The sequence below is a fragment of the Castor canadensis genome, chromosome X, assembly GCF_047511655.1.
Source record: "Castor canadensis chromosome X, mCasCan1.hap1v2, whole genome shotgun sequence".
Lineage (NCBI taxonomy): Eukaryota > Metazoa > Chordata > Mammalia > Rodentia > Castoridae > Castor > Castor canadensis.
Window position 1 is genome coordinate 35,218,308 of NC_133405.1, and position 130,902 is coordinate 35,349,209.

Sequence of the window (130,902 nt, forward strand, 5' to 3'; positions counted from 1 at the left end):
TTTGGTTTCTGTGACTCATGTTCTCTTCACAATTCCATAGAAAGAATACATATAAACAGGGAGGGGGTAAAGCAGCTCACCAAACCTTCTGTTTTCATTTTCCTCTGACTTTGCCTTGCCATCTTAGGAAAATGCTCCCTTCTCATCCCAACTTCTTTCATCTGAACCTGGGCTGACTGAGGATTACAGCCTCTGTTGGTAGGATGCCAGCACTCAGTGGCCTCCCTTTCGGTGCTCTTGTTTGGATGCCCCAACACCAGGTCTGCAGCCTTTTCCCATCAATGTACTCACACATACACTCTGAGCAGAGGGAACAGTGAGGTCACCTGATTTTTTCCCCCTTTTTCTTTTTGGTTTGGTTTTCAACACTCTGCTTTTCTTTCCACTCAAGTAATCATTCCCATGACCTACCTCCCTATTAAGTCATTACTGCCTGAAGAAATGGAAATTTCTCAAAGGTAAGACGGGTGTGAAGCTACCCAAAATATAAGACACACACCAAAAATATTTCACAAACCCACATCCTCAAATAGTAGGCCCCTGAAAACTAAAAGAAATCTTTCCATGTTAGAAATTTCTCAAGAGAAGACTTACTTAAGGATGTAATGGTGGATCTGCAAGGTGTATTTTGACCCTCTATAGTTTTCCCCTAACCTTTTCGTACTTCCTAGGTCAACTGACTTTAATTCCATAGTATTCTTCTTGTTCACTTCCTTCTCTTTTGTTTGTTTGTATTATAATAATGGTTTTTATTGCATATTTTTGCTTGTTTTTTGAGACAGAATTTCCCTATATAGCTCAGGCTGACTAGGATCTTGGGATTCTCCTGCCTCAGACCCGAAGGGGTTAGGGGTGTGCTCCACCATGCCTAAGTTTTTATTTCACCCTTAAGACACATTTGTATACCATCAATCTTTGCCCTCTTTTAAATGTAATGTGACTGTTTGGACAATGTTTTTAAGTGGATGAAGCACAGCATGCAGAAAAATTAAAATTTAGGGCTGTCATAATCTATATGACCTTACCAGAAACTTTGAGAGGACAGTAAGAAGACCAGACACTTGGACTTTTTACCTCTCTTCCCACATCAGTCTCACCTCAATTCAACACATAGTAGGTACCTACAGAATATGGACTACTCCATATTTATTCCCTTAAATATTTATAAATGCATTCTGTTAGCTAACTCCTTAAGCTTTGTTTTTAGTAACTTAGTAGTGGTGAACCCCACTGCAACCTTTCTATGCCCTGCACCATTTGAATACTTTCAACTTCACACTTATCTCAACATGACTCTACAGAAGTGCCCTGTTAAGAACACCAACATTGAGGATTCCAAGATGGTAGATAGAAGGAGGAAGCAGAAAGTGTGCCTCCTAAAGTAAAGTCTTGGAGAGATGCTAGAGATACACCTTACAGGAAAAACCACCAAGAAGAGGCAAAACTTTGACTCCTCCACACAACCAGCCTGCACATAACATCTCCATTTCACATTAAACGGAGAAACCAGGAGGGCTCCCGCACCGCTGCCAGATGCCAGTGCCCAGATGGCTTGGGAAGATGCAAACCACAAGGTGATCTAAGCAGCACGCGGTACCCCCACAGACAACCCTGGGCCAGATCCGTTAGCCCTCTGGACAGACCGAACCCCACCCAGGGAAAAAAGAAAAAAACTGAATAACAAGCAATAACAAAAAAAAAATACATGTAGCAAAGACGGCGGGGCACCCTGAGCGCCAAAGAGAGGTGGAGAGGAAATCCCTCACAACAAGCCAGCTGGAGAAGGCAGGAGCAGTGGCACAGCCCAGCAACCAGGAATGGGAAAGCTTATAAAAGTGGTGATGGGAGGAAAATTCCACAGGAGAGGGGTGAAGACCCACTTCCCATGTGAACAGTAAATAACCATGCAGGCCTGAGAAAGAGAGAGGGACTCAGGATATGGAAAACCTCAGAAAAAAGAACGAAACAGAATTGCAAAACAAAATGGAAGGCCAATCCAGCAGAATAGAACAAACAGAAGACAGAATCTCAGAACTCGAAGACAAAATGGTAATTAAAGGAAAAACCAAAGAACTATTAGTTAAACAACTCAAGAACTGTGAAAAGAAAATGCAAGAACTCACTGACTCCATCAAAAGACCAAACCTGAGAATCATGGGCATTAAAGGAGAAGAGCTGAAACAAACAAAAATCAATAAAGAAATTCTTATCTAAAATATACAATAGATGAAAAGGACCTACTAGATGTCTACAGAACATTTCATCCAACTTCTACACAATATACATTCTACTCAGTAGCCCATGGAACCGTCTCCAAAATAGATAATATCCTAGGGCACAAAGCAAGCCTCAGTAAATGTAAGAAAATAGAAATTATACCATGCATTCTATCTGAACACAATGCAATAAAACTAGAACTCAACAACACAAGTAAAGACAAAAAACATGCAAACAGCTGGAAACTAAATAACTCATTGTTTAATGAACAATGGGTCATTGATGAAATAAAAGAGGAAATTAACAGGTTCCTGGAAGTCAATGAAAATGAAAACACAACCTACCGGAACCTATGGGACACAGCAAAGGCAGTCCTGAGAGGAAACATTATAGCCATGAGGGCATATATTAAAAAGACTGAAAGATCCCAAATCAATGACCTAATGATACATCTCAAACTCCTAGAAAAACAAGAACAAGCATATCCCAAAACAAATAGAAGGAGAGAAATAATAAAAATAAGAGCTGAAATCAATGAAATAGAAACCAAAAAACCATACAAGAATTAATGAAACAAAAAGTTGGTTCTTTGAAAAAATAAAAAGATCGACAGACCCCTGGCAAACCTGACTAAAATGAGGAGAGAAAAAAACCCAAATTAGTAGAATCAGGAATGCAAGAGGGGAGATAACAACAAACACCATCGAAGTCCAGGAAATCATCAGAGACCACTTCAAGAACCTATATTCAAATAAATTCAAAAATCTTAAAGAAATGGACAGATTTCTAGATACATCTGATCATCCAAAACTGAACCAAGAGGATATTAATCACCTGAATAGATCTATAACACAAAATGAAATTGAAGTAGCAATCAAGAGTCTCCCCAAAAAGAAAAGTCCAGGACCTGCTGGATTCTCTGCTGAATTCTATCAGACCTTTAAAGAAGAATGGACACCAACCCTCCTTAAACTGTTCCACGAAATAGAAAAGGAAGGAAAACTGCCTAACACATTTTATGAAGCCTGTATTACACTTGTCCCAAAACCAGGCAAAGACACCTCCAAAAAGGAGAACTATAGGCCAATCTCCTTAATGAACATTGATGCAAAAATCTTCAATAAAATAATAGCAAACCAAATTCAACAACACATCAAAAAGATCATTCACCACGACCAAGTAGGCATCATCCCAGGAATGCAGGGGTGGTTCAACATACGAACATCAATAAACATAATAAACCACATTAACAGAGCAAAGACAAAAACCACTTGATCATCTCAATACATGCAAAAAGAGCCTTAGATAAGATCCAACACAATTTCATGATAAAAGCCCTAAGAAAACTGGGAATAGAAGGAAATTACCTCAACATTATAAAAGCTATATATGACAAACCTACAGCCAGCATTATAGTTAACAGAGAAAAACTGAAACCATTCCCTCTAAAATCAGGAACTAGACAAGGATGCCCACTATCTCCTCTCCTATTCAACATAGTACTGGAATTCCTAGCCAGAGCAATTAGGCAAGAAGAAGGAATAAAAGAAAAACAAATAGGTAAAGAAACTGTCAAAATATCCCTATTTGCAGATGACATGATCCTATACCTTAAGGACCCAAAAAACTTTACTCAAAAGCTGCTAGACACCATAAATAGCTATAGCAAGGTAGCAGGAAATAAAATCAACATAGAAAAATCATTAACATTTATATACACTAATAATGAATAAACTGAGAAAGAATATATGAAAACAACGCCATTTACAATAGCCTCAAAAATATCAAATACCTAGGTGCAAACCTAACAAAGGATGTGAGCAACCTCTACAAGGAAAACTATATACTTCTGAAGAAAGAGATTGAGGAAGACTATACAAAGTGGAGAGATCTCCCATGCTCATGATTGTTAGAATCAACAAAGTAAAAAAGTCTATACTCCCAAAAGTAATCTACATGCTTAATGCATTCCCATCAAAATTCCAATGACATTCATTAAAGAGATTGAAAAATCTACCGTTAAATTTATATGGAAACACAAGAGGCCACGAATACCCAAGGCAATACTCAGTCAAAAGAACAATGTTGGAGGTATCACGATACCTGACTTCAAACTATATTACAAAGCAATAACAATAAAAACAGCATGGTACTGGCACAAAAACAGACATGAAGACCAGTGGAACAGAATAGAGGACCCAGATATGAAGCCACACAACTATAACTAACTTGTCTTTGACAAAGGAGTTAAGAATATACAATGGAGAAAAGACAGCCTCTTGAACAAACACTGCTGGGAAAACTGGTTAGCAGTCTGCAAAAAACTGAAACTAGATCCATGTTTATCACCCTATAACAATATTAACTCAAAATGGATCAAAGATCTTAATATCAGACCCCAAACTCTAAAGTTGATAAAGGAAAGAGTAGGAAATACTCTGGAATTAGTTGGTATAGGTAAGAACTTTCCCAATGGAACCCCAGCAGCACAGCAACTAAGAGACAGCATAGATAAATGGGACTTTGTAAAACTAAAAAGCTTCTGCTCAACAAAAAAAAATGGTCTCTAAACTGAAGAGAACACCCACAGAGTGGGAGAAAATATTTGCCAGCTACACATCAGAGAAAGGACAGATAACCAGAATATATAGGGAACTTAAAAAACTAAATTCTCCCAAAATTAATGAACCAATAAAGAAATGGGCAGGTGAACTAAAGAGAACTTTCTCAAAAGAAGAAATTCAAATGGCCAAAAAACACATGAAAAAATGCTCACCATCTCTAGCAATAAAGGAAATGCAAATTAAAACCACGCTAAGATTCCACCTCACCCCTGTTAGAATAGCCATCATAGCAACACCACGAACAACAGGTGTTGGCGAGGATGTGGGGAAAAAGGAACCCTCTCACACTGCTGGTGGGAATGTAAACTAGTACAACCACTCTGGAAAATGATTTGGAGGCTACTTAAAAAGGTAAACGTTGATCTATTATATGATCCAGCAATACCACCCTTGGGGATATACCCAAAAGACTGTGACACAGGTTACTCCAGAGGCACCTGCACACCCATGTTTATTGCGGCACTATTCACAATAGCCAAGTTATGGAAACAGCCAAGATGCCCTACTACTGACGAATGGATTAAGAAAATGTGGTATTTATATACAATGGAATTTTATGCAGCCATGAAGAAGAACGAAATGTTATCATTCGCTGGTAAATGGATGGAATTGGAGAACATCACTCTGAGTGAGGTTAGCCTGTCCCAAAAGACCAAAAATCATTTGTTCTCCCTCATATGTGGACATTAGATCAAGGGCAAACACGACAAGGGGATTGGACTTTGATCACATGATAAAAGCGAGAGCACACAAGGGAGGTATGAGGATGGGTAAGACACCTAAAAAACTAGATAGCATTTGTTGCCCTCAACGCAGAGAAACTAAAGCAGATACTTTAAAGCAACTGAGGCCAATAGGAGAAAGGGGACCAGGAACTAGATAAAAGGTTAGTTCAAGAAGAACTAACTTAGAAGTTACCACACATGCACAGGAAATCAATGTGAGTCAACTCCCTGCATAGCTATTCTTATCTCAACTAGCAAAAATCCTTGTTCCTTCCTATTATTCCTTATACTCTCTCTTCAACAAAATTAGAGATAAGAGCAAAATAGTTTCTGCCCAGTATTGAGGGGGTGGGTTGGAGAGGGAGGGGGTGGGGGATAAGGGAGGATGTAGGGGAAGGGGGGAGAAATGACCCAAACATTGTATGCACATATGAATAAAAAATAAATTTTAAAAAAGGATTAAAGAAGTAGAAAAAAATATAAAAGGCCCTGCATAACACAGAAGTTTCCTAAGTGCCATGTTGGTTTGCACTGACCCAGACAGTATGGTCTTCCCTCCTATTGTGCTGTCCTCACTCCCAGTCTTCTCCTTTGGGACACGAATATGCACAAAGTGAAGCCAGGCAAGTCTTAGTAAGAGGATAGTGTGTTTCCAGATATGGATAAGTTTCATCCAATCTGACGAGTTCAGTTCAACCCTGCATCTTAGGGAAGCATCCTAAAAAGCAAGTCAGTGGTTTCATGAAGAGGAGGCTGCTCCACATTGGGTTCATGGGTGGTGTGATTCTGAGGAGCACACAGGGCACCAGGAGCCATTCTGGCTCAAAGGTCCTGCTGCTCAGAACTTTCACGAGAGAGTGTCATGTTTCTGGGTTTCATCCACAGACAGCAATTATGAGTGTGTAAGATAGACACGAAACATAATTCAACATCAGAAGTTAAGGACTGGCAGAGTGGCTCCAGTGATAGAACATCACTAGTTGAAGGAAAATGAACTATAATGCAATGCTTCTCAGCTCTGAGTTGTCAGGATGCAAATGTGAAAATTCTCAACATGGCCCTTCCAGGGCTGCTGATCACTGTGATGCTTCTTCTTCAGTTGGCCCCATTGCTCTAGTGTATATGTCCTTTAACTAAATCCCATTTCTAGAGTCCAGCTTAAGGAAAGAAGGGATGCAGGCAAGAATTTATGAATCTTGCAACAACTTATCAATTAAGAAAAAAGAGAAGCCTGGCCAGGTGCCACGTTCATGCCAGTCATCCTAGATACCTGGGAGACTGAGATCTGGAGGGTCATGTTTAAAGGCCAAACCAGGCAATTAGTTTACAAGCTTCCACCAACAAAGTACTGGATAAAAATGAACCAGAGATGTGTCTCATGCAGTACCGCCCCTACTTTGCAAGGGAGAAGCCCTGAGCTTAAACCCCAGTCCCACTGAAAAAGAAAAAAAAAGCTAAAAAGAAAAGAAAGGGAAAAAAATCTCAACAGACATGTAGTTGAATAATCAGGTATTTATTTATAAAAATGTTAAATCTCCCATAGGCAATTGGCACATTGGCTAATACAGTAATAGAGAAGAGGCTGTTACATCACTTGATGTCCCTATTGGGGTTAGTGTCTAGGTGTCCTTGGAGGATCATGATGCAGCCTAGTGCTGTGGGTCATCCTGGAACATGTCCTCCCCACTGCAACTGTTCTTCTCTTTTCTATTTACATTTCACACACACTTTGATGCCTTGGTCAATTAGCACAATATTTGGTGTGATTGGTCTAGTCTGTTTCTCCACCATCATTTCACAATTCATCTTCCATTTGGTTACTAGAAAAGGGAATCTGATACTCCCAGCCTTGGTTTCCGCTTCACTGAGGAACAGCTAACCCAGAGAAATTTGCAACAGGAGCAGACTGACACAGCACAGAGAAGTGACACTAAAGGAGGTTTCTCACTGAGCCCTGATTGGCCGCTGCTTGCTTGTAGGTTTCCGTGGGGTGGGGCCACGAGAGCCCGCTCAGGCCCCGCCCAAACCCAGCCCAACATATTTGCATATGCATAATGAGAAAGCTAGTGGAAAGTTACCTGGGTCTAATAAATGCAAAGAAAATGTTTACACACGTAGTCTGAAGGTAATTTTTAAAGTTTTCTCCCCTCCTCCCTGAAGGTAATTTTATACCTGATTTTGAGGACACAGGTGGGATTTCCTCTTGTGGCATCATGTTGGTGTTCAGAAGCTTCAGATTTTGGAGCTTTTCAGATTTGGGATGCTCAGTCTGTAAAAATGTGATTTCCTCTATGGACTCGTTTTAAAGTTGCATTTACACAGCAAACACAGTGCTTTACATTTATACTCATAAGTGCATTCTTGGGGGTAGGGGCTGGAGAGGACTGCCAGCTCCTTGACCCTGCAGTCCCTGTGGGATGAAGGGGACAGGCTGGATTTTGGTGTTTCCCACACTCACCTGGGGGTAAAAACCCATTGGAGGAACTTCTAAAAATTGCAGACACCCTGATAATCCTGATTAAGTAGGTTTGGATGAGAGTAAGGACTTTTAAGAAGTGGTGCCACAAAGTCTTAAAGAAATCTAAGAAGTTTAGAGTGGGACTTAATATCCTGCGTCATTGACAGTTTGAAAATTAATGAAAAAAAGACAAAACACCGAAAGCAGGGAGCAGTTTGAGTTCAAACCCAGTTACAGAAAACAAAAACAAAAAGATGATGCATAAAGTATCCAAAACAGTAAAATGCTGAGGAATAAATCTGAAGGAGGGGGTGCAAGATCTGTATATTGACATATATGAGACACTGATTGTTGAAATAAATTGAGGACCAAATAAATTTAAAGCTATCCTGTGTTCATGGATAGGAGAATTGACATTTTCAAAATGCCCACAGCACTCACAAAGAACTGCAGATTCAATATAATGTTACAAGCTGTCTGGTTGTGACTGTTTGTATAAGCATTTTTTATATGCAGATATAGCATAAAAACGTAGTATTTCCAAGCCTTGGAAGATACTACAAACTAATTTATGAAATTCCCTAAATGAACTCCCTTTTGATATTTTAGAAATGAGTAATACTTAGATAAATAAAATATTCCAAACTCCCAGAAATTACAAAACCTGATTTGATATATATATATGAGTATCATATCCATATTGATAATATAGTGAACTTGTCAATGAAAACCTCTGAACTTCTAATACATATGAGAGGGAGGAAAATCATTTTTATAAAAAAAATACCTCAAAATTTTAAAACGTCGAGTTCATATAATTTAGGAAAGTCTTTGGTAAAGTATATTGGGTTGATATTGCTGGTATAATCAAAGTAGTTGCATGTTTTTGTTATCGTTATTGATTCTAATCTAATTATATAATATTCTAATCAATCTATATCTATATCTGTTGGAAAATGGTAGAAAAGTTTATTAGGAAAGGAATATGTTTTCAATATATAATGTGGGTCATCTCTGGAGAGAGAATGAGAATGATATGTAACCTTATATTTTTACCCTATTTAGGTATGTTTTTTCTTAACTGACACAGCCAAACAAGCAAATATTACATATACTAGAGATTAGCCATTGTGAAACACACCAATTTGAGCTTCATCAAACTGAGTCATCATTCTGACTTTTAAGATGAGTGGAATGAGTCAAGGGTTTCCCACAATAGTTACATCCATACGGTTTTTCTCCAGTGTGAGTTTTTTCACGTGCTTCAAGGTAGCTGAAATGAGCAAAGTCCCACACTGCTTACATGCATAGGGTTTCTCTCCAGAGTGAGTTCTTTCATGTGTTTTAAGGTTACTGGCTACAGTGAAGGCTTTCCCACATGGTTCACATCTGTGGGATTTCTCTCCAGTGTGATTTCTTTCGTGGGAATGATGGGTACCAGAATAAGAGAAGGCTTCCCCATACTGCTTACATGCATAGGCTCTCTTTCTAGAGTGAGTAATTTCATGTCTTTGAAGGCGAGTAGAATGAGTGAAGGCTTAACTGGCTTCAGCCATACACTCACACTTTGCAAGCTCCCTTCTGTGGACAGAAAACCACCAGTGTTCAAAACTCCTTGTTGTGGAAGAAATGCAACACAGTATCTTCATTCTGTGCTTCCTGTTTTATTTATTGTACCTTCTCATAGCTCCTCAATTATGCCACGCATCCTGTACAAGCCCATACCTTGTCAGGTGCGGGAGCTGGAAAGAGTTTTCCAAGAAACTCAGAGCTTGGGTGTGCTCACCAGGTCAGTGTCTTGCTCAAGGAAGCACCCTTTGGAACAGGAGCTGTCAGCTTCTTGGGGGGAGAGTGTGTTTCTCAAGGTGAGGTCTGAACAGCTTCCAGGTCCTTGCACAATGCCATGACCCCACTGGGCTTACCTGGCCAGGTGCCTGGACTCAGAATGTCACCAAGGCACCATCTCTCATGTTTGTGAAAGTCACGTTCTTGATGCAAGTCAAGCCACAATAGAGAAAAAACAATACCATGAGAATCAAATTTCGGGGCTGAGAGGACATCTGAGAAGAGATAACTTCTTAGAAATTAAAAATCAAACCCGCGTCTACATATAACATTTGTAGGACTTCGAAAAGTGTGTCTGCTGTGAGCAGGGTTCTACTTATGAGGGGGCAATCGTGAGTGCCAGGAGATGGGCCCTTGGCTCATCAGGTAAGTGGCTTCCTCCAGGAGGTTCCTGGCCTCTAGGGATTCAGGCTCCCATCCAGGTGTCTTTCCCTTGTCCTGTCCTCCATTCCCCTCTTGACCCCAAGCCATTAGGGTCCTCAGCCTGCCTTGGTGCTGAGGTTAAGAGGATCCTTGTGAGTCAATATTGTCATGCAGTGTGGGCAAGAATCAAGTCTGGAAAGTGGTTGGTGGCACTCATTTTGTTTGTGGTATAGTAAACAGAAACAGAGAGTTTAGAATCTCAACCATTATTAACGTTTTGAACACACCGTGGTATGCAGGGATATCTGGCTTGCTTTTGTTTTGTGACTCTGTCAACAATGCTGTCGTGAACATGAACAGACAGATATTTCTCCAACTCCACGTTTTCAGTTCTTTTGGAGTATGCCCAGAAATGGCATCCCTTGAGCACATGACAATTCCATGGTGAAGATGTTCAGGAAGCTCCAGACCCTTTTCCCTCATGGCTTCACAATTTGACATTGCCCCCAACTTGTCAGGGGCTTTCTAATTTCTCCACGACACTTTCTTAACACGACTTGTATTTTCTGAGATGGAATGTAGCCATTCTATGGGTGTGAAGTATTTTCTGTGGATATGATTTGCATTTCCTCGGTGATGAGTGACGTTATTCATCTTTTCATGTCCTTCATAGCCATTTGAATATCTTCTTTGGAGAAATGTCTTTTTATGTCCATTGTTGATGCTTAATTTGGGGGATTTTGACTATTGGCTTCTGAGAGCTGTCTCCAACACTCCGAATCAGGAATAAGATTTCCAAGTATTTCCTCATTCTGTAGTTGCATTTTCACTGTGTTGATAGTTTCCGTCAATACACAAAAGTGTAGGCTTTTGACATAGTGCCATGTGTTGATTTTTTTTTGTTGTTTTGCTGTTTATAAGTAACATTTTTATGGAGTCTGGATCAGGAGTACAAGATACTGTCACTGAATGATAGTGTTACAGCATTCCTGTGTTTAAAACTTGTACAACTTCTTCATCATAGACTTTTATACTAATATTCACTATTTAAAACAGAGCACTAAATGTGCGTGTCTTCAGTATAGCTAGCCTAAATTTTATTCGCTGGGCAAAGAATCTTAAAGTAACAATGATTATAGCAATTGAAGGACAGTATCGTTTGAGAGTTGTGAGGAGATATTTTACATATCACAAAAAGCACAGATTGATCATACTGTGTTGCATTTCACCCAAACACAGATGAGTGAACACTTCTGGTTTTCTCTCCACAGAAGGGAGATTGCAAAGCATGTGTATCTGGCTGAAGCCAGAGTGAAGATGAGTAAATCTGAAAACAGCATGTGATAGGCCATCAGTCTAACACCTGCTTCAAGACTTGTACAGTTTTGTTCTAATCTTTTTGGAGTTCCAGAACATCTGTTGTCTGCTTTATGTTGGCAAACAAGCCTTAAAATTTGGAATGTTCCTAGATTGGCAAATGGAATAAGCATACTCCAGCCTTTCGTTATTTCCCAGTTCTGGAGTGAATATGATTTCCTAATTGAAAAAAGGAAAACAAAACAACAAACAGCTTCTCCTATTTTGTGTGCAAATTGAAGACATGCGTGTATGATATATATATATATATATATGTTTAATATAAACCAGTAAAACCATATGCACATGTATTACATATGTATGTTTATGTGTATGTCCAATAATGGAGCTCAACTCTTCTAACACCCAAATGCTTCAAGGGGTACCTCTCTGTGGAGACATGTTCATACTCAGAGTGACCTCAGAGATATTTAAATTTCTACAGGAAGGAAAAGTACTACAAAAGGGTTTAATTGTGGCAAATTACTAAAACCCAAGTTTAAGGGTTAAATAACATAGTGAATTTAAAAATTTTGGGAAGAGACGAAACAATAGCTCACACGAAAAAGTACATTCTAGCAATAATATGTGTGTTTTGTTAAGCTGAGGTTGATGTGAGAAGAGAGCTTAAAGGACCAAGAGGCTGCTCCTCCTCCTTTCCTGTCCGAGTTTTTCTAAGGTGATATAGACAGTGGCAGCACCAAATTCCAATTTTTCCCCATGTTGTGTTGTAGCCAACTGTAAACATTGCACAAATAGTCACATTATATTTGGAAGGACTGATGGATTTGAAACTGTGCCTAAAAATTGAACCAAACAAAAAGAATGTTATTAACTTAATCTCAGTTAACATAAGAGGGATAAAAAGCTAGGGAAATATTGCACATAGTCAAGCTGCACCTTACTTATTCACTGTTATAGGGATAAGTGAGTGTTCTCCTGAGTTACTTTTAACCTGGTAAGGATTCTTTTTCCTTTTGGGGATACTATTATGATGCTGTGTGTTTTGCGCAAGTATGGTTCTGATTTCAGGGTAGGTTCACAAACTGTCGTAATTTTGAGCAGTATCCATTCCTTTGGGCAGTGATGTCTAATAGGGTCTAATAGTAGGTGACAGAATAAAATGATTACTACTTAAGACCAAATGAAAGCACAGTGCTGAATGCCAAAAAGAAAAAAAAGAATTAAGGATCAGGGTGACCTCACTGCTAACTTCGTGCGGAGTGCACGTTTGAGGGTGGTGATGGAATGATGCTGCATACCAGAACGACAGCCCAACGAGGCAGGCCACTGGGAGATGGCGTCGTAAACCCACAGACCACCATCCACAGTCAGCCTGGCTGAGAGGAGAGAAGATGGGACAAGAGGTGAAGGTTTTTCCAGGGAGGTAATGTCAAATAAGAGGAAAAGGAGAACTGGAGTTTTGGTATCCTGCCTTTGCCACCTTCATCAGTTTACCTGTTCTCTCACAGGAGTTCTTAGAGAACGTGAGTCACAAAATACACATTAGTAAAAAGCCTACAGGTAATCATCTGTTTCCAAACTCTTCCTCATGAATTCCGCAGAGCTTAGCACATAGCTGATGCTCACTACTGAGCATGTCATGAGGTTTCCTACAGCAGTTATTATTGTTGTTCTATGTGGTGTTGGGGACGGAACACAGGTCCCAGCACACTCTAAGCATGTGCCTCACCACCAAGTACACTGTAGTCCCCTAAAGGATTTACGCAATAGCAAAATAGCTTCTGCGGTGCACGTGAAAATCATAGTGGCGTATAAAGTTGCATGATGTGTTTATTCCATTATGATATTCACTGTTAAATAAACTAAGCCAATCTATTTTCCATCTGATTGCAGTTTTGGTTTAAGAAGAGGAGAACCAAATAAAGGAAAGTTGTGAAAGAACCTTGATCAGGTGTGCTCAGCGTGTTGCATGACATAACATTTTCCTCACACAAAAATTTTTTTTCCTCAAGACCAGCCTCTGCCAGCCTTAACACCGCAGCACTTCTTTTTTTTTTTTTTTTAACTCTCTTCTTTTTTTTTTTTTTCATTTTTCTTTTATTATTCATATGTGCATACAAGGCTTGGTTTATTTCTCCCCCCTGCCCCCACCCCCTCCCTTACCACCCACTCCACCCCCTCCCACTCCCCCACTCAATACCCAGCAGAAACTATTTTGCCCTTATCTCTAATTTTGTTGTAGAGAGAGTATAAGCAATAATAGGAAGGAACAAGGGGTTTTGCTGGTTGAGATAAGGATAGCTATACAGGGCATTGACTCACATTGATTTCCTGTGCGTGGGTGTTACCTTCTAGGTTAATTCTTTTTAATCTAACCTTTTCTCTAGTTCCTGGTCCCCTTTTCCTATTGGCCTCAGTTGCTTTAAGGTATCTGCTTTAGTTTCTCTGCATTAAGGGCAACAAATGCTAGCTAGTTTTTTAGGTGTCTTACCTGTCCTCACCCCTCCCTTGTGTGCTCTCGCTTTTATCATGTGCTCATAGTCCAATCCCCTTGTTGTGTTTGCCCTTGATCTAATGTCCACATATGAGGGAGAACATACGATTTTTGGTCTTTTGAGCCAGGCTAACCTCACTCAGAATGATGTTCTCCAATTCCATCCATTTACCAGCGAATGATAACATTTCGTTCTTCTTCATGGCTGCATAAAATTCCATTGTGTATAGATACCACATTTTCTTAATCCATTCGTCAGTGGTGGGGCATCTTGGCTGTTTCCATAACTTGGCTATTGTGAATAGTGCCGCAATAAACATGGATGTGCAGGTGCCTCTGGAGTAACAGTCTTTTGGGTATATCCCCAAGAGTGGTATTGCTGGATCAAATGGTAGGTCGATGTCCAGCTTTTTAAGTAGCCTCCAAATTTTTTTCCAGAGTGGTTGTACTAGTCTACATTCCCACCAACAGTGTAAGAGGGTTCCTTTTTCCCCGCATCCTCGCCAACACCTGTTGTTGGTGGTGTTGCTGATGATGGCTATTCTAACAGGGGTGAGGTGGAATCTTAGTGTGGTTTTAATTTGCATTTCCTTTATTGCTAGAGATGGTGAGCATTTTTTCATGTGTTTTCTGGCCATTTGAATTTCTTCTTTTGAGAAAGTTCTGTTTAGTTCACATGCCCATTTCTTTATTGGTTCATTAGTTTTGGGAGAATTTAGTTTTTTAAGTTCCCTGTATATTCTGGTTATCAGTCCTTTGTCTGATGTATAATTGGCAAATATTTTCTCCCACTCTGTGGGTGTTCTCTTCAGTTTAGAGACCATTTCTTTTGATGAACAGAAGCTTTTAAGTTTTATGAGGTCCCATTTATCTATGCTATCTCTTAGTTGCTGTGCTGCTGGGGTTTCATTGAGAAAGTTCTTACCTATACCTACTAACTCCAGAGTATTTCCTACTCTTTCTTGTATCAACTTAAGAGTTTGGGGTCTGATATTAAGATCCTTGATCCATTTTGAGTTAATCTTGGTATAGGGTGATATACATGGATCTAGTTTCAGTTTTTTGCAGACTGCTAACCAGTTTTCCCAGCAGTTTTTGTTGAAGAGGCTGCTATTTCTCCATCGTATATTTTTAGCTCCTTTGTCAAAGATAAGTTGCTTATAGTTGTGTGGCTTCATATCTGGATCCTCTATTCTGTTCCACTGGTCTTCATGTCTGTTTTTGTGCCAGTACCATGCTGTTTTTATTATTATTGCTTTGTAATATAGTTTGAAGTCAGGTATTGTGATACCTCCTGCATTGTTCTTTTGACTGAGTATTGCCTTTGCTATTCGTGGCCTCTTGTGTTTCCATATAAATTTAACAGTAGATTTTTCAATCTCTTTGATGAATGTCATTGGAATTTTGATGGGAATTGCATTAAACATGTAGATTACTTTTGGGAGTATAGACATTTTTACTATGTTGATTCTACCAATCCATGAGCATGGGAGATCTCTCCACTTTCTATAGTCTTCCTCAATCTCTTTCTTCAGAAGTGTATAGTTTTCCTTGTAGAGGTCTTTCACATCTTTTGTTAGGTTTACACCTAGGTATTTGATTTTTTTTTGAGGCTATTGTAAATGGAATTGTTTTCATACATTCTTTTTCCGTTTGCTCATTGTTAGTGTATAGAAATGCTAATGATTTTTCTATGTTGATTTTATATCCTGCTACTTTGCTATAGCTATTGATGATCTCTAGAAGCTTCTGAGTAGAGTTTTTTGGGTCTTTAAGGTATAGGATCATGTCGTCTGCAAATAGGGATATTTTGACAGTTTCTTTACCTATTTGTATTCCTTTTATTCCTTCTTCTTGCCTAATTGCTCTGGCTAGGAATTCCAGTACTATGTTGAATAGGAGTGGAGATAGTGGGCATCCTTGTCTGGTTCCTGATTTTAGAGGGAATGGTTTTAATTTTTCTCCGTTAAGTATAATGCTGGCTGTAGGTTTGTCATATATAGCTTTTATAATGTTGAGGAACTTTCCTTCTATTCCTAGTTTTCTTAGAGCTTTTATCATGAAATGATGTTGGATCTTATCAAAGGCTTTTTCTGCATCTATTGAGATGATCAAGTGGTTTTTGTCTTTGCTTCTGTTAATGTGGTTTATTACGTTTATTGATTTTCGTATGTTGAACCACCCCTGCATCCCTGGGATGAAGCCTACCTGGTCGTGGTGAATAATCTTTTTGATGTGTTGTTGAATTCGGTTTGCCATTATTTTGTTAAGGATTTTTGCATCAATGTTCATTAAGGAGATTGGCCTATAGTTCTCCTTTTTGGAGGTGTCTTTGCCTGGTTTTGGGATAAGTGTAATACTGGCTTCATAAAATGTGTTAGGCAGTTTTCCTTCCCTTTCTATTTTGTGGAACAGTTTAAGGAGGGTTGGTGTCTGTTCTTCTTTAAAGGTCTGATAGAATTCAGCAGAGAATCCATCAGGTCCTGGACTTTTCTTTTTGGGGAGACTCTTGATTGCTGCTTCAATTTCATTTTGTGTTATAGGTCTATTCAGGTGATTAATTTCCTCTTGGTTCAGTTTTGGATGATCATATGTATCTAGAAATCTGTCCATTTCTTTAAGATTTTCAAATTTATTTGAATATAGATTCTCAAAGTAGTCTCTGATGATTTCCTGGACTTCCATGGTGTTTGTTGTTATCTCCCCTTTTGCATTCCTGATTCTACTAATTTGGGTTTTTTCTCTCCTCATTTTAGTCAGGTTTGCCAGGGGTCTATCGATCTTGTTTATTTTTTCAAAGAACCAACTTTTTGTTTCATTAATTCTTTGTATGGTTTTTTTGGTTTCTATTTCGTTGATTTCAGCTCTTATTTTTATTATTTCTCTCCTTCTATTTGTTTTGGGATTTGCTTGTTCTTGTTTTTCTAGGAGTTTGAGATGTATCATTAGGTCATTGATTTGGGATCTTTCAATCTTTTTAATATATGCACTCATGGCTATAAACTTTCCTCTCAAGACTGCCTTAGCTGTGTCCCATAGGTTCCGGTAGGTTGTGTTTTCATTTTCATTGACTTCTAGGAACTTTTTAATTTCCTCTTTTATTGCATCGATGATCCATTCTTCATTAAGTAATGAGTTATTTAGTTTCCAGCTGTTTGCATGTTTTTTGTCTTTACTTTTGTTGTTGAGTTCTACTTTTACTGCATTGTGGTCAGATAGTATGCATGGTATTATTTCTATTTTCTTATATTTGCTGAGGCTTGCTTTGTGCCCTAGGATATGATCTATTTTGGAGAAGGTTCCATGGGCTGCTGAGAAGAATGTATATTGTGTAGAGGTTGGATGAAATGTTCTGTAGACATCTACTAGGTCCACTTGATCTATTGCATATTTTAGATCTTGGATTTCTTTATTGAGTTTTTGTTTGGATGACCTATCTATTGATGATAATGGAGTGTTAAAGTCTCCCACAACCACTGTGTTGGCGTTTATATATGCTTTTAGGTCTTTCAGGGTATGTTTGATGAAATTGGGTGCGTTGACATTGGGTGCGTACAGATTGATGATTATTATTTCCTTTTGGTCTATTTCCCCTTTTATTAGTATGGAATGTCCTTCTTTATCTCGTTTGATCAATGTAGGTTTGAAGTCTACTTTGTCAGAGATAAGTATTGCTACTCCTGCTTGTTTTCGGGGGCCATTGGCTTGGTAAATCTTCTTCCAGCCTTTCATCCTAAGCATATGCTTATTTCTGTCGGTGAGATGAGTCTCCTGTAAGCAACAAATTGTTGGATCTTCTTTTTTAATCCATTTGGTCAAACGGTGTCTTTTGATGGGTGAATTAAGTCCATTAACATTAAGTGTTAGTACTGATAGGTATGTGGTGATTCCTGCCATTTAGTTATCTTAGTTGTTTGAAGGTTTGATTGTGTGTACCTAACTTGATGTTACTCTCTACTGTCTTGCTTTTTCTTATCCTGTGGTTTGGTGCTGCCTGCCTTTTCATGGTTAAGTTGGGTGTCACTTTCTGTGTGCAGGATCCCTTGCAGAATCTTTTGTAATGGTGGCTTTGTGGTCACATATTGTTTTAGTTTCTGCTTATCATGGAAGACTTTTATTGCTCCATCTATTTTGAATGATAGCTTTGCTGGGTAGAGTATCCTGGGGTTGAAGTTATTTTCATTCAGTGCCCGGAAGATCTCACCCCACGCTCTTCTTGCTTTTAATGTTTCTGTTGAGAAGTCTGCTGTGATTTTGATGGGTTTACCTTTGTATGTTACTTGTTTTTTCTCTCTTGCAGCCTTCAATATTCTTTCCTTAGTTTCTGAACTTGTTGTTTTAATGATGATATGTCGTGGAGTAGTTCTATTTTGATCTGGTCTGTTTGGTGTCCTGGAGGCCTCTTGCATTTGTATGGGAATATCTTTCTATAGATTTGGGAAATTTTCCGTTATTATTTTGTTGAATATATTACGCATTCCCTTCGCTTGCACCTCTTCTCCTTCTTCGATGCCCATGATTCTCAAGTTTGGTCTTTTGATGGAGTCAGTGAGTTCTTGCATTTTCTTTTCACAGGTCTTGAGTTGTTTAATTAGTAGTTCTTCAGTTTTTCCTTTAATTACCATTTCATCTTCAAGTTCTGAGATTCTGTCTTCTGTTTGTTCTATTCTGCTGGATTGGCCTTCCGTTTTGTTTTGCAGTTCTGTTTCGTTATTTTTTCTGAGGTTTTCCATATCCTGGCTGTTTTCTTCTTTATTGTTGTCTATTTTTGTCCTGAGTTCATTTATCCATTTATTCATTGTGTTCTCTCTTTCACTTTGGTGTTTATACAGTGCTTCTATGGTTTCTTTTATTTCTTCTTTTGCTTTTTCAAATTCTCTATTTTTACTGTCTTGGAATTTCTTGAGTGTCTCCTGTACATTTTGGTTGACCCTATCCAGTATCATCTCTATAAAATTCTCATTGAGTACTTGTAGTATGTCTTCTTTTAAATTATTCTTGTAGGCTTCATTGGGTCCTTTGGCATAGTTTATCTTCATTTTGTTGGAGTCTGGCTCTGAGTTTCTGTTCTCTTCATTCCCCTCTGGTTCCTGTACTAATTTTTTGCTGTGGGGAAACTGGTTTCCTTGTTTTTTCTGTCTTCCTGTCATTGTCCTTGGTGTTGTTACTGTCCCTGTACTGTGTGTAATTAAGTATTTTCTAGCTTGTAATAATAACAATGGTAATATTGAGAATGGAAGAGTGAGCTGAGATGGAAAGCAAGAAGTTAAAGAAAAGGGGAAAACAAATATACAGACAAGAGGGAGAAAGCAGAACAAGGTATCAGACAAGAGAGTTTCAAAGGTATAAACAGGGAGTGTTAGTGTACTAATGGACAGTAAACTGAACAGACAATAGAGTGACAGAGAGAGGATTGAAAATCAAAGATAAAAAAAATAAAAAATAAGTATATGAAAGTAATATCTATTTATAAAAATGAATTAAAATAAAATGGAAAATAGAAAATTAAAAAAAACAAAAAAACCCAAAAAACCAAAAAACTTCCAAGTTTATATGCAATGCAATTTCAGTCTTAATAATTTGGATGTCCGTCTCAATCTCCAGTCCTGGAGTTGGTGCCTCAGATGTTGTTCTGTAGTTGTCTCATCAAAGGGGATGCATAAAGTAGAACAAAACTACACTCACACACACACAGAAGAAAAAAAAAAAGCCCCGCCAAGTGTCCCCAGTTCAAATGCAATACAGTTTCAGTAAGTTTTTCGGCTTGCAGGTGTAATTCGGTTGTTCTCTCATCAAAGGTAGGGAGAAAAAGAAAAAAAAGCGTCTGGAGGCAGTTCTGAGAGTGGTATCTGCAACTGTGGCTTGCCTGCCTGCTGCTCTCAGCCTGTAGCTGGCGGCGTTATTTATGCAGATCTCTGGGGTGAGCTAGCACTCACCTGGTCCCACAGGCTTTGTTTGCTCAGAGTTCTCCTGTGCGGGGGGCCTCTGCCACAGGCTTTCCCCTTTCCAAGCACTGGGAAAGGTGACACTGCCCCGCGTTGTCAGGCCTGCGTGTTTATTTACAGTTCACGTGGGAAGTGGGTCTTCCCTCCTCTCACAAGCGTCCCCGCTCCTGGTTGCTGGGCGCGCCCCGCTCCCGCCAGAGCCTCTCCGGCCCGCCCGGCTCATTTATTTACAGTCCCGGGAAGGATTCCCTTCCCCCAATCTTCAGCGTTCAGGGCGCCCCACCCTCTTTCCAGCGTGTCTTAACTGTTCTTATTGCTTAGTACTCAGTTTCTCTTTTTTCCCTTGTGGAGGTCAGTCTGTCCAGGGGGCTATGCTGCTCTGGCCCAGGCTTGTCTGTGGGGGAACCGCGGTACCGCGAAGCTCACCTGGTCCGCGTCTTCCCGAGCCGTATGGGCGCCGGCCACTGGCGGCCCGGGGGCCTCCTCGGTTCTCCGTTTAACGTGAAGTGGAGATTCTCTGTGCCGGCTGGAGATGTGGAGTGGTCAAAGTTATGCCTTTTCTCGGTGATTATGCCTGCAAAGTGTGTCTCCAGCGTCTCTCCAAGATTTCACTATAGGAGGCTCGCTTTCTGCTTCCTACCTCTAGCCGCCATCTTGGAATTCACCTCAGCACTTCTTAATAAACATATTAATTCTCAATCTCTCTCTCTCTCTCTCTCTCTCTCTCTCTGTGTGTGTGTGTGTGTGTGTGTGTGTGTGTGTGTGTGTGTTTCTCTTCTGGGATTAGAAGGGAACAGATATAAACGATTCAGGAAATGCTGTCACAACAGAGACAAAAGGTCTCCTTTCATGAGGTCACCATCAATAGGTCCAGCATCACACAGAAGTATCCCAAGTGCATTGGTGGTTTTTACTATCCCATACATTATGCTCTGCCCCCCTATTGTACTGTCCTCACTCCTGATCTACTCTTTTGAGACACAAATATTTGCAAAGAGGGGCAAGGCAAATTGGAGAGAGTGGACAATGTGTTTCCAGACATGGCTGATTTTGTGCACCCTGACAAGTTCAGTTCAAACCTGGACCTGAGAAATTTCCTAAGAGTCTCCTCACAGGGCTCAGGGGAGGGAGGGGGGCAAAACTTCCTCTATGCTGCTCCAAATTCTCTTCTCTGCTGTCCCTTTCTGGGGAGCACACAGAGCACCAATACCAATTCTGCTCCTGAGGTCCTGCTGCTCAGAACTAACTCAAGAGAGTGTCACTTTTCTGTGTGTCATCCAAAGACAGCAACTATGAGTGTATCAAATGGACATCAAAAATAATTCCACGTCAGTAGCTGAAGAAACACAAACTATAAGGCAATCCTTCTCAGCTCTTAGGTACCAGGATACAAATGTGAAAATTCGCAATACAGATCTTACCAGGGCTGCCGATCAGAGCGATGCTTCTTCTTCACTTGCTCCCACTTCTCTGGACTCTACAAGTGTGTATGTCCTTTTACTCAATCCCATTTCTAGAGTTCTACTTATGGAAAGAAGTTGATGTAGAAAAGAATTTTAAAAGTATTTATAAATTTTAAACAATAAAAAAGGAATTTAAAAATGAAGGCATTTATCACAACATTAATTATCACAGTAGCAATGCATTATGACAAAAAGCACTGTGAGACACCGGTGGCTCATATTTCTAATACTATCTACTTGGGAGGTTGGGATCAGAAGGACCGTGGCTAGAGTACAGGCCAGGAAAATAGTTTGTGAGAACCCCATCTCCAAAACCACCAGAGCCAAATGGACTGGAGTTGTGACACAAATGGGAGTTCTGGAGTCTTTCTCCAGACTGAAACCTGTTTTCTCAAGTTCTTCAACAGTATTGGATGATGATGATGATGATGATAACAATATAAATTCTATATAAATGAACATACTAACTTCTGAAACTATTCTTTACACTGACTAACAAGCCTTAACTACTACTCCGCAAAACCTTCTCAATTACCACCATTAATTAGCACCATTACATAAGGGCAAAATACACAGGGTCAGCTAATGACTTTTTTAAGAACAGGTGATTTTTATTTTATATGTAATACTCTAGGATGGCTCCTTAGTATTCAAGCCATCTTACATGGCCATCTACAATGATGGGTACCATTAACAGGTCATTGCAAATTAGCACATCATTTCAATATTTGTGCTGAGCCTAAGGGATGTGAGTCTTCACAGCATAAAAATAACTGAGCTAGAAAATCAGGGGGGTCACCAGGGTTACAATAATTCCACTGAATTTGTTGCGAATTCATCATCTTCGGGAACCTAGAAATCAAAGTCAGAACAGTCAGAGAGGTAGGTTTTGACAAATGTCTGCTACTATAGTCACAATGGCAGGTTGCTCAGAGCAGGGTTGTTCAGTGATCACCCATGACCAGGCAAGCAAATGTTCCTATACAGCATGTGAGTTGAAAATGATTCTCAAATTTTCAAGGTATCCAACAAATCAAAACGTTATTTCAAGATGCCCGATGTGAAATTAAATGTCGCTTTCCATCAATAAGGTGGTAGGGGAACACAGCCACAATGACTCACCTGCACTGTCCCATACACTACTTTCTGCCATGCTATTGTGCTGTCCTCGCCTCCACTCTGCTCACTTCAGATCCAAATATGTGCAAGGTGGGGTAGGGTAAGTCTTCATGTGAGCACAGTGTGTTTCCAGCCATGGCTGAGTTCCATCCACTCTGAGAAGTTCGGCTCAACACTGGATCTGAGAGACTTCCTAAGAGGCTACTAACAGGTTTCATGGGAAGGCGGCTGGTGAACATTCATCTAGGCTGCTCCCAATTCAGTTTACTGCCATCCTATTCTAGGGAGCACATAGGACACCAGGATCCATTCTGGCCCTGAGGTCCTGCTGCTCAGAAGTATCACAAGAGAGTGTCACTTTTCTGTGTCTCATCCAAAGGCAGCAATTATGAGTGTGTACAATAGTTATCAAAAATAATCCAACTTCTGTAGGTGATGGAACACAGACTATTATGTCATGCTTCTCAGGTTAAGTTGCCAGGATGCAAATGTGAAAATTCTCAATACAGATCTCACCAAGAGTACCGTTCACTGTGATGAATCTTGCTCATTATGCCCCATTATTCTAGAGCTTACAAATGTGTATATCCTTTATCAAAATCTCATTTCTAGAGTCCAGCTTAGGGAAAGAATAGATATGGGCAAGAATCTAAAAATTCACATATATCCTAATTAAAATTTGTAATTAAAAAAAGAACCTAAAATCTAAGATGTTTATCACAACATTAATAACCACACTGACAATTTATCAATCAAGGAAAAATAGCCCTGCCAGGCCCCAGGGGCTAACATCAGTAATCCTAGCTACATGGAAGACTGAGATCTGGAGGACCAGACTGGCAAGGAATTCGTGAGCCCCCATATCCAAAACAACCAGAGCAAAACGGACTAGAGGTGTGACTCATGCGGTACAGTGCCTGCTTTGCACTATGAAGCCCTGAGTTCAAACCCTAGTATCACCCCCTCCAAAGAAAAGAATCCCAGGAGCATTCTTGTTCAATACACTAAAGAGCTATTCATCACAATTCAAATCTCTCATAGAAAATAGACACATTGGCTGGTGAAACAGTAGTAGAGAAGACACGGTTCTATTAGTTGATGTCCCTGTTGGGATCAGTGTCTCTGTGTCCTTGGAGGATCATGATACAGCCCAGTGCTGTGGGCCATCCTGGAACATGTCCTCCCCTCTGCATCTTTTCTTCTCCTTTCTCTTTATAGTTCACACACACTTGGCCTCCTTGTCCTCTTAGCACAATAGTTGGTGTGTCTGGGTCCAGTCTAGCTCCCCACCATCGTTTTACAATTCATCTTCCATTCAGTTACCAGAACAGAGCATCTGCTGGGTACTACCAACCTTGGTTTCCACTCCCCTGAAGAAGGGCTGAGTATGAGAGAGGTGCAGCAGGAGTTGGTGCCCACTTCTGTGAAAGAGCTCTAGGATTCCTGGACAACGTGAAGCTCATAGGTGACCTACACCACTGGAGTGAAGTGAACTGAGTCATGGGCTTTAGTGAGAATATCAGGCCAAATTAACTGAGCAATCAGGATTTATAAGAAATACAGTGAAAGAGCTGAAAACTATGCATTGTAATACTGATAATGTCTCAACACCATGCTCAAAGGAAACCAAAGCCTGCGGAAGGCAACTTTGCACACCCACCAGAACTCACTACATAAGCAGGGTGACCTCCACATCAAAGATTGTTTTAGGGAGGGAGTTGTGGAGTCTTCCTTCACTGAGGACAGAACCTGTCTTTCGTGCACTTCTTCATCAGAATCACTGCAAGTCTTGGACTAAATGATGATGACGAACATGACCACACTAAGTCGGTGACACTTCTGGGCATTCAGCTGGACATACACACAGTCACCTAGGGAGGGGCATCCTTCTCAGGAGCATCACCTAACCAATTGTGGAGGATGGAGCAAAGACCAGGAGTGGATGGTGGGTGATAATCAAAGGGCACCTCTCTGCCTGTGAGTGACACTAGGCCAGGGAGGTATCACGACTATAGACACCATCACAACAAAATACTACATCCACTAGGTCTTCAAAATCATGGTTTAAACACTCCGCAGTGGGCATTTCCCTCTATGTGGAAACCACACCATGAACTGGGAAATCTTTCAGAATTTAGCTGACTCAAACAGTACCAATGTCCAAACTGTTAAAAAAACCTCATTCACAACAGGTCAGAGGACATACACATACTCACACAGACACACACGTATACACACACTCGCACATGCACATACACAATATATGACACTAGCAGAGGTTTTCAGGAGGAAGAATTTGATTTTCCTGTGCAGTATTTTATTTGATTCTCAAAGACAACATTGCATAGACCACAGGCAACCCTGTGACTCCTCAGACTACACATATGAGCCCCATGACACTCCTGTGTCACTGCCTGAATTCAGGGGAATTAGATTCCCAGAACAAGAAAGCTGCCTGTGGGTAGTCCATCTCCCCAATTGGCTCTGACTCTCTACGGCAGTGAATGGTCTACCAGGAGGCTCTCCACACTGTAACCCCATCCTTTTAGGACAGCCACACTTGTGCCCACAAAATCCATGCAAGAGTCAATGATTAGGACACATGAAGCCCTCAGAATGCATCTGCAACAGAGCTAACAGTGCCCTGCTGCTTCAGATGAACACGGTTGCTTACATGGCTGGACATACTCGACTTCATACACTCCTGTCAGAGTAGTGGTGGGGAATGCCTGGTTCAATAACTGCCGATACTTCCAGTGGATATAAGATAGGGTGGACAGCTCTTTATTCCTCAGGTGCATGGCCCAGAACCAGAATGGGAACTTCTCTTCTGTGACAGACTTGAGCTCCCACAGGATGACACTGAGTATACTACCAAAAGCAATCTATATTTGCAATATAATCTATATCAAAATTCCAGCGATAGTCTCTTTGTGTTTTTTTTTTTTTTCGGTATTGGGGTTTGAACTCACGGTGCCATGCTTGCTAGGCAGGCACTCTACCATTTGAGACACTGTCCCAGACCATCCAATGATATTCTTTACCCAGATAGAAGCCACAGTTTTAAGCAGGTCCTGCAGACCCGAGGAATACTCCAGGATGCACCAGGGTTTGAGTCCCAAAGGTTGCCTAAGAGTGAGGGCACAGGAAAGAACATGTGTTCTTAGTAGGTAGCAGGCTCTGGTCCAAGGCAAGATGGTGTGGGGCAGCGAGGCATAGGATAGAGTGCACATCATATTTCTAAGGAATAACAGGTTTTGTGTTGAGGCTGTGGGTCTGCATGTGTACCCATGGGAGCCCCTCTCTGTTGTTGACTATTTCCTAAACAAATGAAAATACATTTACATCAAACTTGGAATAAAAACACAATGCACTGAGTTAAAGGACTGTTCACCTACAAATAATTTTGCATAGCTCTCTACTTCAATCTTCAGAACAACTTGTACTAAAATAGTGTGTCTTGAAATTCAAATATACAATGGTACTGCAATTTACGCAGTAAAACAGCATTGTTTCCTCCACTTCAAGTCAACAAGATAAATCAGTGATGCTTTTTAACATTTCTGACCATGTGGTCTCCCACAGAACACACTCTTTTAATACAAAGAGATTGTCAACATTAGGTAAATTTCAGCAAACCCTGAAAGTGGAAAGTAGAAAGAACAAATCTAGTGACATCTCCTCAGGAAAAATGAACAGGGTTGACATTGAGGCACTTCTTTCAGATGTCACTGCACACAAAGATGAAATGGACAGGAAACTGCTATGTGGGAGTCTAATATAGGAAGGATCACAGTTCCAGGTCAGATCAGGCCAAAAAAAAATGGGTTTCTCCAGAATCCACATCAACAGGAAAAAGCTGAGCCCACTGGCACCTGTCATCCCAGGTATGGCAGGAAGCCTAAAAGAAGATAATCATAGTACAACCTGGTTAGGACACTAAGTGAGACCCTACCTGAAAAATAGCCAGAGAAAAACGGCTGGACACATGGCCCACACATGAATCCCTGAGTTCAAACTACAGTACAACAAACAAATAAACTGAAAAACTGGTGAGAGGGAGTGCAAGAAGAGTGGAACCATACTATTTGTTCTTTTAAAAAATAAAAGGATTAAAAATTAAAATTTGCATCCCTTGATGATAGCAAAAAGAAATGAAGCAGATGGAATGCTGCTCCTTGGTCACCACTTGGTGTATCAGCTCCTGCCATCCAGCCTCCCACTGACCCACCACACCCTGCCTTCTACACAACTTCCAACATCTTAGGAGAAGTATCAGCTTTCCTTGAGATTTTAATTTATTCTTAATGTGTTTCAACTTTTCGTTAAAGGTGACTTGAGACCCCGTAGTGTAATGTAGGTTGATGGTTTTGAAGAAAACAAAATTCCAGACCTCTGAGACTAAGCAACGTCTTGTGTTCCTTTTAAGTAAAGGCCTGGGCCTGCTGGTGGAGTGGCTCAAGTGGTAGGGCACCTGCCTAGCAAGTATGAAGCCCTAAATTCAAACCCCAGGCCCCCCAAAAAACATAAAATAAAGAAAAACACCTGGACCTCACTCTGAACGTGTATGCAGGCAGGGGAGAACCTGGAGATTCTGGACATTTCTCTTTAGTCCTTTTGTGCCCCGATGCCTCATCAGATTTCCGGTCATGGTGTGACAGAACCCCTTCCCTGACCCCAAATACTGCCACCTGAGGGGCTCTGAGAGGGAAATTCGTATTGAAACAGAGCTAGGCACACTGCAGCAGAGGGGGAGCCACCTCCTGTAGGAGCTCTAGGCCTCATAGATGAACTTCAGCTCCACAGCGACCTGAACCATGGGGTGATATGAAACAAGCAGGCGAGGTGAACCACAAGCGAGGCAACAGTTAACCATGTTGTCACAATGGGAAGCACCAGGATCTGCGACAGCTGCAGTCCCAGGAGACATTACACTTGACAGTCCCAGTACCACGGCGCCCTTGTAGGTGGCAATGCATTGTGTACAAGCTCCTGCCTTTCTAAGAAACTCACTATCCTGATGTGCTCACAAAGTGACTTCCTCCAGGAGGCACCCAACCACCAGGAGTATAGGCTCAGTTCCAGGTGCCCTTGGGTCTTTTCTGACCCCTCCTTCTCTTCTGGACCTCCAAACCGCTACTGTCTTCATCTTCCCATCCTCCCAAGGAAGACGTCCTTGGAATCAAGGTTACTATTTTCATGCACGATTGACAACAATTAAGTCTAGAAAGTGGCTAGTCTTCACTCATTTTGTTTTCTTTTGTTTTTGAAATGTGACGAAATATCCATAAACCTAAAATGTACTGTTTGATGATGGTGCAGTTTGCTTGCACTTGGATCCAGGAACCCTCACATTTAATAAGCTCCCCCTTGGTTCTGATCCATATCCCAGTATGGGAACCTTGGCCTCCTTACCTTGAGGGCGTTGGGCTGCACCTGGCCTCACTGGCTCAAAAAGTGAAGATCATTTTAGTTATACCCTTCTTCCTATTTTTTTTAAATGACCCAGCCATCTTCCTCTTGTAGGTTTCTTTCGAGGGTGGATTTGCATGCTGATGAATAAAATGCACTATTCCATGGCAAAGGTTATGGGGTTGCCGTGATTAGTTTAGACTAACTAAAAACTAACTCTGAGCCACTTGGAGAGGAGATTGGCACACAACAAAATATTGTGTTCTGAGAGCAAAGATAGTTGGAAATGACCCTTGACCATTTCTCAGGTACCCAGATGTTATGTTTAATCTAATTTGCATAAGTACCACTTCAAAACAAAACAGCACAGGAAAAATTTTCATAGCTATCAGGGAGAGGTTCAGAGAGGACACACTCTTTGAAGGAGAAGTGACACAAGTCTTTCAAGAATGAAAAATGTCAACGTCAAGTGACTCTCTCCCTCTGAGTAAGTTTGAAAAGGTCCCAAGGATGGAATCAGGTAGCACTCATCTGCAAAACAATGCTTTCAAGTAAAGTTGAACATTGTTAGACATGTTCATTCCTTCAAGAATCTTTTCCTGCGTCATCCACGTGTGGGGAACTGGGAGGCAAAGTTTGGAAAAATGGACTAGGTCCACGAGGAGCTTCCAAACACCAAAGGAATCGAGGAAGTGCATGTCCATTCTAGATACACAGGAAGGATGATAAGCCCCATATAACCAGGGCACTAATCCACCAAAAGGAAAAATGAGGGAAAGAAAACATCTGCGAGACCAAGGTGAGAGGGGTTTGAAGGTCACTGAGTCATCAGCTTCAAGTGGAGATGTGGGGACAATTTGGAAAGGAGCACAGGTGCTCAAGAAGGCAGCAGACCAGCCACGGGCAAGACTCCTAATATAAATACAAACCACAGTGTTTGCGGTGTAAATTCAACTTTAAAAGGAGTTCATACAGTTGATCACATTTGTGCAGACTGAACACCCCAAATCCAAAAACCTCAAATCAAAATGCTCCAATATATGAAGCTTTTGACAATTGACGTGAGGCCACAGGGGGAAAATTCCACCCCTGACTTCGTGAGCTAGGTGGCACTTAAGACACGGCTACACTAAAACTATGGTATAAAATTACCTTCAGAGGACGTGTATAAATATCAATATTGCATTTAGACTGGGGTAACATCCCCCAAGGTTTCTCATTACACACATGCAAATACCTGGGGCGTGGTTTGGGAATGGGAAGGGTCTGGGCAGCTCCCAAGAGGATATGGGTAGTACCTGGGTGCTTGCATACCCTCACCCCAAGGAAGCACCATTTAAGCAGCAGCTAATCAGGACACAGCACAGACTCATACTTCACTCAGAAGCCTCACTTCCTTTGCCTATTTCAGTCAGTCTAGAAAAGGCTGCCTTGCCTGGCCAGATGCTCAGGCTGCACATCAGGAAGGCTAGGGGCAGCGGTGGATGGGAAAAGGGGCACATGAAGATCCCTCCATTATGGCTGTTGACAGTTGCTAATGGGCAAGTAAGAGAGGGCCAGTAGGAAGTGGAATGCTCCTAGGGATGTAGCACTTAGATCCTTTCAGCCACCGGGCATGAGACTGTGAGGAGGGTGAGGCTTTGAAGTGTGGGTCCCTGTAGTAGCGTGGGTGTCCTCCCTTGCCTGCAGGACTCAGTAAGGCAAGGGGAGGGTATGGGCATGGGGCAGGTTTGCTGTGGGGATGGGAGCAATGCATAAGTGGGGCAACTGGCACCTGCACCCACCTCCACCTGCACCTGGTTCCCACCTGCTCCTCTCCCTGCACTGTACCTCTACCTGCATCCCTAACAGCATCGATGCCTTCAGCCAGATCTGTACCAGTTCCAAACACTCTAACTTTAGCTGCACACTTACTCCTTCCTGAACTCACGGCCCCCGCACCTATTCCTCATCTGATCCCCACTGCCTTCTGCATCTGCTTGTAACTGTGCTGCCATCCTGAGAAGGTTACCAAGTCAACCTCTCTGAGTAGGACAAAGCCTAACCTGAAGTTAGGCAGGTGCCGCAACACAGGTGAAGGCCTGGGGCTCTTGCACTACTGGATCCAGTGGATATGCATGTTTCAGATCCCCTTTTAGGCTCTGAAAGTAAAGGATTGGGTGCACAAAAGTGCTTTGCCCTCCTGGAGCTTATGTTTCACTGTGGCTGGGACTCAGGGGAGCCATAAAGTAGGAAGAACTGGTTGGGCATTGTGGGTCCTGCTGCCTTGACAGTGAAGATGGGTATTGGGTGATTAGCTGAGGGGTCAGCCCTGTGGATTAGGAATGTGACTTCCAATCCGGCATGCCTAGATAAAGCGTTGGAGGAGGAAGCAGTAGGCCATAAGAGGGAAGGATTTCAGCCTGCCTTTTAATTCCACTGGCATTGTAATCCAGAACTAGAGCAGTATCCAGCTTGTTCTCTGTTTCCTTTCTCCTTTCTATTGTGGAAGAAACATGCAACATAAAACCACCATCTTAGCACTTTAAAGTGCTCAGAGCTGCAGTGCTTCCATGTACTCCTTAATTTAAGTGCACAGCAGAGTTGCATTGCTGGGTATATTGTCTAACTAGCTAGTGTGGTATTTGAAGCTTGAATTTGTTTCTTTCCTTAGGAGTAACTACAGTGGCATCCAGACTGGGATATTTTGAAATCGATAGGATACCAAGCCCACAGCCTGTCCTGGGAGATTCTCTGTGAGACAGCATGGGATGAGCTCCTCATTCCCAGGCTTTACATCCCTCGCTGTGGCGGAATCATGTGCTTGACTGTGAAAAGAGACTAAGAGGGGTCAGAACTCAGTCTGATAGTGTCTTCTGGCTTTTGTTAGTGTAAATCTTGTAGTTCTGTTTTGAAGATACTTAAAACATTGAGAAAGGTGATCTTTAAAAAGAACTAAGTTGCCAGACATAGTGTATTCCCAGAATTTTAGAGGTTGAGGCGGGAGGATCACGACTTTGATGCCAGCCTCAGATACATAGTGAGCCAATGTTATCTGTAAGATCCTATTTCAAAACAAAAATCAGCAAAACAAAACTGGACGTGGCCTACCAAGTGAGGTGATACATGCCTTTAATTGTAGCTAGTTGTGAGGCTGAGGCAAGAGGATGAATTAATCCCAAGAGTTTGAGTCCAGCCTAGGTATCACAGCCAGACCTTAACTACTCCCTAAAGAAAATGAAATTTAAAAAGTTAAAAGGACAGTGTCAAAATTGGGAAATAAGAAATTTGGTTTCTGCCAAGGATGGCAATGGGCAAGCACAGGTGTACTCGTAGGCGTCACTCACTCCTCAGTTGTGTCACTCACAGCTGGAACCTCTGTGTAGCAATAACCTCTCTGTGCAGAACCCCACACTCTTTGCAACCATTTTACTGACTAACATTTGATACCCACAAGTATGGTGGTTGGAGAAAAGAGAGAAGAGCAGAGAAAATTGTGGACAAACACAGAACAAAGCACTTTCCCAAGGAAATAGGGTGCTCTTTACACTGGGAAGAAAGGAGTGCAGTGAAATCAGTCCTGGATTAACCCCCATGAGAGAAAGTTCTGATTTAATCATAGTACCTTAAACTAACAGTCTCTTCATAGTGTGACCTAGGTGTTGACAAACACAACAGTAAACTACCTTAGAGTCCTTGAATTGCTAAAGATGGCTCAAGAGCAAATACTGTACTGAAAAAAATTACGTCAGTTTTCTATGTCAAAATTATTATTTGATACAATATATGTTTCTTTTTATTACAAAACCTTAAAAAAAACAAATGCACTTGGAGCAAAGCAACGCCCCATCTCCTTCCCAAGAGACACCTGTTCATGCCAAAATCTTCATGCCAAAACGTACTCCTCCCACTGGCAACAAAAAAACTATAAAACCTGACTTCCAACCCGACCCGGGAAAGTACTGAATTCCGGGTCCCACCACGTGCCTCTCCACGCAGTCTTTTCTTTAACTTCCCTGCACATAAAATTCCTTTGATCTTTGTTTGTATTCCTGCCTTTGATTTCTATACAAGCACGGAACAAGGACCCTCACCAACCTAGAATTCCAGTGTAATATCTTGGCAATCACGAAGGGAACTTCTTCTTCATCTGAGGTCAGTATAGGTTGTACCAAACTGTAGGGGACTGCGTAGGAAGTAGCCATGATCATCCGGCACTCTGGTGGAGTCCACTATCCAAGAGAGTCCCCTATCATCACTGCTTAGCTACAGTAGAACTCTCATGCCAACTTTTCTCTCTTTCTTGTTAAGGAGGGATTCTCCCTCAGGAATTTGGGGGGAAAGCTCCAAACCCACTATAGCTGTTAGGCAGACAACCTGAGAAATTGGAGGCTGACCTGGGGCTTATACTGGACTGCCAATGCTACATGGGTGAAGCTGAAACCTCAATGCACCGAGGCTTTTCTCTCAACTTTTGGTTTCTTCCCTTTTTTCTTTCCCAAGTAGATGAGAATGCGTGGCCACCCCTTCTACCCTAGGCAACAGTTAAATTTGGGTCAAAACCTACCCCAAGGGAAGAGTTTACCAGCAATATTTCGTAGGAAGACATTATTTGGGAACAGTCCAGCCCACATTCTCCTTCTCTTAATACTAACCCTCCTAGGGCTTAAACAAAAACCATTATTAAATATCAAAAACCTGCCAGCCAGTTACACGTAAATAGCATGAGGTGCCAGTCTAAAGGCTCTGCGTGTGAGGCTTTGCTGGGACGTGTCAGCTCACTCCCCAAGGATCCCTCACAACCCTTTGTCTTCTTGCTCCTCTGTTTACATGTCATTGCAAAGGGAAGAAGATAAAAAAAAGGATTAGGCATTTTTCAGTTTTACTTTTTGGTGCAAAGGGCTCATTTACTGGCCCTAACAAGAATTTTAAAAACCACGTGTTTCCTATAGATTAAATATCATAGACCAGGAAAAAAAATAATATATTCTGCCCAGCCTGCAGCTTGACTTTTCAGGCAGACACAGCTGTATTAGGACCCTCAGGCACATGACTGATGACCCCCACACCAGGAACAAATGGGAGAAGGTTTCTCTCCCTTAGAGTTAAAATTCCAGCCTTCTGGTTAGGAGGAAGGAGAAATCCTTTAAAAGGATCGATAAGAAGAATGCAAAAGGACATAGTAACACAGTGGGCACTATATATAGCACTTGGCAGAATATGTTCCTGTGGTTTCCCCTTAGGAAAGGAATTCTTCCCCTATCTGTACTAGCCCTCCTGGCCATCCTGAGACCCTTTTCAATAGAATCTTTTGAGCTAGAGGCTCTTAATAATTGGAAAATGGCTAGATATACAAGGTTATAAAATAAATAAGCAAAGACTTGGTCAAGGTCACACCAGTAAGGGTGGTTGCAATCCAGGCAGACCCAAATGTCTACCCCACAACCCTGGCCACAGGTGGTGGTGTCTGAAGGAAATGGGAGAAAGGGACACCTTCTCCCCAAAGGAGTATGGTTCCTGGGGTGGGGTATCAGGTCTCTGGCCCTGGGGATGCCTAGTCACATGAGACCCTCCTTAGAATGACCAGTATCCCTTAATCTTAACCCTGAGAGCCTAAAGGAAATGATCCTCATTTTCTACTGCACCCAGCCTTGGCCTAAATGTCCTTTGGGAGACCAGGAGTACTGGCCAGAAGGGGAAAGCATGACTATAACACCATCCTACAACTAGACTTGTTCTACAGAAGGGAAGGAAAAACCTAAACTTTGTAGAAAATGTTATATAGATGTGGTGTCCTTAGCTACCTTGCAGGCTTTAGCACCTGAAAAAAAACTTTAAAAAATGGGAAAGAGGAAAAAATGACAGTTATAAGGAAACAAAAAACCCAGGGTGTTTACGTTGGAGATCTCTATGGTAAACTGCTTAAATTTTTACATTTAAAAAAATGTAAACATCTTGAGATGGTTCTTATTGTAGAGTTAACTTAAGCAAGTTGTTAGTTCTTCTCTGTTCTACTGCTACTTTTAAGAAAACCAGTTTTCAAAGTTATTTCAATCAGGTATCACTAAGTTGCAGGCATTCAAGGATTAACACTCCAACTCAGAGCAGGAAAAACAAGTGCCATTTTTATACCCTGGCCACAAGCCTGCAGCAAAAATCTTAGAATTTGGGTAGTTAAAGAAATGACCTTAGTCTATTTCATTCTGTTGTAAATAAAATATGGGAATTAATCCTCTCTTATAATACATGGGTCTACTGGGCTTTCTATAAATTGTTTTTATATAAAAAGTAATTTCAAGGTTGCTTTCTTTCTGGTTTTTTTCAGGCAAATATAAGGCTCTAAGCTAAAAGGCTTTAGGAGTTATTTCATCAAATAACAAAGAAATATAAAAGGTACTAAGGATATGGTTTTTAAAGACAAAAGGTCATCGAAGAAGGAGAAGAGGTGCAAGCGAAGGGAATGCGTAATATATTCAACAAAATAATAATGGAAAATTTCCCAAATCTAGAGAAAGATATTCCCATACAAATGCAAGAGGCCTCCAGGACACCAAACAGACCAGATCAAAATAGAACTACTCCACAACATATCATCATTAAAACAACAAGTTCAGAAACTAAGGAAAGAATATTGAAGGCTGTAAGAGAGAAAAAACAAGTAACATACAAAGGTAAACCCATCAAAATCACAGCAGACTTCTCAACAGAAACATTAAAAGCAAGAAGAGCGTGGGGTGAGATCTTCCGGGCACTGAATGAAAATTACTTCAACCCCAGGGTACTCTACCCAGCAAAGCTATCATTCAAAATAGATGGAGCAATAAGTCTTCCATGATAAGCAGAAACTAAAACAATATGTGACCACAAAGCCACCATTACAAAAGATTCTGCAAGGGATCCTGCACACAGAAAGTGACACCCAACTTAACCATGAAAAGGCAGGCAGCACCAAACCACAGGATAAGAAAAAGCAAGACAGTAGAGAGTAACATCAAGTTAGGTACACACAATCAAACCTTCAAATAACTAAGATAACTAAATGGCAGGAATCACCACATACCTATCAGTACTAACACTTAATGTTAATGGACTTAATTCACCCATCAAAAGACACCGTTTGACCAAATGGATTAAAAAAGAAGATCCAACAATTTGTTGCTTACAGGAGACTCATCTCACCGACAGAAATAAGCATATGCTTAGGATGAAAGGCTGGAAGAAGATTTACCAAGCCAATGGCCCCCGAAAACAAGCAGGAGTAGCAATACTTATCTCTGACAAAGTAGACTTCAAACCTACATTGATCAAATGAGATAAAGAAGGACATTCCATACTAATAAAAGGGGAAATAGACCAAAAGGAAATAATAATCATCAATCTGTACGCACCCAATGTCAACGCACCCAATTTCATCAAACATACCCTGAAAGACCTAAAAGCATATATAAACGCCAACACAGTGGTTGTGGGAGACTTTAACACTCCATTATCATCAATAGATAGGTCATCCAAACAAAAACTCAATAAAGAAATCCAAGATCTAAAATATGCAATAGATCAAGTGGACCTAGTAGATGTCTACAGAACATTTCATCCAACCTCTACACAATATACATTCTTCTCAGCAGCCCATGGAACCTTCTCCAAAATAGATCATATCCTAGGGCACAAAGCAAGCCTCAGCAAATATAAGAAAATAGAAATAATACCATGCATACTATCTGACCACAATGCAGTAAAAGTAGAACTCAACAACAAAAGTAAAGACAAAAAACATGCAAACAGCTGGAAACTAAATAACTCATTACTTAATGAAGAATGGATCATCGATGCAATAAAAGAGGAAATTAAAAAGTTCCTGGAAGTCAATGAAAATGAAAACACAACCTACCGGAACCTATGGGACACAGCTAAGGCAATCTTGAGAGGAAAGTTTATAGCCATGAGTGCATATATTAAAAAGATTGAAAGATCCCAAATCAATGACCTAATGATACATCTCAAACTCCTAGAAAAACAAGAACAAGCAAATCCCAAAACAAATAGAAGGAGAGAAATAATAAAAATAAGAGCTGAAATCAACGAAATAGAAACCAAAAAAACCATACAAAGAATTAATGAAACAAAAAGTTGGTTCTTTGAAAAAATAAACAAGATCGATAGACCCCTGGCAAACCTGACTAAAATGAGGAGAGAAAAAACCCAAATTAGTAGAATCAGGAATGCAAAAGGGGAGATAACAACAAACACCATGGAAGTCCAGGAAATCATCAGAGACTACTTTGAGAATCTATATTCAAATAAATTTGAAAATCTTAAAGAAATGGACAGATTTCTAGATACATATGATCATCCAAAACTGAACCAAGAGGAAATTAATCACCTGAATAGACCTATAACACAAAATGAAATTGAAGCAGCAATCAAGAGTCTCCCCAAAAAGAAAAGTCCAGGACCTGATGGATTCTCTGCTGAATTCTATCAGACCTTTAAAGAAGAACAGACACCAACCCTCCTTAAACTGTTCCACAAAATAGAAAGGGAAGGAAAACTGCCTAACACATTTTATGAAGCCAGTATTACACTTATCCCAAAACCAGGCAAAGACACCTCCAAAAAGGAGAACTATAGGCCAATCTCCTTAATGAACATTGATGCAAAAATCCTTAACAAAATAATGGCAAACCGAATTCAACAACACATCAAAAAGATTATTCACCACGACCAGGTAGGCTTCATCCCAGGGATGCAGGGGTGGTTCAACATACGAAAATCAATAAACGTAATAAACCACATTAACAGAAGCAAAGACAAAAACCACTTGATCATCTCAATAGATGCAGAAAAAGCCTTTGATAAGATCCAACATCATTTCATGATAAAAGCTCTAAGAAAACTAGGAATAGAAGGAAAGTTCCTCAACATTATAAAAGCTATATATGACAAACCTACAGCCAGCATTATACTTAACGGAGAAAAATTAAAACCATTCCCTCTAAAATCAGGAACCAGACAAGGATGCCCACTATCTCCACTCCTATTCAACATAGTACTGGAATTCCTAGCCAGAGCAATTAGGCAAGAAGAAGGAATAAAAGGAATACAAATAGGTAAAGAAACTGTCAAAATATCCCTATTTGCAGACGACATGATCCTATACCTTAAAGACCCAAAAAACTCTACTCAGAAGCTTCTAGAGATCATCAATAGCTATAGCAAGGTAGCAGGATATAAAATCAACACAGAATAATCATTAGCATTTCTATACACTAACAATGAGCAAATGGAAAAAGAATGTATGAAAACAATTCCATTTACAATAGCCTCAAACAAAATCAAATATCTAGGTGTAAACCTAACAAAAGATGTGAAAGACCTCTACAAGGAAAACTATACACTTCTGAAGAAAGAGATTGAGGAAGACTATAGAAAGTGGAGAGATCTCCCATGCTCATGGATTGGTAGAATCAACATAGAAAAATGTCGATACTCCCCAAAGTAATCTACATGTTTAATGCAATTCCCATCAAAATTCCAATGACATTCATTAAAGAGATTGAAAAATCTACTGTTAAATTTATATGGAAACACAAGAGGCCACGAATAGCCAAGCCACTACTCAGTCAAAAGAACAATGCAGGAGGTATCACAATACCTGACTTCAAACTATATTACAAAGCAATAACAATAAAAACAGCATGGTACTGGCACAAAAACAGACATGAAGACCAGTGGAACAGAATAGAGGATCCAGATATGAAGCCACACAACTATGAGCAACTTATCTTTGACAAAGGAGCTAAAAATATACGATGGAGAAATAGCAGCCTCTTCAACAAAAACTGCTGGGAAAACTGGTTAGCAGCCTGCAAAAAACTGAAACTAGATCCATGTATATCACCCTATACCAAGATTAACTCAAAATGGATCAAAGATCTTAATATCAGACCCCAAACTCTTAAGTTGATACAAGAAAGAGTAGGAAATACTCTGGAGTTAGTAGGTATAGGTAAGAACTTTCTCAACGAAACCCAAGCAGCACAGCAACTAAGAGATAGCATAGATAAATGGGACCTCATAAAACTAAAAAGCTTCTGTTCATCAAAAGAAATGGTCTCTATACTGAAGAGAACACCCACAGAGTGGGAGAAAATATTTACCAATTATACATCAGACAAAGGACTGATAACCAGAATATACAGGGAACTTAAAAAACTAAATTCTCCCAAAACTAATGAACCAATAAAGAAATGGGCATGTGAACTAAACAGAACTTTCTCAAAAGAAGAAATTCAAATGGCCAGAAAACACATGAAAAAATGCTCACCATCTCTAGCAATAAAGGAAATGCAAATTAAAACCACACTAAGATTCCACCTCACCCCTGTTAGAATAGCCATCATCAGCAACACCACCAACAACAGGTGTTGGCGAGGATGCGGGGAAAAAGGAACCCTCTTACACTGTTGGTGGGAATGTAGACTAGTACAACCACTCTGGAAAAAAATTTGGAGGCTACGTAAAACGCTGGACATCGATCTACCATTTGATCCAGCAATACCACTCTTGGGGATATACCCAAAAGACTGTTACTCCAGAGGCACCTGCACACCCATGTTTATTGCGGCACTATTCACAATAGCCAAATTATGGAAACAGCCAAGATGCCCCAGCACTGACGAATGGATTAAGAAAATGTGATATCTATACACAATGGAATTTTATGCAGCCATGAAGAAGAACGAAATGTTATCATTCGCTGGTAAATGGATGGAATTGGAGAACATCATTCTGAGTGAGGTTAGCCTGGCCCAAAAAACCAAAAATCGTATGTTCTCCCTCATATGTGGACATTAGATCAAGGGCAAACACAACAAGGGGATTGGACTATGAGCACATGATAAAAGCGAGAGCACACAAGGGAGGGGTGAGGACAGGTAAGACACCTAAAAAACTAGCTAGCATTTGTTGCCCTTAACGCAGAGAAACTAAAGCAGATACCTTAAAGCAACTGAGGCCAATAGGAAAAGGGGACCAGGAACTAGAGAAAAGGTTAGATCAAAAAGAATTAACCTAGAAGGTAACACCCACACACAGGAAATTAATGTGAGTCAACTCCCTGTATAGCTATCCTTATCTCAACCAGCAAAACCCCTTGTTCCTTCCTATTATTGCTGATACTCTCTCTACAACAAAATTAGAAATAAGTGCAAAATAGTTTCTGCTGGGTATTGGGGGGGGGAGAGGGAGGGGGTGGAGTGGGTGGTAAGGGAGGGGGTGGGGGCAGGGGGGAGAAATGAACCAAGCCTTGTACGCACATGTGAATAATAAAAGAAAAATGAAAAAAAAAAGATAAAAGGTTAAAGAAAAATACCTTTAGATTAAAAAAAGATTTTATATATATAAAAAAAGATTTTATATATATATATATATATAAACCTTTGTCCTCAAAATTGTCTCAAAAAATAAAGATAAGGACAAGCTCCCCCAGGCAGTACAGAGGAAGTTGTTATAAAAAGATGGAGCTTATAAATGCTTATATAAGTGACTAAGTTGACTAAAATCTAAGAGCTCTATTAAAGGTTCTATAAAGTCAAATTTTTTATTTTCTCTTTTTAAGAAAATGACAAAAGATCCAGTTGAGGAACTTTGAAACCTAAGCTAAACATTACATAATTAAACAATTGTCAAAACTTACTAAGTTACCAGCATTCATGCACGACTAGAAAACATCCTTAATTTATATTAAACCAGAAATGTATTGCCATTAGTGCATTAATGTCTTTCATTACTAAACACTGAAAACACTAAGATAATTTCTGCAGAAGATTCGTCCTGGCAATGTTAACTTCACAGCAGGCTGACACTACTGGGCTCACATTTCAAACACAATGGAAAGCAGATCCATGCTGGTGTTAGAGTACAATCTTCTCCTACACCTCTACTCAAAAGTCACAGGGCTCACCTTGGATATTTAATTTTTGAAAAAGCAAACTGCACACAGAGATTACAACAAGACAAAAAATGGTCCTATTGTGTAGTCCCAATAATAACTCAAAGTCTATGACAAACAGGAGCACTGATGGGCTATTTATAAATACTTTAGATTAGGTACACTATACTGAAAGTCGAGTTTGTCTGAAATCTTCAAAGAAATGTTCCTGTTAATCCTCAAATGGTGCTTGTTACTGTTTAACGTTTCTGTTAAATGCCTGCATTGAATTACTTGTTACCCAAGCATAGCAGCTGCTCCTTACCACTTATTGTTAAGGACTTTAGCTGGCCGTCTTCTTCAACTTCAACTCTTTCTTGACCATTCTCCACAATTCTCTTCGTAGTGATTTTCCTGCCATTAACTATTTTAGTTGAGCTTGATATGGATTTGAAGTTGACCATCCCACTGCCACCAAATGATGTGGAAGAGAATGAAGTGAGGCCCCCATGACCCAGTGACCTGAATGAAGTAAATCCTGTGTCAAAGGAAGGAGATCCACCTCCAAAAGATGGAAACCCACTGAAGGCAGAGAAAAACGAGCTTGAACCTCGGCTTCTGCTTCCTTGAGGACCCCTTCGGTTCCCAAAAACGTCTTCAAATGGGTCTTCAAAAAAAAGTTGAATGAAAATGGATCCCTTCTGCCAAAAAATTCCCTGAAGACATCGTCTGGGTTCTGGAATGTAAAGCCAAACTCAAATGGACTGTCGAAATGACGTCCCCATCCTCCTCCACCATTTAATCCTTCTTTATCATATTTGTCATAGATGTCCGGTTTTTTAGGCCTTTTTGATATCCTCAGGTGAGGCATGTCTCTGCATGCCTAAAACTTCAAAGTAATCCACCATGTTTTAACAGATTGTTGGAACAAGTCCGAGGACTCAGGTGGCTGGAGGGAAGGAGAGAGGCAGGTGACTCGCGGCTTCTGCACGGCTGCGCTGGTGGCAGCGGCGGCCTAAGGTCAAAATTTAACATATTGATGTTCAACTAAAACTTAATTCTCTAAGCTCATAACAACAAGGCTGTCTTAAAAATATTGTTCTGTTCTTGATAACATTTACCAAAAATCTGTCTTAAAGAAAAGGGTTGTTGTTGTTGTTGTTGTTTAATCAAGATAACTGTCAGGGATCTTTGGTGCTCCAAGAATTTACCATGACAATCAAGTAGGAAAACAAAAATTTATTAGGACACAGAGAGGCGACCAGCAGCTAAACACAGGGAGTGCTGCTACACTAACATGTACATTGGGACAAATCTGCTATGTAAAGGAAAGTACACCCTCCCAATAGGAAAAAAGGACTTTAAAAAAGAGCACTACACTGGAAGTCTTGAGACCCCCAAGTCTTTATTAGAGTCAACAAAATAGAGGTAGTTAGTTCTAAAACAAACTGGGTTGTGTGTCATTAACTCTCAAACACTGGGCTATGCATTATCAATTCCTTCCACATGTCATGTGGAGCAAATTCTTGGCTTGGGATGGTCAGATTGAGCCTGTTAATTCTTGGGAAGCTCCACTGCTTATGGGTCAGCAGAACCCTAATGTATGTCCTAAGCCATCCATTAGTGTCAGCCATCAGGTATCCTAACTCTACACTTAGTCTTCATGAATATCTACCTGTGTTCTCTGCTGATTTTTGTCAGGGTTTTGACCACAGAGATCACTTGAGTCATAACTAAATAAAAATTTAAGAGTTGGTTTATGTAAAATCTTCTAGATGACCTTATATAATTGTGGTTAAACAACTATTGTTTTAGGTGATTCTATTGCATTTAATACCCTATATGTGCCTGTGATTAGGCTATTTGGAGCCACTGACATTACCCCTTCAACTAATGGGAAATCTAAGGTTTTACTCCAAGAATAACAACTATTTTGTATATATAACCTCTAAAGAGCTGTGGTGCTGTTGCTGGCTCCTATATATCAAATATATTTGTGTTTTCCAAGTATATCAGGCCTTCTAAGTTACAAAATTTATATAAACACTGTTAATAAAAAAGTTAATCGTACTGATATAGTGTTCTGTTAGTTGCTAAATTGTCCATCAAATTTTTAACCATGGCTCTTTTAAGTTTTTCTCATTACAGTTCTGATCCTTCTTGGGCATTTACAATCAAGTCCATAAAAAATGACTCTAACAAGTACCTGTCTGTCAACCAAGTTAGCTTTTTAAATATCTGCTTTGTTAGATTTTGTTTTGTATTGTCATTATCTAGAAGCCCACTGCCTAAGACCAACTCCTTCTTTTTTTTTTAAATTGTTTTATTATTCATATGTGCATACAAGGCTTGAGTCATTTCTCCCCCCTGCCCCCACCCCTCCCTTACCACCCACCCCACCCATTCCCTCTCCCCCCCACCCCCTCAATACCCAGCAGAAACTATTTTGCCCTTATCTCTAATTTTGTTGAAGAGAGAGTATAAGCAATAACAGGAAGGAACAAGGGTTTTTGCTGGTTGAGATAAGGATAGCTATACAGGGAGTTGACTCACATTAATTTCCTGTGCGTGGGTGTTACCTTCTAGGTTAATTCTTTTTGATCTAACCTTTTCTCTAGTTCCTGGTCCCCTTTTCCTATTGGCCTCAGTTGCTTTTAAGGTATCTGCTTTAGTTTCTCTGCGTTAAGGGCAACAAATGCTAGTTAATTTTTTAGGTGTCTTACCTATCCTCACCCCTCCCTTGTGTGCTCTCGCTTTTATCATGTGCTCAAAGTCCAATCCCCTTGTTGTGTTTGCCCTTGATCTAATGTCCACATATGAGGGAGAACATACGATTTTTGGTCTTTTGGGCCAGGCTAACCTCACTCAGAATGATGTTCTCCAATTCCATCCATTTACCAGCGAATGATAACATTTCGTTCTTCTTCATGGCTGCATAAAATTCCATTGTGTATAGATACCACATTTTCTTAATCCGTTTGTCAGTAGTGGGGCATCTTGGCTGTTTCCATAACTTGGCTATTGTGAAGAGTGCTGCAATAAATATGGGTGTGCAGGTGCCTCTGGAGTAACCTGTGTCACTGTCTTTTAGGTATATCCCCAAGAGTGGTATTGCTGGATCAAATGGTAGATCAATGTCTAGCTTTTTAAGTAGCCTCCAAATTTTTTTCCAGAGTGTTTGTACGAGTTTACATTCCCACCAACAGTGTAAGAGGGTTCCTTTTTCCCCGCATCCTCGCCAACACCTGTTGTTGGTGGTGTTGCTGATGATGGCTATTCTAACAGGGGTGAGGTGGAATCTTAGTGTGGTTTTAATTTGCATTTCCTTTATTGCTAGAGATGGTGAGCATTTTTTCATGTGTTTTTTTGGTCATTTGAATTTCTTCTTTGGAGAAAGTTCTGTTTAGTTCACTTGCCCATTTCTTTATTGCTTCATTAGTTTTGGGAGAATTTAGTTGTTTAAGTTCCCTATATATTCTGGTTATCAGTCCTTTGTCTGATGTGTAGCTGGCAAATATTTTCTCCCACTCTGTGGGTGTTCTCTTCAGTATAGAGACCATTTCTTTTGATGAACAGAAGCTTTTTAGTTTTATGAGGTCCCATTTATCTATGCTATCTCTTAGTTGCTGTGCTGCTGGGGTTTCGTTGAGAAAGTTCTTACCTATACCTACTAACTCCAGAGTATTTCCTACTCTTTCCTGTATCAACTTTAGAGTTTGGGGTCTGATATTAAGATCCTTGATCCATTTTGAGTTAATCTTGGTATAGGGTGATATACATGGATCTAGTTTCAGTTTTTTGCAGACTGCTAACCAGTTTTCCCAGCAGTTTTTGTTGAAGAGGCTGTCTTTTCTCCATTGTATGTTTTTAGCGCCTTTGTCAAAGACAAGTGGTTATACTTGTGTGGCTTTGTATCCGGGTCCTCTATTCTGATCCACTGGTCTTCATGTCTGTTTTTGTGCCAGTACCATGCTGTTTTTATTGTTATTGCTTTGTAATATAGTTTGAAGTCAGGTATTGTGATACCTCCTGCATTGTTCTCTTGACTGAGTATTGCCTTGGCTATTCGTGGCCTCTTGTGTTTTCATATAAATTTAACAGTAGATTTTTCAATCTCTTTAATGAATGTCATTGGAATTTTGATGGGAATTGCATTAAACATGTAGATTACTTTTGGGAGTATCGACATTTTTACTATGTTGATTCTACCAATCCATGAGCATGGGAGATCTCTCCACTTTCTATAGTCTTCCTCAATCTCTTTCTTCAGAAGTTTATAGTTTTCCTTGTAGAGATCATTCACATCTTTTATTAGGTTTACACCTAGGTATTTGATTTTTTTGAGGCTATTGTAAATGGAATTGTTTTCATACATTCTTTTTCAGTTTGCTCATTGTTAGTGGATAGAAATGCTAATGATTTTTCTATGTTGATTTTATATCCTGCTACCTGAGCAACTCCTTCTAAACCTCTTTGTTGCTTAAATTTGGCCAAAAGAGCCTAGTTGGCATTGACTCCCACCTGACCTGCTCGTTCTCCACCCCCCCCACCAAACGTGGGACACTTAAAGTGAAAGTTAATCCTCACAAGGAAGGATCAAAATGACCAGTCAGAAAAATCTTCAGATGAGACTGTTCACAGACAGTTTGGAGACAAGAGGGGAATGCCATCAAAGTTCAAATGGAGTCACTAGGGCCACATCTCTCAAAAAAAATTAATTAAAGCTGAGAGGGCTAAAGAAGTGGTTCTTATGCATGTGTGGCTATCTGGCATTAAAGCCCTTATAGGCATAAACTCATATTTTTTGGCCAGGGCCTTCTACTTTAGTAAAGACAAGGTAACTATTTCTACTGACTCCAGGCATGTCCTATGGTACTTAAAGGTGGTATTTTTAGTTTTGAACTTAAGCAATGAGTTTTTCTTAGACTCATGGACTATGCCTAGCCTTAGATTTTCTTTTGGCTAAACAGGGAAGGTTATGTGCAATTTCCAATACTTTCTGTTTCACATATATACATAAATACTTCAGGCATTGTAGAGGAACATGCTGACTACATTCTCCAACAGGCTAAGTGGCTCCGAGAACGTCCCTCAAAACTCAGGTATCCACACAGGTATGGGATCAAATAAAATCCTGTCTCTGCTCTAGAACATGGTTCCTACCCTTTCTGGGTTCTATAGTTGCTATTATTCTCTTACTTGTGTTTGGACCTTGCTTTCTAAACTTACTTGTCAAGTTTGTTTCCTCTCATCTAGAATCCATCAAACTACAGATGCTGATGGAAATGAAGACAACCTACTACTGTAGTCCTCTCAATAACCCCTCTTTTGGCCAGCCCTGACACCCTGGGCTCCTTTGCTGCCCCTCTTCAGCAGGAAGTAGTCATTGAATAGACCTCATTGTCTGTGTTCCTAACGGCAGTTAGGGTAATCATTGAGAGGGGGACTTGAAGAGCAGATTGCAGGAGGTCTACATGTTCCCCAAAGATGGAAATTATCCAGGGGGGAAAATACCCTGTCTCCTTCCCAAGAGACACTTGTTCACACCAAAATCTTCCTACCAAAACATACACCTCCCACTGACAACAAAAAAACTATAAAACCTGATGTCCAACCAGACTTGAGAGACTACTGGATTCTGGGTCTCGCCATGCACCTCTCCCTACAGCCTTTTCTTTCATGTCTCTGCAAATAAAATTCCTTTGATCTTTACTTGTGTTCCTGCCTTTGATTTCTATCCCACTGTGGAACAAGGACCCTCACTACCCAAAAATTTCAGTGTAACAGAACTTCCATCTGGCTCTGCCCAACAAATTTTACAAACCTCACTCTGTAAAATTAATACCACAAAGAATCCTTAGATGGTAGAATTTCCTCAAGAGAATATTCACTCCCAAAGTCAATTTGGACCATATCTACAAGGAATATATTTGAATGTATCATGAGTATAAATGTAAAGCACTGTGTTTGCTATGTAAATGCAACTTTAAAATGAGTCCATAGAGGAAATCACATTTCTACAGACTGATCATCCCAAATCTGAAAACCCAAAATCTGGTATGCTCCAAAGTCTGAAGCTTCTGAACAGCAACATGATGTCAAAAGGAAATTCCACCCCTGTTCTCAAAATAAGGTATAAAATTACCTTCAGGGAGCAGGGGAGAAAACTTTAAAAATTATCTTCAGACTATGTGTGTAAACATTTACTTTGCATTTAGACCCAGGTAACTTTCCACTAGCTTTCTCATTATGCTTATGCAAATATATGGAGCTGGGTTTGGGTAGGGCTCAGGAGAAACTGAGTGGGACCTAGGTGGGCTCTCCTGGCCCCACACCATAGAAACCTATAAGCAATCAGCGGCCAATCAGGGCTCAATGCAAACCCACTGTGTTTTAATCTAACTTCCCCGTGCTATGTCAGTCTGCCCAGAAAAGGAGGCCCAGCCTGCTAGGCTGCTCAGGATGCAAGTGTGGAGGGAGAGAGGTGGTGGAGGATGCAAGTCTGGCACAGAGATATTCGCCATTGCTTCTATTAGCAGGAGCAGGTGGGCAAGTGAGAAAGGGCATGAAGGAGGTGCCAACTCCTCAATTTGTGGTGCCCCACTCCTCCCTGAGCTCCAGGAGAGAAGCATTGAGGTTGGTAAGGAAGAGAGCTGTGGGTCTGAGTCACAGCCCTGTGGCAGCATGGGCAGAGTCAGGCCAAGTAAGCCAATGGGCAGCAGTGTGGGATTGCTGTCAGAAACAGGATGCCATCCACTTGATAAGCCAGGCAAGTGCATCCACCTCCACCTGCTTCCCACCTTTCCCTGACCTGCACCTCTCCCAGTAATGTACCTCTACCCCTAACAGCATCTGTGCACTGGCCCCCACCTGTACCCATCCAGGTTTCTGTATCTGTGTCTATATTCTTACCCCTACCTGCACCTGTTCCTGCATATGAACTCCATTGATTCTACCCCTCTCCCCAACTGCACTGCCATCCTGAAAATGTTAGCAAATCAAACCCTGGAACTAGCACTAGAGGGGGCTCTGCCCTGGAATATTCATAAGGCCCTCAGCCACTCCCCTCTCCATGGCACTTGTTTAAATTCAGTGCTTTTTGTGCTGCCTCATTATATGTAAGTACAGAAATATAATGAAACCCCATTGTCCAACTGACGCTAATAAAAATGAGTAGGAACTGGAGTTTCCACCTCTCTGGCTTCAAGTCACTGTCGTTTTTAGTCAGACCAAGAATGGTCTCCCAGGATAACCATCACCTTCACAAGCCAGCTCCCACCAACATTCCCGACTTGTCTGTGGTTTTAGAATATCATTTTCAGGAGTGATGTGAGCATTTTTTCAGTAATTTATTAAGAACAAATTTAAAAAGAGTAAAGCTGAAAGAAAGGAACAGTGAGTACTCTATAGTTTGAAAGCCCATTCCTCCATTTGCTCCTTGGTGGACTCCCACTTGCTGGTTCTCTATGGCTCAGTCCTGTTGACTCCGTCACTGTGGAGCCACTGCCACCCTGGAGAGTACTTGGGAGGCCAGCACTGTGGGCAGACACTAAGCTCAGGGTCAGCACTTGGTTGAAAGAAAGAACAGCAGCTGGAAAGACCATGCCCATCACACCACTTCTTAAAAGTCCTTACTCTCACTCAAACCTACTTAATCAGGATTATCAGGGAGTCTGCAATTTTCAGAAGTTCCTCCAATGGGTTTTTACCCTCTGGCAAGTGTGGGAAACACCAAAATCCAGCCTGTCCCCTTCATCCCACAGGGACTGCAGGGTCAGGGAGCTGGCAGTCCTCTCCAGCCCCTACCCCCAAGAATGCACTCATGAGTATAAATGTAAAGCACTGTGTTTGCTATATAAATGCAACTTTAAAACGAGTCCATAGAGGAAATCACATTTTTACAGACTGAGCTTCCCAAATCTGAAAAGCTCCAAAATCTGAAGCTTCTGAACACCAACATGATGCCACAAGAGGAAATCCCACCTGTGTCCTCAAAATCAGGTATAAAATTACCTTCAGGGAGGAGGGGAGAAAACTTTAAAAATTACCTTCAGACTACGTGTGTAAACATTTTCTTTGCATTTATTAGACCCAGGTAACTTTCCACTAGCTTTCTCATTATGCATATGCAAATATGTTGGGCTGGGTTTGGGCGGGGCCTGAGCGGGCTCTCGTGGCCCCACCCCACGGAAACCTACAAGCAAGCAGCGGCCAATCAGGGCTTAGTGAGAAACCTCCTTTAGTGTCACTTCTCTGTGCTGTGTCAGTCAGCCCAGAAAAGGAGACCCAAACTTCTAGGTTGCTCTGCACGCAAGCGAGGAGGGTAAGGAGTGGTGGAGGATGCAACTCTGGCACAGAGAGATTCCTTCATTGCTTCTGTTAGCAGGAGCAGGTGGGCAGGTAAGAGAGGGCAGGAAGAAGGTGCCAGTTCCTCGATTTGTGCTGTCCCACTGCTCCCTGCGCTCCAGGAGAGCATCGAGGTAACTAAGGGGAAAGCTGTGGGCCAGGGTGACAGCAAGGGCCCCGGTGCAACGTGGTGGGGGCCCAACCCACTTGCAAGACAGTCAAGCAAGGTGAGGCAATGGGGGAGGGGCAGGATTGCTCTGGGAAATAGGGTGCCATCCTGGAGGTACACCAGACAAGAGCACAGACCTCCACCTGGTTCCCATCTAACCCTGAACCTGCTCTTCTCCCAGTAATATACCTTTACCCATAACAGCATCTATGCCCTGGCCCCCACCTGTACCCATCCTGTTCCTGTACCTGTGTCTGTACTCTTACCCCTACCTGCACCTGTTCCTGCATCTGAACACCATTGGCTTCTGTACCCACCTGTAACTGTGCTGGCATCCTGAGAAGATTAGCAAGTCAACCTCTAAGACTAGGACTAGAGGGAGCTCCTCTGTGGAATATTCATGAGGCTCTCAGTCACACCCCTCTCCACAGCACTTCTTTAAATTCCACCTGAAAGATATCTGTGCTTTTTCTGCTGGTTTATTAAAGGGGCACTGTGTGGCTGGGCTTCATTCGCTTTTGAGTGTTAAGAGATTTTTAGAACTGTCCTGTTCATTTGCCACTAAAGGGGAGAAGCTAGGAAGGGGTTAAGAAAGGCTGATAGAGGGAGTGGATTTGATGAAAGAATATTATATGCAAGTATGGAAATATAATGAAACCCCATTGTCCAACTAATTGATGCTAATAAAAAAGAGTAAAAACAGGAGTTTTCATCTCTCTGGCTTTAGGTCACTATTGTTTTTAGTCAGACCAGGAATGGTCTCCCAGGATAACCATCACAGTGACAAACCAGGTCACACCAACATCCCTGACTTGCCTGCGGTTCTATACTATCATTTTCAGGAGGTATGTGAGCATTTTTGCAGGATTTTATCAAAAGAAAATTTCAAAAAAGAGTAAAGCTGAAAGAAAGGGAACAGTGAGTACTCACCTGCACATTCATAGAGGTTGCAGTGTCGGAGTTGCCAGGTTTCTCTGCCTTGTTGTTTTAAGGTCTGGCATAGCTGAGCTGGGGCCAATTGCTCGTGACATGGAGATGTTGAATTGTGAAAACCCAGAATTTTGTTTCTTTGCAAGTTGCAAATGGTTATTGAAGGCAGAGAATTTGTGGCTCCAAGATGTAAGAGCGTTTCCTAACCAAGACTTCTGCAGTTTGCAAGCCCATTCCTCCCAGTTGCCCCTTGGTGTACTCCCACTTTCTGGTTTTCTATGGCTCAGTCCTGCAGATTCTGTAACTGTGGAGCCACTGCCACCCTGGAGAGTACTGTGGGCAGACACTAAGCTCAGGGTCAGCACTTGGCTGACAGAAAGGGCAGCAGCTGGGCAGAGCATGCCCATCACAGCCTCTTTCCAGAGAATTCAAAATGCATTTTCACGCTTAATTGGAAACTGATCCCAGACTTGGTCTGGTGTGTCAGGGTGAACATTGATGTCTCCTGTAGTTATCATTACTTGACTTTCATTTTCTCTTTGCAGATGGAATTGCCTTATTGATTTACAATTAGGGAAAGCTTAGACAGTGATTTTAGAAGGGATTCTGTCTCTTAGTTCTGCTTATTTAAGGTTTCATAAAGTATGTGTAAATGTTAGCAGAAATCTTTAAAGGAAGTTAGCGATAACAAACTGTTGGGCAGCACATAGATACAAGTAGCTGATGAAGTAGTTTGTAGACAGTGGGTTCCTCTGCCAGCCCTACTTTTCTCTGAAGAGAGGGTTGTCCTGCTGAGTCTTTCAGCACCAAGAACAGGAGCTGGTGGCTATCTCAGGGTGTCCTGAAAGGGTGAGTCTGTGGGCTCATCTATGCTCTGGCTTGGATCATTGAGAAATGGTACATGGAAATATGGTACTGAAAACAGACACTTCACAGAAGTGGGTACCAACTCCTGCTACAATTTTCTCATGTTCAGCCCTTCATCAGTGAGTGGAAATAAAGGCTGGTAGTACCAGGCATATGCACTGATCTAGTAACTAAATGGGAGATGAATTGTAAAATGATGGTGGGGAGCTAAACTGAAATCAAACACACCAACTATTTGTGCTAAGAGGCCAAGGTGACAAAGTGGGTGGCAACTATAAAGAAAAAGGAAAAGAAAAGATGCAGAGAGGACATGCTCCAGGATGGCCCATGGTACTGGGCTGAATTGTGATCCTCCAACAACACAGAGACACCAAACCAGCAGGAGTTTGCCTAAGGTGTGACCGTGACCCTCAGGTGCCCTGTGGATACTCCTTCTGGGGGAAACCCCCTGCTGAGGACTAGCAAAAAGCAGACTTCCCTGTGCCACTCACCCTGTCTTTCTGTTCCTGTCTTCCTGAAGAATTTTCCCATTGTGATATCAGACCAACAGCTCCTAGCCAACTTTCGCCTCATGGTGAATCCGGCACTGGGGATGCTCTCTGCTCCCTCCCTCCAAGTTAAGACTGAGCCCAGGATTGATTCAAGTATACCTTATGCTACGTTGGAGGAGGCCTGTTTGGTTTTGGAACCTGGCGTTCTTCTTCTTCCCCCCGCCCTGCGGCACTGTTGGTACCCCCTTCTGCTGGAGGCAGCAATCCCAGAGTGGAGATTTTGTGTGGCTGACAGTGTTCCAGTACCACTTAGTGGGAGGGACCTGAAAGCATACCTAATTGTTAATCCCTCAAGCGTGTGTCGTGTCTCTTGACTCTGTTCCACCTCCCTTACCTAGGATATCAGGTTGCCCCTTCTGTCCTCGCCAGAGGTGGAGAACATTCTTCCTAGACCTTTGGGAACAGATGCTCCCTCAGTCCTCTCGACTTCCTAAGTTGTCTCTGTCCTCCACTCCCTCCCCCAGCCTGTCCTTAATGTGACCTCACCTTCCCATGGTGACTATGCTCTGTCTTTCTATGACCTCTTTGATTTCCTCCAGCATTTACTCTACCACCCTCCCTGGCCCAAGGGTCATGATTGTGTGATGATTAGGGAAGAAGCTGGGGAATTTGGCATCACCATGGTGGCCTGGCCTTTGCTCTGGGCTTGTCTGGGAGAATGCTCCTGGAAGGAAGAGGGGCACCCCCTCTTCCACCCTTTTAAGTATAACATTCCCTTTTGGGGCCCTCCTGGACTATATATCCCCAGAGAAAAGAAGACATGTTATCAACCCTCTCCCCTCATGTACAGAGTCTTTATGGTAGTTATCAGCCCATTTATTCATAGGGCCCTATTTGAATTGGCTTGCTTCTTTTGATGGAAGCATCTCAAATGCTTGGGATATAGGGTAAGGAGAAAAGGCACCATATCAGTTAGCGGCTTCGGTAGGGTAGCTAGAATCTGAGTCACAGTTTTATTTCCTTCAGTCCTAGCCACAGGCATCAGAAGGAAGTCACAACATTGTGGAACCTACCACAGTAGTTCAGTCACCAATAAAGGGGGGACTCTGACTGTAAGTTCTTTGGCCTTGTAGGTGGGACCTGCTCCTTCCAGTCTTCCAGCCTCAGTGCATGAAAGATCCCCTTGCTTGCCTATTGAAACACTGGAAGGACTAGACCCCAACAACCGTAAGAAAAAGACCCTCACCTTTCTCTGTACAGAAGCGTGGCCCAAATATTTTTGGGGGGATCAAGAAAGGTGGCCCCCTGAGGGCTCTATACATGATAATACCATCCTACAATTAGATCTTTTCTATAGAAGGAAGGAAAAATGGACCGAAATTCCCTAAGCCCAGCTTTTATTTTCCCTCCGAGACCATCCAGAATGGCTCAACAAGTACCATTTGGATGCCTGGATCATAGCTATGATCTGCGGCCCCCAGCCCCCCAAGGAAACTTAGGGCCAAAAACCCTTGCAAACAGCCCAGAGCCAAAATAAGGTATCAAAAGATCCTCCCCAATTAACAGCCACAGCCCCTCCCTTGCTGCCTAGCTATCCTGGGCCTCCACATGGGTGCTATCCCTTACAACAGGGCGTGGCAGAGAGAGGTAGGATCTATGTTTCATTCCAACTGTCAGACCCAAAAGAGATGAAAAAGGACCTGGGCAACTATAAAGACAGCCCTGATCAATACATCCAGGACTTTATCACCATAATCCAAGCCTATGACTTGGCCTGGAAGGATTTCATACTCTTACTGAACCAAACCCTTACCTCCCTTGAAAAGCAGTGAGTTTTGGCCCAGGCCACCCAAATGGGAGATGATTTCCACCTCCAATGGCCACTATGCCCCCAGTCCCAGGGAGTGAGGGAATAGAGATGCCCCAGATGCAAACAGGGCCACAAGCAGTTCCCCAAGCAGACCCCTGCTGGGACCCAAATGATCTGGGGGCCTACCTAGTAGTGGAGGGACTAAAAAGGGCCAAGGTCAAGCCACTAAACTATTCCCAGGTGACTACCATACAACAGGGTCCTGATGAATCTCCCTCTGCCTTTTTACAATGTCTTAAGGACGCAATTCAAAAACATACCACTGTGAACCCAGAGTCACAGGTGGGGGAGGTTCTCCTCAAGGATAAATTTTTGACTCAATTGGCACATGACATCTGTAGAAAACTTCAAAAGGTGGTAGCCGAAGGAGAAAGATCTTTGGACCAACTGGTGCAGCTTGCCACCTCGGTGTATTACAACCTGGACCTAACTAAAAAGAGAGATAAGGATAAAAAACACCAGGATCTTATGGCTGTGCTCAGGGAGTTCCCCACCTGATTGGGCCCCACTCCCAGGACATCTTACCAATGCAGACAGGAATGACACTTCTGTAGAGAGTGTCAAAGAGGGGTACAGCCCGGGAGACAGCCCTGGCTCCCTTCAGGACCATGCCCCATATGTAAGGGCAACCATTGGAGGTCTAGGTGCTCCTGTCTCCAGATGGAAGGCGGGGTACCCCCTCCCTTGGATTGATGGGTCTTGGGACCTCCTGTCCAGGCTCTGCTTGGCAGTTTTTTGATATCAAAACTGAGGAACCTCAGGTTGCCATCATGATAGAAAAGCAAAAGGTCATTTTCCTCCTGGACAGCGGAGCCTGCCTCTCTGTTCTCCCTTTCTCTCCAGGTCCCAGGTCCAAATATAAAATAATTGTTCAGGGCATATCTGCCCAGCCTCTTGAGCATTATTTCACCCAGCCACTGGCCTCTCCTGGGGTCACCTCCACTTCTGTTACTCTTTCATTGTGGTCCCTGAAACTCTAATACCCCTGCTGGGGTGAGACTTAATTGTCCCAACTTAAAGTCCAAATTTTACTTCCCCCCAGGGAATACTTCTGTTTCCCCCTCATTGAAGAACAGGTAGATCCTACAGTTTAGACTGACAGTACAACTGTTGGCCAAGCAAAAACTGCTCTTCTTGTACAAATAAAGCTAAAAGACCCCCTCCAGTTCCCCCATCAAAAGCAATAGCCCCTAAGGCCTGAAGGGTGACAGGGTATATTGACCATTATTGACTCCCTAAAACACCAGGGACTTTTAGTGGAATGCTCAAGCCCCTAAAACACTCCTATTCTTGCTGTCCATAAGGGGCCAAATAAATGGAGGTTGGTTCAGGACCTCCAACTCATTAATGAGGCTGTCATTCCCCTTCATCCAATTGTCCCCAACCCCTACACTCTATTGGCCCATATACCCCCAGAAACTCAATAGTCCTCTGTGCTAGATCTAAATGCAGACTTCTTCTGCATTCCTTTACATCCTGATAGCCAGTCTTTACATCCTGATAGCCAGTCTTTGTTTGCCTTTGAGGACCCCACCAATCCCTCACAACAGCTGATATGGATGGTGTTGCCTTAGGGCTTCAGAGACAGCCCCCACCTTTTTGGGCAAGCCCTAACCAAAGACTTACTGGATTGGAAACACCCAGGGGTCACCCTTTTCCAGTGTGTTGATGTCCTACTCTTGTGTGGATCCACTGAGCCTCTTGGCCTCTCGAGGCTACAAGGTCTTGAGAGAAAAACCACAACTATGCCTTCTTTGGTTTACCTACCTTGGCATAATCCGGGAGGGGCAGACCCGTTCCTTAAGTCCTGAATGGATTAAGCCAATTTTGGGATATTCCTTGCCCCAGACCTTGTGCCAGCAGCTAACCTTTTTGGGGGTCATAGGGTTCTGTCGTATTTAGATTCTGGGATATGCAGACTCAGCCAGGCCCTTATATCGGCTTCTTAAAGAGCTCATCAAAACTCTCGGTCCTATCTTGAATGGGACCCAGAGAGCAAAATGGCTTTCCAAACTCTCAAACAGGCACTCTAATCAGCTCCATCCCTGAGCTTGCCTACTCAGGACAGTGGAGTACTCTCAGCTCCAAGGGCCCAACACACAGCCAATGGGATATCTGAGAAGGAAACAGACAATGTAGCTAAGGGATGGCCTGAGTGCTTAAGAGCCTTGGCAGCATTCTGTCTCTTAATCCCAGAAACCCAAAAACTAATTCTTGCCCAGCCCCTGACCATATACACTCCTCATGATCTGGGAGGACTCCTAACCTCAAAAGGGTGGGGGGGGGTGCTCTGGCTGTCAGATAACAGACTGCTCAAATACCAAGCTCAGCTCTTAGAATGTCCAGATATAAGCCACCGAGTATGTTCAGCTTTAAATCCAGCATCCCTTTTCCCCACAAAGGAGGGCCCAATCACACACTCATGTGAGAAAGTACTAGCTGAATGCTATTTGGCTATGGCTGACCTCCTTGATCAGCTACTTCCAGATCCAGACCTCACCCCCTTCATAGATGGGAGCTCATCAGTCCAAGAGGGAATTAAATGGGTGGGGGTAGCTGTGGTATCTCTCACTCAGACCCTATGGGCTGAGCCCCTGCCTCCTTCCACTAGTGCCCAATTGGCTGAGTTGATAGATCTCACCAAGGCATTACAACTATCTCAGGGAAAAAGTGCCAATATCTATATAGACTCTAAGTATGTCTTTGTGGTCCTCCATGCCTATGCAGCTCTTTGGAAAGAATAAGGATTTCTAACTACAACAGGATCTCCCATTAAACACTCTCAAGCAATCCTAGACCTCCTAGAGGCAAAGCAGGTGGCAGTAATCCATTGCCCTGGGCACCAATGATCTGGGGACAAAATAACAAAAGGAAACAATAGAGTTGACATGGCAGCAAAAGAGGCTGCATAAAAACCTTATGTTCAAGCCCCCCTTCTATGGGAACAATCCCTTCTCCCCCCAATCGTCCTCAATACTCATCCACTAAACTCCAACAGGCCTCTGAGCAGGGGTATCACCTTGACCATAGAGATGGTGGATAACTCCTGAGGACAAGCTATATCTTCCACAAAGTAGCCAAGGGAAGGTCCTCAAAACCTTACACTAATCCTATCGCTTAGGGATTCATAGGACTCTCTTGCTGGCTAGTCAATTATTTGAGGGGATAAAATTCAAAGATACCCTCCAAGATATTATCAGGGAATATGAAATTTGCCAGCACAACAATCCCCACAACTCTGCCCAGCCTGTCCCTGTGACCCAGAGATGAGGCACATATCCTGGGGAAGACTGGCAACTTGACTTTACTCACCTGCCAGGAGGCCCAAACTCTATATTACTCCTGTTCTTGGCAGATGTATTTACTGGATGGGTAAAAGCATTACCCTGTTCCTCTGAAAAGGCCCAGGAGGTAATTAAGGTCCTAATTAATGAGGTTATCCCTAGATTTGAACTTCCCTGGACTCTCCAGAGTGATAATGGCTGGCCTTCTGAGCCTAAGTCACCCAGGGGATCTCTAAGGCTTTGGGAATCAAATACCACATCCACTGTGCCTGGAGACCCCAATCATCTGGCCAATGGATTGCTTAAGAGACATTTGTCTAAGTTGACTCAAGAAACTCACCTCCCCTGGCCAAGGCTGTTACTGCTGGCCCTGACCCAACTCAGAAATACCCCAAACTCATTGGGTCTGACACCATTTGAGGCACTATATGGGAGGCCATTTCTTCAAAATGATCTCCTCCTGGATACCAACACTGCCAATTTGATGTCCCACACCACCCAGATAGCCAAATTCCAACAGATTCTTTCTGAGCTGGGGCGAGACAAGCCAAGGGAAGACTCTTCCACACTGTTTTGCCCAGGCGACATGGTCTTAAGTTAAACTTCCTCATGCTTCTCATGGCCTCTCTGAAGCTCCTTGGGAGGGGCCATATCTGGTCCTGTAATCTACACCCACAGGAATTAAGGTTGCTGGACTGGATTCCTGGATTCACATCTCCGGAGCCAAACGTTGGGCACCAGAGCCTGATGAGGCCACCCCAAACCACACTCAGCTTCGCTAGCCCACTCCTGTGAACCAGTGGAAGACCTCTTCAAAAGAACCACACTGGACACATAATTTAGGTTCTCTCTCTCTCCCTCTCTCTCTTTGTTGGTTGTTTACATGCTTGTTCCCCTTATCTTGAGTGTTGGTTTGTGGGCAACCTCTCCCCTTGAGTCGACCTGGCTCCAGCAATTGGCCTTAAGTGGTGGGTATCTTATCCTGTGTGCCCTGGCCCTTTTGCTCCACTTACTCTCATAATCTGTGCCTTACTCTGCCCTGTAACAATGGATTCCTACCTCCCTCGTAGATGCAAAATACATCACCTCCCCTTGGGGCAATCAACTTGATTTATGTGTCAAACAAAGACCCACTTTCTACCTCCACTGTGGACAAACCTGGAGCCACACTGGGACTCTTGTTATATATGTTATCCAGCCATGCCGCCTAGAGATTCGGTTCTGGCCCCTGTCCCTCTTCCTCCACATATAACAACCCTCCCTTCTCCTCTAGTTACAGCCATAACTCTTGATAACCCAACTCTCTATCCCCTGTAGACCCAACACTGCCACAATGTCCCTGCACCTTTGCCTATCCCTATATGCCACAAAGATGTTACAGAACAAAGTCCTTTCCTGTTATACAAACAGGAGAAAATATTCAATTGGAAATTTAAGAACTAAAAGCTATTGGGGTTATGCAGATCCAGTTTGCCCTATGGTGACAGGTCCTGTCTGCTTGGTGTCTGACCCCAAAAAATGACTTGAAAGCCTCCCTCAACCCAATAGGACTTATGACTTAGACCTCTGGATATACAGACTACTTAATTCCACCCATCATCTCCCAAACTATACAAATCCTTCTTTAGCCAAGAACTGCTGGCTGTACCTCTCCCCAGGTCTCTCACAGGTATTGGCTACCCCCATGGCTACCTGGACTTCACTGGGTAAAATATCGGGTCTTCTCCTAATAAGACCTGATATTGCCAAGGTAAAACTGACCCATCCAGCCCCTCAATGCCTCCAAAGCCTACATGGGTAGAGGCCACTGGGGAAAACTCCTAAAGAGCTTTATGTTAAAATAACACTGTCAACTGATCTAACATTTTGTCTTCAGTGTTCACCCTTTCCTGGAACTTATTTTGTTTGTGGAACCACAGCCTATGCTTGCCTGCCTCCCTGTTGGAGGGGAATCTGCACTCTAGCCCTTCTAACCCTACAAATCAATATTATCCCTAACAACTAATCTCTCCCTATTCCTCTAGCGGCCTACACTTGATCAAAGAGGGCCGTTCAAATCATTCCCTTACTAGTAGCCATGGGATCACTGCCTGAATAGGTGCTGGCATCGGGGGCATAGCCTCGTCAGTCCATACTTATCAAAAATTATCAAAAGAACTTTCTGATGACAAAGAACAAGTTACACAGTCCTTAGAGGCTTTACAAGACCAAGTAGATTCACTTGCATCAGTAGTGCTCCAAAATAGGCATGCACTTGACCTATTAACTGCTGAAAAGTGTGTAACATGCCTCTTCCTAGACAAAGAGTGTTGCTTTTATACTAACAAGTCTGGGGTGGTCAGAGACATGGCCCAACAATTAAGGGAACACATTACAAAAAGGAGACAGAGATAAGCCAATTCGTGGTCCTTCTGGGGCAGCATGTGGAGCTGGGCTCCCTGGGTATTACCTCTATCTGGTCCCCTCTTTATACTTCTTCTGGCATTCCTAATTGGGCCTTGTATAATAAATGCTTTCTCCAGATTCATATCTCAACAGGTCCAATGGATCAAATTCCAGCTCTTAGTCAAGGAATACTCACCTCTGCCTATGCACGAACACTCCGTCCAGTTATATTGGAGTCCCCTGGAGACCACACGGGTCAATCCCTGAGACAAGTGCCCCTGCACCTCCCCTTCCCCTTCCACCCCACTGTCAGCAGGAAACAGCCAGATGAGACACCACCCCTTTTCCCCAACAGCAGCTGGGTGCTCGTCTCAGAGGGGGGACTTGTTGGGTCTAAGGGATCAGAAGACAAAAATGAGCCAGTGCCCCCATCCTCCATGAGAGTACTGTCAGCCCTATATCCTATAAAGGGACATGCAGTTTCACAAGCCATGGCCCTCTGGGGATGCCTCAATATGCCACAAGGTCGATAAACAGGAGGCTTTCACAAGATTGTGTATATGTTCCTGTAGAGATATGTCAAAAGACCACTCCACTCCTGACTCCTGACTCCCCTCCCCAACAAAAAGGACCAAATTTTTTTTAAAACCCTTTGTAAACACCAGGGAGCTGCCAATTTTCTGGGGTCCCTAGAGGAATCTTTTTTTCTCTCTAATAAATCCTACTTTGTGTGCTGACCTTTTTGTCTCATGAGTCAATCCACTGCCTCACAAGCCAATTCATTGGCCCACAAAAGCAAGAACTCTTGACACCAGCCTACAAGTCTACTCTACTTACAATAAAAATTGCAAGTAGGCAAAGACCATTTGAGAAAAGCCTTTTATATTTCAACACTGGGGGCAACACAGGAGGATGGTTCCTGGCTTACTGAAAAGACCAACAGCCTGCTGATATATTGCCAGATGGATATGGCAATGGTAGTGAATGACTATTAATGCAAAGGTGCAATGGTGTTTGCACCATTCACAGACCTTCTGCTGACCAACCAGGGAAGTGCTCCTTCTTTGGTCTGGGTGAAAATGGTTCAGGGCCATCTGGTGTTCATCTTTTCTTGCTTAGACTGCTACTTTCCTGCCTGTGCAGGATGTCTGGAGTGAGCATGACTGGCCATGTCTTCAGACATGGTTGTAGTGATTTTCTGCAGTCGCTGGTATCTTTTAAGTAATTGTAAAATATCCACAGCAGCCACTAGGGCAGTCTGGCTGTGTGCCAATGAAGGGACTGCTTGGAAGACACATCCCCACTCAAGGATGTCAGGCAGAAGGAGAGAGCCTCTCAAGCAGCCCAATCTTTTTTTTAATTTTTATTTTATTCATATGTGCATACAATGATTGGGTCATTTCTCTCCCCTTTCCCACACTCCCTCCCTTACCCCCCCCTTACCCCTCGCTACCAGGCAGAAACTATTTTGCCCTTATTTCTAATTTTGTTGAAGAGAGAGTATAAGCAATAATGGGAAGGAACAAGGGGTTTTGCTGGTTGAGATAAGGATAGCTATACAGGGCATTGACTCACATTGATTTCCTGTGCGTGGGTGTTACCTTCTAGGTTAATTCTTTTTGATCTCACCTTTTCTCTAGTTCCTGGTCCCCTTTTCCTATTGGCCTCAGTTGCTTTTAAGGTATCTGCTTTAGTTTCTCTGCATTAAGGGCAACAAATGCTAGCTAGTTTTTTAGGTGTCTTACCCATCCTCATACCTCCCTTGTGTGCTCTCGCTTTTATCATGTGCTCATAGTCCAATCCCCTTGTTGTGTTTGCCCTTGATCTAATGTCCACATATGAGGGAGAACATACGATTTTTGGTCTTTTGGGCCAGGCTAACCTCGCTCAGAATGATGTTCTCCAATTCCATCCATTTACCAGCGAATGATAACATTTCGTTCTTCTTCATGGCTGCATAAAATTCCACTGTGTATAAATACCACATTTTCTTATCCATTCGTCAGTAGTGGGGCATCTTGGCTGTTTCCATAACTTGGCTTCAAATAGCCCAATCTTGACAGTTTTAATCATTTGTAGTGATCATAAAATGGTGTTTAGAATAAAAACTTAAGGAAAGCTCAACACAGAACTAACAATTCTCCTAACAATTAGCAATGCTTAATGGTACTTAACAGTGCTTAACTCCTGCCTCAGTGGTCCAGGGGTGACCTCTCCCTCCAGGTGAGATCACCCATCTGATTCATAACCATAGGCATGCTCTGTACACCTGGCCTCGAGCTCCTATTTCTGAAGACCTGGGAAATATAGTGGGCTCTGACTTCAGCCTCTGTGAAAGTTCAGATCAAGCTGCCTCCTGGTTAATCTAACTAGCTTCCGACAAGTACTGGGGGCTGGATGTGTGCTGGTTCAGCAGGAATTCGCCAAGCATGTCTCCAAGGCCTGCAAAGCTAGTGTGGAGTCTTTCTCTTACTCACAGCAAATCAGTTTGCTCAGTTCAGCACATCCCTTCACTGGGAAGGTATCTCACCAAGGCAGGCGTAGTCAGCTAACTTGCAACTTGGAGTCCCAAGTTCTGCACTCACACAAATCCACCTAATGTGCTCTTCTTGCAAGCACACCCTGTCCATTGCAGTGCCAGACTCCTGCTGCAGAGACTCAACCCACAGCAACTGGTGGTGAGGAGAAAGCCAGGAGAGCATCTGTGACTGGATACACTGTAACCTGCAGTGGCACCAAAAGAGAGCTCTTCCAGACAGCCTTTGCAGTTAGAGCTCTGCTGCCCAGACTGCTGGAGCTCCCAGCTCAGAATCTGCAAAAGCACACAACTTGAGCCTCAGCACTCAGTTATGGAGGCTAAACAACTGTGCAGCCACGATGCCGGCAACCTTCTCAACCAGGGAGTAAATGAGGACCTGGAAGAATGGCATGGTGAGTACCACCATGGGAACAGCCTTCTGGCCATCCCCAGAATCCGGAGTTCCCTGGAAAAGGCAAGGGGATGGACGGGGCCCCTCACCCCGCTCACACTGCAGTCCCTCTGTGCGCCTTCCCATGTTCTCTTCCTGTTTCTTCCTTTCCAGATGTGAAGCCAGAGGTGATCTTGCTTGCTGCAGAGGGAAGAGACAAGGAAGAACATGTACTTGTCTCGCCTGAGCATGGAGCTGCAGCAGCAGAAGAGGAAGGAGAAAAAGAATTAAGAAGAGAAGAAGGCAACTTGGGCACTGAGGTTCCGGGCCTGATAGACGCCAAGAACCATGAGTGTGGTGGCGCCAGCTGTGGTGACCCGAAGCAGGAGAAGCAGGAGGAGGAGCCTATCCCCAAGGGCACTGAGCACATGGCGAGTTTACAGCCTCTCAACAGGCAGCCGCCCTTCAGCCGCACCAGGCTCACCCCATGGCAGCTGCAGGAGCTGGAGAGCATTTTCCAACGCAATCGGTACCCCAACCGGCCAGCACAGTAAGCAGATTGCCCCGCCTGGCGTGCACTTTGAGGGGAGCACTTGATTTTGTAGGGCGGCCTTTGGCTCTCCTTTTGGTCCCCCCTTTTCCCCTCTTGAACTGAAGCCACCTGGAGACCCCAGGCGGCCAGGTTCCCTCCTCCTTCCCTTGGATTTTGTGGTGGGCGTCGGGGACCATGGAGAGTGGGAATGAAGGTGAATATATTCACACAGCATTTAAGTGAATCAAGTTGGAAAACTTTGGGCAATGCCTGTCATTATAAATTAGGTCCTCTTTGAAACAAAGTGAGGACACTGAGCATGTTCAAGTACATCGTGCCTTTATTAAAAAATTTGCTGGACTGGTTCTTTCTGTAGCTCTGTGATAGAACCCAAGCAAGAGAAAGTCCTTGGGTTTGTTCCCAGTACCTCCAAAAATCAAGTGTTTTGGGGGGGCGGTGGTACTCGGGTTTGAACTGAGGATTTCATGCTTGTTAGGCAGGCATTCTATCACTTGAGCCCCTCCACCAACCCTATTTTCTGTTGATATTTTCGAGATAGAGTAAGGAACTATGTATGCCCAGGCAGGCTTCAACAGGTGATCATGCTGATGTCAGCCTCCTGAGTAGCAAGGATTACAGGTGTGAGCCACTGGCGCCCAGCTAGTGTATTCTTTTTGCTTATGTTTTTTAATTTTTTTTTTTTGCTAAATCTCATCATCATGGATTTTCTTTTGCTTTCACTTTTATATTTTTAAATATATTGGCATATTATTTCTGTTGATTACTGATTTTTTGACCTTCACTTAAAATTTGTGCCTAGAAGGAAATTGTCCCTAAAGCAAAGCTGAGATGGTTGTTATAAATTTGTGGGGCTAGGGGGGTGCAGATTGGTGGAACAAATATTTAAAAACAAGAAAGGTACTTTGCATATTTTATTTCATCCATAATGTCAAATACTTAACATCTGCAATTTTTCCCTTCAGGAAGGAGCTTGCAAGATACTTGGATGTGACTGAAGACAAAGTGCAGGTCAGTTCACCCGAAGAAAGCAAGTTAGCAGTGCAGCTATTCTAGAACTTGCTTCAAGGCTTAGACACCTATGTCCTGGTTATTCTGAAGTTGCTGTGTTTTAATTGCCTTCTCCATGTTTAGGAAATAACTTTTGAACTTTGGGGTCTTTATGGGTGGAAAATAGAATTAAAAAGCCCTGGCAAATGGAAATTTCTCTTTCCAGAGGGAAAATGACTTCCTAATGGAAAAAACAATAGCGCAGAACCACTTCTTTTATTTCTTACATGCAAATATATATATGTATATACATATATATTTACATCTACATACATTTTAGTATGAATTATAAATATGTGTTCTAAATTTTATTTATATGCTATGTACATATAACTGTATAAATAGTATGTATATAGATATATGAACTATGTAATGATGTTCAATTCTTTTTAACACTGGTGTCCTTAAGGCAGAACATCTACATGCAGGCTTTTTGGGGTTAAGCGTGAGGTGAAAATTACTGAAATTACTTCACCAAAGAGTTCCATGAAACTAAATTGTTTTAAATATTAAGAACAACCATAAAATCTTTGCTTAAGGAATGAATTTATAAAAATTCAGGCATTAGAGTGAAGGGATAATAAACAGCCAGAGCACAACACATATGCAACTAATACATATTTATTTAAGTAAGACTGATGAGAATGAGGAAAACATCAAGTACAAATGGCTGTGTTTTGTAAAATGTGTTGATAGAGGGTGATACAGAGTGACGGTTATCAGTGTGGGCTACAGTATTAGCTGTGGAAATTTGAAATACTTTTTTTTATTTTCTCAGACATTGATAAAGAAGTAATAGATCACTGGCTCCAAAGGTGATGATTTGAGGCCATAGAAAATTCAAAGTTGTATCAAAGGAGTTATTTGGAAAAAAGAAAAGAAAAAAGAGAGAAACTGGGCTGATGTTATTAGTTTACTCCCCAGTGCCGCTGTGTGAGCACAGTGATGGAAAGGTGTTACAGATCAGGTGACGGTGGTACCTAGCACAGCACCCCCATAAAGCAGGTCCCCAAAGCTGCATCCTAATGCCACACACAGGCCAGGCTCACAATCAGGCCTAGCTCAGGTGGAGGATAAGACCTCCACGTTCTCAGGCAGCTATGCAAGCTGGGGTAAAGAAAGGCTGAAGGTTTGGTGAGTCGCTTTCCCCTCTATGGGTTTAGCTCACGTTCTCTCAAAGGAGTGCTGAAGCAGAATGACCCAGCATGCCACAAATGACGAAAAAGCCAATGTTCCTATCTATTGTCGAACCTTACAATGTGACTATCTCCAAGTGACTACCTATTCTGGAGGGAGGGAACTCCAAAGAGTAAGGTGGGAGGGGTGAAATGAGGCATCAACAGGACAAAGAGGCCATTTGTTTCATTAAATTTGCAGTTTGGGAACTCCCAACAGGATAATACAATGGAAACCTCATTAACTAGGGAACTTCGTTAACTAGGACTACTAGGGTAGTGTGGACTGACAGGACTTGCTTTTTGGTCTTTTAAAAGTTCATAGGTATTTAAGGAGTAGTCTTTTTCAATACCGCTTCCAAATTATTACGTTTCTTTTCTTTCTTTCTGGGTTTCGGTTTTTGTTTGAGGTTGTAGTATTTTAAGACAGGGTCTAACTATAACCCAGGCTAGCCTCAAACTCAAGATTGTCCTGCCTCAACCTACTCAGTGTTGGGATTAGAGGTGTGAGCCACCACACCCAGCTGTTTTTTTTTTCTTTGATGACACTTGCTACATTGTCCAAGCTGACCTCAAGCAACTGGGCTCAAGCCATCTCATGCCTCAGCCTCTCAAGTAGCTTGGACAACAGATATGCACCACCATACCTGGTCTCCAACACATTATTATTAAATATCTTCAAAAATGCCTATTTGAACTTTCTGTCTTTAGGAATGCTAACAGGTTGAAATTTCCTACTTATGGAGTAAGACTTGTTGGCAGGTGCCCAACCAAACTGGACAACCATTTATGCTATCACCATGAGACTACAGGGAGATCGGAGTTACCTTATAGTATCCAGATTCCAAGGAGATTTGGAGGGTGAGACAGATTGGACTACAAAGAATTAACAATACCTCTTTCCCAGTGAACTTGTAGCTTGGCAAACTCTAAATTTGGATGGACTTAGTCAGAACATTCATAACTCCTAAAGTCTAAAATATCCAGTGTCTAGGGCCTTAGCTGCCCTCCTATCCCAGAAAGACAGCCACAAAGATGAGGCATCCCTTGATATCATTTTTCAACTTGCAAGTGGTTTCAGAGGATGGTTTCAGAGAATTCCTGATTCAGTCTTGAAGGAAATCTTGTGTTTAATTATCACATTATTGCTTTAGATTAGAGATTGGCTTTTCAACGTGGGGACCATTCCCAGTGCTTTGATTTTAAAAGGCACCCAGTTTTCATTAATCTTAGCTTTCTCACAACCAAGGTAACACTATCTTGGTGACTAGGAGTTGGTGGCAACTGAATAGCTGACAGTCAGCCATCAGGGAACAGGCACAGCAGACATAGCAAGCACGGACTGAGTCCAATTCATTGGCTACACCTGCACCTCAGATTGGAACAAAAAGATTGTCTTAGAGTAAGGAAGAGAGAGATGAAACAATAAGCCAAGCCAGAGGTTGGCACATAGTTGGAGCTCACTAGGGGAGAGGTGAGGTATTAACTTTCCTAAGATGCTTCTTCTGATGCCATTGACATGATAAGGATGCATGGAGTTACCTGTTGTGTTGTTTCTCTTATGACATTAAATGCTCAGTAGACTAAACCAATCCTTTTGTTTTTCTCTGGTTGGAGATTTGGTTTAAGAACCGAAGAGCCAAGTTGAGGAGACAGCAGAAGAGATCAGTTTGTTAATGTGACCTCTGCATGCCAGGGCCACACTGAAGGTGACTCCTGTTAGTACCATGTTAATTTTGAAGCGTGATGGAACATGGGTTTGTCTGGAGCCTCTGCTACTCTGGCTGCTTGGGTATTCACACTGCCCACCCTTTCATTACCTGTTCTTTCCTGCTTTTCCCTGCCTTCTCACACCATTGCCTCCTTGTGGCCCAGCCTCATTTAGACTCTTCTCATTCCTTATCACCAACAATCCTTATGTAGTTCCCATTTACTAAGAATAGTCTCTGTGTTTTTCAAAGTGTTTTGAGGCCAGATACAAATTCTGTGTAACGTGCCATCAAGATTAGTTCACCAAATGACTGTTAGATGTGTTAAATACAAGTGTGAATTATTGACCTATTTTAGGGCATGTTTTTGCATTTCAATAAAGATATTAATTCTATGTGTATTTGTTTTGTGTGTCACCTTGAGTTAGTAAGTAATGGATAGTGCTTACTAAGAAAATGCCATTCAAATCAAATGTCAAGGAGGGTCCTTGGGTCACCTTCAAGGTCTGTGCACATCATAGAGCTTCCCAAATGCCCACAGCAGGTTAACAGTGACCCACATCAATTTCCACCTCTCTCCTCTACCACTCCATACTCACCACATACATGTACAAGATCTGAAAAGCCAAAACTTCTGTTGCAGCTGTCCAGCCACCAACCCACATTCTCCCATGACTAAGCTTTCTGGAAGAAAGCATGGTAACTCTCAAAGGTTTCAGAGCAGGAATCACCCTTAGACATTCTTGTGAAAACCAGTTTAAAAACATAACCTGCAGAATCTAGACCCAAAAAAGGACATAAGCATAAAAGGGGGACTCACTGTAGGGAGAAAGATCAGGAGGTGGGAGGGGCAAAAAGAAAGGGTGATGGGGGACTGAATATGATAAAAGTACATTATGTGTGCATTTGAAAATGTCACAATAAAACCCATTAAAATAATTTTAAAGGGGTTGGAGAGAGTATAAGAAAGAGTAATAGGGTGAATTTGATCAAAGTACATTATATGCACGTATAGAAATATTACAATCAAATGCCTCTGTACAAATAATATACACTAATTTTTAAAAATGTTAAAAATTATAGGTTAGATATAATCCCAATGTATAAATGTGATGTATTTTATTTTATGAGTTGGAAATATTACATATCCTATGAAAAATATAGGGACATAAATTAAGAAAGAGTTTTTAAATTGTTTGATTTACCCATTCTCTTTTACACATTAAAAATATTGAGAATCTGCTGGGCTCTGGTGGCTCATGCCTGTAATCCTAGCTACTCAGGAGGCAGAAATCAGGAAGACTGAAGTTCAAAGCCAGCCTGGGGCAAATAGTTCATGAGACACTATCTTAAAAATATCCAATACGAAACAGGGCTGGTTAACTGGCTCAAGTGCTAGAGCACCTGCCTATCAAACATAAGGCCATGAGTTCACACCCCAGGACCGCAAAAAAATATAAAATAAAATAAGAGTCAGAGAGGTCAGTAACTTGATCCAGGTCACACAACCAAAAAAGTGTGTATAAATTATTACAATTCTTTTAAGCCTTCTTAAAAAAGTTTGTTTGTTTTTTTTTCTTTGCAGTACTGGGGTTTCAACTCAGTGCCTAAACCTTGAGCCACTCCACCAGCCCTTTTTTGTGAAGGCTTTTTTCAAGATAGGGTCTCGCAAACTATTTGCCTGGGCTGCCTTCTAACTGAGATCCTCCTGATCTCTGCCTCCTGAGTAGCTAAGATTACAGGCGTGAGCCACTGGCACCCTACATGAGATGATTTTTTAAAAGCCTTTGTAATTCAGGTATATTTTGAAAAAAAAATAATTCACTGTGGGAGTCAGATACCTGTGTACTTCCAAACAGTTTATTACAGTGTTTGATTTGAACAAAATAAAACTGATCATCAGTGATGTATTTCTGCTCATTTGTGAGGAGCTCTAAGTACGTAGTACAGGGAAAATGGAAAAAGGTTGAAGACACTAAAGAGATGTCATAGGGAAGATAAATGGCCTACTTAGACTGTGTTTGGAATAATCCTTTAATAACTTTCTCAACTTGTAATATCCTTAACAACATACTATCTACATTTATTATTCAGCATTATTTTCCTTTACTCTATATTGTTTACATGATGGTTTCAAACGCGTGGATAAACACTAGCACTAATGACAATAATACTTTTTATGGCACATTAGTATCCTTCTAATTGAATATAATTAATAACAATGACATTCCAAAATCATTTTAAAATATTAAAATAGAAATTTTTATATATAGTCATATGTATAACTAACTCACATAGTCTTATATACATTAATTTGTTTTTTAAATAAATATATATATTTTAAATTTTTAATATATAAATATAAAAACAAAGATAAATATAAAAAATATATTTAAGTATTTTTAAATTCTAATTAAAAATTATATATAAATATATATTTAAATATGTAAATAATTATATATTATATAATTACATATTATATATAATTATATTAATTCTTATATATTCTTATATATGTTAATTCTTCTTTTTTTAAATTTATAAGAAATTGTTAGGTTGATAAAAACCTTGCAAAAAGGTTTATTTATAAATAAAAATTATATATAATATTAATTATTATATATATTAATTCTTATTTTTTACTTATTTATAAGGAATAATTAGGTTGATAAAAGCCTTTTCAAAAATTGACTTTGTATGACCCTTTTTGATCTTGTTAAGTTTGTGACCATCCTAACATATGGCTGAATGAACTCAGGGAAAAGCAACCGGTCAGTTATGCCAAATTCATTCAGTTTCATTGGTCAACAAGTCAGTTTGATTAGAGAAATACAATCACATCAGATGACTGGAGTGAGAAATATTGGTATTTCCTCTCCTCAATGCTTTATCTATAAGTTCGAACCCATCACACAGTGAGGAGATCCTCTAAGAGAATGCCAGAAAACCAAATCTTCTGTTCTCATTTTGTCTCTGTGCTTTGTAACCATGTGGGCAATTCAGTTCCATCTCTCTGTGAGTGAGAGAAAAATGAATCTCATCACCTTTTTTCTGCTCCAAAACTGAATCAGATCAACTATGAAAAATACTGAATACAGCCATGTGTTTTCCAGAAATACAATGACATCAAAGTTCAAAAAATAAAAATGCAACCTAATTATTGTTTAATTACTTCAAGCTGAAGATGGAATTTCAAACAGGAGGCTGATCCCCTCAGTATAAATTTAAAGGGAGCCCATATTACAGCATGTTCAATGTCTCCATGTCCAGGGTAACACCATCCAAAATGAGGAGAGCGCAGAGGCAGGTGGATAGCTTATCATCAGCTTCAGGATTCACACATTTCTTTCCTGTTACTGAGCATCGCAGTTAATAACAGAGACTGAGTGCAATTTGTCCATTAGACTTGATTCCAAGAGCAAGAAAAAAGCCACTAAAGAATATTAAAGATGGCAGGATCCAAACTGGCCACTGGGACACAGCTGCAGACTGCGTGAGCTCTGTGAATGAGGGACCTTGCTGAGATGCTGGAGACATGCTTGGCTGAGGTAAAGCACCAGGGAGAGCTGAAACTTTGGCACCCTTAACCCATAGCCTATGGAAGGCTTCTCCATGCCATGATACACTGAAAGAACAAGCGGGCCCCAAAACCGCCGACATCTGCCAGGCCTCCACCCCACAGGCCGCCAGGCCTCTGCCCTGCAGAAAAGCAAAGCCACTGCTGGCTGGACCAACACTCGCTGTCCCAACATGCCTCCCACCCGCAGGCCCTCCAGGCATCCGCCCAGCAGAACAGCCAGCCCACCACTCATCAGCCCAACAGCCCTCCACCCTGTAGACCCACCAGACCACCCGCCCCACGGGCCGCCAGACCTCCACTCACCGGCCCACCAGGCCTCCACCACACAGGACAGCCAGGCTGTCACTCACTGGCCTGCCAGGCCTCTGCCCCACAGGGCTGCCAGACTGCCATTCACCTGCCTGCCAGGCCTATGCCCCGCAGGCCCACCAGGCCTCCACCCCATAGAACAGCCAGGCCACCACTCACCGAGCCACTGGGCCTCCACAGGGCCACCGCCTGCCAGCCTGCCAAGACACCCCCCCCAGACCTGCCTACCTGGCATAAACTATTTTGCCCTTATCTCTAATTTTGTTGAAGACAGAGTATAAGCAATAATAGGAAAGACCAAGGGTTTTTTGCTAGTTGAGATAAGGATAGCTATACAGGGAGCTGACTCACATTAATTTCCTGTGCGTGTGTGTTACCTTCTAGGTTAATTCTTCTTGATCTAACCTTTTCTCTAGTTCCTGGTCCCCTTCTCCTGTTGGCCTCAGTTGCTTTTAAGGTATCTGCTTTAGTTTCTCTGCATTGAGGGAAACAAATGCTAGCTAATTTTTTAGGTGTCTTACCTATCCTCACCCCTCCCTTGTGTGCTCTCGCTTTTATCATGTGCCAAACTCCAATCCCCTTGTTGTGTTTGCCCTTGATCTAATGTCCGCATATGAGGGAGAACATATGATTTTTGGTCTTTTGGGCCAGGCTAACGTCACTCAGAATGATGTTCTCCAATTCCATCCATTTACCAGCAAATGATAACATTTCGTTCTTCTTCATGGCTGCATAAAATTCCATTGTTTATAAATACCACATTTTCTTAATCCATTCGTCAGTGCTGGGGCATCCTGTCTCCCTCCTTTTTTTAAAAACAGCATCTCACTATGTTGTCCAGGCTGGCCTCAAACTCCTGGGCTCAAGTCATCCTCCTGCTTCAGCTTCTGTAGTAGCTGGGATTACTACTACAGAAGTATGTGTATGTTAGGCAGTAGTTTTTCCATTAAAAACTTTCTTAGAAATTTCCCCAAATTCCCATTCCAAATCACATAACTTCTCGGACTGAATGCAGTTCTTGAACCTTGCCCCATGACCAATTGGTTTTACATAGAAGATATTCAATAGTGTAGTCCACTTTTTCCATTTAACATTCTTTTATACAACTTTCCCTTAAATTTCAAAAGAAAGATTTTCCCATAAGCAAATTGCATTAATTTTCACAGTTTGATGAATTACTTCTTAGGAAAATCCTAGAGGCCATCAAGGCACTAGTAAACTGAATTTGGAATTTTCACACCAAACCTACAAGCCTTCAAAAATCCAAATTAGGGTTCGAGTGCTGTTCATTTAAAAATAATAAAAGGCATGCGAAGTGGTTCACCCCTGTTATGTTAGTTAGCTACTGGGGAGGCAGAGATCAGGAAGATCGCGGTTTGAGGCTGGCCCCGGAAAAAAGTTCATGAGACCCCATCTCAACCATGAGCTGGGCAGGGTGGTTTGTGCCTGTCATCCCAGCTACATGAGAAGCATACAGCTACATAGATCCAGCTACATAGAAGGATCGTGGTCCAGGCCAGCCAGCATAAACAGGAGACCCTATTTGAAAAATAACTAAAGCAAAAAGGGCTGGGGGTGTGGTTCAAGTGGTAGTGTGCCTGCCTAAAAAGCACAAGGCCCAGAGTTCAAACTCCAGTGCTACCCAAAATAAAATAAATAAACAAAAACAGTATAAAGTGAATATAAATACAGATCATTAACCGTATGTTGCTGGGCCAGCATATAATGGACTAGTTTAAGGGGTTTGACAATGAGAGGATTGCAAATTCCTTTTGCTGCTGCACATTGGTGGAGATGGGTGGCTGGAAGCTTAAGTATTCAATGTCTCTCTGGGCTGTGAACTTAATTGGCTCAAGTCATTAACACAGAATTTGTGCCCGCTAAGCTAACTGAACAACACGGAGCTCAGATCATAACTGACTCCTCATCGTGATAAACCCTCCTTAGTTTGCTTGGGATTACAGAGAAAAAGAATATATATATTTACAAACAGCACACGAACCACATGCAGAATTGACTGTGTTGTTCATACGGCTACTCAGTGAAATGTGTTTTGTATTCTTCGTCGTCTTTCTCTTCGAATATTTCAAATCAGAAACTGAAAAATGACCTAATCTAAACAGTTTAGATTTAAGGGAGCTCACCGGAACGGGACAGATACGTGGGCCCGGTTTCCTCACCGGCCTATTTATACTGATACACACATCCCTTCCCGTTGGCTGGAGCCTCTAGGTCTGGGGAAGGGATTAGACAACGTACCCGGAAGTGTTCCAAGCTTTCTACAAATTTGAGAGGTTGTGCGACAGCGGGTTTGGGAGCCAAGGCAACCGAGATTCTCCCAGGGTGGCTAGAGCGCCCCCTTGTCCCGCCACTTAGGGGGCAGCTACAGCAATGGCTCCTGTGTCGCGCTCGCGTAGCCCGGAGGGGGAAGCCTCGAGCGCCGGGGGAAAACGCCGCAGTTCATCAAGAAGCCCCAGACCCAGCAAATCTTCCCGCTCCCCGCGGGGCCGCCGGTCTCGCTCGCGCTCTTGTTCTCGGTCTGGTGACCGGAATGGCCTCAGCCATCAGCTGGGTGGCCTCAGCCAAGGCTCCAGAAACCAATCCTACCGCTCCCGCTCACGATCGCGCTCTCGAGAGCGGCCCTCTGCGCTGCGGAGCACCCCCTTTGCTTCTGCCTCTTCGTCCGCCTATTATGGCGGCTACTCGCGCCCCTATGGGAGCGACAAACCTTGGCCTAGCCTCTTGGACAAGGAGAGGGAGGAAAGCCTGCGGCAGAAGTGAGTGAGATCGCCGCATTTTCTCTTGTTACAGCCCACCGGTTTTCGGAGTCCAATTTATCATTCATTCTGTTACTGACTATTCACATTTCGCTTTCTGCCTGCCTTTCATCCCTTTCCTCAATTCACCCACGACCTTTCAGTCGTCCTTTTCTTCCCTTACATTTTCACTCATTCTCAGCCCCTTCATCCAGTGTTTTCCAGCTACCTCCTTTCCCCTTCTGGCTTGTTAGCGGATATTGCCGAGAGCTTCAGCTCTATAGCATTTACTTGGTTGTGTCATTATAATTCGTGAGCGTGTTTTTATTCCTCACTAAACTGAACTCATGGAAAGGAGGAACCCTATTTTATTGATCACAGAATTAGCCGTGCCTACTACTTTGGGAGTGTGCAACTATTGCTTGTTGAATGAAGGAACAAACAAGTTTGAGATAATGTGATATATACGTGGAAATGTTTTGCAGGGAATTGGAAAGGGTCGAAGCCCCTTAAGGGCTTAAATTGAAAAGGAGAAAAAAGAAAAAATCTTCCCCTCGCACAAAACGATTAGGTGGATGTGGGAAAAGTGATATGCTAGGCTGTAAATGAGGTTACCTTGAGAAAGGTCTTAAATGGTCTCAATCTTGGCCATGAAAAATAATGCCAGGATGAGATCGCCTTTCTTCTAATGAGAGTGAAGATTTCAAGTTTTACAGACTCCACCAAAAGATGACAGATATCAGAAATGCTTGGATGAAATTGTATGCATATAGACTGGAGGTGTGGCTCAAGCAGGTAAACGCCTCCTTTCTGAGAGCAAAGCCCTGTGTTCAAACCCCAGGCCCACTTTAAAAAAAAAAAAGAAAGAAAGAGGGAATCGTGTAATTTTATGTGTACATTTAGAAGATAAACTCTCTTAACTGTATAGATTGAAGCCAAGTGGCAACAGGTATGGTTACAGAACTTAGTGCATTTAACAAGCATTCTTCCCCCTACAGTTCCAAGTATAGTTTGGTTTTTTGTTTGCTTGTTTTTGGGTAGCACTGGGGTTTGGACTCAGCTTCATACTTGCTAGCAAGCATTCTACCGCTTGAACCACCCCTCCAGACCTTTTAGCTGTGATTATTTTGAAGATAAAGCCTTACTTTTTTGCCTAGGCCTGCCTGGACCACAGTCCTTTTTATTTTATTTTATGCTTCCCACCATTGCTGGAATGACAGACACTTGCCATATGCCCAGCTTTTTGCCTTTGAGATGGGGTCTTGTGAACTTTTTTGCCTGTGCTGGCCTGAGACTATGATCCTCCTGATCTCAGCTTCCTGCATAGCTTAGAATGACAGGTGCGTGCCCAACTGTTGATTGAGATGGATGTCGCACACACTTCTTGCCCAGGCTGACCTCTTCTTGATCTCAGCCTCCCAAATAACTAGGATTACAGGTGTGAGCCACTGGTGCCCAGCTCAAGTACAAGTTTAAGTATGTCCCCTTTTAGATTGTTGCAGCTAAGTGGTTTGAGTCTGATTTTGCATAGTTACACTTCCTTTTCACATGGATAAAGAAATAAAAAACTGAAACAAACCAATTATATTTTTTTCATTTTTAAATTTAGAAATTTGTTCTGTTTAATACACAGGCTCTATATAGCTTTACAATTATGTTTATTTTGTAAGGATTTAAAAAATAGAGTCACAAGTAGCTAAAACTTTGAGGGATTGAGCCTTAGAGTATGAATACAAGCAAATATTAAAACAGAATTAACCACAAACATTGTAAAACAAAAGAAGAAATTCAGTGCCCTATAAAGAGTAGAGAACATATGCCTGTTTCAAATAGGAACTAAAAGGAAAACAGAGAGACCAAACCTTACACCTCACAATTTTTGTTAAATAAAATCTTCCTTTCATTATCAGAACCCCCTTTATTTTCTACTTCTAATGCTTCATCTTTATTTTTCATTAATTCTTAGGTTCCAGAAAACTAAAGTTTTGACCAAATCAAGACTTCTCTTTACTTTTATAATCATACATAAACAAATTATTTCCAAATATAAATGACTTCTGTCACATACTGCAGTCAGTGAAACCGGCAGTCAGAAACCAGACCACGTATTCAGCGCAAAGGACGCCTTTGACAGCTTCCCAGGCTATCATTTCTAGCCTACAAATAGGAGAGCTGCATTTTGTACCATTTAGTGGTATTAGCCAGATATCAAATCCTAAACAATAAGTTTACATTTATACCAAGTTTTTATTAACTTTCCAAATATATAGAGTGGGCTGGTGGAATGGCTCAAGTAGCTCTACTGTCAGGGCACCTGCCTAGCAAGTGTGAAGCCCTAAGTTCAAATCCCCGTACCACAAATAAATAAATAAATAATAAAATATATAGGGAAATTCAGTTGCTCTGGTGCATACCTATAACAGTCGCAGCTACTCAAAAAGCTGAGGCAGGAGGATCACTTGAGGCGAGGAGTTCACAGCCAGCCTGAACAACTTAGCAAGACCTCATCTCAAAGAAAAACAAAAAACAATAAGACATATAATGAAAATAGGATTTAACTGGACTTTTGTTGAATTTCATGATACATTTAGGGAACAATTCATCCATTGAGTTATAATTTAAATGTTTATATTTTCTAGGAGATTAAGTGAGAGAGAGAGGATTGGAGAATTGGGAGCTCCTGAAGTATGGGGACTTTCTCCAAAGAATCCTGAACCAGAGTAAGTGGTTTTAAAATGTCCTTTTAAAATATGATACAATGTTTGTTTAAATCCTGAGTCAACCCTGTATACCTATTATATGCTAATAAATATTTTTGGGAGTGGGACTGGGGTTTGAACTCAGGGCTTTTCATTTACAAAGAAGGTATTCCACATTTGAGCCACACCTCCAGTCCATTTTACTCTGGTTTTTTTTTTTTTTGAGATTGGGGTCTCACAAACTATTTGCCTGGGATGGCCTCAGACTGCGATCCTCCCAATCTCAGCCTCAGCTAGGATTACAGGTGTGAGCCACTGATGCCCAGCAATAAATTAAAAAATTTTTAAAATTCTGAGTCTACTGTCAGAATTTTTGTCAAGTACAGAACTATAAATACATCTCAGATGTTTTTCTTTCTTGTGTTTTATGCTATTCTATCCCTTAATATTTTAAAAACATGGAACAACCTAAGGATTAAACATGTTGCTAGTGGATTTTTGGCACACTGGTTGTTTTCTAAAATGTAACTCATAGGTGCTAATTTGCTATTCATGGGAAGGTTCAAGCTAAAACAAATAACATGCTTGTATTATTTTTATACACCAAACATTAGCATTACAAAGAGGTTTTTTTTAATGAATCTACTGGTATGGTTTTATTTTCCAATATCCAGTATTACCTGAAGAGCTAGTATTTTTTATGCCTCATTTCTCTTCTCTTTACTGCTATTTCAGAAGTGTCTTCTTTCCTCTTCTGTATTTCTGTATCTATTCTAAGCTGAGTTGAGACAATGTGCTTAACAGGTAAAGCTATAATTCTGCCATGGTGATAAAGCATTATTATCTGAAACTTATTCTTCTTTTTTCTTTTTTTTTATTTATATTTTATTCATATATGCATAAATGTTTGGGTCATTTCTCCCCACTTCTCCCCGCCACCTCCCTTATCCCTTGCTAACAGGCAGAAACTATTCTGCCATTATGTCTAATTTTGTTGAAGAGAGAGTATAAGCAATAATAGGAAGGACCAAGGGTTTTTTGCTACTTGAGATAAGGATAGCTATACAGGGAGTTGACATACATTGATTTCCTGTACATGTGTGTTACCTTCTAGGTTAATTCTTCTCAAACTAACCTTTTCTCTAGTTTCTGGTCCCTTTCTCCTATTGGCCTCAGTAGCTTTAAAGTATCTGCTTTAGTTTCTCTGCGTTGAGAGCAACAAATGCTATCTAGTTTTTTGGGTGTCTTACCTATCCTCATACCTTACTTGTGTGCTCTCACTTTATCATGTGATGAAAGTCCAATCCCCTTGTGTTTGCCCTTGATCTAATGTCCACATATGAGGGCGAACATACGATTTTTAGTCTTTTGGGCCAGGCTAACCTCACTCAGAATGATGTTCTCCAATTCCATCCATTTACCAGCGAATGATATCATTTCGTTCTTCTTCATGACTGCATAAAATTCCGTTGTGTATAGATACCACATTTTCTTAATCCATTCGTCAGTAGTGGGGCATCTTGGCTGTTTCCATAACTTGGCTATTGTGAATAGTGCCGCAATACACATGGGTGTGCAGGTGCCTCTGGAGTAACCTGTGTCACATTCTTTTGGGTATATCCCCAAGAGTGGTATTGCTGGATCATACGGTAAATCAATGTTTAGCTTTTTAAGTAGTCTCCAATTTCTTTTCCAGAGTGGTTGTACTAGTTTACATTCCTACCAGCAGTGTAAGAGGGTTCCTTTTTCCCCGCATCCTCGCCAAAACCTGTTGTTAGTGGTGTTGATGATGATGGCTATTCTAACAGGGGTGAGATGGAATCTTAGTGTGGTTTTAATTTGCATTTCCTTTATTGCTAGAGATGGTGAGCATTTTTTCATGTGTGTTTTGGCCATTTGAATTTCTTCTTTTGAGAAAGTTCTGTTAAGTTCACTTGCCCATTTCTTTATTGGTTCATTAATTTTGGGAGAATTTAGTTTTTTGAGTTCCCTATATATTCTGGTTATCAGTCCTTTGTTTGATGTGTAGCTGGCAAATATTTTCTCCCACTATGTGGGTGGTCTCTTCAGTTTAGAGACCATTTCTTTTGTTGAGCAGAAGCTTTTTAGTTTTATAAGATCCCATTTGTCTGTGCTTTGTCTTAGTTGCTGGGCTGCTGGGGTTCCATTGAGAAAGTTCTTGCCTATACCTATTAATTCCAGAGTATTTCCTACTCTTTCCTGTATCAACTTTAGAGTTTGTGGTCTGATATTAAGATCCTTGATCCATTTTGAGTTAATATTAGTATAGGGTGATAAACATGGATCTAGTTTCAGTTTTTTGCAGACTGCTAACCAGTTTTCCCAGCAGTTTTTGTTGAAGAGGCTGTCTTTTCTCCATCATATATTTTTAGCACCTTTGTCAAAGATAAGTTGCTCATAGTTGTGTGGCTTCATATCTGGGTCCTCTATTCTGTTCCACTGGTCTTCATGTCTGTTATTGTGCCAGTACCATGCTGTTTTTATTGTTATTGCTTTGTAATATAGTTTGAAGTCAGATATGATAATACCTCCAGCATTTTTCTTTGTACTGAGTATTGCCTTGGCTATTCGTGGCCTCTTGTGTTTCCATATAAATTTAACGGTAGATTTTTCAATCTCTTTAATGAATGTCATTGGGATTTTGATGGGAATTGCATTAAAAATGTAGATCACTTTTGGGAGTGTAGACATTTTTACTATGTTGATTCTACCAATCCATGAGCATGGGAGATCTCTCCACTTTCTACAGTCTTCCTCAGTCTCTTTCCTCAGAAGTTTATAGTTTTCCCTGTAGAGGTCGTTCACATCCTTTGTTAAGTTTGCACCTAGGTATCTGATTTTTTTTGAGGCTATTGTAAATGGAATTGTTTTCATGTATTCTTTCTCGGTTTGTTCATTATTAGTGTATAGAAATGCAAATGATTTTTCTATGTTGATTTTATTTCCTGCTACCTTGCTATAGCTATTGATGGTGTCTAGGAGCTTTTGAGTAGAGTTTTTTGGGTCTTTAAGGTATAGGATCATATCATCTGCAAATAGGGATATTTTGACAGTTTCTTTACCTATTTGTATTCCTTTTATTCCTTCTTCTTGCCTAACTGCTCTGGCTAGGAATTCCAGTACTATGTTGAATAGGAGTGGAGATAGTGGGCATCCTTGTCTAGTTCCTGATTTTAAAAGGAATGGGTTCAGTTTTTCTCCATTAAGTATAATGCTGGCTGTAGGTTTGTCATGTATAGCTAATATTATATATTATGTTGAGGTACTTTCCTTCTATTCCTAGTTTTCTTAAGAGCTTTTATTTTGAAATGGTGTTAGATCTTATCAAAGGCTTTTTCTGCATCTATTGAGATGATCAAGTGGTTTTTGTCTTTGCTTCTGTTAATGTGGTTTTATTACGTTTATTGATTTTCATATGTTGAACACCCCTGCATTCCTGGGATGAAGCCTACTTGGTCGTGGTGAATGATCTTTTTGATGTGTTGTTGAATTCAGTTTGCCATTATTTTATTGATGATTTTTGCATCAATGTTCATTAAGGAGATTGGCCTATAGTTCTCCTTTTTGGAGGAGTCTTTGCCTGGTTTTGGGATAAGTGTAACACTGGCTTCATAAAATGTGTTAGGCAGTTTTCCTTCCCTTTCTATTTCATGGAACAGTTTAAGGAAGGTTGGTATCAGTTCTTCTTTAAAAGTCTCATAGAATTCAGCAGAGAATCCATCAGGTCCTGGGCTTTTCTTTTTAGGGAGACTCTTGATTGCTGCTTCAATTTCATTTTGTGTTATAGATCTATTCAGGTGATTAATATCCTCTTTGTTCAGTTTTGGATGATCAGATGTATCTAGAAATCTGTTTCTTTAAGATTTTCAAATTTATTTGAATATAGGTTCTCGAAGTAGTCTCTGATGATTTCCTGGACTTCCATAGTGTTTGTTGCTATCTCCCCTTTTGCATTCCTGATCCTACTAATTTGGGTTTTTTCTCTCCTCATTTTAGTCAGGTTTGCCAGGGGTCTGTCAATTTTGTTTATTTTTTCAAAGAACCAACTTTTTGTTTCATTAATTCTTTGTATGGTTTTTTTGGTTTCTAGTTCATTAACTTACGCTCTTATTTTTATTATTTCTCTCCTTTTATTTGTTTTGGGATTTGCTTGTTCTTGTTTTTCTAGGAGTTTGAGATGTATCATTAGGTCATTGATTTGGGAACTTTCAGTCTTTTTAATATATGCACTCATGTCTATAAACTTTCCCCTCAGGACTGCTTTGCTGTGTCCCATAGGTTTTGGTAGGTTGTGTTTTCATTTTCATTGACTTCCAGGAACTTTTTAATTTCCTCTTTTATTTCATCAATGACCCATTGTTCATTAAGCAATGAGTTATTCAGTTTCCAGCTGTTTGCATGTTTTTTGTCTTTATTTTTGTTGTTGAGTTCTAGTTTTATTGCATTGTGATCAGATAGAATGCATGGTATAATTTCTATTTTCTTATATTTGCTGAGGCTTGCTTTGTGCCCTAGGATATGATCTATTTTGGAGAAGGTAGCGTGGGCTGCTGAGAAAAATGTATATTGGGTAGAAGTTGAATGAAATATTCTGTAGACATCAACTAGGTCCATTTGATCTATGGTATGTTTTAGATCTAGGATTTCTTTATTGATTTTTTGTTTGGATGACCTATCTATTGATGATAATGGGGTGTTAAAATCTCTCACGACCACTGTGTTGGAGTTAATATATGCTTTTAGGTCCTCCAGGGTATGTTTGATGAAATTGGGTACATTGACATTGGGTACATATAGGTTGATAATTGTTATTTCCTTTTGGTCTATTTCCCCTTTTATTAGTATGTAATGTCCTTCTTTATCTCATTTGATCAACGTAGGTTTGAAGTCTACTTTGTCAGAGATAAGTATTGCTACTCCTGCCTGTTTTCGGGTGCCACTGGCTTGGTAAATCTTCCAGCCTTTCATCCTAAGCCTGTGCTTATTTCTGTTGGTGAGATGGGTCTCCTGTAAGCAACAAATTGTAGGCTCTTCCTTTTTAATCCAGTTTGTCAAACGGTGCCTTTTGATGGGGGAATTAAGTCCATTAACATTAAGTGTTAGTACTGATAGGTATGTGGTGATTCCTGTCATTTAGTTGTCTTAGTTGTTTGAAAGTTTGATTGTGTGTACCTAAATCTATGTTACTCTCTACTTTCTTGCTTTTTCTTTCCCTGTAGTTTGGTGCTGCCTGCCCTTTCATGGTTATGTTGGGTTTTACTTTCTCTGTGCAGAGTCCCTTGAAGAATCTTTTGTAGTGGTGGCTTTGTGGTCACATATTGTTTTAGTTTCTGCTCATCATGGAAGAGTTTTATTGCTCCATCTATTTTGAATGATAGCTTTGCTGGGTAGAGTATCCTAGGGTTGATGTTATTTTCATTCAGTGCCCGGAAGATCTCACCCCAAGCTCTTCTTGCTTTTAATGTTTCTGTTGAGAAGTCTGCTGTGATTTTAATGGGTTTACCTTAGTATGTTATTTGTTTTTTCTCTCTTACAGCCTTCAGTATTCTTTCTCGAGTCTCTGTACTTGTTGTTTTAATGATAATATGCCGTGGGGTAGTTCTATTTTGGTTTGGTCTGTTTGGTGTTCTGGAGGCCTCTTGCATCTGTATGGGCATAGATTTCTCTAGATTTGGGAAATTTTCTGTAATTATGTTGTTGGATGTATTATGCATTCCCTTTGCTTGCACCTCTTCTCCTTCTTCAATGCCCATGATTCTCAGGTTTGGTCTTCTGATGGAGTCAGTGAGTTCTTGCATTTTCTTTTCACAGGTCTTAAGTTGTTTAACTAATACTTCTTCAGTTTCTCCTTTAGTTACCATTTCATCTTCGAGTTCTGAGATTCTGTCTTCTGCTTGTTCTATTCTGCTGGATTGGCCTTCCGTTTTGTTTTGCAGTTCTGTTTCATTCTTTTTTCTGAGGTTTTCCATATCCTGAGTCTAATAATGTTGTCTATTTTTGTCCTGAGTTCATTTATCTCTTTATTAATTGTGTTCCTTGTTTCACTTTTGTGTTTATACAGTGCTTTTATGGTTTCTTTTATTTCTTCTTGTGCTTTCTCAAATTCTTTATTTTTGTTGTCTTGTAATTTTTGAGTGTCTCCTGTACATTTTGGTTGACCATATCCAGTATCATCTCTATAAAATTCTCATTGATTACTTGGAGGATTTCTTCTTCCAGATTATTCTTGTGGGCTTCATTGGATTCTTTGTCATAGTTTATCTTCGTTTTGTTGGAGTTTGGATCTGAGTATCTGTTTTCTTCATTTCCCTCTGGTTCCTGTAGTAATTTTTTGCTGTGGGGAAACTGGTTTCCCCGTTTTTTCTGTCTTCCCATCATTTCCCTTTGTATTGTTACTGTCCCTGTACTGTGTGAAATTAAGTATTTTCTAGCTTGTAATAATAACAATGGTGATATTTAGAATGGAAGGGTGAGAGGAGAGGGAAAGCAAGAAGCTAAAGAGAAAGGGAAAACAAATAAACAAATAAAAAACAAAACAAACAAAAAACAGTGTCAAAGATATGAACAGAAAGAGATAGTGTACTAATCAATGGTAAGCTAAACAGGCATTAGACAGAGCGAGGATAAAAAAAAATCTCCAAGTTCAAATGCAATTAACTTTCAGTCTTAATAATTTTGGTGTTCTCTCTAAACTGAAGAGAACACCCACAGAGTAGGAGAAAATATTTGCCAATTATACATCAGACAAAGGACTGATAACCAGAATATACAGGGAACTTAAAAAACTAAATTCTCCCAAAACTAATGAACCAATAAAGAAATGGGCATGTGAACTAAACAGAACTTTCTCAAAAGAAGAAATTCAAATGGCCAGAAAACACATGAAAAAATGCTCACCATCTCTAGCAATAAAGGAAATGCAAATTAAAACCACACTAAGATTCCACCTCACCCCTGTTAGAATAGCCATCATCAGCAACACCACCAACAACAGGTGTTGGCGAGGATGCGGGGAAAAAGGAACCCTCTTACACTGTTGGTGGGAATGTAGACTAGTACAACCACTCTGGAAAAAAATTTGGAGGCTACTTAAAAAGCTGGACATCGATCTACCATTTGATCCAGCAATACCACTCTTGGGGATATACCCAAAAGACTGTTACTCCAGAGGCACCTGCACATCCATGTTTATTGCGGCACTATTCACAATAGCCAAGTTATGGAAACAGCCAAGATGCCCCACCACTGACGAATGGATTAAGAAAATGTGGTATCTATACACAATGGAATTTTATGCAGCCATGAAGAAGAACGAAATGTTATCATTCGCTGGTAAATGGATGGAATTGGAGAACATCATTCTGAGTGAGGTTAGCCTGGCTCAAAAGACCAAAAATCGTATGTTCTCCCTCATATGTGGACATTAGATCAAGGGCAAACACAACAAGGGGATTGGACTATGAGCACATGATAAAAGCGAGAGCACACAAGGGAGGGGTGAGGAAAGGTAAGACACCTAAAAAACTAGCTAGCATTTGTTGCCCTTAATGCAGAGAAACTAAAGCAGATACCTTAAAGCAACTGAGGCCAATAGGAAAAGGGGACCAGGAACTAGAGAAAAGGTTAGATTAAAAAGAATTAACCTAGAAGGTAACACCCACGCACAGGAAATCAATGTGAGTCAATGCCCTGTATAGCTATCCTTATCTCAACCAGCAAAACCCCTTGTTCCTTCCTATTATTGCTTATACTCTCTCTACAACAAAATTAGAGATAAGGGCAAAATAGTTTCTGCTGGGTATTGAAGGGGGGAGCGGGAGGGGGTGGAGTGGGTGGTAAGGGAGGGGGTGGGGGCAGGGGGGAGAAATAAACCAAGCCTTGTATGCACATATGAATAATAAAAGAAAAATGAAAAAAAAAAATAAAATAATTTTGGTGTTCATCCCTCAGACTCCAGTTCTGGAGATAGTGTCTCAGAAGTAGTTCTGTCATTGTCTCATCAAAGGGGAAAAAAAAACAAAACATCACAAAGTGCCCCAAGTTCAAATGCAATACAGTTTCAGTAAGTTTTTCAGCATGCAGGTGTTGTTCAGTTGTTGTCTCATCAAAGAAGAGGGAAAAAAAAGTCTGGAGACAGCATTGTGAATGTCTTTCTGAGGCTGTGGCTCACCTGACCGCTGCTGTCATCCTGCTGTTGCTGGAGGCTTTATTTATGCAGATCTCAGGAGGGAGCTTAACAGTCACGTAGACCCTCAGGCTTTGTTTACTTAGAGTTCTCCTGGGCAGAACCACCACTGTTACAAGCTTTCCCCTTTCCAGGCACACTGGCAGAGGTGGTGCTACACCCGCCTTCTCCGGCCAGCGTCTTTATTTACAGATCACGTGGGAAGTGACCCTTCTCCCTGTCCTGTGGAGCTTTCCTCCCACCACCACTTTTACAAGTTTTCCTGCTCCAAGGTTGCTGGGCAGGTGCTGCCACTCCTGCCTTCTCTGGCCAGCTTGTTTATTTACAGTTCCATGAGGGATTGCCCCTCCCCCCCTCAGTGCTCAGGGAACCCCGCCCTCTGTGCTGTGTGTCTTTTTTGTTATTGTTTATTCAATTTCCTTTTTTTCTCTTTTTTCCCTGGGTGGGGGTCAGTCTGTCTAGGGGGCTATGCTGATCTGGCCCAGGGTTGTCTGTGGGCTTACCACGTGCCACTTAGCTCACCTTGTGGTCTGCATCTTCCCAAGCGGTCTGGGCGCTGGTGTCTGGCAGCGTGGGAGCCCTCCTGGTTTCTCTGTTTAACGTGGAGTGGTTATGCTATGTGCGGGCTGGGGGTGCGGAGGAGTCAGAGTTTTGCCTCTTCTTGGTGGTTTTTCCTGTAAGGTGTATCTCCAGCGTCTCTCCAAGATTTTATTTTAGGAAGCACGCTTTCTGCTTCCTCCCTCTAGTTGCCATCTTGGAATCTCCCTGAAACTTATTCTTATAGATACCATTAGAAAAGACTTGAAGAACCTGAACTAATAGAATTCAAGTTGGAAGAAATCCTAAAAATAATTTTCTAGAAAATAGCTAAATTATTCTATGCGTGCTCTACAAAAGAAAAAGATATGAGAACTCTCCTTCTGAAATATTACAAAATTTTAATAATACTTTCAGAATTCTCTACAATGAAATCTCTTTACACTGTAGTTTGTTGGGCTTTTCTTGCTCTGGTGAGACAGAAGAGTTGTTCTGTCACATATCCTTTATACTCTTAGAATAAAATCATGAGGCTGAGCATGTAGCTCAGTGGTAGAACACTTACCTAGAATGCCAGAGGCCTGGATTCAATTCCTAGCCACCAAAAAGAAAGAATAAAATCATTGTCTGCCCTCAGCCTTCTTATCACCAGTTTTTTCATCTTTTCTTATGGTTCCTGTTTCTCTACTTTTACCTTGTGGTTCCTTCTAAAAATATTAATTTCCTGTACTGCTTCATACATTTTTTTGGCAGTGTGGAGATTGAACCCAGATCCTCACACTAGCTAGCCAAGTGCTTCTCTGCTGCTTTGTTTGAATAGCACTTTGTAAAGTCTAAAGCATTTTGCAAAACTAGGTTATTTCATTGTTATGAAAATGATAGACCCTTGAATTACACTCTCACAAAAGTGGTCCCATGCTTGTTTTCAATGGTTCTTGGACAATCGATGGTATTACTGAAAATTTCTAAGTCCATGTTTTAATATTCTGTGGTCCATATTTCTCCACTTTTCTAATTCTTCAAACAAAATTTCTTTAAATTCAGCTCTGATGAACATACACCAGTAGAGGATGAAGAGCCAAAGAAAAGCACTACTTCAGTATCTAGTTCAGAAGGTATGTTTAAAATACAGAACTTATTAATTGAGAAGATTAAAAAATAAGTATAAATAGTTGAATATTAGACTTTACTTTTACTCCAGTTGCCAATCATCTATTCTTTTTCAGTATTTCAAATACAATAAAATTGTTATTCAGAAATACTTCTTTATAAAGGAGTTAAACTTCTTTATAAGCCAGTTTTTTATTTGTACTTACTACAGATGAAAAAAAGAAGAGGAAGAAATCTAGTCATTCTAAAGAAAGGTCCAAAAAAAGAAGAAAGAAAAAATCATCTAAAAGAAAACACAAAAAGTATTCTGAAGAGAGTGACAGTGACTCTGATTCTGATACAGACTCCAGTGGTAAGAAACCAACATCATCCTGCAAGCCTTGCTTTAAAACTAGGTTTACTTCTTGAAACTTATTTTATAGGAAGATTCTTAAAACAATAATAGCCAAGAGTTTCTGGGTGCTCACTGACTTTGTGCCAGGCACCCTGCTAAGAGCTTTATGTTCACTCTTGCTACTTAGTCTACACAATAATAGCATCTTATACATGAGGAACTGGGGCCACAGAGCAGGTGGTAAGTCCCACACCCAAAGTGCAGTTGGGATTCAACTGACTCCATAACAGTTGTGCAAAGTTGTACAAGGCACATGGCACCAATCAACTCTGGAGGTTGGGCTGAAAGACATGTGGTGTCAAAGCAGCCCATACTGGGTGTATCTGCCCAGTGGAAGGCTCTTTTGTGCAGTTCTCATGCCCTGTAGGCACCTCTACATTTTTAAGAGTCACACTATAAATACCCCCTTCAGGCTGGTTGCCAGTTGATGGAAGGCTTTCCATCTGCGGTGGTACATCACAAAAAGCTACCTTGAAATTTTATTAAAGCCAGGTGTGGTGACACACACCTAGAATCCAAGCACTTGGGAAGCTGAGGCAGGAGGATCAAGAGTTTGAGATCACCCTAGGCCGCATAGTGAGTTCCAGGCAAGCCTGTGCTATAGCAAGATGCTGTTACCAAAAAAATCAAAAGCAAAAAATTATTTATCCAACTTGTTCTTAAATGTGTTGAAACATAACAGTAAGTATGGTATTATGTTATTTCTCTAATCATATTCTTATTTTTATATTTCCCTAATTTTCTGTAATTACATGTTTAAAAGGTACCTTATTGTACCCTCTACTGTCTGATGATTGACCAAATTGTGTCTCTTTTGTGGTTGACACATTACACAAAGACACCTCTTCCTCTGATCACACTTGGGTTTCCTGGCTCCCATTGTCACTTTTTCACTGCTAGAAGACTGAATTCTCTTAAATGAAGCACAAATCTGGGGCTAGGAATATAGCTTAGTGGTAGGTGCTTCCCTAGAATGTGCAAGGCCCTAGGTTCGATTCTCCACACCACAAAAAAAAAAAGCTCAAATCTGAACATTTCCCCTACTTAAAGTCCTTCCATAGCTCTCCATCACCTTCAAGGTAAAGTGAAGACCCTAACTGATCCCTCTCTCTATCATTCTGTCTTGCACCATGCTCTGTAGTCTGTGCTATTCTGTATCCCCTTAGTATTCCATGCTTTCTCTTGATTCTGTCACTTGTACACAGAGGCCCTTTGCCTACAATGATGGTGTCTACGTGCATTCAGCTTGGCTTATTCATTGCAGTGATGGACATGCATTACTTTTGTAATAAACTGATTTTGAAAAAACTAGCTTAAGAGTCACCTCTTCCTGGTCAACTGTTCCTCAATCACTCTCCCCCAAATCAATCTGGTTTTGAGAATCCACTGTATGTCCCGAGCACCCCATGCTTCCCTTTGTTACTCTGAATTGTATTAATCTCTTTACACGTCTCTCTCCTCCATTATGCTGAGCTTCTGGAAAACATTGCCCTCCTCTGCCATATAGACATAGGATTTACTTTTCATTATGAAATTTTTCAGAAAAGTAAAGGGAATAGTGGTTTTTTGAGACAGGGTCTCTTTGCTATGTAGTCTGCTGGCCTCAAACTCGTGATCTTCCTACTTACCACTCATGTTTAACTTTTGTTAGCATTTTGACATATTTGCTTCAAATGTGTGTTTTTTGCTGAGGTGTTCAAAGTAAATTATGTCATCACTCTTTTAGGTTAAATATTTCTATATGCATCTCTTTTTAAAAGGACATTTACCTGCTTAATCATAATGTTCTTAACTCACTGAATAAATTAGTAGTAATTCCCTATATCATCTAATACCTAGTGTGACTTTAATTTTTATGTTCCCCATACCTAGTACAGTTTGTGGCAAGTTGCAATAAATGTTAGAATAAATTAATTTCTCTATAAACAAGACAGCAATAGAATGTGTACTGAAAAATACTGGGGTTTTAGAATTTAAAATTGTTTTTCAATTATAATGTGCTTTAATTTTCAGATGAAGATACAAAAAGGAGAGCAAAGAAAACTAAGAAAAAAGAAAAGAGGAAGAAACGCAGATCGTCAGTTTTTCTTTAATTTTTTGGAAAAGTTAAAATGTGTATAAAATTACATAGTATAATAATGTAATAATTTCTGATGTACCCATCTCCCAGTTTGATCAACTCATAGGCAATCTCTACCACCAGCCCGCAGGTTTTTTGGGGACTAATCAAAGATATTATCCCATCTATAAGCAATTTGGCACCTTTGTCTAAGTGACAGGCATTCTTTAAAAAATGTTTTTCTCATGCCTAAAATATTTAACTATAATTCCTCAATTCTTAGTTTTTTCTACAGTTTATTCACATCAGGAACCAAATGTCCATAAATTACAATGATTGTATAGTGTCCACTAGCATGTTCTTCTGACCTCTGTATTTCCTGTAAAGTGATAGGTCTAGAGGATCAGATTTGAGTTTTGGGAAACAGTACTTCATAGATGGTGCTGTATACTTCCATCAAGAGGCAAACAATGTCTGGTTGTCTCTTTGTGCCACATTAGCGGCCATTAATGGTAATTATATCATTAGGGATTACAAAATGGGCATAGTTTAATTGGAGCTTTTCTTCTTCACTAATTAGGCAGGATAATTCTATAAGAAAAACTTCCCCTCATCAACTAACTATTTAAACACCCTAAAGTACGGTTTGTATAGGATAGGCAAGATAATTGCCTGATTTTTCTGTTTTATGTGTTTTTTACAATAATGAATGAGGTTTTATTAGTATTATGAACCCAAGGATTTAAACATATTTCATATATTTTAATTCATTACACTCAAAATTATTATTAATGCTCAAAGTGGTAAGAGCTGTTTTTAAGTTGTTTTATTTCAATAGAAATCTTTCTACATGAGAACTATATTGCATTGTTCCTTTACTGATCTTTTCTAATAGTAAAACATGATTTGTGTTAGTTTTTTTAATTAAAATTCTTCTCTAGCAAATTTGAATAAGCTGGGAATTGAAAAACATTTTTGTCAGTCTTTTCATTACCTTGAAAAACTAACATGCCCTTTAACATGGTACTATGTAGTGAATTGTATCAAATTATAAATCCTACAGGAAGAAATACAAGAAAAAGAAGTCTAAGAAGAGCAGAAAAGAGTCTAGTGATTCAAGCTCTAAAGATTCCCAAGAAGAATTTCTGGAGAATCCCTGGAAGGATCGGGCAAGTAGGTTCTCCTGATAAACTTTAACTTAGAACAGATGAAACAAAGTAACTGATTAGTCAAAATGTGAATATGTTTCTGAACATCTTTCATGCAGAGGCTGAAGAACCCTCAGATTTAATCGGTCCAGAAGCTCCAAAAACACTTGCCTCTCAAGATGATAAACCTTTGAAGTAAGTAGCAGTGTATTTATAATATCTAAAGTACCTTCCAAAATGTATTGCCCTACCTTACCTTGCCAAACTTATCTCCATCTACTTCCTTATTTATACACCAGGTTCCAACTGAGTTGGACTACTAAAAGTTCCCGGTGTTTATTGCACACTCTCCCACTTTTGTGCCTTGTTCAGCTATTTCTTCCTCCAATCCCTGCCTCCAATCTCTTCCTGTATTCTTCCCTACCTTTAATCTCTTCCTGTTAAAATCCTTAAATGCTCTTCAAAGCTCTGTTCAAAAAGGAGGAAGCACATGATGATTCTCAATACTTTTCTTCACAAGTAGTTGTGACTTCTACCCCTCCTTAATCCTCACAGCATTTTCTACTTTTAATGCAATATATTATATATTTACCTTGTATTACAGTTGCATCCTTATTAATGTGTCAGTTCCACAAGGACAGAGATTATTTTCTATTACAAGCTCAGAGTTTAATATGTAGGCAAGAAATATTCACTAAATTGAATGAAGGGATAGTAGTTTTTAAAGTGCCTTTGGCTCAAAGGTATTTGGTAATTGTTGCTGCATAGCAAACATTACTGGTTATAAGTCCAAAAATATGTTAATTTGAGATACATTACTTCTTTGGGCTTTCTAAGGGAAAAAAAGATAGGGAAGGAGAGATGGAAGCAGAAGCAATAATGGCAATACCTGCAGGGATAAATTAACCCACAATTATAAACTATGGATCTACATTTAAATCAGTTCTTTTGTTCTTTCAAAGTATTTATGAATTTCTGACTTAATACAGGTCACATTGCAATGTTCACTAATTAAAATAAAGTAATTCACATCAGGCTTCCCAGCACACTTCTGCTCAATACTATTATTCCTACAGCTGTCTGAGAAAAAATGTTTTATGCTTTCTTTAGATGATGAGCTTTTTATATTGTGGTGCTTTAATGGATCTCTTCTGAATTCCAAATTACTTTGTAGCTATGGCCATGCTCTGTTACCTGGTGAAGGTGCAGCTATGGCTGAATATGTAAAAGCTGGAAAACGTATCCCACGAAGAGGTGAAATTGGCTTGACAAGTGAAGAAATTGCATCATTTGAATGTTCGGGTTACGTAATGAGTGGTAGCAGGTATGTTCTTGGCATTGAGCTCAGTTTCCATAATTAGTTTCTTTCCTTCTTTCTTACTACTAGAATTATATTTTGGTAATCAATTTTCATTAAGTGACTATTTCCTAATGTAAAGTATAGTATGAATATTGGCTTGATAATGGTTTTATTGGTATAAACATACTTAGCAAAAGTTCCAAGTATGCATGGAACTCAACTATATCTCCAACTTCAAAGAGTCTCTATTTCCCATATACTTTCCTAGTTCTTATTTTGATGCAGATATTTTATCCACTAGAAGATATACTTAAGTTCAACTATTTATCATAGTCCCATGAGGAATATGGCATTTTAGGAGTTAGGAAAGCATTTTCACAGGACAGTGTTTCTTGGTTTTTGAGGTTGCCTCCAATTCTCAATGGACTCAGGTGTCTGAGAAAGAATAGCAGACAAGGATTATGAGAGATTCCAGGTTGGCCTGAGGAAATGAATATAAAAGTAGGAAAGAGATAGCAAAAGACTAGAAAGAAACAAGGGAATAGGGATATTAGTACTAAGATCAAGTTGAATTTTAGATTCTTTAAAACTTTATAAACTTCTTAAAGTGGTTAACTATTTTGAAATGGCACTGGAGGCAAATATTTGCAAAACTGCTGAAGTACCTCCAGAAACTTGGAAAGCTGAGGACCAACATTTGAAGCATCATTTCAGAGGATCAGAATAAAATGAAAAGTTATTAGAGGCACAAGGTTTGGAAAGGAGGATACAACACGATCACTTTTTGTGATTGATATGGCTGTTTGCATAGAAAGTCCCAAAGAATCTTCAGATGAGTTATAAATATAGATGGGCTACACAAATAGTTTTATATAAAGTTAATACAAAAAAATCAATTACATGTCTATATACCAGCAACAGACTAGAAAATGTAATTAAAGAAAAACAAAACAATATTTATAATACTATCAGAGAATATGAAGGATTTAGGGATACATCTTAAACAAAAGATTCCCAAGACTTCTATAGGGAAAACTATAAAACATTGTTAAGAAACCTGTAAGTGGAGAGATACCATGTTCACAAATAAGAAGGCAATATTGTAACATCAGTTCTTCCCAAATTGATCTATAGATTTGGTAAAATTCTATTCAAAATCGCAGTAGTTTTGCATAAAACATAATAAACTAGTTCTAAAATTTGTTAGACTAAAAGACTAAGGATAGCCATCATTTCTGAAGAAAAATGGGAAAGTGAGAATTGCCCTACCACAGATGAAAACTTAGGAAGATTACAGCACTTTAGAAAGCATAAGGAACAAAGAAATTATTCAATGGAATGAAAGACAGAGTCCAAGGACTGCCATACATGTATGGAATTTTGGTGTATGAAAGAGATGGCATGTCAGAGCAGTGGGGAAAGAAGGAACTATTTAGTAAATAGAACAGGAATAAAGGTTATCTGTACGGAGAAAGATCAATATAGGATTCTCAATCACAATATATAAAAGGCAGTGCAGCTAGACTAAGGACCTTAAGTGCAGCTATCTTTTAGACCTTGGGATGAAGAAGTGTTCTCTAAAAAAAACAAAAGATTCACTAAACATAAAATAAAATAATAAGCCAGACGCTGGTGGCTCACGCCTATAATCCTAGCTACTTCAGAAGCTGAGATTGGGAGGATCTCGGTTCAAGGCCAGCCCAGGCAAATAGTTCATGAGACTCCATCTCCAAGTTAGCCATAGCAAAATGAGCTGGAGGCGTGGCTCAAGCAGTAGAGCACCTGCTTTGCAAGCATGAAGCCCTGAGTTCAAATCCATTCCACCAAAAAATTTAAAAATTGATTAAATAAAATAATGATAAATTTGCCTAGGTTAAAAGTAAGAACTTATATTCATCGAGACACGTTAAAATAATGAAAATACAAATTCCAAACTGGAGTAAGATCTTGGAATACATACAACTGGTAATGAGACTATTTAAAGGATACTTACAAACTACCAAAAAGAAAAAAAATGTAATGACACAAACAGGCATTTATCAGAAGAAATACATATGACCTATTCTTACATAAAAAGATTTTCATTATCATGAAATGGAGAATCAAGAACTTAGTGAAATATATTTTACACCCATTTGATAGAGAAAAGTTCTAACAATGCTAAGCATTTGAACAGATGTAGATTGACTGGATCTCTTAAGTACTGCTAGTGGAAGTATACATTAGTGCACTTTAAAAAATAGCCTGGTATTATCTTGGAAAATTAAACGTTAGTATTGACGCAGCAACTCCATACCAGGGTACCTGAGAGAAAATCTTTCCCGTGTACTTGGAGACACATGGATGTTCATTATAGAATCATTTCTGTTTCAAATAAACTGCCCAGGGTCATTTCCTTCATTCTCCCGTCTTGCCACTCTCCCTACCTACACACTAATTTTAAATTATTCTCCCCTCATTACCCAGTTTTTTTTTTCTGTTTTTCTAGAGGTAGGTCAAGTTTCTTAAACTGATCGTGTAAGGTAGGGTACATATACACAAAAGAGGCAGCTTTTTGTGAAATTTTCCCTCTAAATAAACTGGCTTTGTGAATATTGTGTCACAGTTTCCCTCTACCTCTACCCCTATATTGTACTGATCTGACATGCTAAATCCCTTGTTTCTTTGAGCTGCTACTGGGCTCTAAGGAAGTTAAACCTACCCACAAAACTCTTCAGTTATAGATTTCAACCTGGTTCTTTTGGTTGTATTGTTAGAGTAGAACCATAAAGAAGTGCCACATGATGGATGACAAGCTAAATCTTTCTTCTGTCCTATAGATTACACAAAGGAAAATGGACATATCACCTAGGAAGTGTAATAATTTTCCCATTTCTGGTTGTTTCATTAGAAACGGCTAAACTAGATTTGTGCTTTTAGTATTTGAAATTAGTGATAACATTCACTATGTAGACAGAGCATCAGAGATCATTATTTGAATACTAGAATCAAAGCACACATCAGCAGATAGAATAAATGATCTTTTAAGAACCCATTTCAAGTTTCCGTTTGTCAGCTTTTATTTTTTATTAGCACATATTAATTATACAAATGAGTTTAATTGTGATATTCCCAATACTTGTCAGCTTTTAAAATACACCATTCTGTATTAACAAATGATTAATGAGGACATTCTATAAGAATAATTATTGACAATTTTAAGCTAAAAATAAAATTATCTCCAGGCATCGCCGAATGGAGGCTGTGCGACTGCGAAAAGAAAACCAGATCTACAGTGCTGATGAGAAGAGAGCCCTTGCATCCTTTAACCAAGAGGAGAGACGAAAGAGAGAGAACAAGATTCTGGCCAGTTTTCGAGAGATGGTCTACAGAAAGACCAAAGGGAAGGATGACAAATAACTTTTTCTGACTTTTCAGCAGACATTTTTAACAACAAAAATGAAATCCTGGGTTCCAAACATACACACAAAAAAGATTATTATGCTCTGGAATAGCTTTACAGTGCTACTGTGCCTTCTATTTAACTTTCAGTCCTTCATTAAAAGGCTGCTTACTGATATAACTTTAGTCATTTATTGGGTTATTTTGGATTGACTGTAACTTTCCGGCTTTAAAATCAAAATTGTGAATGAAATCTTACAGTATTAAGGGAGGTGACATGGAGAGAAAGTGTCAGAGAGATGAGAAATTTAAATCTCATGCCATGGTTCAGTGCTACTATTGGCTGTACACAATGCCCACCTCCACCTCAACTGAACTTGTGGGAAATTATCATTCCTTTGTATTAAATGTGTTATAAATGGACTTGATAGAAACTATTCAGGAGGCCACTTATGTCAACAAAATGAAGGCTTTGCTGTAAAAACAAATATGAAATTTGGAAACTGACTTATAATACAATATATATAATCTGCTCTGGAAATGTATTTTGGTTTAAGTCCCTACCTCCACTCTATAACCAACAAACAAAGGAAAAAGCAAGCTAAATCGCAGATTTGTGGAATTGAAAATACGAACATTAGATGTTTTAAATTCTTCATAAGATATTTCTTTCAAGGACTGGTGGTGTAGCGCACAGATAGTATGTTTAACATGTGGGAGGCCCTGAGTTAGATCAGCACCACAAAAAAAAAGTTCTTTCAAATGTAAAGTCTTGGGAAGTCTATTGCTGTGCTAATGTAAGTACATTATTTCTATCTAAGATATACTTTTAATGATAAGATACTATCTAAAAAGAATGATAGTCAACTGTTACTAAGAATGCTGACAGGAAAAATATAATGAATTTGTGTTTCAACTTACTTGTTTCATGAAGATGAAGCTAAAATTATATTAAACATTTTTAACTTTGTCCTTTATATGATAGACAGATTTTATTTTAAACATTGTTAAACTTTTTGGGGTTATTTATATCTGTTACTCAGTTGAACCCTAACTTTGTATAAAATCCCCTCACTTTATCACTCTTTTGAAAAGTGCAAATTGTAGGACTGTGAGATCATGATTTTTTTCCTTCCCTTATTTTGTTCAATTTTAGTTAGGTCACAAAAGTGAAGAGAGAGAACAATGGAGTTTTAGCTCCTTTTGGTCATGTTGGAAGGTTTTTTGTTGGTTTGGTTTGGTTTGGTTTGGTTTGACTTGGTTGATTTGTTTTTTAGACAAGGTCTTACTATGTAGCCCAGGCTGGCCTCAAACTCACTATTCTCCTGCCTCAGCTTCCTGAGTGCTGGACTTAAAGCCATGTGCCATCACACCTGACAAGCTTGGAAGGTTATTTTGCTCTCCATTTTTATTATATGCATATGATAAATTTAGATTAATGGGTAATGGTGAAATCTTGACTCAAATAATACAGCGCTTGTCTAGCATGCACAAAACCCTAGGTTCAATCCCTAGTACCACAAAAAAATAAAGTGATTTTTCTTCAGGTGTTTTTAAAATAAGACAGCTATATTGCAAAGAACAGAGCACAAGATTTTCTATTAACATATGTTCTAGGAAAATGTCTTTTAACCCACAACTACTGAACTAAACAGTAGTCAGTATGTAGTGATATTTATGACACCTGAAATTGAAGTGATTTCATTTTATCTATACTGCCTAGCCTGATGATTCTGTAGTTTCCAAACGTTAAAAGGAAACTAGGTTCCAAACTGGTCTTTGCATAATAAAAGTTTATAATCCCCACTTAAATGTTTTAGTTTTCTAAGGACATTTTTTTTGTTACTGGTTCCTAGAAACTGAATGAGTATGTTCTTTTATTTTTCATAGGCAAGGTAGTTTAAATGCAGCAATTTTGTGATATGTAAGTATTGTGAGTTTTTATTTTATTCTTCTGTCTCCTCCACAGAGTACTCAACAAATGTTTATTGAATAAATAAAAGGAAAAATAACAGTTTATTTCAGAACCTTACCGCTTTCTTCATCAAAGTTGTTTGGGAAAGGTCTACAAAGAAAAGCTTCAGTAACATATTCTTTGGGAAAGAAGAGGGAAGACTTAAAAGGGCTAAAAGCATTTTATTTTCAGCTTATGAGAATTACTGCTTCAAACTATGTTTAATCACCTGAGCCATGAGCCAAATAGTAGGACTGCTGTACTTTAAATACATTTTTGTTCTCCAAGCAGACTTATCTAGTTTCCCACCTCCTCATCTGATGCTGATAGGATTTTCCCTTCTTTTTAATTTATTGCACAAATATCATAGTAAAAAAAAGAAAAATTACTCACAGTCCTGCCACATCAATTTTCATTAGTATTCTGTATTCCTTCCCAGTGCTTGTCTACGTAAATACATATTCTGATGTTCTTATGAGTAGTCACTTAAAGTATAATGTAAATTTTGTCTTTGATGTTTTAAGATTTTGCAGCCAGGCAAGGGAACCTAACAGGGAAGATAGGAACAAGTGGTAATCTGGTATGAGAGTAGGAATAAGACAAGAAATAAATAAGGGTGGGTGACTGAACCTATTCCTGTTTTGTTGCCCCTGTCCTCAAGCCATCCTGCTAGCCATCTTGGGTGTGATGGTGTGTTTGTGGAAGGCAGCACACTGGGTTTTCAGAGTTTCAAAATGTATTGTTTAGCTGGGCACTGGTGGCTCACACCAATAATCCTAGCTGCTCAGGAGGCAGATATCAGAAGGATCACAGTTCAAGGGCAAATAGTTTGTGAGACCCTATCTCGAAAATACCCAACGCACGCACACACACACAAAAAAAATGGCTGGAAGAGTAACTCAAGTGGTAGAGTACCTGCCTAGCAAGCATGGACCCTTAATTCAAACACCAAAAAAAAGTATTGTTTAGAAGTGAGGCTTAGCTTCAGTAAACAAAGAGGTCTGTGAGTAGGACAACACTGCAGACTGGTTATATTATAAGCTATAGAACTCTTGCCATTTTGTTGTTCGGTGTGCCTATAAAAAGGTGTATCTGGCTAGAGTCTTAGGCACAGGATGGGGAACAAACAGACAAGTGAATTTTAACAATTCTCTAAACTCAGCTGTATACTTATAAAACTCTAAAGTGATGACATAATGATGGGGAAAATCTTTTAGAATACAAAAAACAACTTACTAGTTACTCTGTTAATATGATGGAAGTCGCAGAATGGAAAATGAATACAAAAAATACAGCTAGATCTATGCCACAAGTTTATTATTGAATAAATATTCTGTGGTTTGATGTGCAGAATCATATTTTTAATATATTCTGATTTCAAAAAGAATCCTAAAACATTATGTAAGAATCAGATAATTGAATTAGAAGGGGAGTGACTCCATTAAAATGTGTTTGGCCTCAATAATGTCCCTCAGCCATTTTTCTCGAAAGCGAATCATTCCTGGTCTATAGAGGAAGAAAAACACATCAAAAGTTTTTAAATCAAAACATTGAGCCAGGCATTCCCTCTTTGTTATATTCCTAGTGAGCAAGAAACCTCTTTTTTGGTGTGGGAAAGAGTGGCAAAAATTCTCTCTGTTTTTTACTGTTCCTTAGAGCCAACCAACAAAAGGATTAATGAGTTTACATGTAGAGTCTTTAAGAGAGCTACTGTGAAAATAAATGGGGTTATTATACGAGATTAATTCCATGTGATTGAATTTTCCTGTGGAAACAATAGATAGGACCTATTTTGCCCTCCCCCCCTTACTCCAGCAACTAATTTTCAAGTTTCTAATTCCTGGAAAACCAGGCACTAAGAAAAAGTTTTTTTAGAACAGTGGCAAAATCCTACTTTCAACCCATTCTAATGGGGTAGGTAGTCCAAAGAAGATTGTACCCACTACATGAGTCATCTGTAGCTATGGGCCTGATGGATTCCTGGAATATGATGACCTTTTCCCATCCTTTCAGAACAAGCTTCCAAATATTTATTACCTTTGAACTAATGCTTGGCCCTCAAAGACATAAGAGACATCAACAGGCATATCCTAAGAAGAAGAAAGACAGCAGCTGTCAGCCTAGACCAATCTTACCACCTCCTAATTCCTTCCCTCCCTATATAAAGATATATATATATAATTATATATAAATATAAAATTGTATATATATAATATGTTAATATATAATATATAGATTATAATATATATGATTTTATATAATTAATTATATATATAATTATGTATATATAGAATCTTTGAATTTCTAGACTTCATCTTCCTTAAAAATTTGGGAGTCTATGAGTGGTACTTCTTTATCACTTCAAAGCTATTCTGCAAAAGGTCTTTTGGGCCACAAATACCTTAAGCATCTCCACAAAACTGGAGACGAGTTGGCAGAGGCTTGTGTTCCTCATTAATAGAAGCTTGAATAAGTTATTTGCCTTTACATGCTCCAGTTTACTCAGCTGTCAATCTCTACCTCTTAGGAATGGCATCAGAAGGAAATGATACAGATGAACAAGGTTTGAAAACATTTTTGAGAGGGGGTCTCCCTATATTATCCAGATTGGTCTCAAATTCACTCAAGTGGCCCCCCACCTCAGCCTCCCTCACAAATGCTGAGAGTACAGGTGTGTACCACTGCACCTGGCAAATACATTTTTAAAGCAGCAAAAAAAAGGTATAGTTTATAATTGTCTCAGTGGTCCCCACCCATTCTTGCCTCCAAAATTAAGCTTGGAATTTTGAGCGAGAACCTTTCTCCTAAGACCTCTGTGGTCCAGCTCACTTCCACCAGCCTATTTCATAATCTCTAGCCTGGCCAGTCAGCAAGGCAGCTGAGGGAGGCAACAGATGACCAGGAAAAGTGAATCCTCCACCTATTGTACCTCTTTAGATTCCTCCAGGTTTTGAACTCTGAATAGATATGTTTGTTCTAGGAGAGAACGAATAGAGGACATACTTGGCTTACTGACTATGTGGTCTGTATATAAAGCATTAGAGTCAGACCAAAGCTCAAACAGCTTTTGTGAAAGGATGGGAAGTCAAAGGGTTTGAAATAACATTTTCTTGTCTACTGTGTCCCAAGTATTAATACTTGGTACCAGCCCTGTTCCTCTGGGGCTCCCTCCCATGGATTCATGGATGTTATTTTGGCCCTTTTCACACCAGCTATTAAGTCATAGTTCTTATTCATGGCCACAAACAGTACTTCCTTCAAGTTTAAAGAGCCTCCTATTTTTCAGGCCTAGATTTATAGCAAGACAAAAATACCTGCCTTTATGGAGTTTGCATTCTAGTGTAGGATCAGACAATAACAAAATAACCAATTGTATCTCTTCGAAGGTAAATAGAGTATTATGGAAAAAAAAAGCATGAGGGCAGAAAAAGGCTAGAAAGTGCAGGAGAGGCTGAATATGGTGGAGTATACCTGTAATCTCAGCACTGCCTTACAGAGTTTGAGGCCAGCTTGGGCTACACAGTGAGAAAGGAAAGGAAAAGAAAGTACAGGAGAGGAGGAGAGAAAACAGGTAGTGCATGTGCCTAGGGGAGAGTGTACAAACCAGAAAGAACAGCAAGTGCAAAGGCTCTGAGGCAAAGCTATACATGGCTTATTTGAGGAATAGCAAAATCAAAGTGGCTGGGGCACAGTGAGTGAGGGAAAGAGGTAGTGGAAAAGCAGAAATAACAAGGGACCAGATCACACAAGGCCCCGTAGGCCCTTACTATTAAAACTTAAGTCTCTGGACCTGTAGTGTCAGCATTGCCTGGGAGCCCTGCCCCAGAGCTGTGGAATCTGAAGCTTCATTTTAACAAGATCCCCAAAGAATTTGCATGTACTTTAAAGTCTGAGAAGCACTTTCAAAAAGTCCTGCTTTGGGTTTTTTTGTTTGTTTTATGGGACTGGAGTTTGATCAAGGCTTCATGCTTGAAAAGTAGGCACTCTACTGCTTGAGCCACACCTCCAGCTCATTTTGCTCTGGTTATTTTGGAGATGGGGGTCTCACGAACTATTTGCTCAGGCTGGCCTCGAACCATGATCCTCCTGATCTCAGCCTCCCCAATAGCTAGGATTATAGGCGTGAGCCATCAGCACCCAGCTTCACTTTTGCAAAGATTTAAACAGAAATTCACTTTACATGGCTCACTCTAACTGACTGTTATTATTGAGACAGAATAAGGGAAAGGATGGAAGCAGTGAAACCAGTTAGCAAGCTATGAGAATAATGTTGGTGAGAAAGGATGGTGTCTTGGACCAGGGTGGTAAAAGTGCAGTAGTAATAAATTTTGGGGTTATAGATATATCCTTGAAGCTAGAGCCAACTGGGTTTCTTAATGGTCTGGATAAAGGGGTATGAGAGAAAATGGGGGAAAAAAGAGGAGTCAAGGAAAGACAACAAGGGTTTGGCCACCAGCTGAGATGAAGAAAGCCACAAGTAGATCATATGTGCAAGGAATAACCAAAAGTTCAGTTTTAGATACTGTAACTGAAATGTCTATTGAACCTCTAAGTGTGAGAAATCAAGGCTATGAGGGTATAAATTTGGAAATCATAACTTCTAAGTGACATTTATTTTTATTTTTTTCTGGTAGTTGGTTTGAACTCAGGGCCTCATGCTTGCTAGGCAGGCACTCTACCACTTGAGCCACTCTGCCAACTCTATTTTTATTTTTATTTCTATTTTCTGGTGGCACTGGGGTTTAAACTCAGGCCTTCCTTCATGCTTGCTAGGCAGGCACTCTACCAGTTGAGCCACACCTCCAGCCCTTTTGCTCTGTGTTTTTTTTTTTTAGGTAAGGGCTCTCTTTTTGCCCAGGCCAGCCTGGACCACAATCCTTCCATTTATGTTTCCTACCAACTCTGGGATGACAGTCACCACCATGCCTAGCTTTTTTTCCATTGAGATGGGGTCTTCCAAACTTTTTTGCTTAGGCTGGCCTCAAACTGTGATCCTCCTGATCTCAGCCTCCTAACTAGCTAGGATTACAGGTGTGAGCCCCCAGTGCCTGGCTTTATTTCTGTTTTTGAGATGTCCCACTATGTTCCCCAGGCTGGCTATGAACTCCTGTGCTCAAATGATCCTCCGGCCTCAGCCTCCTCAGTGCTGGAGCTAAAACACTTCACTACACCAGTTTAGTTTTAGTTTTAGTTTTGGTTTTGTGATGGAGTCTCACTATGTTGCCCAAGCTGGTCTTTTTTTCCTTTTTTTTCTTTATTCATATATTCTTGTGTGCATACATTGTTTGGCCAAGCTGGTCTTGAGTAATGTTTTCTGAGCTCAAGTCTCAAACTTCCGGGTAGCTGGGACTGTAGGTGTGCACCACCAGGCACTAGGTGACAAAGCCTTGAGACTAGACAAGAAACCAAGGAAGTGATATAGAGAAGAGGTCCAAGGCCTGAATTTTGAGACACTCCAACATGAAACTGTTGTGAAGCCAGGCACCAGGGGCTCATGTCTGTAATCCTAGCTACTCAGGAGGCAGAGATCAGGAGGATCGCAGTTCGAAGCCAGCCCAGGCAAATAGTTCATGAGACCCTATCTCAAAAAACCCAACACAAAACAGGGCTGGTGGAGTGGCTCAAGTGGTAGAGTACCTGCCTAGCAAGTGTGAGACCCTAAGTTCAAACCCCAGTACCACAAAAAAAAAAGCTATTGTCACATGATAAAAGCGAGAGCACACAAGGGAGGGGTGAGGATAGGTAAGACACCTAAAAAATTAGCTAGCATTTGTTGCCCTTAATGCAGAGAAACTAAAGCAGATACCTTAAAAGCAACTGAGGCCAATAGGAAAAGGGGACCAGGAACTAGAGAAAAGGTGAGATCAAAAAGAATTAACCTAGAAGGTAACACACATGCACAGGAAATCAATGTGAGTCAATGCCCTGTATAGCTATCCTTATCTCAACCAGCAAAAACCCTTGTTCCTTCCTATTATGGCTTATACTCTCTCTACAACAAAATTAGAGATAAGGGCAAAATAGTTTCTGCTGGGTATTGAGGGGGTAGGGGGAGCGGGAGGGGGTGGAGTGGGTGGTAAGGGAGGGGGTGGGGTCAGGGGGGAGAAATGACCCAAGCCTTGTATGCACATATGAATAATAAAACAATAAAAAAAAGCTATTGTGAGGCAGAGATACCAGAAGTGACTGATGAAGAAAGACTGGTCAGTGAGGTGGGAGGGAATCCAAGAGATTGTGTTATTCTAGAGACCAAATAGAGAGTGTCATGGAGGAGAGAGTAATCAGCCATGGCAAGTGCCAAGTAAGATGAGGGCAGAAATATGACTTAAATTTTGCTATGGTAGGGTCGTTGATGACCTTGACTAGATAAGTCTCCATTGTTGCTGCAGCCTAACTGACAGGAACAGGGCATGGAAAGCAGAGCTTACCGGAGGTTTATTTTTGTTGAACTTGATGGTGAAGAAGGCAGCGGCGCTGACTCGAGGCATGGGTTTCAGAGCAGTGGGAACGCTCCACCGCACACAGTAGATGTAGCGGAAGGAATGAATTAAGTCTTCCCTCTCAATAAAATCTGTGTAGTGCACCCAGCGACTTTGATACTCCCATTTCTATTTTATAGGAAAAAAATGAGAAAGCTCTCAGACAAAAAAGCAGACTTTTGTTGCTCAAGAGCTTTCAATAAAGGCAGTGCATACCAGTCAAGGTTACAGGCCTGTTCAGAAATTCTGACTTTTTTTCCAGTTCTGGGGATCGAATCCAGGGCCTCAAGCATGCTAAGCAAGTGCTCTATCACTTGAACCACACCCCCAGCCCAATCCTAGTATTTCTGTATTGCAATTCAAGCTACAGTCAACTCCCAGTTATCTCCACAGTGGAGAAGAGAAAATGTGGGGCTGAAATAAAAGCAAATAATGCAAACATCACTTCAGAGCAGGCTTTGGGCTGCAGAGGACACCCTTAGGTGTGTATGTACACATATATGCCAGCCACAGACCACAGACCACTCCACACCCTTACTTGGGAGGCAAGTGTGGCTAATTGGAAAATAATTAGAAAGCAAGTAGAACATGTGTTCTATTCTAGTCAGACCTATAGATATGAGTAGAAAATAATGAGGCTGCTTTCAACCATTTCTGACTCACTTCACTGCAGCTCTAGGTGGTTTGTAAAACAAGGTCAGAAGAGGAAGGAGCCGGGCAATAAGATGATCCACATTCCTTAAAAAGGAATGCTTTAGGGGCTGGAGATGTGGCTCAAGTGGTAGAGAACCTTACCAGCACATGTGAGGAGAGTTCAAACCCCAGTACTGCCAAAAATAAAAGAAGAAGAAGAAGAAGAATTAAATTCTATTTGCTGGGTGCCGTGGCTCATGCCTGTAATGCTAGCTAAATGGAGGCTGAGAGCAGAAGGATCAAGGTTTAAGGACAGTCAGGGCAAATAGTTCATGAGACCCTATCTAGAAAAAAAAAAAAACACAAAACCCTATCTAGAAAAAAAAAGGGGGCTCAAGTGGTAGAGCACTTGCCTAGTAAGCATGAGGCCTGAGTTCAAACCCCTGTACCACCAAAAAGGAATGCTTCTGGGATCAGGATACCTAATATGCATAACTCTCTGGGTTCCATTGGGAGCGGGAGAGAGAGTTCATAGAAGGCAGGAAGTGGGATGGTGTAAAAATCCAGCGATACGAAGAGGGAGTACCCAGGAGGATATTGGCAAAAAGATTTCAGGCCCTCTTTAAAAAAAAAAAAAGCAGGCTGGTCTTCTGCCTCAACGTATTTCAAAGTCATATCCAATTGCCTATTTCAGTCAGCCAGAGAGATGCAGCACTAGATTCTAGGTTCATTCAGATCAGGAACTGTATCTTCTTCCGGGTCATTATTCCTTTTACTGAAGAAGTTCAATGGTCGACCCCTTGTGGCCCATTGAAGCATGCCCTCTTTTCCCTCTACCTTTCTATATTATCCAATATGTGTTTTCTGACACTAATGTTTAATTTGTGGCACAATTTTAGGCTTTGTAGCACTGAAATGGTCTCTAGAAATAATCCATCACCCGCTTTGTCAATGAGGATTTTGGGGCCTAGAAATGGTAGAGAGGCAATCTAACATAACACCTGAATTGATATGCAGGGCTCCCGAGCAGCCAGCTTATTGTCTTCATTCCACCAGATGCCTTGATTCTTGGGAGTTTCTTCCTTTAGGCTTGGCTCTTAGTGTATTCTTTTCCTTTTTGTGACCTAAGGCACCTTTAGATATGACATTGAGTTTAACTATTCCCATCAGTCACTTTTATCAATGTGCTGGTTGCAGATTTTTTTGTAGCTCCAGTGAGTGTGTATTATTCTTGCATTTTGTAATTTTTTCCCATATACTCACTTCTAGGAAACAGTATTTCACTGTGCCACTCACCATAGATGGCTTAGCTGATTGCATAGTGTCAGACACTCAAATCAGCAGCCACCTGGAAGTACATGCACAAAACTGTTATCTGTAGTAAGTGACCTTTGCGGGAATAGAACTGGGTATTGTGACTAGCCAGGCATGTTGGTGCATGTCTGTAATCCCAGCAATCTGGAGACTGAGGCAGGAGAATCAAAAGTTCAAGACAAGCTGGGCTACATAGTGAGGCCTGGTCTCAAAAAAAATTAGGTATTGTGGTAATGGAAAGGGAACTTTCTACTTTGTGCCTTTTTGCTCAGTGGAGTTTTTTTAAATTATGATATGTCTCATTTTTATTATAAAAATAATTTTAACTGTGTATCAGTTAAAATTCTCTTGATTTTTCTCTTGTAAAGAATTCTTTGTGATTTTTATTGCCAGATTGTGTTCATGAAGAGAATGAACCAATTATTGTGACGTTGGCAATATATAATTGTAAACCACAAATGCACAAGCCTTCTGACAGCAGAATTATTATTATTCACACTATAACACTTTTTAAATCTTTTGAATCTACACTTCTGTCATTTCCATTGATAATAAAAGTATTATTTTGTCATCAAAAAATACTTTTCCTACTATGGTAGAAAGACTATCAGACAGATGTACAATCAAAACTTCATTTTGGAGCTGGGTATGGTGGTGCACACCTGTAATCCCAGCACTCAGGAGGTGGAAGCAGAATTGGAAATTCAAGGACAGACTGGGTTACACAATGAGACCCTGTCTAAAAAAAATTATTCTTTTCTTTTCCAGTAGTACTGGGGGTTGACTAGGGCCTCATGCTTGGCAAGCAGGTGTTCTACCACTTGAGCCACTTCACCAGCCACTTCATTGTGTTCTTTAATCAGAGAGACTTTGAATAAATTCCCAATCTGTATGACCTCAAAATTCCTCATCTATAAAATGGGCACAGTAGGGATTAAATGAGATGATGCAATGGTGAAGGGCTTAGCAGTGTTTGGCACATAGCAGTGCTCAGGAAATGGGAGCTCCTAGTGTACCATCCCCTAATGTTTGGTGAACTCCAAGAAATTGGCAAGAAGCTTGAGAAAAACATCCATTAGAAATGCCTGGTGCAGCTGGGCACCAGTGGCTCATGCCTATAATCGTAGCTACTCAGAGGGCAGAGATCAAGAGGATCAAGCTTCAAAGGCCAGCCTGGGCAAATAGTTCATGAAACCCTGTCTCAAAAATACCCAACACAAAAACAGGGCTGGCAGAGCAGCTCAAGTAGTAGAGCTCCTGCCTAGCAAGTGTGAGGCCCTGAGTTCAAACCCCAGCACAATAAAAAAAAGTAAATGAGACAAATGTTTTTACCTGGTTCATCCTCTGTGAAGAAATAATGGTAATGAGATAATAAATCTGATGGTGCATTTGACACAGATTTATTTTTAATATACATTTTATTAATGCATATTAATTGTATGAAGGGGTTACACCATGAGCAACATGGATTTATTGAGCATCTACTATGTACCTGACATTGCTAGAGACAGATCAGGGACCATATGATCTGGTCATGGAAGAAAGGCAGTAGAATAAAGAAGGAGTCTCTGTAGTCACTTAGAGAGAGGTGCTAAAGGCAGAATGCAAGAGAGAAAGGGAGAATGTTACAATTCTTGAAGCGGCCAGGAAAGGCCTCAATGAACAGGTGGTATTTTAACAAAGATGTGAAGAAAGGAAAGTGGTGGGTCATCTTACAGGAGAAGGTTACAGGCAGAGGGAACAGCAAACACAAAGTTGTGGAAGTGAGAACATGCCTGGCAGTTCAGAACAGCAAGGAACAGGTGTGGTTGGGTGAGAAAGGTGAAAGGGGAGAAGGTTTTAAGTGATGGGGGTATAAGCCATAAAGTTGGGAGGAGGACAGGGTGCTCAGTCACTTTGGGCCTTGTAGACCAACGTCAGGGCTTATATTGCCTTTTACTCAGAATGGCTGCTCAGATGAAGAAGAGAAATTTGTCCTGCTTGATCTGTGCCATTCCAGTGCAATTCAGGAAACCTGGGTGTGTCTGGCAGGATCCTTTGCCCAACCCCAAATGGAGACATGCTGGAGAGCAGGAAGGTCCAAGAGTGACTAATACTTTGCACCACTCATCTCCACTGTGCTCTAGAAACCCCTCTGAATGGGAACAGTGAGCAGCACCTGCTGGAGCACAGAGAGAAAGGGAACCAGAAATCCCTACCCTTTCCTCAGGGCCACCTGATCAGGGCTGTCCAGTGCTTAGGACCTGTGAGGACTACAGGCTGCAGGCTGGATGGGTGACCAGAAGAACAGAGAAAGGTGGAAATTTTCCTGGGGGTGAGAGAGTGTTCATCACCACCAATTTCAACTGCTTTCCCTTCAGAGAAAATACAGTAAAAGAGATTTCAAGCCATTCTTCATCCATCCCATCCATGATGCAAAGCAGACCAGGATCTTCTCCCCAAAACTGACAGTAAGCACACAGAGGAGTCAGAGTGAGACGCAGGAAGGAGGTGAGAAATGACGGGCATGTACATCTTACCATCTGGGCAATACATTCCAAAGCTAAATGAAAAAGATGCATGCATGTATGAAAATAGAACAATAAAACCCATAAAAATTGTAAAAAACAAAAGGGTGATTTGATCAAAGTACATTATATGCATGTATAGAAATATCACAATGAAACATTTGCACAACTAATATAGCTAATAAAAATAAAATGTAGCACTCATAAAAAATTTTAAAGAGACACTTGGTCCTGAGGATGGACATTGTACCTCAGTGGTAGAAAGTGCTTTGCATAAACAAGGCCCTAGGTTCAAATCCCAGCACCACGCACACGCAAAAAAAAAGATGCTTGATCCATCCACATCCCCTCTGCTACCATGAGCATACTAAGCTCACTGGTGGAGAACTTCTATTTTGGAGAAGCATCTCCCTCCTTAGGCCACAAGGCCCCCACCAAATGTACCAGCGTTGACAAAGTGCTTAACTGGAAATAGTTTTTCTAGGGAAATGCAAGGTTAGGATCATACAAACACAAGGCAATTGATTGTGTTTTTCACCTTCAAAGACCATCCCACCTTGAGTTTGAAACCCAAGTGGAGACAATGTTTACTTATTCTAAGTCGCCTTTGACCTCAAACTTTTGATCAAGCAAGAGCCTTTTTATTTTTCTCACTCTCCTGCAACAAACTGGAGTAGTCAGTTAACTTACCGAAACAAACTTTTCAATCTGTCTACGGCCCCTTTCTGGTGTGAATTCACCATGAGTGATCCACTTAATGTTTTTGATAGGATTTATAGACTCTGAAAATAAAGCATGAATTTGTGAGTTGCCTGACAGAGTTATGTTAAATAATGAGACAATTCTTTTAGGCAGCCAAACAGGATTACTACCTTTCACAAACTGAACAGCAGCAGCAATGGTTGCTTCAACTAGAGCTAGAGCTACTTCAGTCACATTCTTATTGTCTTGTGGATCTGTCATATTTGTGTTCCCTTCTGTATCTATCATATTGCTCTCATCTTCTGTTTCCTGTACTTCGCTGTTGTCTTTTGTATCCATCCTTGTCTTCCCTTTGGTTGTAAAAGTGTTGTCATCTATAATATTTACCTTCCGGTATAGGAGCCTTCTACTCCTATCCATTTTCTTTTGCCTAGATAAAGATATGCAAGAAGTTACTCTGCTTGTGTATGGTTACATGTATGGAAACATACTCTTGTAAGTACAAACTGTCTCTTGAAGAATCAAAAGACATAGGCAACAGTTATTGCCTCTTGGGAGGAGATTGGGGGTTGGAAGGAGGAGTAAGACCTCAGACCTTTGTATCTGGCTACTAAAATCTACTTTTCCAGAACACCAAGGTTTTCTACATTCTTAGAAACAAGAAGACTTAACTCAAAATGGAGTTGTAACTAGAACTCCAATATTGGTTTCTAGTTAAGTCTTTGAGCAACTGAGGGCTCTTTAAAGGTAGTGAATTAAGAAGAAGGGATGTAGCTCAGTGGTAGAGCACTTATCTAGTGTGGGAGAAGCCCTGGGTTCTATCCCCAGAACCACAGAAAAAAAAAAAGGTCATGAATTAAGAGGTAAGACTACAGAGGACAGTTTGGTGTTTCAGTTTTTTTCTCTTGGGTTTTCCAGATACATAATTCTGCCATCTCCAAGAAACTATTATTTTTACTATCTTTTCCTGAAATATATATATAATATAATAATATTATATATTATATATATGAGTGTTAACTTTGGTTAACACTTCCAAAAAGTATTAAATAGAAGTAGAGATAGTAAATTTTTGTGTGAGTAGGCATGCTTTCTGGTGTTATGCCATTAAAGATGACTTTGATTTATGGTCTGAGATTATCACATCAAGAAAACATTTGAGCTGGATGCCGGTGGCTCATGCCTGTCATCCCACCTGATCAGGAGGATCACGGTTCAAAGCCAGTCCCAGGCAAATAGTTCCCAAGACCCTATGTTGAAAAAACTTATCACAAAAAAGGCCTGGCAGAGTGGCTCAAGTGGTAGATCACCTGCCTAGCAAGCATGAGGCTCTGAGTCCTGAGTTCAGACCCCAGCGCCACCAAAAAAAACATTTGAGCCAGGTGTGGTGGTGCATACCTGACCTGTAATCCTAGTACTTGGGAGGCTGAGGCAGGAAGTTTGTGAGTTTGAGGCCAGTCAGGCCAAGCTGAGCTGTACAGTAAGACCCTGCCTCAAACTCCACTTCTCCCACCACCACCAAAAAAAAGAAAACATTTGCACCTGTTATAGTAACATTTTATTATAAATGATAGTTAAACTTTTCCAAATGTCTTCAATATCTATTGAGAATGTAAACCTTTGAGTTATCAGGACGGTGAACATACATCCATCACAGAATTAGGAGTCTGCAGATTTTTCCATCTTTTTCCTTGAGTCTTAGATTCAATTTCTTTCCATGCTACTGCTTAAGTCTCTTCACTTCCGAGAAATCACTTACTTCAAGTTCACTGGTAAATTCTTTACAGACAATCCTTACATTGTGGGGCTGTATAACAGTGGATATCTCTACAAAGGGAGCTATTTATCTTTCTGTAAATAACAGTTTCCAATCTTGGGTTGTTTAATGTGCCACATCTCATGTAACTATTACCATGGCCCTATGAGAAGGGCAACTGGATACTTCCCATTTGCCCTTCCAGATCCACTGTTCGCTCCAGCTTCTCAGGGCTATCTCACAGATTTCCTAGGCTGGTACCCTCTCACCCCCATAGCCTTGGCAAGCTGAACTTTCCTTTGTTTTCCTGCACTCTGGCCACATGTTTATATATGTTCCCTTTACCAACAGTATTCTATAGGGACCCTGAGCCATACATGAACAAAGGTACTTTTTTTAGGAGAAGACCAAAGATTTACTAGGATGCAATTAAAAGAAGAGATGATAGGTGGCTATGCAAAGGAGTATAGCACAGAACAAAGGCACTCTTATTATGAAAATAAGGAGACCACAATACACACCCAGATGTTCTGACTCTATGGCCTATGCTTTTAATTACCTGCTCTTCTCTCTCCAAGATTCAGAAAAGGCATTGTGGCCCTGTTCTCACGTTTTCATCTGGAGTCCAGAATGCACCCACTCTCTTTCAGGGAGCCTCTTTCACATAGGCCAACCTTTTGTTTCCTTTCTCAACATCATCATTGGTCCCTGGCAAGGCAACCCAGTTCCCATGGCCAGTGATCCAAGAATAATTCGAATAGCCTTTGAACATTCTTATAATAATATTGACCGGTGTTCATCAGGGCCTTGATATTGGCCTTTTAAGCTCAGTTTGCCCCTGCCTCAGTTCCCTCTTGATGCGGTGGGCAAGTAGACAGGATCATCTGCTGGAAGAAACGGAGTCTTTCCAGGCTGCCCATGCCAGAGCAGGAAAAGGCTAAAGGTTGGGTGGTAAGGGAGTCTAAAGGTCCTTAACACTGGAGAACTGCCTTCCATGGCCCTCAGGCCATGCCCATTTGACCAAAGCAATTTCCTACCAACTCTGTAGTTAAAGACATCCCCAAAGTTTTTGTAACTTGTTCAACTTGGTAGGCTTTTGTGAATTAGTTGATCCTTCATGGAATGGCCCATTTTGTGATTTAGCGTACAGCAAATTATATGTTGAGTAGAAGCCAAATCTGTGGACTCCCAACAACCAAGTGAATGAGGCAGAAACTTTAAACATGGCAAGACCATCTTAATACCTTTCCCAGGGAGCCCTGTGTTCCAACAGGAGGAGGCAAGTAAGGAGCAGGGTCCAGTGAGAAGCTCAGTTTTTATCCTCACACATCTGTGGACACACATCACTGTTGAGCATCCCTCCCACTGGCCTCTCCTAGTTCTTTTTCTTCTCTTCCCTTCCTAATAAAAGGACAGGTCTATGGAATGGGTGAAAAGAAATGGGGGCATGGTCAAGTTTGGGATGTGGGTGATGAATAGGGAAGACAACTGCAGGTCCCTTTTGAGGATATCCCCCATCCCTAAGAAACCCTAATACCTGAGTGAGCAGGTCCTTGTTTGAAGCAGTAGCAGTGGTAACTGGGGAAGCCTCAGAAGGATTCTCTCAGCAGCTTTTATCTAAGGTTCCCAGACAGAATGTTTACAAGTGCTGCCAGGGCAACACCAATTTCAACCAATGGGAAACAAAGCCTACATTTCTGACTGCCTCTGTTAATCAAAGAGAGGAAAGTAGGAGAGAGGGAGGGAAGGCGGGGCAGGGCTAGTTCCAGCAATCATCTGACCTCAGTAACAGGACTAAGCTGCAGAAGCCAAACCCAGCTTCTGCCCAGCAGGAGACAAGCTTACAGGGCTGTGCCAGGACTTGTAATGTGACATTCCTCCGCTCATAGCATTGGACATTCTGATGATGATCACTGTGTTGTCATTTACTTGCAATCGCACCATGAAGTCGGTATCAGTACTTTCAAATCTTCATTGAAACAAACTGAGGCACAGAGAGTGTTAAGTAAACTGCTCCAAATTCAAACCCAGAGCTATCTAACTTAATTGACTGAGCTTTTCACCTCTTCATTTCCAAATCCTGACTGTTCTCAAAGATACCTTTTGTGAATCAAGGATGAGAAAGTATAACAATGATTATCAGTACACACTCAGAAACAGTTAACACTTTTCTTTCTCACTTTCCTGTCTATAAAATGGGGATGATAATCCTAAAGAAGAGAGGGTTGAGATTTTGTTTTGTTTTGTTGTGTTGTGGTGCTCTGGATCAAATCTAGGGCATCATACATGCTAGGCTAGCTCTACCACTGAGCTACATCCCCAACCCTAGAAGTTTTTTTTTTCTTTGAGACAGGGTCTCACTGTGTAGCCCAGCCTGGCCTTGAACTCACAATCCTCTTGCTTCTACCTCCTGAGTGCTGGGATTACAGGTGTGTACTACCATGCCCCACTCAGGATTTTTTTTAATGAGGACTAAACCAGATAATTCACATGAAGAGTGAGAATAATGCTGGATATATCATAAACTCTAGAATGGTTAGATATGACCCCTAGTATTATTATTAATAGTAGTGATATTTTAAATGGCACACATTTAAATGGTGTTAACTGGTGAAACAAAAACTCAATAGCCCTATGTCAGGACCCAGTTTTATTTTATTAGCCCATGAAATTCCCAAGTCTCAGAACCCCCACCCTGAACTATGCTATATGAAATGGTTGCTCACCGTGCAATAATTGATCTTGATCCTAGCAAAGGAAGGAAAGTGCTGTTAAGTGTCTTCTTTATCTAAAAGAAATACTGAGCTCACTGTGTGGAAGACATCTTGTACATTCCACACAGAGGTCGAGCTGCTGAGATGGAGTGGTGAGGTAGGCAAGTGCAGGTGGCACGGGAGAATGCAGGAGATACTGTGGCTCAGTAGAAAAAACAGAGACTCTATACACAGACAGAAAGAATTCAAATCCCAGCTCTGCCATTCACCTGACACTGGGAGCTTGTGTCCTAAGTTCTTACTCATTAAGGTCAATGCCCAGCAGCCAAGCCAGGAAGATTCTTGTGGACACTGCTATTGGTGAGCACACAAGCTCCCTATTAATGATGCTGACTGACCTCTCTCTCATCTGACACCCATAAAGCTCATCAGGTTAAGTGCCATGAACCTTGTAGTACCACAGCATGCCCAGAATCTCCTCCTGGGTTCCCTGGAGGAGTGCTTTTCCTGGGATGGGTCCTGGAAACACCTGGCCCCGCAGGTGCACGTTCTGAAAGAGCAGAGCTCTGATTGACTTCCTTTGTGTCAAACCGGGGAGGGCAGAAAAGAGGTATAAACGCTGGAGCCACTGATGAGAGGTACATGGTGGGACCTGGTGTGGGAGGTGGGGAATGGGATTCTTAATTGCCCAAAGATACAGGCAAGTGACAAGAAACTCCTTGCAAGCAAAATGCTTTCTTGGATGGAGCCAGGACAGATTTCTGGGCAGATTAAGAAGACTCCTTTGAAACAGGAGCTTAGACACCTCAGCTGGAACTTTACCTCCTGCCCCAAGCCAAGGCACCAACAAATTCTGGACAAGTCTATCTTCTGGGGCTCTCCACATTGGAGGCCTTTAGAACTCTCATGCAGTGCTGAGGACAGGTTCTTCCAAACTGTGCCCCACTTGGATGCTAGTGTAGGTAAGCGTGGAAAAGCAGCTTGGGAGCATGAGATGGGGGCAGCAGTGAGTGGAGCAGGTGGGGCAGAGAAGGAGGAGCTGACTGGAGCCTAATCGAGCTCAGTCCCTAATTCTTTACTATCAGGGAGGCCCCAAGGCCAAGCCTACACCTTGCCACCTTCCTGCACCCCATGAGCCTCTAGTAACATCAGGTTGTCCAGCCACCTTAGAACCCTCAGCCCCAGAAACCTGTGCACAAGACATGCTGCCCCAGAACTCCACAGGGCCTTTCCAGACCATTCTGAGGGAAAATGCCTTTGCCCATAGCAGGTGAGACCAAGGTATGTGTCCTGATGACAGGCAGGCCAGTTGCATGTGTCCCTCCCCCCCAGTCACCTGGACTGCCCAGCACTGGACAGAATGCCAGTGAAGAGAACCAGCACCTCACTTGCCCCAAGTGTGAGAAGTGGGGGGAATTTGTATTAAGGATATTGTGCTCACTAGAGAGAATTGCTTTGGAGACCCTCACAGGGCCCCACTCTGTTAGCTTATTCCTGAACGGAGGAAAATCCAGGGAGAGGCCCCCTATCTCTACATCAGAGCACAAGGAAGAGGAAACGGAGCTAAAGTCATGGGGCCTCTCTTTAGGACTCCACACCCTACGCCTTGAATTATTTTTCTTTCCACCTGTGTCCCATCAGTCATTTTCTTTCTCATACTCTCATGCTTACCCTAGAATCACTACCCTTCGTCCTCTTTCCTTTCCCGCCTATGCCTAGCAAGGTAGATGGCTCTTGATGATGAAGCCCATGATAAATGCTCTTCTTGTCAAGTGACCCTTGAAATTCTTCTCAGGTAAATTAGTCAGCCAAGTACCTGTAAAGCGTGCAGATGGAAGGAAGCTAAGGCAGTTTCCACTCTCAATGACTCACAGTCTAATTGGGAAGATAAAGTGTGCTGACATGAAAAGATAACTAGCTAGTCAAAGGGGATAGTGAAAACACAGGCGCTAGCTGGGCACTAGTGGCCCACACCTGTAATCCTAGCTACTTATGAGGCTGAGATTGGGAGGACTGCGGTTCGAGGCCAGCCCAGGCGAATAGTTCATGAGACCCCCACCTCCAAAATAACAAGAGCAAAATAGTCTGGAGGTATGGCTCAATCAGTAGAGCACCTGCTTTGCAAAAGTGAAGCCCTGAGTTCAAACCCCAGTCCCACCAAAACAAACAAAAAACCTTGCCAGGTGCTGGAGGTTCATGCCTATAATCCTAGCTACTCAGGAGGCTGAGATCAAGAGGATCACAGTTCAAGACCAGCCCAAATAGTTCACGAGACCCTACCTCAAAAAAAAAAATCACAAAAAAAGGGCTGGTGGAATGGCTCCAGGTAAAGGCCCTGAGTTCAAACCCCAGTACCACAAAACAAACAAACAAACAAAAAAACATGAGACAGTTGGGTTTGGGCAGGTTCTAAACAAATGTGGTTGAGTGAAGATGCCTCAAGTCAAAAAGTCCACCAGGCTGCACTGAGAAAGGGGAAGAGGTAATAAGAGCCCAAGGCCTTTCACAAATTGAGGCCCATCCTCCAATAGTAAAAGCCATAGACTTGAACATTGTGCTCATGGGGCCCAGCTGGGTGGATCCCTGAGAGTCATATCACAGAGACCTCTCAGAACATCCCACCCATCTTTGTACATGAGTGTCTCATTACATATCATCCTGCTCAGAACAGTTACTATGGCAAAGTCATTTTTGGGTGGCTAAATTTCTGACACTCCAGTCCACCGTAACTACAACAGGCTGCTCATATAGGCCTTGGATAGAAACTCCACAGTTGCCCTAAAGATCTTACCAACTTCACCCCAAACATTGAGTTATTAGAGGTAAAACACACTCCCCAGTCAAGAGGCAGGTGGCACACAAAAGGATAGGCAAAGTATACCAAAGAAACTCTTAAGCACATGCAAAATATTTTTTTCTTGGGGACAGTAATGTTCAGTACTCCCAAAGTCTTTCTTGCCTTCTATTGCCTTTGGGATTACAGTTCTTGGGGGTCATAGTCAAAATTGCATACTTGTTTGTAAATTGTATTACCCAACGACTCACTAGCCCAAATACAATTGGTCTCCCCATGTTTTCTGGAACTGAGGAAGGTATCTACCAAGAAACAAATCAAAAATGATACAAAATGCAGGATCAAACTCAGGGCCTTGCACATGCTAGGTTAAGCACTCAACCATTGAATTGTATCTCCAGCCCCACTAACTGGAATTTTAAACACTGCAGGATCAACTCAGAAAAGCAACTAGAGGCAAAAAAAAAATCTTTTTTCTGTATTCTACTAGCAATCTCTGAGTAAGTTTTTAAAAATATTAATATCTATTACAATGGTAATCATTGTAATCAATTAATAATTATGATCAATTAATCATAATTAATTATAATACCATATATGAAGTATTAGATGTTATCTACAGAGAGAGGTGTTTGGTGTAGAGTATGTCTATAATTTTATAGGCCTTGACTGTTTTCTAGTTTTTTTAAAGTAATAAAGCTACATTAGATAGACTGCTTGATTTTGTGCAGAATATTTTTTTAAAAAGAAATGCCTTTGATTTTTCTTTTTCATTTTATTTTTATTAAGCATTACATAACACACCGTATGCTATATAATATACTGCATAAGCTTCTAGCAGGGGTAGATGACCATAACTAATTTATTGTTTCATCAATCAGGAAACAGCTTCTTTAATCAATGTTGTCCAAACCCTGAAAAACAGTTTAAAAAGAATATGAAAATTCTGCTCCCATCAAAGATGCACCATGTACTTTATTTCCAGTGTCACAGAACAGCATTTTGTTATTTAAGCAAATGTTATTAAAAACATCTCACATTTCCCTAATGGCAACAATAATCAATAAATCTGTAATGATTCCACTTTTTTGGGGGGAGGAGGCCAGTACTGGGGTTTGAATTCAGGGCCTCGGATCTGCTAGGCTTGTGCTCTACTGTTTGAGCCACAAACCCAGCCCTAAGATCCCACTTTTCATTTTCTAACAGCAGTAAACATACTATTTTATTTGAAAATACCCTTCCCCCACCCTAATCAGAACTAAAGTCAAGCAACTTTACCACCCGCATCCTTATACAAAGCATCCTCCAGAGTCTGAGGATAATAAGGTAAAACATGAGGTACATACTATTATCCTCATTCCATTTTTATTTACAAATGAGAAAAATGGAGGCTCGGAGAGGTTAAAAATCACTTGCTTAGACTGTCTCAACAAAAATCACTCCCTTAAGTCAGTAAGCAAGTACCAGAATTCAAGTACAAAGACACCAACTCCAAAATCCCTTGTTCCACAATCACTACACTAATTCATTCAAATGACCCATTGTATCTTATTCAGTTCACAACCAAATGCTTCAGAATCTACAAAAGATTCTTCAGTGATGACATTTCTCCCAGTTACTAAGACAACAACAGCTTCCTACTCCAAGAAGAATTGCCTTGAGAGAAGTTAAAACCACGTATTTCTAGGAGTTACCACCTCTTAGAAATCCTAATTCTATTTCACACACCAGGAGATTGATAGATTCTTTGACCATTCTTTGAGAAATACAGCTCTAGATACATAGGTATAGTCATCCCCTCTTTATCCGCAGGGACATGTTCCAAAACCCCCAGCAAAAGCCTGAACACATAGATAGTAACCAATGCTATATATATTATCATTTCCTGTATAGACATTCCTATAATAAAGCTTAACTTATAAATTAAGAACAATACCTAATAATAAGTTAAAATTATAACAATACTCTATAAAAAAGGTATTTAATAGTTAAGAATTGTTTATTTCTGGAGTTTTCCATTTAGTATTTTCAGACCACAGCTGGGCTGGCAGAGTGGCTCAAGTGGTAGAGTGCCTGCCTAACAGGCATAAGGCCCTAAGTTCAAACCCTCACACCGCCAAATAAATAAATAAATAAAAACAAAAACAAAAAAAAACCTTTAGGGTTGGCAGAATGGCTCAAATGATAGAGCGCCTGCCTAGCAAGCATGAGGGTCTGAGTTCAAACCCCAGTACCAACCAAAAAAATTGACACCTAGTATTTTCAGACCACAGCTGACAATGCATAACTAAAACCATGGAAAGCAAAACTGCAAATAAAAGGGGTCTACTTACTATTTATCTTTATATTCATTAGATCTGATTCTCAAATAGCACTAAACTGAGAGGCAGATCACCTAGGTTGAGTCTTTATAGTATTGTTGAATCACAAATCACTATAAAATGAAAATAGTATTTACCTAGGTTGACTGTGAAGAACACAAGCAAGAAGCAATTATAAAATTAAAATTTTTAAAGAATTAGGAGTATGAATTACTCATCCAAGTTATAAAAACATACCATTAGGTTGAGTCATATGAAAATGATACTACTTGATCATTTTTAACCAATAAAAAACAGCAATTTCATATGACTCAATCAAATAAAAAATTATAGCAATTCTTTTTTTTTTGGCATACTGGGAATTGAACCCAGGCCTTGCCTTTGCTATGTAGGAGCTCTAACACTTGAGCCATGCCCCCAGTCCAATTATAACAATTCTTTAAATAAGGTATTGGTGCACTAATTGGCAGACCAATGGAGTAAAGAAAAGCAAATTTATGAAATAAGACCACATATATATGGAAATTTAGTTTACTAGAGTGGTATTACAAATAAAAATCGACTGTTCAATAAGTGGATAATTGTGACAACTAGCTATATCCTGGAAAAAAGTAAAGTTAAATCTTCATTTCACATTACATAACATATAAACCAAATAACTAAATAGAAAAATAGAAAAAAAGAAACTGAAACAGTATTTTGAGAATTTGTAAGAAAATATTCTTATAATCTTTGGTGGAAAAGGCCTTTGTAAGAATAAAGAATCCAGAATAAAACATGATAAATTGAACACCAAATTTAAAAACTACTATCTGATGAAAAACATCATAAAATTAAAAAGACAGAGCAGGCTAGGAGAAACATTTGTCATACACCTAACTTTTTTAAAATTAAAATCCAGAATACAGAAAGAACAACTATTAAATGAAAAAGAAAGGGCTGGTGGAGTGACTCAAGTGGCATAGCATCTGCCTAGCAAGTGTGGCCCTGAGTTCAAACCCCAGAACTACCAAAAATATATAAATAAATAAAAATAAAAACAAGCAACAGAAGAGGCAGAGAAGGTCTGGGGATGTAGTTCTGTGGTGGAGCACATGCCTAGGATGCCCAAGATCCTGGATTCAATCCCAAGCACAGCAATTTTGTTTTTCAAAAAGGAGTTTCCAGAAAAGGCAAAGGATATAGGCAAACAATCCACAGAATAAGAAATACAAAAGATCGTTTCATATGTAAAAGGCTGCTCACCTCACCAGTAGACAAAAAATGCAAATTAAATGAGTACTGTATGACTTTTGGCAAGACATTACCCACCTCAACCCTGGCAGAGTCATCAGTCATCTTACCTTGGACACATAGTAACGATTGACTCCAGAAATGCGTCTATCTCTTTCCATCAAACTCCACTGATATGGACAATGGGCCATCCTTTTTTCCTGCAAATAAAAGACAATTATTGCCGTTTATAAAGGTGAGTGACACAGCAGACTGATCTTACAACTTTTAAGAAGTGACCCGCAGGGCTGGTGCAGTGACTCCAATGGTAGAGAGCACCTGCCTAGCAAGTGTGAGGCCCTGAGTTCAAACCCCAGTACTCCCCGCAAAAAAAAAGTGGCTTGATAGAAAAATGGAATCATCACTGAAATAAAAGCCAAATGAACAATACAAAACTAGAATCTCTTAAACGAAATAAGACCACTAAAATTTAAGATTAAAGTGAGGAAAAGACAGGCGTGGTGAGGAAAAGACAGGCGTGGCAGTACACATCCATAATCCCAGTATCTGGGAGGCTGAGACAGGAGGTTTGTGAGTTCAAGGCCAGCCTGAGCTTTACAGTGAGACCCTGTCTCCAAAAAAACGCGGGGGGAGGGGATTAAGAGTAGGGAAAAAGTCAGTAGGAGATGTGGATGTGAGAAATTAAAATTAAAATCGACAAGAAAGGAGACCAGAAGAGGCAAGACTAGAACTACTTTTTCTGATCTACCGTTCCAGCTTTCAAGACGCTACGCCCATTCTTTGTGTGTGTGTGTCTGAGCTGGAGTTTGAAGTCTGGGCCTCACGCTTGCAAGGCAGGCATCCTACCACTTAAGCCACTCTGCCAGCCCTTTTTGTGTTGGATATTTTCGTGATAGGGTCTCTGAACTAGTTGCCTGTGCTGGCTTCGAACCTCGATTCTCCTGATCTCTGCCTCCTGAGTAGCTAGAATGACAGGCGCGAGCAAACGGCTCCCGGCTGGACCACTCTCCCACAACTAGAAAGTAGCTGTTTTTTGCTAGAGCAGGATGTGGACCCCTATGGACTCCTAAAAGCCTTCTCTTTTAGGCAACAAGAAAAATAGGGCCGCCCTCATTCTCCACCTTGGAGAGCGGCAGTACATCGTAATGAACTTTCCACTCCACCCGCCTTTTTGGAAACGCTGGTGCGAGGAGTTACCCCTCCCAGGTAACCCGCCTTACCTTGCCCCCATTGGTGAACTTGTGAATGTAGGCAGTGGCCACTCCGGGGATGACCACGCACACACCCATAAGGCAGAGTCCTGGGAGAATTTCGAACCACATCTCGGCACAGTCACCTCAACCAAAACCCGATCCTTCGCCTTCTTAAAGGTGACCGGGCTACGGCCCCCTTCCCAGTAAGCCCCGCGGCAGCACGCGGGAGGGGCGGTGCCACGTACGTCTCCCGGAAGAGACGGAGTCCGCCAGGGCTCAAAATTGGCTGACGCTCGCGCAGTTGCACTTCCTTTCCTGTATCTGGTTCTTTCCTTCAGACTCTTAGCAGAGCATTAGACGTACTATAGCGCGAAGAGAGGCTCTGTGCGACCCAATAACACGCCGTAGCAGTTTCAAAGCTCGGAAATCTAAAATGGCAGAGCAGCTTTCTCCAGGAAAGTCAGCAGACCAGGTGTGCACCTTCCTCTTTAAAAAGCCTAGGCGGAAAGGGGCTGCGGGCCGCCGAAAGCGCCGGGTCTGTGACCCGGAGCCAGGAGAAAGTAGCAGCAGCAGTGACGAAGGCAGCACTGTGATCCGACCGGAGAAGAAACGAGCGACACACAATCCAATGATCCAGAAGACGCGTGGCAGCGGTAAAACGAAGGCGTCCTACGGCGACTTGAGTAGCGAGGAGGAGGAGGACGAGAAAGAGCCCGAGAGCCTCGGCGTGGTCTACAAGTCCACCCGTTCGGCGAAACCCGTGGGGCCCGAAGATATGGGGGCGACAGCCGTCTATGAGCTGGACACCGAGAAGGAGCGTGACGCACAAGCTATTTTCGAGCGCAGTCAGAAAATCCAGGAGGAGCTAAGAGGAAAGGAGGATGACAAGATCTATCGGGGAATCAATAATTACCAAAAGTACATGAAGCCCAAGGATACGTCTATGGGCAATGCTTCCTCCGGAATGGTGAGGAAGGGCCCCATCCGAGCGCCTGAGCATCTCCGTGCCACCGTGCGCTGGGATTACCAGCCCGACATCTGTAAGGATTACAAGGAGACTGGTTTCTGCGGCTTTGGAGACAGCTGCAAGTTCCTCCATGACCGTTCAGATTACAAGCACGGGTGGCAGATCGAACGTGAGCTTGATGAGGGTCGCTATGGTGTCTATGAGGATGAAAACTACGAAGTAGGAAGCGATGATGAGGAAATACCATTCAAGTGTTTCATCTGTCGCCAGACCTTCCAAAACCCAGTTGTCACCAAGTGCAGGCATTATTTCTGTGAGAGCTGTGCACTGCAGCATTTCCGCACCACCCCGCGCTGCTATGTCTGTGACCAGCAGACCAATGGCGTCTTCAATCCTGCAAAAGAATTGATTGCTAAACTGGGAAAGCATCGAACTGCAGAGGGTGGTGCTTCTGATTTCCCCGGAGACCCCAATGAGGATCCAATTCCCATTACTTAGGTTTTCCATAATTCTCAAATCTCAAAATAAATATTTTGTTGTTCTTTTGAAATCCGTGTCCTTTCTTTTTAGGATAAGCGACAGAGAAGGCTAGTGGTGAAGTAGGGTCCTGGATTAAAAGCTTCGAGGTAGGTATTATCTGGATTTTTAGCCGTGGGATAAACAGTCCGTGTATCTATAATATTCAGAACATTCTGCCATAAATTATGGGAATGGGAGAAGTTCAAGAAAAGAGCCAGAATTTGCTTGAAGTAACCAAAGCTGTGATGAAAGCAAGAACTGAACCTATTTATTATATCACATTTCAGTATCACTTAATACTTTACAAACTGCTTTAATGCATTATCTCTGGGGAGCCAGTACTGCTTTAAAATACACCCAAGCCCCAATGCTGGGGAGCAGGATTCAGTTGGGGGCTAGTGGCTAACACCACAGGGTGCATGTATGGCAGATGGTCATTGCTCTGTTTTGTGGATGGTCCTCACTCTTTTTGAAGCACCTATAGGTAGCCCCCCCACCCCCATGGATGATGGAAATGCTCTGTTCTGTCAGATATGATAGCTCCTAGCCTTATGGCAGGAGGCAATGTGGCTCAAGTGGTAGAGTTCCTGCCTAGCAAGCTCAAGGCCCTGAGTTCAAACCCCAGTAGCAGCCCCCCATGCAAAAAAAATACTAGCCTCATATGACTGTTGAGTGAAGAAAATGTGGCTAGTGACCACCTTATTGGAGGTGCAGTCTAAACTGAACTTTTGAACTTGGCAGAGGGCAAAAACTTAATGTCTTATAATCCATTGCCTGAAAGTGTTGGTGTTCTCACAGACTCTCATAGAGCTAAGCACACCCTGTTAAAGTTAGCAGTTGTCTTCCCAACTGCTTTGGGAACCCCTCAATGACTAGCCTAGTGCTTGGCATGTAGCACTTAATAAATAAGACCAGGAGGTTTAAGAAGGGAGATTGGGACCAAAGCCTTGAATCCAAGCTGAGGAGCTTTGACTGTATTCTGTAGGTAATGGGGAGATAAGAGGTTAGGGGAGAGGAAGACTATCAGACTTGTGTTTTCTTTAACATTACTGAGGTTGTGGTTATGGATGGATTACAGAGAGATGGAAAACAAGAGGCAGGGAGGAGGGTTAGGCCAAATTGTAAATTTTTATTGATATAAGTAGAATTTGGGCTGATATTAAGAAACAGATGAAAGAATAAATTGGGTTAAAGTCTTTTTATTCACAATCATTAATTCATGCAAAGATATCTCTCAAGCACTGTGCTTGGCGTGGGGGCTGTTTACCAATGAACAAAGTAGACACAATGTCTGTCATGGAGCTAGACATTAAACATTGACAAGTGTGATGAGTACAAGAAAAGAGTGCACTGGGGCCAAGCACCAGTGACTCACACCTGTAATCCTAGCTACTTGGAAGGCAGAGATCAAGAGGATCGTAGTTTGAAGCCAGGCCAGGCAAACAGACCCTATCTCAAAAATACTCAAGACAAAAAATGACTGGTGGAGTGGCTCAAAAGGCCCTGGGTTCTGTCCCCAGAACTACAAAAAAAAAAAAAAAACTAAGGCAAACCAGCCTTGGAGGAGTTCAGAGACAGGAACTCATGTGACAGAGTGATACATCCTATAACAAAAGCTATGCAAAGTATTATGGCATACATGAGAGTTCTACTGAGAAAGGGGCTTAAGGAAACATTTAAGGGATGAGAGGAAAAAAATAGCTGAATAGGAAAGGAAAGAGGACATTATAGAAGCAGATAAAGAAGCAGGACTGTACATTGCCATGCAAAACAAAGAAGGAAAAGTGTCTTAGAGATGATGAGTAGCAGAAGAACCATAAAAATTGCTCAGGTTTTACTATTCTGAGAGTGTATACTTAAAAATTTATTCAGAAGTAGAATAAAAGCCAGGCATGGCTGTGCACACCTGTAATCCCAACACTTGGGAGTCTGAGGCAAGAGGATTATGAGTTCTAGGCCAGCCTGTAATGCATAGCAAGACTCTATCAAAAAAAAATTAAAAGAATAAAGCTTTATGGGAATTATGATCTACTATATAAGCTGAGATAAAAGATCAAGAAAAAAACACAAGATGAAAGAGAAGTAATGCTGCTGATGACAAATTCTAGAAGGTAGATCTGAGAAGAAATGGAATTAACAAGCGTAGATCAAATTAGTTTTAAAGAGCTAAGAGAAGCCAGGTGCTGATAGCTCACACCTGTAATCCTAGCTACTTGGGAGGCTGAGATCTGGAGGACAGAGGTTTAAAGCCAGTCTAGGCAAATATTTCACAAGACTCCATCTCCAAAATAACTACAGCAAAATGGGCTGGAGGCAAGCTCAATCTGTACAGCCCTTGTTTTTACAAGTGCGAAGCATTGGGCTAGTGGAGTGGCTCAAGTAGTAGAACACCTGCCCAGCAGGCATGAGGCCCTATGTTCAAACCCTAGTACCACCAAAAGAACAGCAACAAAAAGAGCAAATGCAAAGCCCTAAGTTCAAACCCCAGTCCCACCAAAAAAAAAAAAAAGTGAAAAAGATGACATTTGGCTAATTTTTTTGTGGTACTAGAGTTTGAAGTAAGGCCCTCACACTTGCTTAGCAGGTGCTCTACTGCTGGAGCCACTCTTTCAACCCATTTTTGTGTTGGTATTTTTGAGATAGGGTCTCTGGAACTATTTGCCTGAGTTGGCTTTGAACCACCATCCTCCTAATCTCTGCCTCCTGAGTAGCTAGGATTACAGGTATAAACCTCTGGTGCCCAGCAAAATTTTTTAAAGATAAGATCTATGTAGCCCAAAGTGATCTTGAACTCATGATACTCCTACCTTGTCCTCCCAAGTGTTAGAAATACAGGCTTTTTCACATAATAATTTGAATTTGGGATCTTATGCTAGGCAGGCTCTCTACCACTTGAGCCACTCCACCACCCTTGTTTTTGTGTTAGGTATTTTCAAGACAGGGTCTGGCGAACTACTTGGCCCAAGCTTGCTTGGAACCTTGATCCTCCTGATCTCTGCCTCCTGGGTAGCTTGGATTACAGGCGTGAACTACAGGCACCAGGCTCAATTTGAGTTTCTTAAAGGCAATTCTGTACATGAAAGGCTGAGATCAGGAGGATGGTGGTTTGAGGCCAGCCCAGGCAAAAAGTTCTCAAAACTCAATCTCCAAAATAACCAGAGCAAAGTGAACCAGAGACTCAAGTGATAGAGTGCCTGCTTTGCAAGCATGCAGCCCTGAGTTCAAACCCCAGTCCTGCAAAAAGAAATATTTTTATGCACACCCACAACATGACAGGTATTAACCTAAGCACTGGAGGCACAGCCATAACAAAAAGCATAAATCCCTGCTCTCATAAAATTTACATGAAAGACAGTAACAGACTCATGTATATATACATATACGTGGGTATATAATACCAAATTGTGACAAGGGGGTGAACGTGCAAGGGTGTGGAGGAATGTTATTTTATACAGGGTGGTCAGGGAGGGCCTCTTCTGATAGGGTGATGTTTGAGCAAGACCTAAATGAAGGAGATATCTGGGAGTAGCATATGCCAGACAACACCAAGTGCAAAAGTCCTAGTGCAGGAAAGTGTGTGACATGTGCTGGGAACAGGGAGGAAGAAATGTAATTGGAATGAACTAAAGCAGGAGGAAAGAACTCTTAAGATGAGCTAAGAGTAGTAATGGAGGAAGGGGGAAACTACAGCCATTGTAAAGACTTTGGCTTTTATTCTCTGTTGGGGGGAGGACCAACCACTGAGAGGTTTTTGAGCACAGAAATGGCATGACCTGACACTGAATTTTAAAAAAATTATCTTTCTTGGGTTGGTGGAGTGGCTTAAGTGGTAGAGCACCTGCCTAGCAAGTGTGAGACCCTGAGTTCAAACCCCAGTACTGCCAAAAAAAAAAGGATCCTCCTTGAATGTTTGGGGAAGCAGTGGAAATGTTTTATATCTTAATTGGGTGTTTGTTACATGAGTGTCTACAGCTATTCCAACTCATTGGAATGTATGTTTATGTGTGTTTCCTTGTACATCATTACATCTCATTAAGAAAAATATCTTAGCTGGGCACCAGTGGCTCACACCTGTAATCATAGCTACTTGGGAGGCTGAGATTGGAAGGATAATGTTCCAAGCAAACCTTGGCAAAAAAAAAAACATTGCAAAATCCCTATCTCAATGAAAAAAGCTGGGTGTGGTAGCATGCCTGTCATCCAAACTATGGCAGGAAGCATGAAATAGGAGGGTCACAGTCCAGGCTGGCCTAGGCAAAAAGCAAGACCCTATCTTTAAAATAACCAGAGGAAAAAGGGCTAGAGGTGTGACTCAAGCAGTAGAATGCTTGCCTAGCAAGTGGGAAACCCAGAGTTCAGACCCCAGAACTGCTTGAAAAAAAGAAAGACAAGATAGGAAAGAAAGAAAATGGGGTATTGAAGTCTCCAAAAATTATTACTAGTTATTAGCATACATTAATGATACAAATAATGGGTTTTGTTATGACATTTTCATACATATACTTATTTGCTCCACATTACCCTTTCTTGTCCACCTCCTCCCTCCAGCTGGTCCCTTTCCTCTCCCCAAATAGTCAACTTTCTACTTTTTATGTCATTTTATTTCATCTAGATTCCACATATGAGAGAAAACATGCAATCTTTCATGTTGTTGAATATATGTATGCCCTTAGAGCCATTTCAAGTACTATAAACAGTGGTGGTAATTGTTTTATAAATTTCTTCATTTTCACTGGGGAATGGGATCAGTGGATGTCCTCATTCTTTCATGCAGGAAATTGATTTCTCCTCCCTATTTACTTTTTTTTTATAGTAATGGGGCTTGAACTCAGGGTCTTTACCTTGAGCCACTCCAGCAGCCCTTTTTTGTAATTTTTTTTTTGAGATAGATTCTTACAAACTATTTGCCAGGGCTGGCTTCGATCCTTGATCCCCCTGATCTCTGCCTCCTGAGTAGCTAGGACTACAGGCGCCAGCCACAGGTGTCCAGCTTCCCATTTACTCTTTACTCACCAAAAAGCCTTCCTTTTGATCTTACCACTTCTGGTGGACAGTATTAATGATGACCAATAACCTGTTTCCCTTCCTTCTGGAGCATATGGGGGTCTCTACACCCTTGTATTACACATGACTTGACTGTTAAGTGAGCAGAAGCAATACCTGTGCAAAGCTTTTACATTATTGTCTGATTTCTCTCCTCCCTTACTGGAGTGAACGTGGGAATCTTACACTGAGATGGTAAAGGTAAAATATCAAAGCATATTCAATTGCTAAAGTCACTATGCCATGGAGGGCAGCTGTTTTGAAGAGTTTCCAGGCTCTGCTGCAGACTTTGGGTAAGAGGGAAATAGACTTGGTTAAGCCACAGAAGTTTCTGTAGTTGCAACATAGTCTAATTTATCCTGACAAATTCACCACTCCACTGTAGTGGTTTTTGCTAAAGTCACCTCATGATCCAGCTCCAAACTTTATTTTTTGTTATTTACCTTACTTAACCTCTCTGTGTTATATAGCAGCTAATATAAATTGAGGCTCTATCATGTGACCAGCATTTTACAAGCATTATGTCATCACTATAAAAGCACAATCATAGCCAAGTATGGTGGATCTCACCTGTAATCCCAACACTTGGGAGGCTGAGGCAGGAGAATTGCTCGAGCCCAGGAGTTCAAGGCCACCATGGGCTACATGGTGAGATCCTTTCTCAAAATTATGAAAAATAACAAAACGATGGTTAGTTAGTAACAAGTTCTTATTTAGCTAATGGGGTATTGAATATTCTCTATCTCCAGCTTTTTTAAAATTAGTGTAGAGAAAAGCAATCTATAGCAAAGCACATACATGAAAGGAATATTTTAGGTCCCAAAAGCGTTTTCTCTCTGCTTAGTATTCCTTGTCCATTTTTCTCTTCTGAGAATGGAGAAGAGACATTTTTTTAATTGAGAGATGGAATATTGCTATGTTGCCCAGGCTGGTCTTGAACTCCTGACTCAAGCAATCCTCATGCCTCAGCCTCCCACGCAGCTGGAACTACAAGCACTTGCTACCCTGCCCGGCTGGCAGACAATTTTATTCTACACTTCTCAGACACATTCTGACTCTACTTATGTGCCTGTGCATACCCATGGGTATAGACACTCACACTGGTGGTTACAAAAGAACTAAATGCTTATCTTCACAAAAAGGCAATAGATTATTCTCTCCTTTGCTTATATGTAAAACTGAGTAGAATAGGAAAGGATTTAGGAAACTATTGGCAAACAACCTTTTGAGGGTAAGATTTAGGGCAGAAAATCCAAACAGCCTTTTCAAATTGTAACAGAAAGAAAGACTAACTTAAAATTGTTCATCTTGGGGCTGGAGGTGTTGCTCAAGAGTGAAGCCCTGAGTTGAAACCTAAGTCCCACCAAAAAAAATTATTCATCCTAACATTAAGATAAAGCTTTCTTTGCTCATTTCAGCAGCACATATACTAAGATCAGACTTTACACTTTGAAATTACCTGTTCTTAGCTGATGACTCTAAGTGATTTCATTTTTGAACTCACTGTTATTTGTGATTATCTGAACAGTAGTCTGAAGTATTTGAAACAAAAAAGGTAAGGGATCTATAAAGTTTATAAAGAAAAAACATAAACTATGAAATTTTTTTTTACTGAGAATTGAATCCAGGATCTCACATATGCTAGGCAAGCACTTGAGCCATGCCCCTTTACCCCTTATATAGTCTCATATATAGTCGTCTGATTTTTTCCCTTTGGGGGCTTTTTATAATCCCAAATTCCTCAAGCCTGATATCCTTCTATCTCTTCCCTTCCCTTTGCTTCCTACCTGCTTTCCTTCCATACTTCTTTTCTACAGTGTCTCACTATGTTGCCCAGGCTGGCCTAGAACACTTGGACTGCAGTAATCTTCCTGCCTCAAGCTACTGAGTAGCTGAGACTACAGGTGTGATACCATGCATAGCTCAAGCCTAATTTTTTTTTCCCCGAGACTGGGGTTTGACCTCAGGGATTCGTGCTTGCAAAGAAGACGCTCTACCACTTGAGCCCTACCCCCAGTCCATTTTGCTCCAGTTATTCTTTTGGAGATGGGATCTCAGCTGGCCTGGAACCGTGATCCTTCTGATCTCAGCCTCCCAAGTCTTAAAAGAACAAATAATAAAAATAAAAATTTTAAGGCACCCTGTTCAATAAAGGATAGGAAAGAAGTTGTACAGTAAGGCTCTTCTGTATGTATAGATATTTTTCCATTTTCTTCTGGTTTTCAAGTATGGGGTCCCATGATATTGTTCATCCCAGCAAGTAAGAAGGACCTTGGAGTATACAGTGGAACCACAAAATCAGTGATTCAAGGAACTTTTGAGTCTCTCTCTCTCTCTCTCTCTCTCTCTCTCTCTCTCTCTCTCTCTCTCTCTCTCTCTGTCTCTCTCTCTCTCTCTTTCTCCCTCTCTCCCTCCCCCACCTCACATATTCTCCTCTCTCTCTCTCTCACTCGCTCTCTCTCTCTATCTCTCTCTCTCTCTCTTAAACTTTCCCCTTATTTGGTGAAAAGGACCTGTAACATTATCCCCTGTTTAGTTTTGGTTTAGCTTATTTTCCTTTGTTTTGAAATAAATAATATAATAGTGTGACGCAATAACCAAAAGGTTAAAACAGCATACAATGAACGATAAATGTTTGAAAATGAGCTCATTTTCATTAAGAATCAGAGAAATGCAAAATAAAACTATAATGAGCCACCACTACACCCACCAGTGTTGGAAAGACTATGAAGCAAGTAGAACCCTCACACCCTGCTGGTAAGAGTGCAAATTGCTACAAACTCCTTGGCAGTATCCATTGAAGTTGAGCATTTGCTTCTTCTATGACCTAGTGACTGATTATACTCCTAGGTATGTATCCAAAATAAATGCAGACGTACAATCACCAGACAGTATGCACTGGAATGTTTAGAGCACCACTCTGTGTAATAACTCCAAATAGCAGCATGGATAAATAAACTGTGGTAGATTCATATACTGGTAAGTTCATACAGAGAAATGAGAAGGAATCATACACAGCTACACGCAACATAAATCGATCTCATAGACACAAATGTTGAAAGGAAGCCGGGCACCAATGGCTCACACCTGTAATCCTAGCTACTCAGGACACAGAGATCAAGAGGACTGAAGTTTGAAGCCAAGCCGAGCAAATAGTTAGTGAGATACTGTCTCCAAAATACTCAACACACACACACACACACACACACACACACACACACACACACACACAAAATGAGCTGGCAGAGTGGTTCAAGTGATTGAACACCTGCCTAGCAAGTGTGAGGCCCTAAGTTCAAACCCCAGTACCACCAAAAAAAGAAAAATGTTGAGAGGAAGAAAGCCTAACATAAAAGAATACACACTTTATGACTGTATTTGCATAAAGTTCAGAACAAAACAACTCAATGATATAGTATTTTTGGTTGAGGAAGTGACTAGGAAGGGGCACAAAGGAAACATCTTGAGTGCTGGCAATGGTGCGTGTGCGTGTGTGTGTGCGTGCGTGTGTTGCAGGGAATGGAACCCAGGGCCTCACAATGCTAACCACACTGCTAAGCTACACTCCTAGCCCTTTGCTTCCTGATCTCCATGCTGGTTACATGAGCATGTTCAGTAAAAATTCAGCCAAGCTGTATGTTTACTATCTGTCAATGTATCTGTACATATGTTACACTTTAATTAAAAAGAGAGTTTACCACAACAATGGGATTGGACTGTGAGCACATGATAAAAGCGAGAGCACACAAGGGAGGGGTGAGGATAGGTAAGACACCTAAAAAATTAGCTAGCATTTGTTGCCCTTAACGCAGAGAAACTAAAGCAGATACCTTAAAAGCAACTGAGGCCAATAGGAAAAGGGGACCAGGAACTAGAGAAAAGGTGAGATCAAAAAGAATTAACCTAGAAGGTAACACACACGCACAGGAAATCAATGTGAGTCAATGCCCTGTATAGCTATCCTTATCTCAACCAGCAAAAACCCTTGTTCCTTCCTATTATTGCTTCTACTCTCTCTACAACAAAATTAGAAATAAGGGCAAAATAGTTTCTGCTGGGTATTGAGAGGGGGGAGCGGGAGGGGGCGGAGTGGGTGGTAAGGGAGGGGGTGGGGGCAGGGGGGAGAAATGACCCAAGCCTTGTATGCACATATGAATAATAAAAGAAAAAGAAAGAAAGAAAAAAAAAGAGAGTTTACAGTTTATGGTAGGCAGAATAATGCCCCCCTGCAATGTTGTCCATATCCTAATCCCCAGAACCTGTATCTACATTAGGTTATATGGAAAAGGGAAACTTACTTTAAATATGAAGATTATCCTGTATTATATGGGTGGGTCCAATGAAATCATAGGGGGTCCTTGAAAGTGGAGAGAGGAAGCAGAAATGGCGAAAGACACAGGTGGACACAGGGTCTGAGAGAGATGCTATGCTGCTGGCTTTGGACACAGAGGCAGGAGTCTTGAGCCAAGGAATATGAAAAGCCTCAGGAATCTGAAAAACACAAAGAAAGAGATTCTCTACTAAATCCTCCAGGAAGGAATTCAGTCCTTCCCAGCAAGACCTGTGTAGGACTTTCAATATGCAGAACTGTAAGATAATATATTTGTGTCATTTAAACCCACTAAATATGTGGCCATGGTGCAGTAGCAATAGGAAGCTAATACATTTGGTTTGGGAGAAGATCAAGTGTTCGGTTTTGGATGCACTCAGTTTCTGGACATGTTAGACATCTAAGTGGAGGTGTCCAATAGACAGTTGGATATGAGCCTGGAATTCAGGGCAGAAATATGGACTGAAGAAATAAATTTGGAGTTGTTGGCAAAAAGAGAAAAACTGAAAATGTATGATATTAACAAAGGACAGGATGTAAATAGAAAAGAGGTCTAAGGACTGAGCCCTGGGACACCCTGATGACTGGTGTATAGCTGGTGCTTTAAAGCTAGTGAGAAAGAACAGCCTGGGCAAATAGTTTTTGAGACCCTATCTCAAAAAGCCCATCACAAAAAAGGTGGGGGTGGGGAGCTGCTGGAGTAGCTCAAGGTGTAGGCTGTGAGTTCAAACCCCAGCACCAATAAATAAATAAATAAATAGATAGATAGATAGATAGATAGATAAAAATCAAGCTAGTGAGCAATCAAAAACCAGAGGCACAGCCAGGTACCGGTGGCTCACACCTATAATCCTAGTTACTTAGGAGATGGTGATCAGGAGGATAACCAGCTTTAGTTTGAAGCTAGCCCAGACAAATAGTTCATGAGATCCTGTTTTGAAAATATCCAACACAAAAAAGGGCTGTCAGAGTGACTCAAGTTGTAGAGTGCCTGCCTAGCCAGCATGAGGCCCTGAGTTTAAACCCCACTACTGCTCCCGGTGCCAAAAAACAAACAAACAAATAAAAAACAGAGGCACATACCAAGATCTACATGCAAAGCTAAGCAGTAAGTAAGTTAGAGTCAGATGCTTAAGCAAGGTTTGGAAAAACAGGCAGGTACTGAAGCCAAGAGTAACAGATTCCAAATACAAGGAAGCAGTCTTGGCAACAGGAATTAGGAATTCAAGTGTAGGCTAGGCAACAGGAGTGAGAAAAAGTAAGTACAGAGCACGGGTAATGTATTCTAGACATCAGCAAATATGAGACCTTTACACACGTGCATGAAAATAGA

At 41.0% G+C, this 130,902-nt stretch overlaps 5 protein-coding genes and 1 pseudogene across 6 annotated transcripts; 3 read left to right on the forward strand and 3 right to left on the reverse strand.

Moving 5' to 3' along the window:
- Nucleotides 1-40,129: 40,129 nt before the first annotated feature.
- LOC141419670 (dnaJ homolog subfamily B member 6-like) lies at nt 40,130-40,804 on the reverse strand (annotated as a pseudogene).
- Nucleotides 40,805-61,087: 20,283 nt separating this feature from the next.
- LOC141419423 (rhox homeobox family member 2B-like) lies at nt 61,088-65,891 on the forward strand. The gene is made up of 4 exons (XM_074062212.1): nt 61,088-61,169; nt 61,322-61,697; nt 62,663-62,708; nt 65,540-65,891. Exons 1-4 carry the CDS (start codon nt 61,088-61,090, stop codon nt 65,597-65,599), a joined length of 564 nt encoding a protein of 187 aa, XP_073918313.1. The 3' UTR covers nt 65,600-65,891.
- A 5,895-nt stretch (nt 65,892-71,786) lies between these two features.
- On the forward strand, nt 71,787-95,129 carry Nkap (NFKB activating protein). 2 transcript variants are annotated; one of them, XM_074064331.1, is made up of 9 exons: nt 71,787-72,297; nt 74,916-74,996; nt 84,763-84,833; nt 85,040-85,180; nt 87,236-87,299; nt 88,345-88,454; nt 88,549-88,624; nt 89,604-89,753; nt 92,954-95,129. In XM_074064331.1, the coding sequence occupies exons 1-9, from the start codon at nt 71,912-71,914 to the stop codon at nt 93,126-93,128; spliced, it is 1,254 nt and encodes a 417-aa protein (XP_073920432.1). In that variant the 5' UTR covers nt 71,787-71,911; the 3' UTR covers nt 93,129-95,129. The 2 variants fall into 2 exon arrangements, with proteins under 2 accessions (XP_073920432.1, XP_073920433.1); XM_074064332.1 differs by having other exon boundaries at nt 85,040-85,177.
- A 747-nt stretch (nt 95,130-95,876) lies between these two features.
- On the reverse strand, nt 95,877-107,164 carry Akap14 (A-kinase anchoring protein 14). The gene is made up of 5 exons (XM_020157054.2): nt 106,870-107,164; nt 106,688-106,779; nt 101,493-101,672; nt 97,102-97,154; nt 95,877-96,570 (listed from the first exon to the last, which is right to left on the reverse strand). Exons 1-5 carry the CDS (start codon nt 107,117-107,119, stop codon nt 96,486-96,488), a joined length of 660 nt encoding a protein of 219 aa, XP_020012643.2. The 5' UTR covers nt 107,120-107,164; the 3' UTR covers nt 95,877-96,485.
- A 7,554-nt stretch (nt 107,165-114,718) lies between these two features.
- On the reverse strand, nt 114,719-118,985 carry Ndufa1 (NADH:ubiquinone oxidoreductase subunit A1). The gene is made up of 3 exons (XM_020157051.2): nt 118,738-118,985; nt 117,628-117,717; nt 114,719-114,877 (listed from the first exon to the last, which is right to left on the reverse strand). Exons 1-3 carry the CDS (start codon nt 118,837-118,839, stop codon nt 114,857-114,859), a joined length of 213 nt encoding a protein of 70 aa, XP_020012640.1. The 5' UTR covers nt 118,840-118,985; the 3' UTR covers nt 114,719-114,856.
- Nucleotides 118,986-118,988: 3 nt separating this feature from the next.
- On the forward strand, nt 118,989-120,227 carry Rnf113a (ring finger protein 113A). Its single transcript, XM_020157049.2, has one exon. The coding sequence runs from the start codon at nt 119,144-119,146 to the stop codon at nt 120,173-120,175; it is 1,032 nt and encodes a 343-aa protein (XP_020012638.1). The 5' UTR covers nt 118,989-119,143; the 3' UTR covers nt 120,176-120,227.
- The last annotated feature ends 10,675 nt before the right edge of the window (nt 120,228-130,902 follow it).

What these genes read in the sequence shown, in the direction of transcription:
- LOC141419423 (XM_074062212.1), top strand. Translation starts at nt 61,088, where the DNA reads ATGGAGGCTAAACAACTGTGCAGCCACGATGCCGGCAACCTTCTCAAC. An exon ending in GGACCTGGAAGAATGGCATG is followed by an intron (nt 61,170 to 61,321) that starts GTGAGTACCACC and finishes CTTCCTTTCCAG; the next exon opens with ATGTGAAGCCAGAGGTGATC. An exon ending in TACCCCAACCGGCCAGCACA is followed by an intron (nt 61,698 to 62,662) that starts GTAAGCAGATTG and finishes TTTTCCCTTCAG; the next exon opens with GAAGGAGCTTGCAAGATACT.
- Rnf113a (XM_020157049.2), top strand. Translation starts at nt 119,144, where the DNA reads ATGGCAGAGCAGCTTTCTCCAGGAAAGTCAGCAGACCAGGTGTGCACC.
- Nkap (XM_074064331.1), top strand. Translation starts at nt 71,912, where the DNA reads ATGGCTCCTGTGTCGCGCTCGCGTAGCCCGGAGGGGGAAGCCTCGAGC. An exon ending in GAGGAAAGCCTGCGGCAGAA is followed by an intron (nt 72,298 to 74,915) that starts GTGAGTGAGATC and finishes TATATTTTCTAG; the next exon opens with GAGATTAAGTGAGAGAGAGA. An exon ending in TTCTGATACAGACTCCAGTG is followed by an intron (nt 85,181 to 87,235) that starts GTAAGAAACCAA and finishes TTTAATTTTCAG; the next exon opens with ATGAAGATACAAAAAGGAGA.
- Akap14 (XM_020157054.2), bottom strand. Translation starts at nt 107,119, where the DNA reads ATGGATAGGAGTAGAAGGCTCCTATACCGGAAGGTAAATATTATAGAT. An exon ending in TGCTGTTCAGTTTGTGAAAG is followed by an intron (nt 106,780 to 106,869) that starts GTAGTAATCCTG and finishes CTTTATTTTCAG; the next exon opens with AGTCTATAAATCCTATCAAA. An exon ending in TCAACAAAAATAAACCTCCG is followed by an intron (nt 97,155 to 101,492) that starts GTAAGCTCTGCT and finishes TCTTCTTCTTAG; the next exon opens with GATATGCCTGTTGATGTCTC.
- Ndufa1 (XM_020157051.2), bottom strand. Translation starts at nt 118,839, where the DNA reads ATGTGGTTCGAAATTCTCCCAGGACTCTGCCTTATGGGTGTGTGCGTG. An exon ending in AGTTCACCAATGGGGGCAAG is followed by an intron (nt 117,718 to 118,737) that starts GTAAGGCGGGTT and finishes TTTTATTTGCAG; the next exon opens with GAAAAAAGGATGGCCCATTG. An exon ending in ATCGTTACTATGTGTCCAAG is followed by an intron (nt 114,878 to 117,627) that starts GTAAGATGACTG and finishes ACTGTTTTTCAG; the next exon opens with GGTTTGGACAACATTGATTA.